The 144,179-nt window shown below is 40.6% G+C and overlaps 4 protein-coding genes and 2 pseudogenes across 4 annotated transcripts; 4 read left to right on the top strand and 2 right to left on the bottom strand.

The window, feature by feature from the left end:
* Positions 1–50,936: 50,936 nt before the first annotated feature.
* On the bottom strand, positions 50,937–64,465 carry CWC15 (CWC15 spliceosome associated protein homolog). The gene is made up of 7 exons (XM_063094737.1): positions 64,374–64,465; positions 62,988–63,126; positions 62,310–62,422; positions 61,610–61,698; positions 58,718–58,825; positions 55,311–55,429; positions 50,937–51,811 (listed from the first exon to the last, which is right to left on the bottom strand). Exons 2-7 carry the CDS (start codon positions 63,116–63,118, stop codon positions 51,682–51,684), a joined length of 690 nt encoding a protein of 229 aa, XP_062950807.1. The 5' UTR covers positions 63,119–63,126; positions 64,374–64,465; the 3' UTR covers positions 50,937–51,681.
* A 24,611-nt stretch (positions 64,466–89,076) lies between these two features.
* KDM4D (lysine demethylase 4D) lies at positions 89,077–90,630 on the top strand (the record flags this gene model as incomplete). The annotated part of the gene is made up of 1 exon (XM_063094840.1): positions 89,077–90,630. A coding segment is annotated over one exon (1,554 nt), but the record flags the coding sequence as incomplete, so codon positions are not given.
* A 6,062-nt stretch (positions 90,631–96,692) lies between these two features.
* On the top strand, positions 96,693–103,529 carry LOC134376209 (zinc finger CCCH domain-containing protein 14-like; annotated as a pseudogene).
* A 1,477-nt stretch (positions 103,530–105,006) lies between these two features.
* LOC134377067 (large ribosomal subunit protein uL30-like) lies at positions 105,007–105,900 on the bottom strand (annotated as a pseudogene).
* Positions 105,901–107,730: 1,830 nt separating this feature from the next.
* LOC134376208 (lysine-specific demethylase 4D-like) lies at positions 107,731–108,913 on the top strand. The gene is given in 2 exon segments (XM_063094838.1): positions 107,731–108,374; positions 108,376–108,913. Coding segments are annotated over 2 exon segments (1,182 nt in total).
* An 8,288-nt stretch (positions 108,914–117,201) lies between these two features.
* On the top strand, positions 117,202–118,881 carry LOC134376207 (lysine-specific demethylase 4D-like). The gene has a single exon (XM_063094837.1). It carries the CDS (start codon positions 117,202–117,204, stop codon positions 118,879–118,881), a length of 1,680 nt encoding a protein of 559 aa, XP_062950907.1.
* Positions 118,882–144,179: the final 25,298 nt, after the last annotated feature.

Raw genomic sequence — 144,179 nt, 5'->3', positions numbered from 1 at the left:
GAAAGACAGATTCCACGGTGCACTGGTGAAGGCAGAGATAGGGGAAAATTCAAGCTGAAACATGCTTGTATCCTGTACAACTGTTCAATCAGCTAAAAACAAAAATGACTGTGAATACCATAAACATTCTGGTATTGATTTCCAGCTCAATTCCAATTGATTTCTTGGACAGGGCCTAGGGCTCCTTTCCTCTGAGTTCTGCCCTGTTCTTGCCCTCACTGGCATGCTCTGGGCAGCCATTTCCCTGTAATGCAGCCCTTGTTACTCAGTGTTGAAAGGTTTTGCATCTGTTATTGATCAGATTTCATTTTATGTAGCACATATTGTTACCTCGGTTGCTAAGGAGGTTTGCTTCACCCTGACACCCTTTCATAAAGCTCCTGATTGCTACTCATTGCAAGATAATGGCTCCCCCTCAATCTCTGCTCTAGTTTTGTGATGACTTTGTTCTGCTCCCTTTTGGTCAGGAAGGGGAATTGTTCTCGACCAGGTGAGAGCTTAAAATGGGTTCCCACTTGTGGGGAACATAGGTGTGCCTGGGTCCTGATGCAACCTTATTAGATACCCTTTCCATCTGCAGCAGCTCAAGGCTGTTAGCATGCAACCATCCTTCTCTCAATTTATGTGGGCTATATCAGTACAATCAGTATGTTGAAATATTTGAAGGACTGCTTTGTCATGAAGACTGTCCACTCCTCCTGGGCTACTCCAGAGGGAAGCCTGGGGGCCCAAGCCTGCACTAACAGACACACAGACTTGGCTGCATCCGAAGGAGGAGCTTTCTGATAGTTAGAACACAACATACAGAGAGGGAGCCCTCCATCTGAGGAAGTGCTCCCAAGTTCCTCTGGGGCCACCTGGCAGGCATGCCTGGAGAAGTGACTCTGCACTAGGTGGACACTGGCCTGGAGGACCTGAAGGCCAGGCCCTGTTCAACTCTAAGTCTCCCAGATTCTACCAAGTCAGACATGGCCTAAGTCCCACTCCTGGGAAAGTTTAGTGGCACTTGGGGCAAATCATACCCATGACCTTGACTTCATTTATATCTTTATGTCATTCTCAGAATTGGCCCTCCTTGGCCCAAAGTCTCATTTCCGGGACAGAGACAGAGCATGCTGGGAATTTACAGTCTCAGATAGCACATGGTGAAATAAGGGAATAAACAGAAATCATCATCACCTGTTGGCAGTTTACAAAGTGCTTTTGTGCACATTAATCCACTTTATTCTCACTACAAACCCAGTGAAGTAGGCTGAGCAGGAATCCTTGTCCCCACTTTATAGAGAAGGAAACTCAGATGGAGAGATGACATGTCCCATGTCACTCAGGTTATAAATGAAAGGACGAGGCCACTGACTTTGCAGCATAGTCCTTGCGGGCCATAGATGTGAGCTGAAGGTGATGCTCCCTGAGCGTCTGCTGGGGGCTGGGGCCACGGGAGGGGCTATGCCAGGGGAGTCCAGATGTCAATGGGCTTCTCTCCTCCGAGATACAGTGACAGTCTAATAAAACGCTCATGCATGAGCTGTGAGGCGTACACATTCCCTCGACATCTTTGAATCTTAGAGCTAGAAAATCATCTTGTCCGGCCATCTATGCCGCTCTCCGGTATGAAACGCACTAAGCCTGATTTCTTTAATATTTGATTGATGTGTTTCACAAGAACTATGTCACCATATTTTCCTCTATATTCTCAATAACTTATTTCACCATGTTTTTTTTTTCTCAAGGCTAGTTATGTGCCAAACATTCTGCTGAGCACTGTAGGTATATTAATACTTAGTCGTATTTGTCATTGATAATTATAAATATATCTTAATTTCTATTATAAGTTATTTACAGTATTAATAATGACAGGCTGAATATACAAACAGACAGTGGGAAGAGCATATGTAAAAACAGAACTCTGACCTACAATCTGCAGCCACCAGTCCAGAAAGCCAAACTACAACCTCTGTAGCAATTGGCCCCAAACAGTCAGAACATCGCTGCCAGCTTCCCTAATTTTTGGCTCTGCCTCCAAGTCAGGACCAACCAGAGAAAGCCAAATATGCACCCCTAACCAATCACATAGGATAGCCGCTTCTAGTTAGCAAGCCTCCAGCTTCTCCTGCCAGCAGCCTCTGATCAGAGCATACCTGAAGCCTTCCCTTTTACCCATCCTACAGTTTCCCACTGCTCTGCCTGCCTTTGTGTCTCTGCCAAATGCAAGTAATTGTCCTTTGAAGCATGCTCTGAATAAATAGCCTCTGCATATCCTAATTTGGGTGGTCCTTGTTTATTTCCACAATAACTACCTGTGAGCTATATTCTTATATTACTTCCATTTTCTGTGAAATAAAATTGAGGTGCAAGGTCACACAGTCAATAACTATCCACTCAGGAATTTAATTCCAGGTCTGACTGATTCTAAAGCCCACACTCTGTACCCTTTATCTTGTAGACCTTTAGGATTTCTGCTTAGAAAGGAACACTAACCAGTGGGCTGCCTACCGGCTACTCCTGAACTTTCCAGAACTCTCAGCCTCATTGTAAAACCAGTCCAGGAACCACACAGACCATTCTACTGTTAAGACCCAGGATGACTTCTCAGCCCCTCAGATGCACCCCTGGGCCCTCCTCTTCCTCCTGGTGGTTGCAGGGATTCACCTGCCTCACTTTCTTCTCTAACCTTCTGGCCACCTGCTCTGTTCCCCACACTCTTTTCCCCCAAGGAAAGGTAGAGACTAGAATCTCAGAGCACCCCAGTTCCCGCTCTTTGTTGATGTTCCTGATGATTATTGCTAATCATGTGGAACACAGACAAGGTGCAGTAATAGTAATAACTAACCTTTCTGTAGCACTTACTCTGGGACAGTTACTGTTTCAAGTGTTTTAAGTGTAACACAGTCAATCCTCACAGCAATTCTATGTGGTAAATGCACTAATTCCCCCATTTTACAGATAAGGAAACAGAAACATGGAAATGTTAAGTAACTTGTCTGACATCACACAGCTAGTGAGTGGCAGAGCTGAGATGCAAACCCAGGTGGTCTACTCCAGGACTTAATCAGCGTACACTATGCTAGATATTAGAAGGAGCAAACACAGGGTCTTTACAAAGATTCCAGAATCACTTCACCTCTTACATCCAGTACAGGTCGCCTGCTTCTTACATAAAGCCCCAGGTCCTCAGAACAGAGGAAAAGTCCTTGAGGTATTTCCTCACCTATCCAGGAGAGAATGAGTCATTAGAGAGCTCTAATGAGTCACTCTGGTCCCTCTGAGCTTCAGCTGGCAGGGACGACAAGGTGAGAGACATCTAAACTGAACAACCTGAGCCAACAAGAAAGAGGGGGATGAGGAGGAGACAGCAGTGGTGGATGACACTGCCCTCTTTGGTGAGATGGTCATTGCTGCATTTGCTCACCTCTACATTTCATCTGGTTTTCTTACATAAGGTTGAATAGAGGAGAGTGGAGGAGGAGGAGGAGGTCAGGCTTTCTAAGTAGTGAGAAAAGAATGTGCACAGAGTTCTGAAGAGTTCCGGGAACCTGAGAAGTCTGGTTCAGTCGTGGTCTAAGATACTGGCTTACTCTCCCCCTAAAGGAATAAAATTTGCCCAGCTGTGGAGGCCTGCAGGTGGGTGTGGAAGGTGGCACTAGAGAAGGGAAGGAAAGAAGAGTTGTGCAGGGTGTGTGAAGGGTGGGGTGGGTGGAGTGGGGCATGAACGGAAGAGATGAGGCTGTAAGCAGGTTGGAGTGGTGTCATGGATGTCTTTATGTCCATCTGACACAGGAAGGAGGACATAAAACGCCTTTATCCAAAGGCAATAGGGAATCACTGGATATTTTAAAGCAAAGGAAGAACATCATTCATTCATTCATTCAAGGACTCTTGAGCACCTGGCCTGTGCCAGTACTGGGTGCTGGAGAGGCAGCAGAGAGTGAGAACAGTCAGATTTCTGCCCTCCTGGAGCTTACAGTCCAGTGCAGGGACAGCTTCTAAACAAATAGGTCCACAAAGAAATCTAAGATTCCAACTGTGAAGGGGCTGGGAAAGAGAGGACTTTCAGGGGCTCAGGGATGTTTCTCTGAGAAAGAAGCTGAGATGAAGGGTAAGTAGGAAGTGACTAGGCAAGTCCAAGGAGAGGAAAACCATTATATTTTGTAAAACATTTTGAATTTATTTTTTGATCAGGCAAGGGAGAACTAAAAGCGTGAGCACAGCTTCTCTCCAAACTCAAAAAAAAAAAAAAAGCATGATTGACATACAGTTTGGGGGAAGTGTGGCATTCAGGTTAAATCTAAATAAAGCCGCATTTGGATGAGCTCAAACCAAAGTAGGCTGTGAGTGACCAGAATACTGTATCAGGCCTGGGCCGAGAAAATGACTTTGGAGTTCTATTTCCTTGGAAAGGACAGAATTAAGATAAATGTGGAATGTTGTGTTTACTTGTTGGCAATGAAACCCTATCTATGGGCCTGGCCCTTGGACAAGGAGCAATGAGTGTCTTAGGGGTACCTGATGAGTTGAAAGATTGGTGGGAAACCTATACTGTGGCTTTTCTGTGTCAGAGATCCATAGAGCTCAGACCCTTCAGGCAAGAGTGGAATTTGCCATTCTCAAAGGCAGTGGGGTATAAGAGAACATGTTGTATTTAAGGAATGAAAGAAGGCAAGGATAGCTGGAGCTTAGAAGAAGGGCTGTGCAGGGGAAGTGAGACCCAAGAGGCAGGCAGGACATGGGGCCATGTATACACTGTGGGTCATGTGGGGGATTTTAGTGCCATGGCTCTCAAACTTGCCTGACAGCAAGAATCACTATTAAACAAACCTATTATGGGCATCTCTCCTGGAAGTTCTAATTCAGTAGGTCTGTATTGGGCCCCTAGGAATTGTTTTAAAAGATTTTCCAGATGACCGTTATCTTCAGGAGAGTTTAGAAAACTTGAGATAAGCCATTGATTTTATTGTAAAAGTTATTAGGAGGGGATGACATAATCAGATCTACAATTCAGAAAACAAACAAACAAAAACCCCTCCATTTGGAAGGGGAACTAAAGGTCTGAAAATCTGTTGAAAGGCTGCTGTAATGGTCAAAGTGACAGATGGTGGACACTTGCTCCAGAGTGGCAGTGATGAAATGGAGAAATAACTTGCTGATAGATGGATGTGGGCTGGAGGAAAAGGGCTGTGTTAGAATTGACAGTTGGGTTCTGGCTGTGCAGCTGGGCAGTTTACAGGGCTACTGGCTAACACAAGAGACACTGTAACAAGATAAAGAATCATTTTGAACAGATTGAGATTGAGATATTACTGAAATATCTAAGTGAAGACATCAAGTAAGAAATCAAATGAATGCATCTAGAGGTCAGAGATGTCTGGAATGGAAATATAAATATTTTGGCTATTTGCTTGCAGGTGGAAATTAAAGCTATGGGTATGCTTGAAACTGTTGGGGAGGGAGCACGGAGTAAGCATTGAAGATGGCTTAGGCCAAAGCCTTGAGGAACTCCTTTGGAAGAACTGAATGAGAAAGGTGAGTCTTCAATGGAGACAGAGAAGGAAAAATCAAAAGTAGATGGAAATCCAGAAGCCAAGATTGGATCTGTGTTTTAGCAGGACCCCTGTGGCCATTCTGATGATTACAGTCAGGTATGCTTTGTATATTCTAAATCTTGACGTCCTTCAGCCACAGCAATGAGTAACTTAATCCTGTGTTAGTGCTCTGGCTTACTGTGTTACTTATTTAACTGATGTCTGCTCTTTGCAGTAATGAAAGACTCCTAGCAATCAAACTACTTTAAGTGAATCAGTCAAAAGAAGACTTGATCTTGTGTTTCTCTTTTTTTGTTTCCTTCTAAGACAATTTGCTACATCAAATCCCTTTAAAAATAGTTGTATTTACTGAAAATTAGGACTAGAGAGTAACTCAGGCCCTTTTGCTTTAAACCTCTTGTAGTTTATTAACTCACCTATAATAGTAGCAATTAGGATTTTATAGGTCTTCCCAGTTTTCAAATTACATTCATGTAGTGAAGATGAAACAATCAACCTAAAAATGGGGACAAAGGCACGCTTTATTGAGAAGGAACAATTTTTTTTTAGCTTCAGCTGTTGCATTTAAGGAGAACAATTGATACCTAGAGAAGAAAAAGTCTCCTGAGAAATGGGGCAGTGCCCAGAAGCCTAGGAAACTTTTTCCACTGTGGCTGCAGCAGACACTTGGTGAGGATGTTTGTGAGCATTTTATAGGAGGCATTTTTCAGAAGCATTATTTATTCATTCAATAAATATTTATGAAGCACCTATTTCAATTCAGGCATTCACTGGGCAAGGCACTAAGATGACTAAAACCATCTCCAACATTCCTGTTTAATGCATGACGACTCTGTGACTCTGTGGAGCTGCAAACAGACACTGAACCAGCCAGAGCAACTGAAGTTTGTGCAGTTGGAAGCATGATCATAGCTAGGACAGCAAATCTTTGAGCAATCCAGAGACTGAAACTATCTGCAGTAGCAGATCCGCCATGACTCGAGAAAGTCCTCTCTGCTGTGGGTTGATGTGTACCAGAATGGGATCTGGACTGGTGAGAGGGACCCAGAAACAGGATATTGAAAGAAGAGAGTGCAGACCTGGACATGTACAACCCCAGCTGCTTGCATCATCAGTTGTAGGGAGGGCTTTTTCCTAAGGCTTGGTGCTACGTATGCTTGAGCACTATGTGTGGATGGTTGGATGTTCCAGTAATGGTGAGTAATGGTGACTCTGCTAAGCACTGTCCAAACACTATTACATTTCACACCCATAACAACCCTGTGAAGTGGTTACCCTTATTATTCTCATTTTAAAGAACAGGAAACTGTGACTTTGGCAGGTAAGTAACCTGCCTAAGGAGATGCAATAGCAGAGCTGACATGCACCCAGACCTCTCTGACCCCCAGGCTTGCACTCTGAACCACCATGTGGACTGCCAACCCAGTCTTAATAAACCAGCCCAAATCCACTCCTTGAAAAGCGTTTGTTTCTGCTCAATTAATCCTTTTTTATTTTTATTTTTTGGTGGCTGGCCAGTTCAAGGATCAAACCCTGGACCTTGGTGTTATCAGCACCAGCTGAGCTAATCAGACAGCTCAATCAATCCTTTGGCAGTTCTCATAATATCCTAAATTAAAGAAGCTCTTTTAGGTATCATTCAGATAAAGTTCCTGACAGGATGGAGTAACAGTTGTAGACACCAACCAACAGTGGGAGTGACCATTCCAGAGCCAGGATGGGGGCGAACAAGGTGAACAGTGCCCCTTTCAGAACAGTTCTGAACATACACATTACCTCATTTTCATATATGTTGAGTCCTCCCAAGACTTCATGAGGTTGATGTTACCATAGCCCATGTGACAGCCAAGTATGCTGAGACTCAGAAAACAAATTCCACAGCTGTAAATGGAGGAGTTGTATTGCCTCTAGGGTTGCTCTCTTTGCACACAGGAATCACAGATGCCTGTCACTTACATGTTTTCCACTTGGATAGAAAGTCCCCAAATATACTATTTTGAATCCAGCCAGGCGGGCTTATTTTGATTTATTTCCTTTAAACCTCAGAGATAAACCTGGGAGTTTCTCCTGAATCTGAGCATGAATGAAGCTTTGGGAGAGATGGGTTTGGGGGCAAAATCAGGGCAAAGTGGGTTTCATGTTCACTGAGGCCCGGATGTTTGTGTGTAAGCTGGTTATGTAACCTTGGTAAACAGTTGTACCAAGAGTGGGTATGGAAGCCTATGAATTAGGGGTGTCTTATTTTCCACAATTTAAAAATATACATCTTGGGGTGGGCAGCCCTTCACATAAGTGTTTTTTTTTTTTTTCCTGCAGTGTGTTTTCCTTGGCTCTGTGCAGAATTTGGGGCCTGTCCTGAGGCCTGTGGGTCTCTCTTAACAAATTCATTCATTCCAGCAATCAATTTGTCACCACATATTGACTGAATGGTTATTTGAGGCAGTAGAAGTGGACACTGGAGCCTGTCTGCCTGGGCTGAGGTCCTGGACTGGCTACTTACCGTGTCAATTTGGTTAAGTTCCTTAAACTCTCTGTGCCTCCGTTTCCATACCTGTAAAACACAGACAATAATAGATCCTACTTGTGAACTGGTTTGAGGATTAAATGAGTTACAGGGTAGGCCCTCAGAGCACTGCCTGTGTAGTGGGCACTGTTTGAGTGCCTGCTTTCTCCATTGCTGCATGACACAGGGAAGTACGACACAGTGTGACTGCCCCCAGCAAGCTCACAGTCCAGCTACAGAGCTAACATGATATAAATACTATAATATGAGGCCAAAGCCATATATATCCTAAAACAGGGACAACAAAGTAACATGGGTGGACAGCAGATTTGATGAGCTGTTTCTTTTTTCTATAATTGTTTTTTCTTAAGTGTTCTGCTATTCCCTTTGTAGTTTCCACAATGCCATTTTCAGAAGCACAACATTCCAGATGTTTAGAAAAAGATAGTGATCTCCCAGTCTAAGTCCCTTAATTCACAGTTAAGATAGCTGAGGCCCAGAGAGGTGGAGTGATTTGCCCAGGGTCACAGAGCTTTTGATGGTAGAGCTGGCTCCCAGACTACTGCCCTATTCCACTGTTCCAAACAGCTTTTAAATGTGTTGAATCTCTAATGAGGAAGGCCTCAGAGCTCACCTTATTAATGGTATGTCAGCTGGGATATAATGTCGGGAGGAGATAGATATTTAAAATCTGTAGAATGTCCACAATCCTTATTTTGACTCAGAGGTTACCCAGCACCCTAGAGGAAGCCATTCTCAAGACTTCCAGGGACAGAAAGGACCCTGGAGCGAAGGGGCTGTGCATGTACAAGTCAGCCTAGAAGACATGTACAACAGCCTAGTGGCTACAAAGGCCTGATATACAGGAAAAATGACAGCTTTTTCTCCTACTGTACTCTCACTCACAGCATCCAACACTTCACTTCTGACACCAGATGTGCGCATTTTTTCCCACACATCACCTCTTCATCAGACACTACCTGGGTGTCCTACAATTTAACTCCGTTCTGACACCATCTATCTGGAGTTAGCATCAGATACTAGAGGTTAAGGGCTCGGTTTCACAAAAGACTGCCCCTCACTTCAGATGTCTGGCAAATCCAGGCCTCTGGTATTTCTGACTGACCAGTTATAAATTGGGGGTTCCCATGGCCCACTCCTCAGGTTCATTCATCTGCTAAAATGGCTCAGAGCTCAGGAAAGTGCTTTACTTGCCTTTTCTGGTTTATTATGAAGGATGTTGCAAAGGATGAAAAATCGCAAAGGATGGAAAGCCAGATGGCAGAGGTACATAAGCAGGGTATGGGGGAAGCGTGCAGAGCTTTCATGCCCTCTGTGGTGCACCATCCTCCCCCTATCCACTGGTGAGTACTCCCTGAGCCAACAAATATCACACTGCCCTTGACGAGCTTCTACTCTAGATAAGTGAAGGATCTCGGCTTTTATCCTAAGGGCAATGGAAAGGCTTTTATCTAGGAGATGACAGAGTAATGTCAGATTTTTGGAAAGCACATAGAAAGTGGATTTGAGGGCAGGGAGAGTGGAGGCAGGAGGACCAGTTGGAAGTTGTTACCACAATCCAAGTAGTGGATGAAGATAGCTGAATTAGGAGAGACACATAAATGCAGAGAAAAGACAGATTCCAGAGACATGAGGTATGTACATATGCTCAATAGTTGATATTACATTAAAATGCCAGAAAATAACTATCCGTTTCCAGATTTTATGGCCATTCTGAATTTAGAAAGTAGACAGTTGATAGGATTTTTTGAGTACTAACCACACTTACCTTCCTTTGTTGTCCTATTTTCCTTCCTCGACTGATTGCAGGGGCTGAGGGAGCTACTCGAGACTCCTGACCACAGATGATTTTCTAAAAGACTTGAGGTTCATGTTCCCATGCCCCTGTCTGCTCTGGCCGTTCCGAGGAAAAAAAGAAAAGGCTCTGAGTTCCTGAACCTTCCTCTACCCCAGGCATCTTTTCTACCCTGGTCCAACACAGGCTTCCTCATCTGAGGGGCCTGTCCGGATTTCAAATTCCAGGCACAGAGAAGTTTAGAGACTCATCATACGCTGGTGGTCCCTTGTTTTCTGGCCGCTTCACTTCAGTGATAAAGGCTGGTGCCGTTATGGAGATCAGTCCTGTATGTGTTTCCTATTGCTGCTGTAACAAATTTCCACAAACTTAATGGCTTAAAACATCACACATGTATTCCCTTATGGGTCTGGAGGTTAGAAGTCTAAAATCAAGGCATCAGCAGGGCTGTGTTCCTTCTGGAGACTCTAGGGGAGAATCCATTTCCTCGCCTTTTCTAGCTTCTAGAGGCTGCTTGCATTCCTTGGCTCGCGACATTTGCCTCCATCACCACCTCTTTATTCTCCTCTGTTCCCGTTATGACATCACTTTCTCTGACTCTCATCCTCCTGCCTCCCTCTTCTGATAATCACACTGGGCCACCAGGGTAATCTAGGACAATCTCCCCCTCTCAAGATCCTTAGCTCTGTCAAACCTGTAAAGTGCCTTTTGCCACGTAAGGTAACATATTTCTAGATTCCAGGGATTAGGACAAAGACATCTTTGGGGTGCCATTATTCAGCTGACTACAGGTCCCACACAGCTTGGTCCTTCCTTGTCCTTGCTGTGAGGACCCCCACCATACACTCTTGGTAGTGGGAGAGCCCCATTGGTTCTTCTGGAAAGGCCAATCCCATCCCTCCACAGTCACTCCTGCATGGGCTCTCAGGTATGGCTCTTTTAGTACCATACTCAACTGTTTTCAAAAGCATGCCATGAGTCAGGGTGACTAAATTAGGGGCTTCCCAGATCAGATCCATATTTTTTGCCAGGATGCTGTGGGTATTAAGCTGGGGTACAGATTTCTTCCGCTTATCTATTCCAGAATTATGGAAGAGGCTGGATTTTGAAAAACCTCTGACTTAAAATGATCCATTATCCTTTTAAAAAAATGCCTTTGTTGCCATGGTGACCAGAGGCTAGTGAAAGAGATTCTCTCACCTCTTTCCTATTTCCCACCCCTTTGTACATTTCCTTAGCAAATCTCTGTTACATTCACTTATGAGTATCTCAAGGGCACTCTTCCACCTAAAGAAAAGCCTCTTTCTGATTTCTGTGAGTGCATATCTTTGTGTCCAGCAAATCCAGCCCAAGGACTGATAGGGTACAGGTTGTCATATCTTGACCTGCCTCCTCCAGGCAAACAGAGAAGGAATAGGCTGATGTGCTCTCCATGAATAAGTAATAAGCATCTTGCTGCCCTCTCTGCGTGCTGTGGGTATCAATGCCTGCAACAGGGAGGAACAGAGGGAGGGAGCAAGGGAGGACAGAGCTGATCCAGGGCCTGGAGAGAACAGGAGGCACTGAATCCACTTGTCAGACCCTCTCTTCTACCCTCCTCTGCAAGAAGACAGGCCAAGTCCCCATGATCACACACACCCTCTTCCTCCCCCCATCATGCATGGTCTGGGCACAATGAAGGCCCAGGAGTCTGGACTGGAGGCAAGAAGGTGAAATATATGATCTGGGATAGAAAGATCTGATTTTGTTTGCCAGCTGTGTGACCTCGAACAGAGCAATCTTCCAATCACAGTTTCCCCATTTGTAAACTGAGGTCAAGACCTCTGCCCTGCCTGCTTTGTGAGACCATGGTGAGGATCAAATCAGATCATCAGTATGAAAGTGCTTTCTGAACTCTGTATGGGACTATAAACATGCTGCTAGTAAAAGTGACAATGATAAGGGGAGTCATTTGCATATGTTGAGTTCTTTCCAGGTCCCAGGTACCTGTGCTTTCCATGCATTCTCATTTAGTCTACTTGAAGTAGGTACTATTAGAGTCCCCCTCCTTTATCTAGCTGATGCAACCATGGCCATGGTCATGGAGTCAGTAAGTGGCAGAGCCGAAGTCATGCTTCTAACCACCCTGATCTGCAGAAACCAGAGGGGTGTAGAGGGCAAACAAACCATAAGCATAGTGGATTGAGTCATGTCCCCCTCAAACTCACTGAAGCTTGCATTGTGTCCCCCAAGTCTTATGTATTAGAAACTTGGCCCCCACTGTGACTGTTAAGAGGGTGAGAAATCCTGTTATGGTAATTGAAAGGTGGAGCATTGAAGAGGTGATTAGATTGTAGGTCCATGCCATAGTGAATGGATTAAAGATGGTGGTCAGGGGTGTGGTTTGGAGGGTTTTAAAAGGGGAGCACAAAGAGTCTTTCCCTTTCTCTCTGCTCTCTGCTCTGCCACTCCTGCAATGTGATACCCTGTGTCACCAAGACCCTCTCCAGTTGTGTTCCCTGGACTTTGGACTTCTAAGCCTCTGAACATGTAAGCAATATATTGCTGAAAATTTTGATTCTAATAAGACTACAAGGGATGCCTTCTAGCTCCAGGCAGACGTGGGGGCTAATGAAACATCAAAGGGCCATGTAATGCAGGAATTCAGGACTCTGGACCATGCCTGTGGACTAGAGCTGAGAGACAGGCCTATCAGGCACCCACAGCCAAAAGGGAAAAGGGTTGCCACACTTCCGAGGGTGTTGCTGGCCTGAGGGCTGGGCCATGGGGGAAGGCAAGTGCTTAAGCCTCAAGGATGCTTGTTCGGATCCTTCCTTATCCCTGGAAATGGTGGGCATTCCATGGCCAGCTGCTCTCTGATTGGCTGAAAGAGTTGGTGGGGGTAGGGACATGCTATGTCCTTTGCATGCATCTGTGAATTCATCTGGACCTCTGGGTTCAGTAACTGTACCTTCCTTGCACTTTTCACTGGCCAAATTGATATTGTTACCTCGCTTTATCTCACCATAGTGGCAGGCTGAGAACTAACACCCTCAGAAACTATCCGGAATCACTGTTAGAAAGGAAAAACATGCATGTCTTAGGCCAGGTTCCCTGGAAGCAGAGCCTGATGCAGCAATTTGGACCCATGTCATTTAATGAGGGAAACCCATAAGGCAGAGAGACTAGGGATAAGGGTAGGAAAGGGGAAAAGGCTGAGCAAGGATGTGGTCTCAGTTAAAGTCTGTCTCTGGCTTCATGCAAAGGTGGAGTTCTTTGGGGCATGAACTGCCCTGCAGAATTGTCCTCTCCCCTAACCCTAGGCAAGACGGCTGACCTTTGGTTTCCCACTTCAGTCAGCCATTGGCCATCAGTCCCGGTGGTGGGACTTCCTGTGCCTGGGTTCCTGCTAACCAGGGCAATGTTCTGGAGAGCGAGGCACCTGTGAGCTGTTAGCAGCCAGCACTCAGAGCAGCAAAAGAATGTGGCTCCAGCCTGGTCAAGGGCATCCAGAACAGACATGACAGCGTCTGTTGTGAAGGGAACATGAAGGGAGTTGATGTAATTATGCCTGGAGGACTATAACAACTAAAGTTTCTTAGCATCCTCAAATCAGGCACAGCCTGTCACATGTTAAACACACTTGTCAGCTGTCACACACTTCCTCTAAAGGCCACACCTTCTCACAAGAATGCAGACCTTATGAACCTTTGTTTAAATACAACCTTTTGGTGTCTGTGAGCACTGAAACCTGTGCAGGCAAAACAGAGAGAGGATCTGTAGCTATGCAGCTTCACTCCTCATGGGGTTATTGTTCTTTCTTCAATCTCCCTCCTTCTTCCTTCCTACAGGAAATTCCACCTTCCTTGCACTGTTCACTACTCAAATTGATTTGTCACCTTGCATTATCTCGCGTTGATGCCAGATGGAACAAGGTGGTACAAGTTAGCAGTCAGTGATCTGCACTTCTTGATGGTGGTTCATTCATTCATTCACTCAGCCATTCCACAAGTATTTGTTGAACTCACACTTTGTGACAGACCCTGTGCTGGGGGCCTGGAAACTAAGATGAAAAGATCCAGGAGCTAGTGGAGGAGAAACATCCAAATAATTGGCCATACAACAGACAATTGGTCTGATGTTGGAAAGGGTGGTGGGACACAGGAGGAGTGCCTGCCTTGTGGGGGGAGCATCTGGTGTGGGGTGGTGATGAGAGAGCTAGGTCAGAAAAGGCCATGGTGAAGGTGAGATCTGAAAGCTGAGCTGGAATTTCTGATACACAAGAGGACAGGAGTTCCAGGCAGAGAGAACAAGTGCAAATACTGAAGGATGAGAGAGCAGCTCAGTGTCACTGGATCATAACACACCTGGGCCGGCCAATGAGATAAGGCCAGGGCTCAAAGGGCTTTTAGGCCTCATATAGGGGACTGTATGCCACAGATCTATCCAGGTAACACCTTGTGAGCCCGAGAGTCATGCACACCTCTGTGTTTTGTAGCATTTGCTTCTGTTCTCAAGTGCCTAGTGAATATTTCTGCAAAAGACATTTGGGTTTGAGGATCACTACCACGGCCAGCTTCAGCCATGATTGATATCACATGCTTGAGTCATCAGGCAATGAATTGATAACATGGGACAATGAATGACATGTGCACAGCATGACAATGACTGATATAATATGAGGAGGCCAGATGAGATAGAATCAGTACTAAGAAGATTCCTGGAGGAGGTGAACCCTACCCAAGGCTGCAGGAGGTGAGTGGTGTTCAGGGTTGCGTTTGACTCCCCATAGACAGGGCCACTCCCGCACACAGACCCTCCCTCATCTTCCTCCCCAGCCCCAACTCAAGATCAGGAGGCAAGAGGAGAGCACTGCCTCCTAATGAGGAAGTGAGAAATCAGTGTGGGAAAGGGCTCCAAAGGGGGAAAGGATTTCCCGAATCTGGGGATGAAAAGCTGATGACAGAGGAGATCTGGAACAGCTTCCTGACCCCTACCCCACGCCCTATGGGAGTTGCAGTTTCTCCTATTTCTGGGAACTGTGCCTCCAAATATTTCTATGCTTTCAAAGCTTCTGAATTAAAGTGTGTTAAGCTACTGTGAACTAAGAACCCAGCTAGCTCCTTATTTAAAGTTCACCTTACAATCTTTAAAAGCAAAGAAATTAAGCTTTCCTCTGAATGCTGTGTCCCTACTAATAATATCACTCCTGGGCAATTGTCTTGATGCCAAGCTTTTCAAAATGCTTTCCTTGGCTTAATATCATTTGATTCTCACATAACTCCACAAAGTAGCCAGGGCATGTATCACCAGGACCAGTTTACAGAAGAAAAGACCACAGCTCAGAGCATTTGTTTCTTGCAAGGATGAGTATTGGCAGAAATGAGATCACTTCAGGTCTCATTCCCTCCATACAGGATAGGACCTGGGCTCACACAGCCCTGTGGTGAAGGAAACAAACACCCTCTGCACAGACGCAGTGCAAAGGGCACCCAGACTTTGGAGGCAGACAGTGCAGGGGGGTCCAAGTCTGACTCCATAATCTGTGTGACCCTAGACAAGATGCTGTTTAGGTCCCAGTTTTCTCTTTATCAAATGGGAATGATGCTGCCTTGGGTTGAATGTGCTTCCAAAACTTAATTCCCACTGTTAACTGTTGAGGGTGGGAAATCCTATTTTGGTAATTGAAAGGTGGAGCCTTGAAGAGGTGATTAGATTGTAGGACTGTGCTGTAGTGAATGGATTAATAACGGTGGTCGGGGCGTGGCTCTGAGAGCTTTAAAAGGTCAAATGAAAGGTTGATCTCTCTCTACTCTGCCATTTTCTCCCATGTGAGACCACTGGGTCACTGTCGTAACTACCAAGGCCTTCACCAAATGTATTCACTGGACTTTGGACTTCTCAGCCTCTGAAGCTGTAAGCAATAAATTTTGGTTTTTTAAAAATCACCCAGTTCTAGGTATTTTGTTATGAGCAACAGAAATGGACAGATGCTTCATGCCTGTTTCTAAAAACCAAACTAGATGATGCCAAATGGAGTGCTTTCAGAATATGGCATGCCAGCTTTATCAAGTGCTGAGGATGGTTTGGATTGTTGCTGATGCCCTTATTAGTAACAGCTGCTTTGCGGGCTAGGTGGAGGATCGAATACATGCAGAGAGCCTGGCACATAGTAGGTACTCAGTAAGTGGTGGTTATCTTCATGATGGGCTGCAGCTTGGTAACTTCCCATTTGGCCTCCAGTTTTGTGTCCCCCCAAACCAGTTGGAGATCCTGATCATCAGCTGGAGACAGCCTGGTGTGAATCTCACAGCCTAGGGTGACAGAAATTCCAGCAACTTAACAGGCCAGTGAAGCAGTGATCCACACTCCTGACCCTACAGAGAGACCAGCTGGCCTGAGACCATGTCAACTGGGCTAAAGGGAGTACTCTTAGCCTTAAAATTCAGATGGTGAAATAACAATGCCATTTAGTGACTGGATTTGTGAAAAATCTCTGTCCTTGGTGCTTTACCCTCCTCCCATCCTGCGGGTCTTATTGTAGTTCCTTGTCCTCTGGACATTCATGAACAGAGATGGGAAGTATCTGAAATGCAAATCCACCCTTCTGGCATGAATGGCTTTACTATTTTGGAAAGCCTTGAAATTCTGGGCTTAAATGAGGCTCTGAATGTCTCTGGAATTTTCTCTATTCATGCCCCAGTTAGTAGGAACAATAAAGAGTTGTTTGTGTTTGTTCCTCATAGCTAGGCGGGAGGCATCCATGAACAAACACTGGTGAAGAGTGATTTGGGTGGTGGTCATGGGCCTGTTCTGTTGACACTGGTAGTAAAGAACTGCAGGACACCCATTGTCCAGTAGATATTTATTGGGCCTTACTTTGAGCTGGGTTCTGGCAATACATTAATAAAAACAGTATCCCTGACTTCAAAGAATTTGTTGTTTATCATGGAATGCCAGTAATTAGCCAAGCAAGTATACAATGGGATAGGTGTTCTAGAGACACGGGGAAGAGGTGTTTTACTTAACATTGAGGTATGTGTCAGGAAAGGTTTGGGTGAAGAGTGAGAAGAGGAAACTAGAGATAGACTCCAATGGAACTTTTAAAGGGCAATCAAAGCTCAGAGGACTGCAGAGGAAACTGAGGAGCAACAGTAAAACCAGGAGGAAATCAGACAGACAAGCAAGAAAGGAGAGGAAATCAAAGGGTGAGGTGGTCAATAGGAAGCTAAGGCTGAAAAGTGTGTGCTGGATGTGGCCATGAGATCAACGGAGATACTTGGGAGAGCGATTTCACTGGGGTGGTGAGGGGAAGCCCCCAGCTCGGGGGCTGCGGATGGAGTGGGATGTAGGTATCCGCAGCTCTTTCTGGAACCCTAACTGGAAATGTCGCAATGTCTTGAACCTGGGGGAGTTCTATGCATGGGTGTACATTGTACTGCTCTATTTTTGTTTGAAGAAGTTTATAATGCTAATCTTATTGTGTTGGCCTAAGGAAAGGAGAGCAGTAGAGCAGTGGCTAAATTGAATATAGTTTGGGCAGAGAGTTGTTTGTTTGTCTTAATAAAAGAAGTTTGAGCATGTTTAAATCCTGATGAAAAGATGAGGGTAGAAAGGGGAAGAAATGAGAAGAATGACGGAGGGAGGAGAAGGGAGAAGGGGATGGAATGGCGAACACAGGGGCAAGGATGTGCCTCAACGAGCAGGAGAGAACTTCTCTTGAGAATGGAGGAAAGAAGAGAAGGGGGGATGTGGATGCAGATAAGTTTGTCAAGGGTGAGGAATGGAAATTTATGAAGATCCCCCCTCATGGTCTTTATTTCCTCTATCAAATAGAGGCAAGGTTGTCAGTGGAAATGATGTCCAGAGACAGTTCTAGAACAGCTATTGGAGGGACCCAGGAGGGCAGAGCAAGTACAGGTGTGTAGTTTCGCATTGCACACAGACGCTCTTCCAAAGCACTTGCAGCCCTGCAATAACCTGCGAGTTCAGCATGGTCCAGAAGGACTGCCATTTGCATCAATGCTCTGTGTGTGACAGCTGCAACCCTGGCGCCAAGCTGCTGGCCAGGGACCTGTAAAAGGCTTGCCAGATAGCATCTTAGCTCTTCTGAATTTGGAGATCTTGTGTTCATGTGTGATGATCTCAATCTGCGCGTGTGTGATAGTCTCTTGCCCTGTGTAGAAGTCTAAGAATGGAGAAGACAGATGGTTAAAATCACCCAAAGTTAAGGTTTTGCCAGGTCAGTACAAAGGTAATGTCAATGGCATAAAGGGGTTGGAAGTGTTAACAGGAAAGTTAGTGGTGGTCTATGGATCAACACCACAAAGCAGAGGATGTGAAGACAGGCTGATAGATGGGGAGGGGAGGGAGTGAAGGAGTAGAGGACCAGGAGGTTCTGATGAGGTCCGAGGAGAGGTGAGGTGCAAGCAAAAAATCGAGAGGTCAGGAAGGATGGAAGATTGGGATGAGAGATTGTCATGTGGTATTTAATAGCTAGGAGCTGTGATATTTCTTTTGTAGAAGAGTTCCAAGTAATGACAATGTCTAGGCGTGGCCATGGAATAAAGGACTAAAGTGGGGTGTAGGTGAACGGTGATGAAATTGTTAGAGGTGTGAGCTGGGGGATGGGATGGCCTGTCCACAGTAACACAGGACCTCTGTGGTGGTTCTGGGTCAGGAGTGATGAGGTAGACCTGCAATCAGATGCTAAGTCAGAGAGAGACAGAGACAGAGAATGTAGGTGTCTGAAGACCATATAAAATTGAAGGAATTTCCTGCCATTTCCATGGAAAATTTATGTGACTTGATGCCAGAGGTGTTATTTCAGAAAACTGCAAAGTAAGAAAACCTTGTTTTTGGAGTACTCTGCTATTTATTCTGCAGTGGTGGTTTTGGCTAGAGTCCTGTACCTATGACCAATCCAGGGATGAGAATGTGGACATATCTTTTTGGGGGCCAATATTCAACTCACTATGAGGCTAAGGCAGAAAATTCAAGCAGGGGATAAGATGAGCTTGATGTGAACAGAGAGAAGCCAGTAGGTCTACAAAAGGAGAGAGCCTCTGAGAAAACCTTCAGCCAGACTTCTGTCATAGCTGAGCACATCTTGCTTCAATAATAACTGACATCCTGCTGTGCATCAGGCTTGCTGGCATCCAAGAGAAGATTCAGCAGCTGGGCCCCTGAGGTCCCTTCCAATTCTTTAAGAGATCCTTCCAGATTCCACTACTTCTAATGCTGATGAGTGTTTCAAACAGATAATGAATTAGGTGAATGAAGGACTGAAAGAAAGCTGGCAAACAACTTTCCAAAACAATAAAAGCCCCTGTGTCTGCTGTCTAGCTTAGGTGAGGCTCCTGAATGAGGAGGTTCACTTCTGGGAGAAGTGTTGAGGACAGGTGGGGTTCGTTTGGCTGGCCAGCCCAGCCAACTGCAGTGTCCCTTTGCTCTGTGAGAGGTGGTACAGCACAGCACACTGGTTCTGCAAGGGTGCTCCCTGGAACCAGCATCAGCACCACCACCTGGGAAGTTGTCAGAAATGTGAATTCTCAGGCCAACCCTAGACCAAGGGAATCAAACACTCTGGTTTTCACAGGCTTTGCAGGTGATTCGATGCCCAGTACAGGGTGGGGATCATTGGCACAATGGTCACGAGCTCAGTCTTAGGCATCACACCTATCTGGATTTGAATTCTAACTCTCTTACCTGTGTGACTCTGGGCACATTACCTAACAGAATCAGTCTAAGCTCTAGTCTTTTTCAAAAGTAATATAGCAATAGCTACTTTATAAGGTTTTCAGAGAATTAAAAGAGGTGATATTTGTAAGGAACTTTTTACAGCACCTTGCACATAATAAGCACTCAATAAGAAATATAACAACGACAAACGACTGTTACAATTAGGCCATTAGTGGCCATCAGTCTCTTCCACACTGTGCCCCTTAGAATGAATGCCTTTAAGTCTGTGCTTTTGGCTACCAGGTTCCTGGCTTTTTTATAGCCTGGGGGCTGTATCAGATGAGGCTTTCTGGCTGTATCATACCAGACCTATCAATTTAATTCTGCCCAAAATCCAGCTTGATAGATTCTGTTAAGAGTGGAAAAGAGTTGGCCTGGACTGGTCCAATAAATTAGTTGTCAAGAGACCGATCCATGTTCTCCCGGGTCCCACACAGAGATACAAGCCAATGTGTGAGACGGGAAACAGTAGCCAGCAGCGAGCAGAGCAGCGGCGCCAGATTGTGTGTCGGCAATCAAACCGCGAGCGTGGCTTTGCTTCCCGCTGCCAGATCCCTTACCGTCTGTTTTCAACAATACTTTTTCTTTGAGTGATTCAAAGTGCTTGAAAAATCTGTTTTGTTTGTTTCACATCCACAGAGAACCCCTGAGCACATTTTCCCCTTGTTTGATCATCGTCCTGACCACTGCGAAACAGGCAGAACAGGACATATGCTCTCCATTTTATAAATAAAGGAACTGAGTCCTTAGGAGGCTGATTTGTCTAATCTAAGGTTGCCCAGCTAGTAGGTGGCAGACCAGAACTATAATCCGTTTTTCCTGACTCCTGGTCTGATGCTTCTTCATATACACCACATGCTTCCTAAAATGGACATGAAAGCTCCTCCTAACCAGGTGACCTAAGCTCCAGAAAGTATTCGTTTTTGTCTGAAATCTCCTTTACTCTAATGGAAGTCATCTCCCTTGCTGCTATCTGGCCTAATTTCCTCTGGAACAAGAAAACAAGGAATTTCTTCCCTGTGCCTCAGGTCTGGGTCAACATCTGGTCCCTGACCCCATAACCCTTGACTCCCTGGCAAGCTTAGGAAGGGTCAGGCCAGCCACAGGAGATGGGTAAAAATGAAGAAGTTCTGCTGGAATTCTGTTTGCTTTGCAAGGTGTCCCCAAACAAGGGGGCCCTCTTTGATGTTATTTTGTGTGAATTCAACATTTCCTCATGGATGAGAACGTTTTTTACTGGATTCACATAATCTTCTCTTTAAAGTAAACATGGCTAGGCTGGCCACTTAGCTCAGTTGGTTAGAGCACAGACTTGTAACATCAAGGTCAAGGGTTCAGTTCCCCTTACAGACCAGAACCCCCTCCCCCCCAAAAAAAAACAATTAACGAAGTAATAAAAATAATAAAAATAAATTTAAAAATAAAGATGGTGTGAGGGTTAACTTGACTAGATTAAGGAATACATAGAAACCTGGCAAAGCATTATTTTTGAGTGTGTCTGTGAGGGTAGTTCCAGAAGAGATTAGCATGTAAGCCTGAGTGGACTTGCTAGAAAATATCCACCCTCAGTATAGGTGGGCACCAATCACTCCACTGGGGGCCCACAACAGGACAAGGCTCTGCAAGGGGTCCAGGTTGCTGTGCAAGCTGCCCTGCCCCTTAGGCCATATGATCCAGCAGACCCAATGGTACTGGAGGTGTCAGTGGCAGATAGGGATGCTCTTTGGAGCCTTGGGCAGGCCCCTATAGGTGACTCACAGTGGAGACTCATAGGATTTTAGAGCAAGGCCCTGCCATCATCTGCAGATAACTACTCTTCTTTTGAGAAACAGCTCTGGGTCTGCTACTGAGCCTTAGTAGAAACTGAACACTTGACTATGGGACACCAAGTTACCATGCGACCTGAGCTGCCCATCATGAACTGGGTGTTATCTGACCCTGCAAGTCATAAGGTTGGGCGTGCACAGCAGCACTTCATCATCAAATGGAAATGGTATGGACATGACTGGGCCCAAGCAGGTCCTGAAGGCACGAGTAAGTTACGTGAAGAAGTGGCCCAAATGCTTGTGGTGCCTACTTCTGCCACACTGTCTTCTCTCCCCAGCCTCATGGGGAGTTCCCTATGATCAGTCGACAGGAAGACAAGGCTAGAGCCTGGTTTACAGATGGTTCTGCACGATATGCAGGCACCACCCGCAAGTGGACAGCTGCTGTACTACAGCCCCTTTCTGGGACATCCCTGAAGGAGAGTGGTGAGGGGAAATCTTCTCAATGGGCAGAACTTCAGGAAGTGCTCCTGGTTGTGCACTTGGCCTGGAAAGAGAAATGGCCAGATCTGAGATTATATACTGATTTGTGGCCTATAACCAAGGGTTTGGCCGGATGGTCAGGGACGTGGAAGGAACATGATTGGAAAACAGGTGAGAAGAAAATTTGGGGAAGAGGTATATGGATGGACTTCTCTGAATGGGCAAAGGATGAGCAGATATTTGTTTCCCATGTGAATGGCCATCAAAAGGTAACCTCAGCAGAGGAGGACTTCAATAATCCGGTGGACAGGATGATCCGTTCTGTGGATACTAGTCAGCCTCTTTCCCCAGACACTCTTGTCATCACCCATGGGCTCATGAGCAAAGTGGCCATGGTGCAGGGACGGAGGTTATGCATGGGCTCAGCAACATGGACTTCCACTCACCAAGGCCAATCTGGCTACAGCACACTGAGTGCCCAACCTGCCAGAAGCAGAGACCAACACTGAGCCCCCAATATGGTACCATTCCTTTGGGGGATCAGCCAGCTACATGGTGGCAGGTTGATCATATTTGACCCCTCCCATCATGGAAGGGGCAGCATATTGTCCTTACTGGAATAGACATTTACTCTGGATATGGATTTGCCTTTCCAGCACAAAACGCTTCGGCCAAAATTACTATCTGCGAAATCATGCCTCGTTCACCGTTATGGCATTCCACGCAGCATTGCTTCTGACCAAGGAACTCACTTTACAAAGAAGTGTGGTGATGGGCTCACGCTCATGGAATTCACTGGTCTTACCATATTCCCCATCATCCTGAAGCAGCCAATCTGATAGAACGGTGGGATGGCCTTTTGAAGTCACAGTTACAGTACCAGCTAGGTGACAGTACCCTGCAGGGCTGGGGCAAGGTTCTCCCGAAGGCTGTATATGCTGTAAATCAGCACCCAATATATAGTATTGTTTCTCTCATAGCCAGGACTCAGGGGTTCAGGAATCAAGGGGTGGAAATGGGAGTGGCACCACTCACCATTACCCCTAGGGACCCACTAGAAAAATTTTTGCTTCCTGTTTCCATGACTTTATGCTCTGCTGGCCTAGAGGGCTTAGTTGCAGGGGGAGGAAAGCTTCCACCAAGAGACACAACAATGATCCCATTGAACTGGAAGTTAAGGCTGCCACCTGGCCACTTTGGGCTCATCATACCTCTGAGTCAACAGGCTAAGAAAGAAGTTATGGTGTTGGCTGGGGTGATTGACAGACTACCAAGGGGAAGTTGGACTACTAGCTCACAATGGAGGTAAGGAGGATAATGTCTAGAGTATGGGAGATCCCTTAGGGCATCTCTTAGTACTACCATGGCTTGTGATTAAGGTCAATGGAAAATTACAACCACTCAATCCAGGCAAGACCATGAATGGCTCAGACTCTTCAGAGATGAAGGTTTGGGTCACTCCATCATGTAAAGAACCATGACCCGCTGAGGTGCTCGCTGAAGGCAAAGGGAACACAGAATGGGTAGTAGAAGAAGGAAGTTATAAATACCAGCTTCGACCACGCGACCAATTATAGAAACAAGGACTGTTAATTGTCCTCCCTGTTGTGTTAAGAACATGTCTCTAAATATGTACACTGTACACATATTAAGCAATTATCTTTGTTTTTGTTCTTGTTATTCTTATCACGTAACATAAGATTTATTGACTTTATACCAGTATTTAAATATTGTTAACTTTACATGATTGTATTTGTATTTAAGTCACAGGATATGAGAAGAGTAAACATCACCTAAGGACTTTACTTCCTCTTCTGGGAAAGGGATTAATGCGTTTTCAGTCGTATGCAGGACAGTTGCATCATGTTAGGCAGAACTATTATGTGGTTTGGTCCCATATGAAGATTAAGTATGGTTTAAGGAGTTTAAGTATGGACACCAAGTAGACAAGGGGTGAACTTGTGATAGTTAATTTTAGGTGTCAGTTTGACTAGATTAAGGAATACATAGAAACCTGGTAAAGCATTATTTTGGGTTGTGTGTCTGTGAGGGTGTTTCCAGAAGAGATTAGCATGTGAGCCTGAGTGGACTGGGTGAGAAAGATCTGCCCTCAATATGTGCAGGCATCATCCAACCCACTGGGGGCCTGAAGAGAACAAAAACTGAGGAAAAGGTGAATCTCTCACTGTATTGGAGCTGGGATACATTTTTCTCTCCTGTCTGTTCATGGACGTCTGAACTCCAGACCCTCCAGCCTTTCGGTTCCAGGACTTACACCAGTGGCACCCCCAGCTCTCAGGTCTTTGGCCTCAGACTGAGAATCACACCATCAGCTTCCCTGTTTCTGAGGCTTCTGGACTTGGACTGAGCTATGCCACCAGCATCCAGCTTGCAGACGGCCCATCATGGGACTCCTCAGCCCTCACAATTGCATGAGCCCATTCCCCTAATAAGAACCCCTCTCATCTACCTATGTACATATCCTGTTGATTTTGTCTCTCCAGAAAGCCCTAACACATGTGGTCACACCACTCTGGCCTGACTCTAATTCCTGTACTGATGTGGGAACCTGTCTAAGTGGAAGGGCTAATGAACAGGGCTTGGCTTGTGGTGACACACACACGTACACACACACGCAGTCTTTTCCTTGTAATAGATGTCAGCACCCAGCAACATGCCAAACCCACATTCAAGGTCATCAGTCCCCACAGCCCACTGATCAGCTCGACTATGGGGAGGGACAGGCAGGAATTTGAGTTGTTGATTGTGTGCACAACCCTTTCAATCTCTTACTTCTTCCAAACACACATTATTAGCGAGAGGGAACCTGGCTTGTTCTATAGCGAGGGTCTGGAGTGGGTTGTGGGGTTTGGAGAGTCCAAGAGGCACCTGAGGACCAGTTGCAGGCCGGAAGGCTGTGGAGGGTTCTGGCTGGGTGATAGTCCTCCTGCGGGGGTGGATGTCTGAGCTGAGGCCTCAGCCTGCTGTTGCCATAGCAACCACTCTTTACAGCTGCAAATAAAACCCAGGTCTGAGTCTACACCGCCAGGAGGAAGGCAGCTTCAGAGCTGGGTCCTACCCTCTCCATTTCATTCCTGACTCTGTCCTTGACTGCCCTAGTCCTTCCAGGCTAGGGAGTGAAGTGTGAGTGGGGAGACTTGCCCTCTATCATCTGAACTTGACAATTAACTGGGGATTTATAGAGAACATTTTGTCTAAAATGACAACTTTAAAAATAAAACCCAATTGTAGTCATTTATTCATTTTTAAGTTGCTTAGCAAAGCTCTTTATATATCTGGATGAAAGAGAATATGTTTTTTATCTAAGGTCAGACCCACATCCTTCGGCGGGGGGGTGGGGGGGGCGAGGAACTCTCACAGGAAATGAGGGGGAAAAAGGGAAACAGGCCAACTGGTCAAATTAATTGAAGGCAGCTGATTTCCACCTCACCCCCCTTCCTTTGAAGGCAGTGAGAGGCAGGTGAAATCACCCCCAAGAAAAATCAACTGGGCAGAAAACTCCAGGGCCAGCAGCAAACTTGTAGCAAATGAGATTTGATATTCTGAGTCTGGGGGCCAGTGAACTGGGGGCTAGTTCAATCACATTTCTCCTTAGCCAGCAAGTTTTATTACCGGCTGGATGCTGTACCTTCCTGGGCTCTGGGATCTGTGTAGGAGGGAAAGAAAACCAGGAATGTGCTGTGCATGTGAAGGGTGCCCTCCCTGCCTCCCCCCGTCTTCATTCAGGCCTTGTTAAGGCCACAGCTGTAAAGGATGATGTCCAACTGAGCTGTCCCTCTGAGCCCAGGTGACTGGACTGACCTCTACTGTCAGCTGGACTCATCCAGGTGAGAGGCCTCCGAGTTGATGAGTGACTCAGTCATTCCGCAAGCATCTCTTGAACATCTGTTATGCATCTATGAACATCTATTAAGATCTCATAGTCTAAAGAAGACAAATCATAAGCAATTGAAAACAGTGCAGAAATGCACGCAGTGGGAATGAAGGGAAGAGGCAACCACCTGAGAGAAGGCTTCCAGGAGGAGGCAACATGACATGAATCATTTAGGAGGAGGGAAAGGCATTTTAGAAGGAGGTGGAGGGGTAAGTAACATCATGGTGTTTACTGTGATGCATCTTATAAATACAACAAAACGGCTCTGTAAAGCTAGGGCTTACAGACCCCTCAAATCTGTTGCACAGATTGGGTTACAAACCCTCCACACGCAGGTTTGTGAGCTAGGTAATAGAAAAAAAAGGTTCTGGGAGCCGCAGGTACAGAAAAATGAAGGGGTTTTATTCAGATCTAGGAGCAACTATCCTAGTAGCTTCTCAGAGTTCTGCGAAGCAGTGTGGATCAGAGCTGTTAGTCTTTTATACTTACGTCCACAACCCTGGACACCTGGATGCCCATACACAACTTATATTAAGTAGTAACAAGGAACACCTGAGGGTATTTACAGCAAACTCTCAGCAAGGTTCTGAACATCCGAGGGGCCCTGACATTTTCCCATTTTTCCCAACAGGCTCTTTGAGAATGCCTGAACTCTCTGAGGAATAAGAACCATAATTATTTATATATATACACACACCCACCATAAACTATACAAGGTTCACAAATTGCCCTCCATACTGGAAGGCTGTCCAGGGGAAGTCATCCAAGCTGAGCACGTGCCCACCTCATCCCGGTACCTTGTCTCCTTGTCAGTTCCTGCCTCCTGGGGGCTTGATTCACTCATGCATGCTATCCTCCACCCACCCCCTTGGCCTTGGCATCAAGGTCGGGTTAGGCTTGTCTGGTACTTGATCCTGGTCCTGCTCCCTCTGGGCTTGGCTTCCTGCACCAACTAGGTTGCCGCGTAGTCTGTGTGAATGGCGCCCCCTGCCGGCATGTAAGGCAGGTGCTCTGATCCTAGCTGGGCTTCTGTGGCCTTGCCCTGGCACAGGGCTAAAACACAGCCCACAGTTCCGTTAATGCCCTTCATAGAATCACAGCTACAGTGAAGCTAAGGGCTTGGTTTCTCCACACGACCCAGGGGCCACCACAGGGTTTCTCTCGGGTGCCCCAGCCTCTCAGCCAGAGCTGCTCTGTTTTCTCCTGTTGTATATGGCTCCATGTAAAATTTCATTTTAAAATCACCACTCTATACATTTATAATTTGTCCATATACAATAAGAAAGAAAAAATCACCATTCTGCTGTAGCATTGTAAGGCTTTCATAAACCTCCCTGACTCTAGCCAGAGGAGGAACCACTTCTGAGCTGAGGGCTGCTTGGGAGATGTACTCTCGTCTCTACCCCTGCCCTCCCACCTCTTTTTCTCTTCACCCTGTCCCACCCCTGCCAACTCCTTATTATTTATAAGCCTTTATATTAGGAATATCAAATAGTCTCAGAGCCTCACCACAATGGCCAAGGCTGAAAATTTGCCATTCACCATTTCTGTGTAACTGTTTCATACCTACCTATGGGTTTATATCAATGGCTCTCAAACTTGAGTGAGCATCCGTGTCACCTGGAGAGCTTGTGAAAACAGTGCTGGGACCCACTCTAGTTGGGGCAGGGGCAGCTGGCTCAAGAGTTGGCATTTCTACCAGGCTCCCAGATGACTCCTGAGCTTCTGGCCCAGGGCCCCAACTTTGAGAACCACTAGTTTGTATGAATACAATCTAAAAACGAGCACAAATCATCCTTGATGTACCAAGAATACAGATGAGCTTAAGGACACAAGGAACGGGCAGCACTGAGTACCAGATGGTGACTTTGTCCAGCTGTGGGTGGGGCCTAGAAAGGTGACCTGGTGAGAAGAGAGTTAATAGAGGTGGGGGTGGCTGGGGGTGGGTGAGGTAAAGATCAAACGTAACATCATAGAGAAAGTGCCTGCTCAGCACCTTTCACACTGTAGGAACTCAGATTGTGTTAAGTCTCATATACGTGTCGTAGAATTACATAGAGCTGAAGATGATTTTAAATGTTGTTGCATATGTTCATTCACTTGTTTCACAAAATAGTCGTCTGCTGCTTTCAGAGCATGATGTGGGGCACTGCGGATACAAAGTTATCTTCCCTGCATTGGTGTTTCCTATATAGCAGGTGAGCCAAATACATGTACAAATGCCATGTAGTATGACAGTGGGGGCAGTGGAGGCAGTGGTGATGTTGCTGTGATGGAGACAGAGTGGTGGTAATCATAAAAATGGCGGCATTAGTGATTGTGTTGGTGCAGGTGGTGATGATACTAATGGAGGTGGTACTAGTATTAATCACTTTTTCTACGAGGCTCCAACTCTGTGCAAGACATGGGGATAAGCACTTTCCAGACCTTATTTTCTTTACTCTCCCAACAATTCTAAGAGATAGGCATTCTTATCCCTCTTTTATAAATATGGGAACCCAACTTGTCCCAGTCATGCAGCTTATAATTAAGTGGCAGATCACAATTCACACCCAGGTCTGTCGGATTCAAAGTCCCAGCGCTTAGCCATCCTGACTCTGCCACAGGGTCTCTGCTGTACCAGATGCTGGCTACAGGCAGAGGACCTTGAATTTTGTCTAGGAAATTTGTCTTAGGTCAAGTCTCCCGAGGGATGAACCGCTTGAGCTGTAACTCTGATAGACAAGGTGGAGGGAGGCACTCCAACAAAAAGGCAGTGTTTAGAGTTTGAGACTTGAGTCTACTTGATAAGACAATCATTTTTTAGACAGTGGAAAGGTTAGAGAATGCAAACCTAGCTTGGCCACTCAGGACAGACTTCTATGCAGAGATGTCTGGGAAAGCAGAGAGCAACTGAAGGTGGCCCCAGGCCAGCTGTGCTCACATGAAGAATGATCAGAGCATCCATCAATATGAATGTTACAGTCATGGAAAAGTCCAGAACGCAGAGTCACCAGAGGGGTCACTGGTGACACCAGCCAAAGAAAATATTAACTTAAAAAGATGCCAAAAGGAAAATGTTTCTAAAAGGTATATTCCTGTAAAGCTACACAACTACGCCAATTGTCAAACCCATCGTACAGACTGGGTCACCAGACCCCTCACAGGCAGGTCCACGCCAGCTAATTGGGAAAGATCCTGGGAGCCACTGGCAGATGACATGAGCTCAGTCCACAGCAGCAGCAGCTTATAGCAGCAGTGATGGTGGCCTCGTGGAGGGTCCTGGAGGCCCTGGCAGCAACAGCCTCCAGCAGCAGTAGTGGCCTCCCCATGGCCCCCCTGGGGATATTCTGGGGGCAGGGGGCACTGGATCAGAGCTTCCCATCCTTTATACTTAAGTCCATAACCCAGGATACCTCGGTGCACATGTGCAACTACATCAGACAATAATCAAAGAACACCTGGGCACACGTGCATATTTACATCAAATGCTTGGCAAGATTCTGAACATCTGAAGGGCCCTGACCATTTTCCTATATTTTCTCAACAATTCCACACATTGATTTGCTGGGGCACTTCCATATTTGTAAATGGAAATTCAGTCAACAAATGAATTTTGGCTGCCTAACAAATCACAGCAACCCAACGGCATAAAACAACCACTTGATGTGCTCAGAGTCTACGGGCCGGGATAATTTAGACAGGACACAGCAGGAACAGCTTGTCTCTGCTCCACGATAATTGGGGCCTCAGCTGGGAGACTCAAAGGCTCAGGGCTTAAAATCATTTGAAGGTTTATTCTTGTACATGTTTGGTGCCTGGTGCTGTCTGGGGTATCTCTGCTTGAGTATCTCCATGTGATGTCTGTGTGGATTGATTTGGGCTACCCCATAGCCTGGGGGCTGGGCTCCAAGAATGAGTGTCCCATGAGAGAGAGCTAGGTAGAAACCATATCGCTTTGTATGACCTGACCTTGGAAGTTGAGCAGCACCACATGGATCACATAGTTTGTCAAAGTAGTTACAAAGGCCTTCCCAGGTTCCAGATTCACTTGATGTGAAAGTCAAGATTCTGGAAAAATATGTGAGACTGGAAATATTGCTTTGGTCACTTCCAGAAAATACAATTTGTCACAATGATAAAAAGAGTTTTGAAATTGACACTGCACCAAAATTAATCTATGAGCATACGTTAGTCGTCCCTCTGACTTGACCTAACCATGAGGTAATAAACTGGTCTCCTGCAAACCATGTTCAGCTGCTGCTGATGTGTTTCGTTTAGGCTGCATGAAAATCAAGATTTTGAATTATCTGGAAAAGTCAAAAGTTCAAGCAATACTGAGCTGAAATGAAACTCTTCCAAGTCAACAATTTGCTAGAGCAGAGTATCAGCTGCTCTTTTAAAACCAAGTATGTACTCTCCATTTTACCTGTTCACTATTGACCTTATCATCTGGTGGTTTTCATGCATTTCAGCTTCTTTCATTACGTATTTGGCCCCCACAGAGGTTTAGTTTAGATCCTTGGCCAAGGGGATTTGGCTGTCCCTGGTCCAAACACCTACAGTAACAGAAAAGATTGAGATCTGAAGTCAGGCTAAGAATGTGCAAATATAGGTGAAATTATTGCATTTAATACACCTTTGAATTGGTTACAGATCTGTAAATGTTTGTCCTAAGTTTACTTCCTCTGAGAGCGTGTATTAAGAACATTATTTGCTCTTAGCTCTAATTGTCTTTGATTTGAACAATGATCTCCAAGGTGGATTTGGGGCTTGGGACTGACAAACTGGGGCTTTACAACCTCTGAGTTGCCAGAGGTGATGGAAATTCATTTGGTGAACCTAGAGTAAAACTTGCTTTACCTGGGACCAGGGCTTTCAATCTACATGACTATGCCAGTTGTATGGTTAAGACTTGTTGGGAAAATATAGGAAAATGGTCAGGGCCCCTTAGATGTTCAGAATCTTGCTGAGCATTTGATGTAAATATGCATTTGATGTAAATATGCACATGGGCCCAGGTGTTCCTTGATTATTGTCTAGTATAATCGAGCATGCGCACCCAGGTGTCCTGGGTTATGGACTTAACTATAAAAGATGAGTGGCTCTGGTCCATAGCATCCCACACCTCTGGAATGCCCCTGTAGGCGGTGGGGGGTGATGCATGGGGAGGTTGCTACTGCTGCTGGAAGCTGTTGCTACAAGCTGTTGCTGCCAAGTGCCCCCGGGATGCCCCGTGAGGCCACCACCACTGCTGCTATAAGCTGCTACTGCTGCTACTGCTGAGGACTGAGCTCCTGTTGTCTGCCTGGCCTGGCATGGGAGGGTTATGATTTGTCTTACTCGACAACTAGCACTAGTTGTGTAACTTTACAAGGTTATTCATAACTAAAGCCAAAATGTTTCATTATTTTAGTTATGCTAAGTTTCCATTTGTATTGTCAGGGCTAGGGCTCAGACCCTGCAAACCCGTTGTACAGACTGGGTCACCAGACCCCTCACATGCAGGTCACGCTAGGTAATTAGGAAAGATCCTGGGAGCTGTTGGCATATGACACGAGCTCAGTCCTCAGCAATGGCAGCAGCAGCTTACAGGTCTGGCGGTGGCAGCGGCCTCTCAGAGAGTCCTGGGGGCCCTTGCAGCAATAGCCTCCAGCAGCAGTATCAGCCTCCCCATGGGCCCCCCGGGGGCATCCTGGGGTGGGGGGGCACCATGGATCAGAGCCACTCATCTTTCAGATGCCAACAGAGCCACACCTGGGCGTATGTGCATATTTACATCAAATGCTCAGCAAGATTCTGAACATCTAAGGGGCCCTAACCATTTTCCTATATCTTCCCTACAAGGGGATAGAGTCCATTAACTTCTGAAATTATATACATAATTTTATGTGTATGTGTTGTATTTGTGGAGAAAGAGCACATATTTATACAAGTTTGTCAAACGGTCCCTGACCAAAAATGCTTAAGAATCTCTCTAATATCTGGAGGCAGAAGATTAAGGCAATGGCAAAAGATTTCAGAGATATCTGCTGCATAGAGAAGCTGAGAGAATCAGTAGAAAGCAGAGGTCAGGGGGGCTGAGCCCGTGGCGCACTCGGAAGAGTGTGGCACTGGGAGCGCAGCGCAGCGATGCTCCCGCCGCGGGTTTGGATCCTATATAGGAATGGCTGGTGCACTCACTGGCTGAGTACCGGTCACGAAAAAGACAAAAACAAAAAAATAAAAATAAAATAAAATAAAATAAAAAGAAAGCAGAGGTCAGGGGAGGCAAAGGGCTAGAACCCAGAAGGTTATCACACCAGGATCACAAGCCCAGATGCCAGAGCAAGCTTGCCTGAAACGGCTCTTGTCAAGGTCACCAATAATCTAAATGTTGCTAAATCCAATGGTCAGTCCCCACCTTATCAGGCCTACCAGCCAGCTGGCACTGCTTAACCATTCCTCCTCCTTGAAATGCTTCCTACTTTTGGATTCCAGGACTCCAACTTCTAGATTTTTCCTGCCTCATTGGCTACCTCTTCTTAATTTCCTGTGCTACGTCTTCTTGTAGTTCCTGACCTCTACACTTTGGGAGGTCCTAGGACTTTTTGGGGGAGTCGGAGGGGGGCTGGTTGGTACAGGAATCAGAACCCTTGACCTTGGTGCTGTCAACACTGTGCTCTAACCAACTGAGCTAACTGGCCAGCCCTTCTTCTCTTCTCTATAAACATCATCTCCTTGGTGATGTCATCCAGTCCCATGAGTTTAAGTGATACCTGTGCCCTGAAGGTTCCCAAATTCATCTCTTTATGTATCTGTTTATGTCTAGTACATCTATAACTCTAACTTTTTTTCAGAACACCATATTTATATACCTAACTGCCTACTCTATATCTCCCCTTGGATGATTTAAAAGAGATCTCAAACTTTCCCAAATTGAACTCGTTTCCCCCTCCCCCTCCTCCTGCCCCAGAGTTCCCATCTCAGTGAAAGGGACCTCCAGGCAACATTGCCAGGAATCCAGCACTCCCACACGTCACCTGGCACTGCAGGCTTCCCTGCATTTTCTGGCTGTAGAGTTAGGACTGCCAGGACCTAAATGAGATCACCTGGCCAGTCAGATGCCTCCCATGGTTATTAAAGGTAGATAGAAAAAACCCGAATTCCCTGCTCTTCCATGAAATGTGGACCCCAACTAGGATCAATTGAAATGCAGTCAATGACTGGCCCATCCATTGTACTGGAAATCACTAAGAGAAGGCTTTGAGGAACAGAAACATAAGTGATGTGAGACCTTGTACTGCTTTTATTTTAGGACAAGTCTAGTGGGAGAGGTGACAGAATACGAACAAATCAAGAGAGTAATAATACAAGTTGAAGCAAATTCAGGCTGAGGAGACAGGTGCGATTCCCCTGACGGATGGGAGTCAGCACCCTTCACCGGGCACAGGCGTCTCCTGCAATCATCCTGCTAATGATCTGCAACAAAAGGAGGGAAAAGGCCCTGATGCGCTTTCTTCACTTCCCAGAAGAGCAATCTTTCAGAGTAGAACAGTGTTTACAGAAGGCCTAAAAGTGACAGAAGACAGACGTGAAGCTACCATTGTTATTATATCTGATTCACTATGAAATTCTGCCATTTATATTTATAATGTGATTTGAGGCAGGTGGTTGCTATAAAGCAACACCTCCCTGAAAATGCATATGGCATCCCTAGGCCGGGCTTCAGCAGATGATAAATGTGATACTCAAGTTTTTCCCTTTCTTTTCTTTTTTTCTTTTTTTTTTTTTTTTTTGGTCTTTTTTAGTGACCGGTAAGGGGATTGCAACCCTTGGCTTGGTGTGGCCTGCACCGCGCTCAGCCAGTGAGAGCACCCGCCATCCCTATATAGGATCCAAACCCGTGGCGGTAGCACCTCTGTGCTCCCAAGCGCCGCACTCTCCTGAGTGCGGCCACGGGGCTGGCCCAGTTTTTCCCTTTCAAAAGGGCTCCTTACCTGCACTTGCCCAGGCACTGTAAGTCTAGAGCTTGGCATCTAAGAATGAGGTGGAAGCAATTTCTCCCTCTTCTCTATTTTCTTAAGCACTTTATCCAGCCCTCTCCTAAAAGGACCATATCTGATTTAGCTTCGATTCTCTGTGTAACATGGCAGGCCCACATTTGAGAGGACTATCTATTCCAAAGAAATCATCCGAAGATCCAGCAGGTAGAGACATGGGTTTGTTAGACTTACGAGAAGCACCGATAGTGGCAGGTCAGAAAGAAGTCCACCGCACCACGGAGCGCACGCAGCAGTTGTACCATCACCAGATGCGTGTAAACCACTTTCACATGCAGGCCCTCAACCAGCTCACGTAACTCATTTTCACGTACTTAGTGTCCTGCTTCTTGCAGCATGACGTTTATCTAAATGGGACGTGCCTTTCCTTGGATAACCACCTTGGCCAAGGGGCAACTCCCCCCCACCAGGAGGAGGGAGGAGGACTCTGGTAAGCAAGGGAGGGGGAGTAGAGCTATGTCCAGCATCTTCTCCACACTCTGACACTTACCGCAGTGCCTGACACTCATAAATGCTCAATAAATGTGTGTTGTGTAAACGCAAGAATGAAAAGGGATAAATGAAGGCAGAGACTAAGTTTTAACAGTGCTCATAGTAGACCTAGCTACCATTTTCAAGCCCTTACTATGTGTTAGGCATTAGGCTAACAACTTTTTGTTGGATTCCAAAGCCAGGCAGAATAGTCACCAGCCTAAATGAAATGCATGAAGTGTTCCTTAAAGCCTTGGGCCACTCTGTCTGAAATGCCTTGTTGAAGTTTTCAAATTAGATACATGATTTATAAAGTAAAATATTGGGGGGGGAGGGGTTGGGTATGGGAACTATCTGCACTTTTTGCTCAATTTCTCCATAAACCTAAAACTGCTGTGAATTCTATTACCCCCAAAATGATAAATAATTTTAAAGGCACAGTAGAAGATAGAAATAAAAATATGCACAACTTACTGTGCATATAAATATTATATATGAATGTATTATTTGATACAATAAAGTGGTATGAAAAATTTTTTTAAAAGGCAACATTTCAAATGCACAAGTGTTAATGGGAGACACATCATATTAACGTTGACAAAGAACATACTGTTGCCAAAGCTCTGTGCTAAGGGTTTCACACGTAGCCTTTAATTTACACAACGCCATGATTGTCAGCTTCGTAAATGAGGACATAGAGGCACAAAGTTCAGTATTGCCTAAGTTCCCACAGCAAGTAGGCACTGGATCCAGGCTTGAACCCAGGAGTCTGGCTCCAGACCCTTCACCACTCTCTTGTGGCAGTCATTTTCTGGCATCAAGGTCCTAAGAAAGGGGACACAATATCGTAAAAGAACAGCATGTAAAACAACCAAGTCTTGGTGCTGAGGAGAAACTGGAAGGTGTAAAGTGTGGACACTGCTCCAAGCGGCTTCCCAGTTGGAGTGCACTAAGTCCGTGGTGTATAATTAGCCAGGCGCTGTGGGCGTGGCACATCCAGCGCGTCGCTCAGATCTCTCTTCAAGAGAACCTGCTGCAGGAAGGGTAGTTGGTGAACAGCCTCCAGCCGTCCACAGTTAGATGCATCCAAGCCTTCATGCCGAGGCTATGCTCCCCTGGAGCGGCTCCCAGCCAATGACTGGGCACAGCAGGAGTATTACAGCCTGGCTCTTCCTGTCCAGGGCAGACTCCTCTGGTGGGAAACCTATGCTCTGGGGCTCCCGGATGGCCCGGCCAAAGCTCTCAGAGTTCCCTGCTGTCAGCGGCTCCTCTTACCCAGTGCTCCTACCTTCCTTCCCTCTCTCCTCTCATAGGTGACAGACCTGCATCAGGGACGGCAGGCCCTCCCACCTGCTCCTGCTCCCTCTCGCCTTTATTCTTCGCAGGTGTTCTCTCAATAAATCTCTTGCACATTTGATTCTTTCTTGGCATTTCCTTCTCAGAGGGCTTGAACATAATGAGAAACATTTGAAAAAAAAAAAGTGGAAAAAAATGACCCTCCTCTTGTTTTGGTTATAATCTATTTAAGAAGATTAAATGTACGTACAAGAAACTGTTAGGAAACAATTCAAGGCATCCTATAATTTCCAAAATGTATTATTTATTCTTTTTACTAGAAAGTTTGTATGCTGCTTACAAAAAATATATATGCCCCAAAAGGAAAAAAGTAAAGGGTGGAGGGAATCCAGGCAAAGGAAAGTAGGGCTGGGAGTGACTAGCAGAGAAAGCACGGTGACGGGTGGGAAGCAGGTGTGAGCTTCCAGCTCAGAGCCCGGAGTTGATATGATGGTTATTTTAAGCTGAAGACATTTGAAATTCAGCAGATGTGGAAATAAACTTTCACAGAGCTTTGCTTATCTAACTGAAAGCAGCAACTTCTGGAAATCGAGGCCGCCATAAATTCCCTCTTTGGGGAGGGCCTACTTTCAGAAGGAAGAACTAGAACACATCTATGCTAAGTCCCCAGGAGTTTTAGGGCCCTGAGGAAGACAGAAAGACCACTTGCACCTGCAAAGACAAACAGACCACGAACTTTTTTATCTCTCTGGTTCTCCTAGAAACCCATTTGTCTTTCCTAAAGAAAACTATTTGTTCTTCCCATAGGAGACTTTTATCCTCTTCTTTTTCCCTACTAAATTAGATTTATAAATCTATAACTTTAACCATTTAAGGAGCTAGCTACTTCTTTTGTTAGCTGCATATGCTTACGAATGCACATTTTTTCTCCTGTTAACCTATCTTTTGTCGGTTTAATTTGCAGGTCTTCCAGCTACTGAATCTAAAAAGAAGAAGAGGTGTTTTCCTCCCTGAGACAGGTGATCTACATAGGTCTGCCTCAGAAGTTCTTTGACCCAGCAAAGAGGAGCTCCCAGCCTTTACAGGGCTCACTAAGCCTCTTAAGTAAAACCAATCCAGTTCCTCCAGAAGATGCACTGATTTTCCAGTTGCAAAGACTTTGTGCTGTCAGGAACACACCCATGACTCCTCATCCAGGAGACCCTGTTGTGATGAGGTGTGGGGGTCGATCTTATACAACATCCTAAAAAAGCCAGCACAGGATATTGCATTTCATGATGCTGCTTGCAGTGAAGAATGGCCCACTCTGAGCAATTGTTCAGTAAGAGTGATTCTAGGGGGGTCAAACTCATTGGGTCAAGAACACAGCAGTTTCATGATCTAGTTTGATCCAATGATAAAATTCATAACATGTAGACACATGAAGGAACTAGGTATTTTTTATTCATCCTTCTATAAACTTGATTTCTTACAAATCACACTATTATAATGACTGGAATGTGTAAAATTTCATGGTTGTAGCCTTTGGCGGGAACTGAAGTGTAACTATTTATGTGTTGCTATAAGGGGTAAATTGGAGTGCTTTGCCAATCACCTGGAGACAGCAGGGTTAAATTTCTCCTTTGAAAATTAAAGGACTGAACCAAGACGTGGTGTATGCCTCAAATAAGCACTAAATCTGTATTTACAGGGAATGTGAAGCAAAGGAAAAGAGAAGGGAACAAACCTTAACCAATCCCTGTCACCAAAAGGCATTGATCATGTATAACCACTGTCTCATTATTACCCCATTGCTCTAAATGATGACATAGCCACGTGCATTGCCTGGGGGTCACCTAGCCTCTGAGGAGCAGACAGTATCAAACCCAATGCTCTTTCTGCTTCATTAATTTGAATGATAAGCTCTGGCACTTTAAATAAAGATACAGTTGTGCTATTGGCTCAAATTTCAGGACTAACTTGAACCACCACTAAAAATTTGGCCTAACTTGAGAAAAGCAAATTGAGTTTAATGGAATAATCGGGTAAGAAAAGCAATGGGATTCTGGGGTGATCAAGTTATTTATGCATCTCCCCAAGTGTATGACTCATAATCATTCAATTCTGCCTCTCAGGCCCCAATTCTCTGAACTTAGAGAATTAGAATGGAGCAGTATTTTTCATGGAACATTATCTTCACATGAACTATGATTGTTATTTATCTCCCTTCATGCTTTAGCAATGGGAAACTGATAGCTCCCTCTTTTCTATAAGGAGTAGAGAAGACAGAAGAGGGAGTTTAAATAATGCCCCAGCTTTTGCAGGACACACGCTTTTCTCTCTTTTGCAGAGCAAGGAATCCCAGGGAGGAAATGTGCTTTGTAGAAATAGCAGGCACCCAGGGGCAGGGTGAGCCAGCAGCCTCAATCTTCCCTTCTGAGTTCACATTTAGGTCTATACAGGGACAGTGGCTAGGCAGGCACTTGGCCTTCTCAAAAGAATTAGTTGCAATGAAATTAGTTGCTTGACAAAGAATGTAGCAAAGATGATGTTATTACACCAAATAGTAATGATATTGGCCATTAACAATGCTAAAGTACTTTGCATTTTATTTAATATCTACATCATCCCAAGAGCAAGTTGTCACCCACCCCATGTTACAGCTGAAGACACCTGGGCCCAGTCTCTGTGGTCTATTATCTTGCTAAAGGTCACTCTGTTAGTATGTGCTAGACTTGAAACCAAGCACACGGAATTGTGTGCCTCATTACTGGAGATATGTTGGTGTTACAGTGAATAAGAGTAAAAATGATAGTTGGGGACCCAAGACTGTGAATTAGGCATTGTCCCACAATCATTCATCATTAGGAAATAGTTGCATAGCTCTTTTTCTCATGGATCCAGAATATGAAGAAGCCATGGTAGACAGACAGAAACTGATGCAATTTGGTTTTTTTGGTTTTGATTGTGTCTTAGTGTCTTTGTGCTGCTACGACAGAATGCCACAGACCAGGTAATTTACAAAGACCAGATATTATTTCTTGCAGTTCTGGAGTCTGGGAAGTCCAAGATCAAGGTGCTGGCATGCGGTGAGGGCTGCTCTGTACTTCCAAGAGGGAGCCTTGAATGTTCCATCCTGGGGGAAGAACACTGTGTCCTCACATGGCGGAAGACAGAAAGGCAAGAAGAGAGGTAAACACTCTCCATTAAGCCCTTTTATAGGGCACCTAATCCCTCTGAAAGGCCTCACGTCTTAGTACTGTTGCATTGAAGATTAAATTCCAACATAAATTTTAGAGGGAACAGAAACATTAAAACCATCACAGCATGCTTGCTTGTTTGTTTGTTTGTGGCGGGGGGGGGGAGGGGGGAGGAGAATGTGTAGTTACCCGGACTATTCAAGTGATTAAAAACCAAATATTGAGCCCCCTCTATTTTTCTTGGGGGTGGGAGGAGCTAAGAATACTAATACTAATACTCTGTGAGAGGCCTTATAGTCTGGTGTGGGAGAGTTAGACCTGTGAGATCTCTAGTGCATAAAAAAAGAAAACACTGTGGAAATGTGGAAGGCGAGGTGCTGATTGCCCCTGGGAGAATCTGGGAAGGTTCCTGAGAGGATGATAGATTTAAGCTAGACTGTGGAGGAATGAGCATAACTTGGAAAGACAGTTTGGGTGGTGAGATGACAGGAGAGAGAGAAGAAATAGTTTGAGTGAGGGCAAGAGACAAGAAGAGTGCTGAAATCTTTGAGAAACTACAATCAGACCAACATAGGGTCTGGGTCAAATGGTGGTTATTATGCCTTGAGCAACAAAGATTACACCGTTATTTAGGAAGTGGGGAATGGAGAGGCTTGGAATGAGTCACAAGTGGCAAACACTGACCTCCCTCCAGAATCAGACCTTCAGGGTTGAAAAGGGGTAAAGATCGTCTCTGCCCCCCACCCCCAGCATGCAGCACTTGAGCCCCTCTCCTAGTAACCCCACCTAAAACTATTCAGCCCCCACTCTAACCCCTGGCCACTGCCCAAGGCTACCTCCTTGTCCCTTAATGATGCTGCCCTCAGATGGTGCTTCCTTCTGCTGTGCTGAAATCTGTGTCTAGGTGCAGACCCATCAAGGCCCATTCCCTGTCCACACAGCAGCCTTCTTCTACACAGATGAATACAGGCATCCGTCCCTCCTAGCTAACTCCTGATTCTTCTCTTTTCCAGACTAAATGTGGGATCTCTTCAAAAGTTCCCTAATGGTAAGTATCTAATCCATTCTTTATTCTTCTTGTACTTTCTGGCTCTCCTCTGAACATGTTCCTTCATCTCTCCTAAAGTGCAGCTTTGCACTTTGACACCTGCCCCACTCCTGTATGCTAGTGTGCACTCCTTTAGGCACTGGGAATACAGCAATGAAGAAAATAGACAGGCACCTTGTTGAAAGGAGAGGTGGGAGAAGGTAGGGTGGGGCCAGGAGAAAACTAAGGTTTATTGATAATTTATACCAGGCATTATGCAAAGGGCTTTATGCAGGTATGTCTTATTCTTACAAAAATGGGATCATTCTCCCCATTTTACAGATCAGCAAACTGGGGCTCAGAGAGCTGAAATGACTGGGCCAAAGTCAAAGTAATTGGTGGAGGTGTGATTCAAATCCACCTCTGTTGGACCCCAGACAGGCAGACAGCCGTGTCAGAGACTAACCGTGTGTCTTAAACATCTTTGAATCCCCACATTTAGCACAGTCTAGGTGCTAAACGTAGCATCTAGTAGCACGTAGTAGGTGCTTAGTTTTCAAGCATGTTTTTAGACATCTCTAAAAGCATGAACTTATTATTATAACAAAACCACATTCTAACTGTATTTCCTCCATATTCTCTTTCTTTTCTCTTTAAAAACCACGAACTTTCTACATGAGCATGAGTGATCTCTAACTTTTCCTGGTATGCTGCCGGGCCCTGCTGCTCGCAGGCTTCTGACAACCTATTAAATAATTATGTTCTTTCTTCACATGTTTTATGAGCTTTTTCCAGTGACCCAGCTCAGGGGATAATGGGAGGAGAGATGTAACTGCGTTCATCCAGGGCTGATGGATGTGTCTGGCAGCCTTTGGTAATTTTCAAGTGGAAGAAAAACCAAAACTCAGGGGAAACATTATTCTCTCTGATTCAGATGGCCTCAAACAACCTGCTTTTTCCCTTAGCTGGGCCAGTCCTGAGCTGCATGGTCACCCCAGGCTGCTCTGGACTGGAACCCCTCTGTAGCGGGTGACAGGACAGGATGAGCTCCTTGCTCATCACCTGCCTCATCTCACCTCTCGCTTGAGTCTTGGTCAGTGAAAAAGTAGTAAAACGTACCAACTCCAAGGGTCACTTTCCTCTTGAGGCTCTCACAGTTGGCTATCTGTCTAAAGAACATTTCCCACCTCGAGTGCCAGCACACTCTCTTTGGCAACTCTATGAACTTTTTTTCCCCCTAAATTGAGAATTTTCTCCATCTAAAAAAGGAGAGAAGAAGGAAGGAAAAGATGGAAGTGAAAGGGGTGGAGGTAGAGGGAACTAATATCTGCCAAACACCTAGACTTTTTACATGCCTAATAGCATTTAAATCCCCATGGAAATTAATGCTCCCAGGGAATATACAAATGAAGAAATGGCAACACTGCCCAAGGTCATGTTGCTGGTAAGGCAGAGATGGAGAGATGGGGGTTTCTATTGTGGAATTGTTTGTTGAATTTGAGGTGCTTGTAGGCCATAAGTGGAGATGCTCAGCAGACACTGGAAATAAAGTGCAGGAGCTTGTGCTATAGACCTGGGCTGGAGATGTAGTTACAGAGATCAGCAGCATAAAGCTTATACCATTGCTTCCTGAAGGAGATTAAACCAAATGGAGCAAACACCATTTCCACCCAACCTCCACACCACCCTCAATCCCTCAAGTTGCAGAATTTTCAAAACCCAAGGGGCTGTGACTTTGTTATTCTATATGGGTCTTGCTCAAAATGTTAAGGTTGGGGAAATCAGTTAAGGGCAAAAGACAGGAAAGGCTTAAATGGAGGAGACTATGAAATGGGAGGAGAGGATGAAAAGTCAACACCATGGGAGACCTTCATAGGAAGTGCCCACACAGGGCATTCCCGAAAGTGGAGGCAGCAAGTCCTCAGCTGTTTGTACCACGCAAGACAGCAACTAAGCAGCTGCAGTTGGGGTGTGATGCCAGCACTCCTCTGTTCTCCTTCCTAGGCTGGACTCGGCATGATTTGGGGGCAACTGCCCAAACCCCTTCAGTACAACATTGCTCATATTCTCCTTGAGTTTATTATAGCATTGTTGATGGGAGGGGGAGACCAGAAAAGAAATACAGAAGAGAAATAAAATGAACATTCAGTCAACAGATGATTGCTTATATAAATTATTATAAACTTGCACTTGTGGTGTGCTGGCTTTCTGTAAAAATTGAAGGCCTTGATTTGTAGTGTTTCCCAATTTCTGTGGTGTAAATTCTCCCTCCATGGCTAATTTCAAACTGCTTGTGATTTGATATCTAGCTTACAAAATTCTAATATTTTTCCACTAGGTTTTGCAAGAGGTAATGCTTAAATACTAGATGGTTTCAGAATATCACTTGAGTTATGCACATAGTCAATAAGAACAAAGAATTAGAACTATACTAGTTATCATGGAAACATTTCTACAAAATTCTGTTGAGTAAAAATAACAAGGCAGAGAATTACATCATATCATCCCATATATGTAAAAAGTATGTGTGTGTGTGAGTGATTATATTAGAATGTAGAAAAACATGGAGAATACACATTAGGTTGTTAACATGGGTTACCTGGTGGGGTTCTAATGTGGGAGGAGTAGGAGAAGAGGAAAAAGGGAGATCCAAGAAACAAAGTAAAAGAAAAATACCGGGCATCTTAGCCAAGTCAGGTTGCTGTTAACGTAATGCCATAGACTGGATGGCTTATAAACAGCAAGCATTTATTTCTCACAGTTATGGAGGCTGTGAAGTCTAAGATCAAGTCATTGGAATATTTTGTGCCTGGTGAGGGCCCTCTTTATAGGAGATGGTCTTTATGCTGTGTCCTTGTGAAGCAGCGAGGGAGCTCTCGGGGGCCTCATTAAAAGGGTACTAATCCCATTCTTTTATAATGAGCTAATCACCTCCCAAAGGCCCCATCTCCAAATACCTTCACATTGGGGATTAGGTTTCAACATATGAATTTTGGGGGGACCATTATTTATTAGACCAGAGTACTGGGTCTTTTTATATTTCTTAAAACAGCACACATAATATATGATATTTAATTACATATATTTTACGTGAAATTAAATATATGTTTCAAAAATTTAAAAAACAGAGGCAAAGTGAGGCAAAAGTAATGTAAATATGGTTAGTGGTGAACAGTATGTGTCAACAGACATATGGTGGGACTTTTACACAATAATCATTAAAGAGGAAGAATAAACAGTGTATCAGTAAAGTAACACATTACATTTTAAAAATTTCTCATTAGGGACAAATATGTATTGTTTGGGAAATGAGAGGAAGGTGAACAGGGAAATATGAACGGGGAAGCCTGTTATCTGACAGCGGTTGACTTTGTGTTCATGGTGGACCACCAGGCAGGAAGGGGATCCACACATAGATGCTTTCTCTCCTGGAAAAAGAGTCAGACAAACCCTGAACTTCTTTGCCCCAAGGGTAGCCAAAGAGTCAACCCTAGGACAGAGAGGAGAGTTCATACCATCAGTCTATCCAAATTTACCAGGAATTAACTTTAAAACACTGTAACATTATTTAAAAATATATTTGTAGATATGACAAAGTAATCTGCATAGTTACAGAATCACCCAAGTTCCAGAATTTAACTTTTTGGAATGAATCACTTAAATCCCTTAGTTATGTATGAGTGAGAGAATGCAGTAGTAATAAAATTTTCCCCCTGACATTAGAACATTCTCCCAAGATAAGAAACATCGTTCTCCCAAGATCTTTGTGCTTCTCTGTGAATCTAGAATTCTCATACAAGATGTAGTTAGATAGCATAGCTCCAGCCAAATGCTTGGGGCTTAACCAGTAAATCAGCTTGAAGAATGCCTCAGTGTGGGTTAAAAATACATTCAGGACCTATATGTTTTCCTAACATGGTAGGCACTGTAAACTTACTGTTCTGAAAATATGCTATAAATACCAAAGGCACTTGAGTCACTGGAGGGAAAGGAAGAGAGCTAAGTTTGATTCCTTGCCTTGCCAAGTAGAAGGTCACTTCAAAAAGTTCATGAAAAAACAGAATTAAAATGAGTCTTTCCATAACTTTTGGAAGTACCCTCATATAACCTCATCATCTTCCCTGAGATGCAGGAAGTCCTTCTCACTGCCCCTTCTTAGGGAACAGTTAGCACAGTGACACAGCACGTCACCTCTCAGATTATGGAGAAGCAACTTGGACAGCTTCATGTGCTGTGGCAATTTGGAATAGATTGAGGGAAAAAGATTGTGCATGTGTGTGCATGCACCAATGTGTGTACATGAGAGAGAGTACAAGTGTGTATGTGCACATGGGTGTGTGTTTGTGAAAGCATTTTATACTTTGAGACCAGGCTAAACTGTGAACACGTCCCTGATATCTGGACCAAAACACACAGAATTCAATTAAAAAAACCAACCAACCAACCAACTAAAAACTTATGTGTAAAATATAGTTCTGAGAACTTTAGATGCAGAACATGCAGTTCCTCTTTTCAAGAGGGAAAAATACAGTCTACTGGAGGAATAAGATAAAGACACAAATAAACTTTTATAAAAGATTGAGTATATGTATTGTATCTAAACCAACAACACTCCATTTCTGGGCTCCATAAAGAAAGCTATAAGGGAAAATGAAATGTTGATGACCTTGCTTCATTTTGACATCCAATAATTTATTCAAGGGATGTCTTGGTTGAAAAATAATGACCAAACACATTTATCTCCACTCCCTAATATGTAACATGAAAGATTAAAAAAGTATTGCATGTCTAATCCCAGAACTGAAATAGATTTAATTGACTAAGATTGAGTTTCTTTCATCTTTCAGAATAGAAGATGAAAATAAAAGTTAATTAAATTAAATTAAACAAAAATAAATATATTTTGCATGCATGAGTCTGTGGCCTGGGAATTACCTATTGTACATAAGGCAGGAATTGTGTTTAAGTAGATATTTATTTTGTATATGTATAGCATATACACATGCACACGATATTGAAGAAGAAAATATTGATAGTTAAAAACAGGGACAGAATAATGCAGTAGTTCTCAAACCAAGATAAAGATTGGTATCAATTGGAGAGCTTTCAAAAATACTGATGCCTGGGTCTTATCTCCAAAGATTCTGGTTTAATTGGTCTTAGGCATGGTCTGGGCATCAGAGGTTTTAAAATGTCTCAGATAGTTTGAATGTGCAGCCAAAGTTGAGAGTCACTGGAGTAATAGGAGAATGCTTCAAAGAATAAGAATGAGATCTTGAAAATTTGAAATCTGGTTGCCAAAATTAGACTAAAGATCAGCAAAAGAACTGGAACAGAAGAGTTGGAAAAGACCCTAGAAAGTAGAAAAAAATGACAGCAACCAAAACATGAGAAAAAAAGAAAAGAGAGAGGTTTAATCTCTCAACAAATTGGAGTTTTGAGAAGAGAGAACAGAGGAAATAGACGGGAGATGCTATCAAAGAAATGAGAAATTTTCCCAGAACTGAAGCCCATGAATCCTCAAAGGGCTCACTGAGAACCAAATATAATAAATGGTAAAAGACTCACAGCTAGGTACATCACTGTAAAATTTCAGAACAGAAAAGAAAAAGAGAAGATCCCAAAAGATTGCAGAGATTTAAAGCTAAACTAGGACACATATAAAGGTATATAAAGGAGACTGACATCACAGTTTTCAAGAGCAATACTAGAATTTAGAAGAAAATGCAACAAAACTTTTAAATTATAAGAGAATTTATTTTAAACTTATACTCAGGAAAACTGTCAATTAAGCATGTGTGGTGAGGAAGGGGTAGAATAAAGTTAGAGGTACATGAACAAGAACTCAATAGTTTACACCTCCTGCATCTTTTCTTAGAAAACTATTTCAGGACACACTCCACAAAAAGAAAGGAACAAACCAAGGAGGAAAACATGGGACACTGGAAATAAGGGATTCTGTGTAGGAAAGCATTAAAGACAATCCCATAGTAATACTCATCCTAAAGTCACTGATTCGACTGGAAAGTTCTGGAAAAGAGGACTTGACTCTATATCTCATATAATGAAACAATTTTAAAAAATGAAGATACATAAATGAAGAAATTACAAGAAAAGAAAGAATCAGAAATTCTAAGGAAGAAAATCTAAGAACAGAACTTCAATCATAGTGTTGGTGTTTTAAATTCTTTGATCTATAAAATCCTTTTATATAATCGATTTGTTATGTTTTCTTTTATGATTTCTGCTTTTGATATCATGCTTAGAAAGGTTATCCCAACTCATATTAAATACGTATTTACCTATATTTTTCTCCAGCACATTTTTTCCCCCTTCCAACTCATTAAACCACATGAAGTTTATCCTGGAGAACTTGTGAGGTAGTTGAAGGGGAACAGCCCTTTGAGGCCCCTGTGACCTCATATGCACTTTCATAGGCCACATAGGCAAGACTCCTCTGGGGCTTGCAGAATACCTTGTGATCCTCCTGGAACATGAGAACATGGGAGGCTTGTGGGGAGCCGATTTTCTGCTTGTTTCTCTATGACCTCCTGGATCTGATGAGGTCAGAGGCTTTCTGCCTCGCTGCCCTGAGGGCACAGCTGGAATCCATGAACGTCAGCTGCAGCAAGACCATGCCTTCCCCACACCAGGGTGTGCAATCATTAGTTGCTGTCACCTGGTCGGCTTTGTTTCTGTGTTGCCCTGCACCAGGGCCACAGGGGGTTAGCCCCTTTGGTTACTTCCTTCACTGACTATGTAAGTACTGGACTATCTGAATGTAAAACGGGCTTGTTGTTTTCTTTATCGGCTAAATCTATCAGCCTTGCCTTGGCCTTGTGCTTGACTGTAGCAATCTATTTTCTACCAAATAGTTTGTAAATTTTCCTAACACCATTTACTGAAAGTTTATTCTTTTCCCCATTGATTTTTTTTTAATTTAAATTTTCTTATGTACAAAATTATGTTGTACTTATGTTTGTTTCCAGACTTTTATTATGTTCCATTTTTTCCCCATCTTTCTATTCTGGGGCCAGAACCACATTAATTTTTGTATGTTTATAGTCTCTTTAGAAATTGGCAGGGAAAATTCCTCTCCTTATTCTTGTTTGACAGACTTTTTTCTAGATATTCTTCCAAATTCATTCTAACAGAAAATTTAAAAATAACTTCTCCAAAACATCACTTTAAGAAATCGCAACCCACTGGAATTTCATAATTTCTTTTGGGTGGAGAACTGATATGTTTACACCATTGAGTCCTCCCATCCAGGAAGAGGTATTCCTTCACATTTATTAAAGTCTTTTAGTGCCCCACAATAGAGCTTTAGATTTCTTCAAAGAGGTCCTGCACATTTCTTGTTACGTTTATCACTATGCATTTTACATTTTCTATAGCTACAATGGATGGGATCATCTTTCCATTGTATTTTCTAAATGGTGATTGTTGTTGGAAGGTTTAAACAGGGAGTGGCACAGGATGGTGGGGTGGGGTGGCAGGCAGGAGGCAGGGAGTCTGATCCAGAACTGCAGCGTCTGCAGGGCTTGCTGCCACAGGGAACGTGCACTTGTGCTCTGCATGCTTTGCCACTTCTCATATCCCATTTTTTCCTCCTCATTGGCAGCTTTTTCTCCCTTGCGGCTTCTTTAAACTAAACTCTTCAAGAGAGTGACTCAGCTCTGAGCTCTTGTTTAACACACTGGAAATAGGCCTGTGAGACCAGAGTTAGTTTTTCAAGGAGTTGTGAGTATTGAGGAAATCTCAGGACAACATTAGAACTTTCCTCTCTGAAGAAGCCCCACAGAGATGGTTGAGCTCCCGGGAAGCTGCTCTCCACTGGTCTAGGGCCTTTAGGAACCATTTCTCCTTCTTTCTAAAAAAGGGAGGCTGTTTGAAATTATGGCAAGAAGAAAAGGCCACCCGGACAGGAAACCACCTGGCAGACGCCTCTCAGGAGTGTGAACACAATGGATTTCTTCCTCCTCCTCTCCTTACCTCCTAAACTGCCTCTGAGAACTAGGCCAGGTGAGAACAGTACATTTTTAAAAAGAGCGTCCACATAAAAAGATGTCAGGAGCTAAGACGTACGTGGAGGTCGGGGAGCTCTGGGAGTGTGATTTAGGGAAGGTGCTATGACACATTCACAACAACACAAATAAAATGACCCCTAGCATTTCCTGAAAGATCACTCCCAGGTGGATCCCCTTTCTTCTGTGCTCTGACTTTGACCCAGACAAAAGGGCATTGGGGCTGACAGCTCACCCTTCAGAAGCTCCAGCTGTCTTCTTTCCCTTTCAGTTACTCTCCCCTCTCCCCATAGGAGTGGTTCAGTTAGTCCTACTTTGGGATAGGCCAGTTATCTCAGATGGTTAGTGTGTGGTGGTGATAACACCAAGGTCTAGGGGTCGGTCCCGGTGCTGGCCAACCACCAAAAAAACCAAAAAGAAACCAGTTAGTTCTACTTCAGATAGGAAAAGCCCCACCCTACTCCCTGGGTGCCAGTACGTGCTCCTGCCAGGGCTCCCCAGGCCTCTGCTCTCAAGGTTCCAGCTTTTCCATCTATGCCTGGGTGAGTGCCTGTGCCAACGCCTGCACTGGGAGTGGGCAGCAGAGAATCTGTCTCTGGGAGGCCAAGAGGCAGGACCTACGTGAACCAAGGCTCCAAGCCCCTGGCACATCTCTACTGTCCCATCAAATTTAGAAAACACACATTCAAAGATTATATTATTAACAATTTCAAAACAGCTATGACTGAGTATTACACTCAAGGGTGGAGCCCTTCTGAGCATGGGACCCAAACAACTGCACTGAAGCCAGGAAGCAGGCTCAGATCTTCAGTTAACACTTTCCCGCTATTTCTTAGTCTATTGGAAATTTGGGGGAGAGGAAAAGGGAATAATTACCACTACCCTCCATGAAACAGGCACTTACATCACCTCTAATCTTCAGCTTTGTGGGAAGTATTGTTATTGTCACTGTACAGTGGAGGAAACTGAGGCTTGGCGATTCAAACTATTTGTTAAGGCCATAAAGCTATGAAGTGGTAGAACTAAAATTCAGTCTAGTTTCCTCCACACTATCATGTTTCCTCCAAAACAGCAAACATCCAATCCAAGCCACCTGGCATTTAGAAATAGGGCCTGCTGGGTGCCCAGCACAGTGCTAGATCCTATGGGAGAGATGCAGGCTCTACCCTGAGGGTTTGTAGTTACCACTGTTATCTTGTTTCCAGGTTGTGTCTACCACATATATAGCAGAGTATCTCAAGCCATGCTTGCACAGGAGATCACACTGTCAACATCTCCCTGCTCTTGTTCACTTTTTATTTAACCAGGTTCCTGGCCACTGCTCACTGGACCAGCCTTATCTCAGGTTGTAGAGGTTCTACTGGCCGATGCAGCTACAAGGTCATGAAGACCCTCTTACAGGGAAGCCAGGAGCATGAGTTACCTCTAGTTTGTGAAGCCAAGAGCTGAGCAGAGGAAGTGTCTTTTACGTACTCTTAAGATAAACCTCTATTTTACTTGAATTTCTGTGACTGGGTTTCTAATCCTATCAACCAAGTGATACCTGTTCAGGCCACATCTATGGTCCACCAAACTCTTAGAGTCCAGGGAACCTCTTAGTTCAGAACCAAACGTTTATGATAAAACAAAACAATAGAGTTTTGAACTTTCAGCAGCCCCTGCTATATGCTAAAAGGGGCAGGCAGGAAGTGAACATGTATGAAGTCCCTACTTATGTGCCTGCTGGACACTTAAACCATGTATTACTTAACCCCCAGAAAACTCACTCAAGGTTGTCTTGTTACTAGCCTTTCATGGGAGAGACAGTGAGAAGGGTAATTAACATGAAGAGGCAGTCAGGCATAGCAGCAGATGATGGGCTTAGCATAGAGTTCTAAGATTCAATCTTGGTCCTCCTTCTTTAAAGGTTTATAACTTTGTTTTTAAACTTCTCCTACAAACTTCAATTTTCTTATCTATAAAATAGGAAAATATTAATGCCTACCTTATGGGGAGTGGTGTTGATTAAATGAATGCAGCACAAGTGCAGCTGGGGAACATTGAATAAATAAAGCCTGTAGTGACTGAGCTGGGCCTTACACCCAGGCCCATCTGACTTCAAAGCCCTGGCTCGTTCCACTCAGCATTGGCCCTTCAAGGGATGAGACAGATTCCTAAATCACTCCAATACAAGGTATTCTGCAAGGAGGATCCAAGGCATTTTAGCTAAGTCGGCTGTTACTTGCACTGTAAATCTGAAAGCTGACACGTTTATGTGTGTCCTGGATCTGTGACTCAGGTTTATACCATGTTGTTTTACACTGGAAAACTATAGGGAAAGGGAGAAAGAAATAATCGAAATTAGCTTTACTCTGATTCTTCCTGAACCTATCATACTTAAATAAGGAATCTGAAATAAGTGGATCTTGGAATAACAGTGCACCTAAATCAGATCCCTGGGTTATCTGCCTTTTGGATGCTAAAAAACAGCAACTCCAAGAACTACAGTTTGGAAACCTCATAATGCCACTCACATCTGTAAGCACATTTTAAAGTAGTTTTAAGACGCTCATACATGACTCGTCATCTACTAACCTTTATCAAGTCACCGGTCTGAACTTCATTTTCCTTAACTTTGAATAACCCAGTACTTTCTTCCTACCTAACAGTAGCACTACGAAGATAACTTACAAACTGTGAAGGTGAATAAAAAATAAGGTTTTAATATTATTAAACACTTTTTAAAAACACTATCTGAAGTAATCAAAATTTTGTGTAAACAGCTCAGTTGGGAAAAAATGCAGAGCATGTGGGCTCAAGACCTTGGCTCCATATGCAGCTCTACTCCTGACTCAGGCTACATACAACTTGTGTCCAATCTTCCACCGGGAAAATGCTGGAGTAATATGTAAGGTCTCAAACACAAGGATTTAAAGAAATAGCAAGTGATAAGTAACATGTCATTCTGCTTTAAAAGTCTTATCTTTAAACTTACCGAGCTCAAGATCATCCAAGGCTGAGGAATCCTATGAATTGGTCTCCGTAGAAAACTCAATTTCTAGTCTCAAATTTTTTATCAAAGTAGTACCCTTAAATCATAGCCCAGGTTTAGGAAAACTTCATTTCCCAGGAGTACTGCTTTTTAGTAGAGCCCAGCTGTGTCTCTCCCTCCCACCTCCCACAGATATACCCTTCAAGATAACAAACAAAATCTTATTTCTGAAAGTTTTATTTTAAGTATTGTTTGATTTGAAACTTTCCTAGGCTTTTCTTCTAATGCATGTCAATGCACAAAATATCTCATTCAAGAGAAACATGGCAGTTGGGAATCCAGGAGAACAGAAGTGAGTACCACATGCTTCCTAGGAATGCTTACAGAGCTCTCGTCTCGGGCCAAGAGAAAAGAAAGAGGCACCTGCACAAGTGAGCGACGCCCAGTCCTCTTCCAGAGACACATGTGGGGCACTTACTATGTGGTCCAAAATGGAACCCCTTTAATCTTTCATCCTACTCTTTTAAAAAATGCAGAGAAAATATTAACTAACTGACCTTAAATCGATGTAAGAGAAGGGAAAAAAGTTAATGCACAAAGAAACACAGTACTCAAAAACAATTTTTCTTTTCAAAAGAAATTATGCAACATTTTATAAACTGTATAAATTACAACAAAATGTTGGGAACACAGATTTGGTTATTTAGATTAAAAATATTTATTACAAGCAGATTCCCTTTTCCCATATTAAAAAGAAAACATATGACTGGAAACATTCAGAGAATGGAAACTGGGTTAAACCTATCCCAAGTCCACTATAAAATAAGGCATCACTAAAGGAAAAGATATTTTGGAGCTTAAAATTAGAGAAGCATGTACACAATTTATACAAGGGGGGGAACTAATCAAAATAAAGTCAGAATAATCCTTTACATTTTAGTCTTTAATCAAGCACATAAAACTGTACTACTTAATATATTTCTCCATGAACTTTTTGTGAAATTCAGATCGCAGAGTATCATTTACAAATCTTTTGTCTTTCTTCTGATCATCTACACCCTTTGCACAATTTTTGAAGACAACGTCATCATCCCACCTGTATAGAAAAAAGAAAATAGAATGCCCTATAATGTCTGTTCATCAGGAGACAAGAATATACCATATGCACTGCAAAGCTCAGTCATTACACAGAAAAATGCTCAACACTCAAATCCACACAAAAGAATAAAGTAATCTTTTTTTTTTTTTGAGACATTTTACATTTTAGTGAAGTCACACATTTGCCAATCTTCTCTTTTGAAAACTCTGCATTTTCTGCCTTTCTGAATAAGGTCTACACATACTTTCTGTGTTTTATTTTAATATGTTTATGAACTTAAAAAATTAGATCTTTAATCCATTTGAAATTTATTTATGTATATGGTGTGACTTATGGCCAGTATGGGTATCCAAACCACTGACCTTAGTGTTATAATAAAGTAATCCTTCATATATAATCTTACTTTATTACAGCAGGAAGGGCCATTCCTAACTAGAACATACAAAACATTATTTCTCCAGTAAAAGAAACACTGAGTTAAAGAACAGAAATACACAGGTTCTAATTACATAAATATTTCATGTCTTCAGGTCAAAAATTTCATGTCTTCAGGTCAAAAACAAAGAGGCAAAACCTAGGACTACCCTGATTAGTATAGACATCTCTAGATGATAGCAGCTGATTAATTTATTATAGTTTAGATTATGTGGTTTTGAGGATTTTATATACTCCTCTTTTATCAGGTAACATTTAATAATCATCCACTGTAGTATTCATATTATAGGGCAACATGAGGAGAAGGAACTATTGGGGTGTAGCAATTAAGGCTCATATATTGGTCCACATATATGTTAACCACGGAGAAATATCAGCTCAAGAGCTCAGGGAAGAACTCTGGTTGGACTCTTCTGGTTAGATTTCAGAATGCATAATAAGCATTAAAAGAAATCCATGTGGGTTATAAAATGTGTTACAGAAAATAAAGAGCTTGATTTTAGAATACCATCTAACATATAAAACACAAGTCCATCTATATAATACAGATACTCTCACAAATATATATAAAATACAAGCCCATATAATGTGTGTCTGTGTGTGCATATGTATGCATGCCAGGAGAAACTGCAAATTGAAAATAAGCAAATGGGGTCACCTTTGGAAAATAGTAGTCACCACTGATGCAGTACATGGAAGCATGAAAAGCTGAGCAGATCAGTGACTAGAATATGTGCCAACGGGTTTTTTGTCCCTTTACTCCAACACCAGAACTGCTTTTCCATGCTGCTAAATCACAGTACTCACTTTACTTGCCCTGACATCAGTATTTGACCTAGATAATCACTGCTCTCCTCTTAAAACACTTGATTTGTTTGGCTTCCAAGACACCAATCTCTTTTAGTTCTCCTCCTTCGTCACCGGCTGTTCCTTTTCAGCCTAGACTTTTTCATTCAAAATTAACTTAATCAACATTTATTAAGCATCTACTATTTACTGGGCACTGTTCCAAGCATTAACAACCAATCATCTATCCAACCTCTAAATATTATACCAGGCTCAATCCTTTGACTTCTCCTCTCTACCATCCTCATTCCCTAGGTGACCTCATCCATTCTGACAGCTTTAGAAATTTTCTATAAGCTGACACCTCTCAAATTTATTATCTCCAGCTTGGACTAACTCCAGAACCGTTATCAAGCTACTTACTCAACATTTCCTCAGAGGTGTATGTAACACCTAAAACTTACTATGTCTTAAATCTGCCACACTCCCCACCCCCAACCTTAGTCTACATTCTTCTCCATCTATATCCTTTCAATTGCTCAGGTCAAAGATCTCGGATAAAATGTCTTTGATAAAATGTTACCTTGTCAGCAAATCCTCCCTTGACTATACTGTTGCCTTTGCATAGAGGAAATTGATTTATACAGCTTTACAGGCCATTATAAGACTAGATTTTTAATGTGAATCAGTTAAGAAGCCATTGGAAGGTGTAGAATAGGAAGCTGCTATTGTGACTTTACAGTTTAAAAAACAGCACATAGCTGTGCTGAGTAAAAAACTGGGGGTGGGAGTGGAGAGGTGGTAAGCGTGCAAGCAGAACAGTTAGTGGTACCACATCACTCCAGACAGCAGACAGCAGCAGTGCAGGTGGTGACAAATAATGGATGTAGTTTCAAAGTTAAGCCTACAGGGTTCCTTGACCACTTCATATAAAATAACAACCAACCGTCCTCCACTCAGCACTTCCTATAAGCTTTTCTGTTTTATTTTTCTACATATCACCATTTGAAGTATTATATGCAGTATTTACTATTTATATTCTTTCCCTCTTCAGCCTTCTACTTCACCCCTCCACACACACACACTGCAAAAAAAAGGTTATTATAGCTGGACTGATAGAGTTTGGATGTGTTGTCCCCCAAAACTCATGCAGAAATCTGTTCCCCAATGTGACAGTGTTGGAAGCTGTTTGAGTTAAGGGGGTGGATCCCTCATGAATGGATTAATGCTCTCCCTGGGGGGTGGGAGTCCTGAGTGAGTTCTCGCTCTATTAGTTCCCACGAGAGCTGGTTGTTTAAAAGACCCTGGTACCTCCTCTCTCTCTTGCTTCCTCTTGCCATGTGATCTGCTTGTCCCCATCGGCTGCCTGACGCTTTCCACCATGAGCAGAAGAAGCCTGAGGCCCACGCCAGATGCAGCTGTCCCAAAATTGTAAGCAAATAAACCTCTGTTCTTTATAAATTACCCAGTCTCAGGTATTGTGTTATGGTGACACAAACGGACTAAGACAGGGACCAAGACAGTTATCCTTAGAAAGGTCTGTTTACAAGGTTGGCCTGTAGCTGGCATTTGGAAACCTGGATTTCAAAAAAATCTTCTCACCATCACTGGGCCTAGAGTGTATTAATAATGTGGTTTATGCTGAATACCAACTTTCCTTTTGGTAGTCTGGATTTTGGTATGCGCTAGGCAAAAGTTGACTACATGACTAGTCCCTAGTAAGAACCTTATGCACTGAGTCTCTAATGGGCTTCCCTGGATAGAAACACTGCACACATGTTGCTGCTTTGTCATTGCTGGGGGAACACCGTGCTTGTGTGTGACCCCTCATGGAAGGAACAGAGCACAGGAAGCCTACATATGGAATCCTCTAGTCTCTGCCTATGTCTTGTCCCCTTATGATCTGTTCATCTTTACTGTGTTGACCATCAGTACAACTATATGCTGAGTGTCCTGAGTCCTTTTAGTGAGTCTCTGAATGTGAGGTGTGATCTTGGGGACCCTTGACAACACATCTAAAATGTAAGCTTTGTAGGGTCAAGGGCTCAGTTCATTACTCTGTCCCTACTGCCTGTATCATTACTTGGAACATAGCTGGTTACTATAAATATCTACTGAAAATAAGTATATTTTCTTTCCTTCTCCTTCTTCCATTATTCCAAAATCTGACAGAGAAGAATATCAGCAGAAGGTAGGGTTTTAGAAGCTTTACATAAAGCACTGTGCTATCTAACTCACAATCTGTGTATATATCCAATCTATTGCTGTACATTACCTTCTTTTAACTTTGAAGTTGGCCTGTGGCTGGGATGGGCCAGTGAGATTAAGGAGAGGATTTCCACTCAGAATGTTTTCCATACGAATCCTCTCTTCTTCAGCTTTTTGTTCTTGTTCCTATAAATGACAGAGGAAGACTCGCATTTACTTATATTAACTCTGCAGTCAATTTTCTTACATTAGCTTATTTAAAAACAAAAACCAAAAAATTCTTCGGGGAGAAAAGATAAACTAAGCAACAAGATAGTTTTTGTTTGTTTTTAAAACATACCAGAAAAGTTACACTTATCAAAATAAAGCAATTTGACATTTTTATTACAAATATTTCATGCTTGTCTTCATACAGTCACAGTCTCTTCCAACTCTGAAATGCTATGAGATGCACATTTAAATCTATTTTCTATCTTGAAGTACATACAAAATTAATTGCTTTATGTTTTAAGAGAGTACATAAACAAGCAAATTCTAATAATTTACGAACATACTAAACATCAAAAAGACACATTTAGCAAAGCTATTACCTCAAGTTTTAAAAGGCTATACCAACGGTGATTAAAAAAATATTATTTTGATTTACTAACAATATAAACTTGCATCTCTAGGATTGGTGACAAGTTATTATTAAACAAGTAACTCTTAAAATAAGTCAAACTACCATGTGAAAAATTACATTCTGTTAACATGCATTTCTATGAATTTACCTGAGATTTATCCAGTTTGTTATTATAATTTATCTTTACTGAGTTTCTATTTTATATCTATTATCCTTTGTCAGTTATAACACGGTCTTTCCTCGCTTTCATTTTAGCACTAACCTCTTTAAACTCAAATCACTCTGTTTTATCCTCAGAATTAGGACTGTAAAATGTCTAAAATCCTGAGCGATACCTTATAAATCTACCTGTTAACATGTTATTTTTAAGCCAAATCCCATTTTGTTCTGTTCTGGGATGACAGAAATCTCTGACTTAATAGACCAAGGAAAAAAAGAGACTCGAAGTCATTTTAAAATGAACCTTTATTTTAATAACCTAATTTTCCATACAGGTTACTGATATTTCATTTCAATATCCAAATGTGAATAATTGATTTTATTTGTAAAAGGACATAACTAGGAAGTGAGAATATGCCTCTTGCTGGGAAATAAACAGGAAAATTCCTTTAGGTCACAGTATGAACCTTAAATTCAGGAACTATCCATCATAAATTAAGAACAGGTAGAAATAAATATACAGGTTTTAGAAAGCTAACAAATTATACTGATGCTTAAAGTAAAAAGATGTTTCTCTGAAATGCTAGGAAAATAGAAGCTCAAGTACACAACGTATCTGAACTTATAATAATATTGTGTGTGACATATAAGGTCCTGGCCTTTTTATGTTTGGAATATTATCTCCTTTAGAGTTACTGGATGATCACCACACAGAACTGGGAAAAAAAGGCACCAACTCCTTCCATATTCAAATACCAGACACACTATGCTTCACGAATATAGGGTAGTGGTAAGATCAAATCTGAATCACCCTGTTTTTCTAACTACAATTTTATTCGAATGTAGCCACACCCATTCATATATATAGCTGGTTTTGTGCTATAACAGCAGAGTTGAGTAGTTGCGACAAAGGTTGTATGGAGAGCTGACCAACCTGAAATGTTTACCATCAAGCCCTTTACAGAAAGTGTGCTGACCCCTGCCACAGACTAACTGGTTTGAAAACGTTACTTTGAAACACCTCAAAAAATAGCCAATAGAAAGGGAAACAGGGACAAAAGAAACAAAACCATCATTCAATCCCAAGAAACACCAACACATTTTTGTACAAGGAGATTAGACGAAACTCACATAACTGCAAACCTCCTGTCTAAAATGTTTATCCTCCCTAATGGTCAACTGAAAGTATTTAAATTGCTTGTCTCTATGTATTCAGAGCTGTTAGGCAAGCTAAAAAAATTAGGGACAACTGCCCTCTAGTGGTATGCAAGTGATACTGGAAAATTATAATTCTTTGATTTTTTAAAAAAATTAGAAAAAACTATAAGTTAATACAGGAATTATGCTCTTATATACCAAACTTTGATGAGAACTGTATTACAAAATACTTTTCTTCGGGCTGGCTGGTTAGCTCACTTAGGAGGTCATAGTGCTGGTAACACCAAAACAAAAACTTTTCTTCTTCCAATATGAATTTGAACAATCTTCAAAGCCTATGTTTTCTGAATTCTTCCTTGACCCTTGTGACATATGAATTCTACTTCCCTAGATTCCCAGCATGAATCTATGTCAGTGTTTCCCAAAGTAATTCCGACCCCCCCCCCCCTTTTTTTTTTTAAACAGAACAATTCCTGGCTCAAATGAAATCTCACACAGATGTCCATAAAAAAGCTGTGCTGCTCTGGCTGAAAATGTGGACACCTCTGCTTGAATGTCTCACAATGTGTCAAATTCAACATGTTCAAAACAGAACATCATCTCTCTTTCTCTATGCTTAAACATGCCCATTCTTCTGCATTCTCTGTCTTAGTGTATGGCACCAACATCTACCCAGAAAATAGGGGTCATCTTTGCTGCCACAATCACTTTATCTGGTCAATCTGACCTCCTCAATAGCTCTATCAGCATCTGTTTACTTCTCTCAATTCCAACTCCTAGTATACAAGTTAAGAGTCTTTTAATGCCATGTGAGGATTATTAGAACAGCCTCCTCAGTTTTTTCCAGGGGATCTTCCATATTTTTGCCATTTATCTTTCTATAATGCATATCCTATCTTATCAATCTCCTGTTGAAATCAACCGGCTCCTCATATCCTTCAGAACAAAATCCAGACTCCTTTAGCATTGGTTAATAAACCTCTATTGCTCTGACCTGTGCTTGCCTCCTCAGTTTCACATTATCACTGCTCTGGGTAATTTCACTCAAAGTTTTAAGTATATTTGAGTTAGACATTCTTTTCTCCCACTGTGTAAATGAAAAGACTGTGGGAGTTCAAAAGAAGTTAGGTAACTTGCTCTTTATATAAAATCTATTGATTGATTGCCTCAACAAGTGCGTAGGCAGCAAAGAGAGATAATCTTCGTAGGCCATGACTGTATCTTAACCATCTTTGATTCCTGTGATATTTAACAGACAGACTCAATGTCTGTTGAACAAATGAACAAATAAGTGAATGACAAGCAATTTGATAAATATTATTTAGCATGTCTAAACTATTTGGAAATTTTTAACATAACCAGGAGACCTAGGATGTCATAAAAATAATCAGATTTATAAATTCACAGATGATATAATATTTAGACATAGCAAGGAAAATTTCTAATATAAGAAGATATTGCTTAAATTTTAAAAAATTTCTACTTTAGTATGTGAGATAAGATGGGGAGATGTAAATCTAACACTTTGATTTTACCTTCCTGGCCTGTTCTTCAGCTCTTTCTTTTTTAATTTTTTCTAGTTCTGCAAGAAGAGCTGCAGTATCATCATCATCACTCTCTTCTTCAAAATCTTCATCTTCCTCCTAAAAAAAGAATAGTGATGGTCAGGAGATTAGACAGAAAATACACATTATTCACTTTTTTTCTCCATAAAAATTGCACTTACCAAATCTTTGGGAGAAAATTGATTTTCCTAGCGGGAAAGATAAATGCATCTAAATATAATAATTAAGATCAACAACCAACCAAAAAATGAAATAAAAATCCCATAAAAAAGCTTATAAATACTTATTAAAATGTCAACCCTTGAAAAGCACCTTTCAAATTTACATGGCCAAAAGGGAATTTACATATGAAAATATTTCTAAAACCAGAAAAGGAACACTTTACACAGAAACACAGTGCATATGTAGAGTATATCACACTGAGAGTGAAAATAATTTTATGTAGCTCAAAAGAACTTTAAGCTAGCAAGTAAGGATAATCAAAAGTGCAAAAAATGATGCTAAATTCCCAAAAGAAATTACAAATGACAACTCATTAAATTTCACTTAAAATTGGGTTTCCTGTTTTAATTACTGTTAGTAACTCCATCAGTCAACTCTAAAATTAATTCCTGATATATGTACATAATTAGATACTACCCATGAAAAACCACCCAAATTTTTTCACTGTATGAGGGGTCTTCAAAAAGTTCAAGGAAAATGCATATCATAAAATTAACTGCATAGTTTTTATACCATAGTTTATGATTGTAAAATTTTTTTGCACCAAAATAAACTTGTACTAACTTGTTATATCTGAACAAGATCTAGTTTGAGGTGCCAAGAAGGATGAGAAATCAGTTTAAAAAGAGCCCCTATCAGAGCAACATGAATTTTGTTAAAACTGAAACAAGGACAAACACCAAATTTATGGTAAAGCTTGGGTGGAAGAATGGTGAAATCACTGATGCTTAATGAAAAGTTTATGGGGACAACGCTCCAAAGAAATCAGCAGTTTACAAATGGATAACTTGTTTAAAAAAGGGAAGAGACAACGTTGAAAACAAATCACGCAACAGCAGACCATCCACATCAATTTACAAGGAAAAATTCTTGTTCATGCCCTAATTGAAGAGGACTGACAATTAACAGCATAAACAATAGCCAACACCATAGACATCTCAATTGGTTCAGCTTACGTAATTCTGAATGAAAATTACAGTTGAGCTAACTTTCTGTTTGATGGGTGCCAAAACTGTTGTGCCCAGATCAGCTGCAGGCAACAGCAGAGCTTTAAATAGAAATTTTAAACAAGTGGGATCAAGATCCTGAAGCATTTCTTTGAAGAATTGTAACAGGAGATAAAACCTGGCTTTACCATGGCTTTTTGTCCTGAAGACAAAGCACAATCAAAGCCATGGCTACCAAAAGGTGGAAATGGTCCAGTCAAAGCAAAACTGGACCAGTCAAGAGCAAAAGTCATGGCAAAAGTTTTTTGGGATGTTCAAGGTATTTTGCTTGGCTTTTTCTGGAAGGCCAAAGAACCATAACATGTGCTTATTATGACAGTGTTTGGAGAAAGTTAGCCAAAGCTTTAGCAGAAAAATGGCCAAGAAAATTTCACCAGAAAATCCTTCACCACAATAATGCTCCTGCTCATTCCTCTCATTCAAACAAGGGCAATATTGTGAGAATTTTGATGGGAAATCATTAGGCATTCACCTTACAGTCCTGATTTGACTCCTTCTGACTTTTTGTTTGCTTATCTTAAAAAAATCTTTAAAGGGCACCCACTTTTCTTCAGTTGATAAAGTTAAAAAGACATCACTCACATGGCTAATTAAATTCCCAATACCCTCAGTTCTTCAGGGATGGACTAAATGGCTGGTATTATCTCTTACAAAAATGTCTTGAACTTGATGGAGCTTACGTTGAGAAATAAACTCTAGATTCTTAAACTTATCTTTTAATTTCATTTTTCCATGAACTTTTTGAAGTCCTCTCATATAGTCTCCCCTTTTATCCATGGGAGACATGTTCCAAGACCTTCAGTATGCCTGAAACCATGCATACTACCAAACCCTATATATACTATGGTTTTTCCCATACATACATACCTACAATAAAGATTAATTTATAAATTAGCCACAGTAAGAGATTAGCAACAACACCTAATAATAAAATAGAAAAAGTATAATTCACTATAATAAAAGTTGTATAAAAGTGGTCTCTCTCTCAAAATATCTTACTGTACTGTACCGTACTCACCTATTTTCAGAATGGAGCTGACCAAGGGTAACTGAAACAGCGGAAAGTGAAACTGCAGGTTGGGAGGACTACTGTATGTAAAAAACTGCAAATTAATTATTAACCTGTAGGGTCCCACTGAATTTTAATGTTAACTGATGTGCTAATCCTTAAAGACCTGCTTAGATTACTTCCCTTGGTAAGTACAGAGGAAACCATTAAGTGCACTGCTGGTCTGGAAGGGACATCATATCTAATGTGGAAAGTCTCCTGGGTATAACTCTAGAGGGTGCTGTTTATAGAGAGCCCAGTGTGAAGAGTGCCCTGTGGAGGTATTATCATGATAGCCCAATCTCCAGGGTTTAATATAGGAAATTATTTGGGGGGAAGGCATATATTCTTTAATAGATTGCTTCTATATTTGGTTCTTTAGAAATCAAACTTGTTCTTTAAGTTCTTACCACAAAATAGTACTTTTTGTTTTAAAACCAACTGTAAAGCCAGGGCTACATTTGAATAACAGTAAGTAAAGATAAGTACAGGTCACTTCTTAAAGCCAAAAGTATAAAGAAGTATTTCAGAAAAATATAGCAAATAAATTACTAAATAGCTATGAAAGTAGTAAACATAACATACGTCTGTTAGAGGGTCATCTGCATCAAGGTTGGCAGCAGGAATCTGGTCTAACCGAGGCTTCTTTGACACTGAAGAGGAGGTTGTATGTTCTGGTGGAAAACAAACATCAATTAGCTTACCAAAACAAATACCCCATTTCTTATAACATTTTAGGGACGTGTGGGCATAAAGACCCCCACATTAAAAGCATCATGACAGCAAGGATCATATCCACAGTACCTGGCAAATAAGCCTTTCATAAGTATTTGCTGAGTAAATAGATAAAAGCATTGATTTTAATATGTAAACTGCAGCCTCTCAGGAAATTCAGGAAGAGTTAACATATGCTGGAAATATAAAAAAGATACTGTAACTGGATGCCTCCAGATGCCCTCCAATAGCCAGTTACAAAAATAGGAGCTCTCATAGACAAAAACCATGCGGCCTGGCTGCTGTAAACAGTTAAAAACCCCTTGATCTGAAATGAAATGATGACTGCTAAATATCTCCAGATCACCCTGTTCCTTTTAATATAAAAGTATAAAAAGATGGAACTGAAATGAACCTCATTATCATTTCTAATCTAATCATTTAAGAAAGTGATATAGCTCACACCGATATTTAAAAGCAAACAAAATATTAACCTTTTCCAATTATCACATAAAGAAAAACTTCCAATGACATAATTTTATGAGACAAATGTTTGGAACAGTGTTGGTACCTCGGGTTGGACGATCCCTATTTTTCTCTCTTGCAGCAGCTCTCTCTCTCTCTTCCAACTCTCTCCTGAAGTCGCGGTTACGAACCTCCTCAGGGGCATCCTGAGTAGTTTGTCTTTAGCAGAAACAAATCAGAGCAAAATGTTACTAAAAAAATAAAATCACATGGTTATAGCAATGAAAGACAACTCACAAATGCAACTTTGTCCCTCAAGCATGAAACAAGGAAGTGGACAAGATCATAACCTAATCTGAAGGTTGCTAACAAGGCACTCTTGTGATGTTTCCAATATTTCAATTAAATTGTTGAAACTGAATTTCATACTTTACCATAATAAGACCACAGATTAGTTAAAATGTCTTTAATTTTTGTTAATATTATATCATTTCAGGACTTGTTACAGTAATACTTTAATCTCATATTGACTACTGCTGACAGCGCATAGTCTGAGATAACATATTAGTTATTGTTTTATCTACACATGGAAATTCCTGATTAATACGAATTTCTGAAGGAATGTCTGGTAGCATTTAAAAATCATAGAGCACAATCTATTGCATTCTATTGCTATGAAAATAGGTAACTTAAGTGATATAACTCAAACATGAACATATCATGACAGTGCCATTTAACAAATTTGATCTTTTGTGAAAAAGAAAACAGTGAAAGTCTTCACTACCTGTATTTTATCTTTGTATGAGAGGGTAGGTCTCTGCTTGAATACTGCTTTGAGAGCTGGCTCAAATCACCTTCTCCTTTTCCTCTTCCACCTCTCGCAGGTTCAAAAGTTGGCCTGGCTGCTGTTGTCATCTTTTATGCTTTAAAGAAAAATAGTATCAAGTTATTTCCAATATGATAAACTCTCTTTTTATAAAGTGTTAATCAATTTTTCTCCTTGTGAAATAATTTCCAAAACTTGCTTAAATAACATTCTCAAACAAAAGTTCTCAAGAAAAGAAATGATGAAGCTCAGGGTATACAAGGAATATAGCTTCTCAGGAAGCCGGTTTGTATTACAAAAAAATTTGTCATGAAGATCTGAGTTTGTGTCCCTAATCTTCTGGCTGTGTGTCTTGGGCAAGTCACCTGGTTTAAGTTTCTGTCATCTGCTGGATGGGAATATTCCTTTTAGGATTATTATGAGAATTATGAGACTTAACATGTCAAAGCCCTTGTAAAACACAGTAGTGCTATGTCAAAGCCCTTGTAAAACACAGTTGAGAAAACATTCTCAACTCAACCTTACTCCACCAGACTCCCTAAGGTTTGCATTTTATCTGAACCCCACACGTCAGCAAATAGGATAATAAAAACAGAAGCAAGAAAAATATTTTAAAGATCATTGACAAAGTTACTGAGTGTCTTAAAGAAAAGTGTGCTAAACTTCAATAACAGTTACATAGGCAAGATTCTTCAACAATATTTTGTTGATCCTTGGTCCAATTTTTCTCCTGTAACAACCATAATATAAAAGAGATATCTTGTAGGTTATAATTTAAGGAATGCTCAAAAGACAGGAATTTCACCCAAGGATTCTGATAACCAAAAATCAAGGACCCATTCCTTATGTTATTTCTAGCTTTGAGCAGCCAAAAGAATACTGTCTAGATGTGGCTACTAAAACCCTGTTAGCGTCGGAAAAGCAAGTGTGTGGGAAGGGTGGGGGAACTGAGATAATTTTTTAGTACACTTCTCTTAATTTTCAAAAAGGGTAAAGGTGTGTATGCAAAGAAGGAGAAACACAGGGATAGCGACGCCGCCTCCTACACACGTCCAGGAGTGTCACTCCGGCCCGCCTTTGGACGGTCACTAGGAACTCGCTGACTCTTCACCCGTGCCCGACTCTGCGGTGGGAGAGACCCGGGGCCTGCTTAATACAGTAGTCGGAGCTGCCTTCGGGCTGCGCTTTCCGCCGCGGCCGACAAGCATTGGGCTCCGCTACTCGCCCACCGCTCCAGGGTCTCCTCTGCCCGCGCTCTGTACTCTGCCGCCAACTTCCAGCCCACCTGCCCTTTCCCGTCCCACCAGGATAAGGAAGATAATCTGCTATCCTCCTGCCACTCACTTTGGCCCGAGGTGCGATGCAGCAGCCTCCGAAGGTTATACAGACACCATCCAGACTCTTGGCTCCCAGGAACCTCTGCGCCCAGGACCGAAGCCCAAGACCCGGAAGCAAAACCCAAGCCCTTTAGCCGCTCTTCCGGGGCGGATGCAACGACCAATCCGCAGAGGCCAATGTGGAAGTCGGCGAGACGATAACAAGGGGCGCGGCTGAAACGGCCCAGGGGGCGGGCGTTTGAAATCAATGCCTTTGAGTAGACTCTATACATATCATTTTGTACCTTCAAGAACCAATTACTTAATGTCTCTTCCGTCTTGGCCTTCCCTGACCCCCTCCCAGACTCCTTCATTCCGGTACTGCGTGGACGGAAAGCCCCGGGGAGCCGACTCCACATCCCCGACTAGCGGGAGAGAGCGGGGAAAAGGATTACACCAAACTGTTTAAATCCAGCGGCTCCGGCTTCCATCCTTTCTCCAGAGCTAGACCCAACAAGCCTAGAGAGTTGTGCTACGGAAAAAACTAGTGTTTTCATTTAATTGGATATGAAGAAAGAACAAATATGTACGGGGGCAACCGCGATCTTTATAAAGGTACCATTCCTGCAAAAACATTATACTCCAAAGCAAAGGTTGTATTCGTATTGTTGGTTAAAATTTTTGTTTTTCTAAAAAAGCCTAAGTTCTAGTGGGAGTAGAGATGTCAATATTAGCGTTTACGACATTGAGGGTTTAGAACGGTAGGCCCAACAGCCCACTAGCACAAGATGGAATTATTAAGATGGCTAGCGTTAGGTGAAGTTTTAATAAGACCACGAAAAAAAAAAAATCACCAATCGTCTCTCTTCTCTTCCCTAACAATAGCACTCTGAGAGCAGGGATCTTGTTGGCTTAGTTCATCTTGGTATCTCGTTAAATAGACCTTGGTCCATAGTAGATGCTCAATAAATGTTAAACAATTGAAACTTCAGCTTCCCCAACTTGGTTTCCAATGTATGGTGCTAACAAAATTGAACATGTACATGCTTTCCCCCCTGAATTCTTTCTTTAAAACTTTTAAATGGAAAATTAAAAGAAAAAGCCCCTTTCCCCATAAAGTTCAAGATCAAAATCTTTCTTACGGAAGGTATTCCTCCCCCAATTTTACACGTCTCAGTAAAGGACAATACCATCATACTAGTTATCAAACCAAAATCCTGAGACATCTACTTAAATTTCTTTTTCTTCACTCTTTACATCCTGTTCTTTTCCAAGTCTTGCCAATTTCACTTTCAAAATTTAGTCTAAATTTCATTCCACTGCCATCATCTTCTTCCAAACTGCCGTCATCTCCCACCTGGATTGTAATTGCCTCCTAATGGATCTTCCTGCTTCCTCTTTTAGCCTACAGTCAATTTTGCATATAGCAGTAGAATGATCTTTTAAAATTATTAATCAGATGGTGTTACTCTCCTGCATTACATTCCACTGCGTGTAGAATATAAACTATATTTCTTAAAGAGACCTGAGATCCCCATGGAGTCTGGATTCTGTCTACCTCCCTGACTTCATTTCCAGTCATTACTCTCTTGCACACTAAGCTCTAGATACAGCCAAGTGGTCATTTCTGTTTCACAAAACTAGGCAAAATTCCTTCTGTTTTAAGGCCTTTGCGCTAGCTTTTCTCTGTTGCCTGCACCCCAAGATAACTGTATTAACATCCTTCAAGTCTTAGCTCAAATGCTACCTCCTCAGTGAGGTTCTCCCTGACATCTGCATTTGTATTCCAACCCCTCCAACACACAAACACCTTCACATCACCCTGTTGTATTTTTTCATAGTACTGAACACTACCTGAATTTATTCTGTTCATTGTTTATTGCCTTGTTTTTTGTCTGAGAGTCAGCAGAGCAAAGCCATTAGGAGAAAGGGATCTACAGCCTGACTGTCTTGATTCTGAAGTCCAGTTCTCTCTTTTCCTAGCTTCGTCAACTTAGGCAAATTATTTTCCCTTTCTGTGCCCTCAGTTTCCTCCTATATAAAATTGTTGTAATTCTAGTCCCTACTTCCTAATGTTCCTATAAGGATTAATTGAATTAATACTTGTAAAGTGCTTAGAACTGTCTTAGCAAATAGTACTTGCTAAATAAATGTTAGCTGTTATTATTATTAATATTATTTTTATTATTATTGTCTATCTTCTTGTATTAGAACATAAGTTCCAGGAAAGCAGGAACCTTGTCTCTCTTGTTCACTGGTGTATCCTCTGCATATAGAACAGTGCCTGGCACATAATAGGTGCTGAGTAAGTATTTGTTGAATGAATGTATGAATGATGCACTATGCAGTAGAGTAATAAAGTAACAATGGCAAGATGGTGATACAATTATAGAAAATACCCACAGTTTTTATATTCCAGCTGCCCTTATTAGCCCTGAGTGAATCACACCAATCCATTTAACTCCCAGCCTGCCCACTATCCAATCTTTTGACCACCAACTGTGATCAAATAACCACCCTGTAATATCATTAGCACTAACATACAAAATAATCAGTCTACAAAATTAAAAGCTTTAAACTTAAATGGTCTTAAAGTATTAATAAGAAAAAGAAACTAAAAAGTTTTTTACTTAAATGATCTAAAAGTACTAATAGGAAAATGAAACTGTAAAGCTTTTGACTTAAACAGTTTGGAAGTATTAAGAAAAAGAAACTAAAAGTAAGTTTACCAAAAACTTAAAATTCAACCTGAAAAAAATGATAACCTCTTAAAAATTTTTATTTTAAACTCATTACCAGAAGAAGGTAGTTGGACCCTTAATTCTGCCTGCCAATCCTCTTATACTCCCCTACTTGTTTATTTTTTCCCCTCTGCAATAATATGATTTCCCACATTCCCCTCTTTCTTCAAGTCTACATGCCTCTTCCACCTCTTTTTCCCTCCTCATCCTCTTTCCTTAGAGTGGAAGATTTTTTTACTTCTTGAGGAAAACAGAAGCTTTTAAACAGTGACTCCTTATCTCCGCTCTCAGCAAGCTATCAAGCTGCTGTTGGCTATGCCCATGTCCTCAGCTTTCCATGTGTTTCTAGAGAGGTGACCCCAACCCCCTCTCTTGTGCTCTGGGTCTTAATCCTGCCACCATTCTTAGTGACTAGAATCCTGCTATATATACTATTTTTATAGTCTATGAAGTCATCCTTTTAAGATCATTCTTATCAGCCTTTGGAACATGGTATAGTATATCTTAAAAAATACTCCTTCATTTTAATATGACAAACCTAGTATTTTAATTAAATGTGAAAAGATGTTTTATATAATTGTGATTGCAAAACTGACTGTTTTTATGGCAGGAAGTAATGTGGGAATTCCAGCTTCAAAGCTTACACAAAAACAATATCCAAAAGGGAAAAAAAGAAACCATAAAAACCTAAGAAGAAAATTGATGAAACTATTTATAGACTGTAGAGTTTGGAAAGACCTTTTTATTAAGGCAGAACACCTAACAACTTTTAAAGAAATAATAAAAACAGTTCATCTACATAAAAATTAATTTTATGGCAGGAGATGCCAAAAACAAAGTCGATAGATAAATGCTATATTAGCAGGTAAATTCTGTAATGTCTATAACATATAAAGGGTTACTACAAATACTAAGAATACACATAATATATGTAAAAAAAAAACTATTAAAAAAACAGGCAATGGGTATAAACAGGCCTTTTATAAAAAGCAATTCCAAATCAACAATAGACAATAAACATGAAGGACATAGCCTCATGAGGAAAATGAAAGTAAACTGACAGTGAAGTATTACATTACAGCATCAGATAGGCAACAATTAAAAAAATAATACAGTTGGAAGGGATTGAGATAAAAGGGTATGCAGTCAGACAATGGGGATGCATTGGCTTTCCATTGCCCTAACATTTAAAAGCCAAAATGCTCACAGTGGGCTTCAAGGTTTTCCATGGTCTATCCTTTCTCCTACCTCTTAGACCTCATCACTTGCTCATGCCGTTCTAGGCTACTTAGTGTTGCTTGGACACATATAGCTCCTTCTGCATTAGGGCCTTTGCACTAGCTATTTTTTCTGCCAGCAATACTCTTCCCTGCCTTATTCAAGTGTTTGTTCAAAACCAACCAACCCTGACAGCCCTATTTAAAATTTCAACTGTTCTTCCCCTTCATCCCCTAACATCCTGTACTACATATCTCCCTTATTCTGTTCTTTTTTTTTTTTTCTGTTTTACATAGCACAAATCATCTTCCATGATCCTATATAATTTAGTTGTGTTACATTTATCATTTTTTCTACTTCTTCCATGTTGAATATAAGTTTTACAAGGGCAGGGATCTTTGTTTTGCTCAGTGATGTAGGCCAAGCTTCTAAAACAGTGCCTGGCAACAATAGTTGCCCAATAAACATTTTCCAAATGAGTGAATAAATGAATGGATGGATGGATGGATGAATGAGTTTTAACAGGAAAAAGTCATGTTCTGATGTGAAAAGTTATTGCCTTAATCTGTTTTATATTTTAAAGGAGAAAAAAGTAACTTATATTCTGGTAGTCTGAAATCATGATTTCAAATGAATCTATGACAAGACCCAGAAAGATGATTTCCTTTCAAGGGAGAATTTTGAAATGAAAAATCATATGATGATCAGGCTCCTTATATACCATCAAAATTCTAATTAAATTAACCCTACCCACCCCCAATTCAATCACACTGTAATCCAGTCAGCACACAAAATGTGAAAATTTTGCTTAAAAAATGTTACTTTGAGGCTAATAAGAAATAGGAAAAAATCCGAAAGTCCAAGAGTCAATTTTAAATCACACTTAAAAGTAAAATAATGTAAAAGGTAAAATCTACTTTGAATTTTTAACCTGACAGTAATTCATTTTCTTATATAAAATGCCAGTGCTTTAATGTGTTTTGACAAGTGAAAAGAATAGAAAAATAAAGTGACTAGCCTTCTACCAGCAAAATCCTGATTTAAATGAAGACACTCTGGGGCCCAGAGGGATGATTTCCTGGAAATAGCCTCAAAACGAAATATCATTTGCTTATGGTCCAGGTTAGATTACTGGATAATGTTATAATTTAACCACCTCTCATCTAATCTAATCACATGGCTGCCTCACTAGCTGGCCAGTCCATTATTCCTAAGACAATTAAAGACAAACATTAAAAAATAGATAAAACTAAACAAGTAAAATATAGAAAATAAAGGGATAAAAAAAGACCTGCCAGGCAAATTCTAAACAAAAACTTTGTGTCAACATTAACTATCGAAAGTATTCTTTAAATTGAGTAACATTAATAGGGACAAAGAGACATATCTTATTATATCACAAAGAAAAATACACTAGGAAATTAATAATACAATCATGAACATGTATGCAACTAACCACATAGCATGGAAAAATGTGAAGCAAAAATAGAGATAAAAAGAGAAAAACAGTAATCAAATCTGCAATCATGGTGGGAACTTTTTAACATAAATTTTTCTCAGATTGGTAGATCAAGCAGACAAATTAACAACATTGCTCTAATAAATATATGTGTATGCATATATGAGTATATATGTGTTATATATGTATACTTGTTGTATTTATATATGTATATAAAATCCTGTAATCAAAATGGGTGAATATACATTCTTTTCAATAAACATTGAACATTTACAAAAATCAATCAAGTATGAAACTTTAAAATAAATTGCAATAAATGCCTATGTGTGCATTTCTAACTGATAATATTTAGTCTTGCCAATTTTTGAACTTTATAAATGTTCAAAATGTTTATATAAATTAATCATATTATATGTATTCTTTTGTGTTTTACTTTTTTCTTCCCACTTAATGTGTTACATGTAGCTGTATTATACTATATAAAATTTCATTGTGTAAAAATACACATAATTTATTAATTCTAACATGTTTTCATTATGGTGGTATTACAAATAATGTCACTACAAACATTCTTGTAAATGTGCAGAGGTGCATGTGTGTGCATTTCATATATGTTTCTGATAAGCAGAATGAGAATTCTCCTTGTTCTATATCCTCACCACACTTGATATACTCTAACTTTTAAAGTTTAACTCATCTGGTGGGTGTATATATCATTGAGGTCTTAATTTGCATTTTCTTGATTACTAATTCATATGTTCATTGTACATCTGGATTTCTTTTGTGAGGTATCTAAGTCTTTCTATTGAATTGTCTTTTTCTTATGTATTTTTATTAGTTCTTAATACTTTAGGCACCAGTTCTTTGTCACTTAGAGCATTTGTGTTGCGCATATAATTTCCCATTTTCTGGTTTCTCTTTTTTGTATATTTTGATATACAAAAATCTTTAATTTTAGGGTTGGTCAGTTTATCAATCTTCCTTTTTGCTTAGTGCATGGTATTTCTTCATTGAGAACATCCCTACTTTGAAGTCATAATGATAGTCTCAGATATTATCTTTTAAACATTTTATAGGCCTTTCACAGCTCCGCCAGAAATTCATTTCTGTACATGGTGTGATGGAGGGGTCTTGAAATCTGGTGGAGCCAATCTTCTTACCTTGTTCTTCTTTTATTGGAGTGTCTCTGCTATTCTTGGCCCTTTGGTCTTCACTATAAAATTTAGAAGCCAGTTACCAAAGTCAACAAAAATACTTTTGTGATTTTAATTGGATAACATTGAATCTATAGATTAAGAAGAATTGACATTTTTAGAATATTAGGTCTTCAAATCTACTAACAGGTTACATCTTTCCATTTATTAAGGTTCTCTTTAAATATTCTAAAGTATATTTAATTTAGTTTTTCTCTAAGTATATTTATATTATTTTCTTTATAGAAATCTTGCAAACTTTTGTTAGCTTTAGACTTAGGTGCCACTTAATGTTTAATGCTATTGTAAATGGTATCTTTCTTAAATTTTGGTTGTCTGAGTATTGCTGGTGTATAGAAATATAATTGATTTTTGTATATGTCTGTTTTAAATTCAGAGTCCTTGCCACACTCTCTTATTGATTCAAGTGGTTCATTCAAAGATCTCTTGGATTTTTCACAGATACAGTGATATCATCTGTTAATAATGACAGCTTTGTTTTTTACTTTTTAATCTCTTTCCCCTTTCCTGTTTTTTTCATTGCCTTCTTGTGTTGGTTAGGACTTCCAGGGTAATGTTGGATAAAAATGCTGATTGCAGGCATCCTTGTCTTTTTCCTGATCTGAAAGGGAAAACTGTTTACTTTTCACTATTGAATATGATTTTGCTGAAGGTCTTGAGTAGATACACTTTACTGTATTAAAATTTTTCCTACTATTTTTAGCTTGCTGAAAGAATGAGGAATTTTATGAAACATCCTTTCTGTATCTGAGATTCTCTTTTAATCTGTTAATGTGTGATATGTGATATTTCATTGATTATTTGTTTTTGTTTTTTTTTTTTTCAAAGATGAACGGTAAGGGGATCTTAACCCTTGACTTGGTGTTGTCAGCACCACGCTCAGCCAGTGAGCGAACCGGCCATCCGTATATGGGATCCGAACCAGGGGCCTTGGTGTTATCAGCACCACACTCTCCCGAGTGAGCCACGGGCCGGCCCTGATTATTTGTTTTTTGAAGGTTCAGCTAACCTTTCACTCCTGGATCATGATGTATATATTTTTGAAATGAGTTTGCTCAGATTTTATTTAGGATTTTTGCATCTATGTTCATAAGTGAGATTGACCCGTTATTTTCCTTTCTCATAGTGTCCTTGTTGTGGATTTGTGTCATAAAATTTGTACCATAAAATTAGTTGAGAAGTATTTTTTTTTCCCCTGGTCTCTGGGAAAACTTGTCTAAGATTAGAATTACATCTTCCTTGAATGTTTGGTAAAATTTGCTGGTGTAGGCCTAGGGCTTGCTCTCTTGGAAGAGTTTTGACTACTGCTTCAACTGACATCAAGTTTTTCCTTGATGGTTATGGATATATTTGATGTTATCTTTCTTCTTATGACAATTGGCTGTTATGTTTTTTTTCTAAGAATGTATTTATTTCATGTAAATTTTTAAATGTATTGGCATAAAGTTGTTCATACTATATTTTCTTTTTTATGCCTCTCGTATCTATAGTGATGACCTCTTTATCTTTCCTGATACTGGTTATTTGTGCCTTCCGTTTTTGTTCTTCACCATTTTCACCAAAGATTTTTCAATTTTATTAGACTTTTCAAGAAAACAACTTTTGGTTTTGTTCATTCGCTATATTATATTGGCTTTATATTTCATCATTTTCTGGTTTTATTTTATTATTTCTTTCTACTTCCTCTGGCATTTTTTTTTTTTTCTAACTTCCTCAGATGGATGCTTAGCTTATTTAATTTTCTGTTCTTCTTTCTTTTCTTAAATATTTATTTAAGGTTAGTGATTTTCCTTTTTATTCTATTTACCAGGATCCCACAAGATTTGAAATGTAGTATTTTTATTCTCATCTATTTCAAAGAATTTTCTAATTTCCATCTTTTATTTCATTATCATTAAAGGTTTATTTTAAAATATATTTTTAATTTTATAAAAGTGGGAATTTTCTAGTTACATTTTTGATATTAATTTCTAACTATTTTTTGTGGTCAGAGAACATATTCTGACTGTTTTCAGCCTTTGACATTCATTAAAATTTGTTTTATGTCTACAGTTTTATGGTCAATTTTGTAAAGTTTTTATAGTACTTGAAAAAAATTGTATTCCACAGTTTGGGAGCACAGAGTTCTATATAATGATTGCTTTTTAACTGCTTGATCTATCAATATGGTCCTGGTTTATGCCTGTTATCACTTTCACTCTCAAAAGTATATCAGATTAGGTGATACATGATAGGCTATAACCTAATGTTAAAGTTTAGAACTACTCTTATTAAGATCTGAGTAAGTGTAGAATTTCTACTAATTCATTCAACACTCAGCATTTTACTGGAGATTATATCTAGTTATTTAATACTTCCATTTCTGCCCAGCTCCAAAATAAAATAAGAGATTGAGTATTATCAAAAGAAGAGATATAATTTTTTTGTGTTTTTTTCCAGAAAATATGATCATCTACATGGAAAATTTTAGAATCAATAGTCAAGATAGTGGAACTAATAGGAAATAAGAGGTATAAGGTTTAAAAAGGTATATAAGATCAATAAATAAAAAATGCAAAAAAGCATCCATTTACAGCACACGTGAAGTTATAAAGTTCTTGAGGATACATCCAAGGAAATAGATACATTATCTTTATGGATAAAATTCTGAAAGTTTATTGACAAACACACAATGAGATTTGAATGAATGGTGAAACATACCAGTTAGTAGGTGGGAATGCTTAATATAGGAGCTATGAAAATTTATCCCTAATTTTTCTTTAATTTCAATGCAATTGCAATTCAAATCAAAGTGATTTTTATAGAACTTGACAGATTTATTCTAAAATGAATACTGAAGTTTAACTCTATAAACCTAGCCCAATTAATTCTTTAAAAAGGTTAATAAGTACATGGGAACTTGCCTTACCAACCATCAATATTAAGTATAAAGTTATTGTAATTAAAACAGTATAGTATTGGCACAGATATGTACAAATAAATCAATGGATCAGATGGAGAGTTTAGAAAGAAATCCATGCTTATATTGTAATTTGGCATATGAGAGAGGAGGACTTCAACTCAGTAAGGAAAATGGTGATAACTGGATTTCTGAACAAAAATCTCAAATGTAAAATGCAAAAACATAGGCCCCTGTCTTCCAACAACAATAAGACAATTTTCTAAATGGGTGAAACAAATAAAAATGAAAGCCAAAGAAATTAGAACAATTACAAGAAAGTATGATTTTTGTGACCTCAAAGAAGAGATTACTTAAACAGGATATAAAAGCAGAAATCGTAATGGAAAAGATTAATAAATTTGATTACATTTGATTTTTTTCAAAATATCTAAAAATCCCACCATAAATAATTTAAATGGAGGTGGTGGGTAGGATAAAGTATTTACAACAATACTATAGACAGAGATTTAATACTCCAAACATTTAAATAACTTTTACAAATGAATAGTAAAAGAAAAGCAATATAATGAAAAATTGAGCAAAAGATATAATTGGTAATGCACAAAACTGAAACTCACAAAAGATCAGGAAATCAATGAAAAAGTATTTGACTTCAACAGTAAACAGGCATATTAATAGTACTTATAAAATAAAAGGAGATAAATTATTTTACCAATCAAATTGCCAACAACTAAAAAGTCGACATTATCAAGTGCACCTGGAGGTGTGGAGAAACAGAAACTCTCCTATTCTGTTAGTAGATATATTAATGAGACTAAGCATTAGGTAAACAATTTGACATTGGCTAGTAAGATACAAAATGTAGTTTCTATATCACTTAGAAATGATACTACAAAATACCCTAATAAATGATCACATGTAACCAAAAGGACACATGTAAAAGGTTTTTCATACATCACTGTCTGTAATAGGAACACTGGAAGTAATGTAAATACCCATCAATAGGAAAATACACCAATAAAATGTATTTTTATAACAGACTATATATAGTGTATGTGTGTATGTATATATTTGTATGTATATATGTATCTGTATGTATGAACATACCTTGAAACTTAATGCTGAGTTGAAAAACTGCAGAAAATAGTATTTGGTATAAAATTATTTATATAAAATAAAAATAGCAGATACACAAAAAAATAAACACACACAGACATACACATAGACACACAGACACACACACACACGAAAAGTGCACCCAATTCATAAGTATAGTTGCTTATGGGGAGGGAGAAAGGGAATGGGATCTAGGATCTGGATCAGAAAGGAACTTCCACTTCATTTTAAATATTTATTTCTTCTATTTAAAAGTATTTGAAGCAGGAACAAGATCCTTAAGAATGTCAGTTCTCACTGCTTCTATTCAACATTACACAGAAGGTTCTAGCCAGGGCAATTAGGCAAGGGAAAAAAAAAGACATCTGGATTGGAAAGGAAGAAATAAAACTGTCTTTATGATGTTATGAACAATACTGTCATGACAAATGGCATGATCTTATATATAGAAAATCCTAAGGGACCTGCTAAAAAATCCACTAGAGCTAAAAAAAAAGTTTGGCAAGGTTGCAGGATATAAGGTCAGTATACAAAAATCAATTGATTTGTATGCAATAGCAATGAACAATCTGAAAACAAAATTGAGAAAACAGTTCTATTTACAATAATGCCCAAAAGAATAAAATACTTAGGAATATATATAACAAAAGAAGTGTAAGACTTCTACACTGGAAACTGTAAAACATTGTTAAATAAGAGCTAGATAAATGGAAAGACATTCCATGTCCATGGATCAGAAGACTTAATATTGTTAAGATAGCAATACTCTCCAAATTGATCTACAGATTCAGAGCAATTCCTATCCCAATTCTTTCTGGCTTTTTCCCCCCAGAAACTAAAAGTTGATCCAGAAATTCATATGGAAATATAAAGGACCCAGGATAGCCAAAATAATCTTGAAAAAGAAGAACAATTTGAAGGACTTGCACTTCCCTATTTCAAAACTTTCTACAGAGCTGTAATAAGATATTGGTACAAGGATAGATATATGGTTCAATGGAATAGAATTGAAAGTCCAAAATCAGCCCTTGCATTTATAGTCAATTAGTTTTCAACAAAAGTTTCAAGACAATTCAATAAGGAATAAATAGACTTCAACAAGTAGTACTGGAACAACTGAATATCCACTTACAAAAGAATGAATTTGGATCTCTACCTCACCCCATACACAAAATTAAGTCAAAATTGATCACAGACCTAAATGTAAACTAAAACTATAAAACATTTAGAAGAAAACATAAGAAAAATCTTTGTGACTAGGCAATAATTTTTTAGACACAAAACCAAAAGCACAAGCAACAACAAAAATTGATAAGTTGGACTTCATCAATATTCAAAACTTGAGCACTTCGAAAGAAATAGTCAAGAAAGTAAAGAGAAAACCCACAGACCTAGAGAAAATATTTTCAAATCATATATCCAGTAAGTGACTTGTAAGCAGAATATATAAAGACCTCTTGCAACTCAGTATTAAGAACACAAATAAAATCTAAAACTGAGCAAAGGATTTGAATAGAAAATGCTCCAAAATGATATGTGCATGGCCAATAAGTATATCAAAAGATGCTCAAAGATGTTCATTAGTCATTAAGGAAATGAAAATCAAAACCACAATGATTACTACTTCATACCCATTAGAATTGCTGTAATGAAAAGGATAACACGTGTTGGTAAGGATGTTGAGAAATTGGAAACCTCATATATTGCTGGTGGAAATGTAAAATGTTGCCGTTAGATTGGAAAACTGTAGCAATTTCTCAAAATGTTAAATAGAGAGTTATCATATGACCCAGTAACTCCACTCCTAGGTATCTACCAAGAGAAATACAAACATGTCCACACATAGACCTATACATGAATGTTCATAACATCATTATTCATAATAGCCCCCAAATGAAAACAACCCAAATGTCCACCAACTGATGAATGGGTAGGTAAAATGTGGTACATCCACACTATAGAATATTGTTTGGCCATAAAAGAAACAAAATACTGATACATACGACAAGGTGGATAAATCGCAAAAATATGTTGAGTGAAAGAAGCTAGACGCAAAAGACATGTCATGATTTTGTTTATATTAAATGTCCAGAATAGGCAGATCTATAAAGATAGAAAGTAGATTTGTGGTTGCCTGGAGTTGGGGGTTGAAATGGGCTATGACTGCAAATGGGAACAAAGTTTCTTTTTGGAGTGATGGAAATGTCCTAAAATTAGTTTGTGGTGATGGTTGCAATAGCTCTGTAAATATACAAGAAACCTTGGAAGTGTACACTTAAAAATGGATGGATTTTGTGCTGTGTAAATTATATCTCAATAAAGTTATTTTTAAAAAACTACTTGAAGCAAATGTAAAATATTAAGGTGTCAATTCTGGCTGGTTGGGATGCTGGTTTTTGTTATATATTTCTCAAAAACTCAGATATCATAAATTCCTGGGTCTCAATTTCAAATGAGATACGTATATAAATTTAGAGCCTTTTCCTTATATTCTTCCCTTCAGATACTGACAGGTGCCCTTATCCCCACGGGAAATTACTAGATTCTTGTCAGAGCACTCTCAGTGAAGCCCACCAGTAACGCATAGCAAACACAACTACTTAATGCCTGACTTAAATACAAGCAGGAAAAACTAGATATATGAGGAAAACATTTAACATGAAAGACAGAACCCAAAACATCCTGGAAGGGTGAATTCAGAGGAAACAGACACAATGTAGAGAGCAAATGAAACTTGAAAAATTCCTGTACTACTAAAAAGAAGAGAAAATCTGCAGCCATGGAAAATATCAGAAACTTATTTATAATAAAGGGAATGTTCAGAGAATAGAACAAAAAGAATTTTTGGAAATTAAAAATAATTGATTAAATGTTTTAAAAATAAATGATAAGAAATATAAAACAGTGAAAAATAGGAGAACAAAGATATGAAAATTAGAGAATCAGTCAAGAGGTTTGATATCCAGCTAATTGTATTCCAGAGAGAGAGAGAGAGAACTGAAAATGGAGTGGGAAGGAATACATCAAAGAAATGATATAAGAATTTCACAGCGACGAAGAACATGAATTTCTGCATTGGAAGGTCTAGCACAATAGTTGACAAAAAAGACTTAACCAATCATAATGAGATTTTAGAAAATAAGGAGCAGAGGAATGTCTTAAAAGTGTTCAAAGAGTACAAACATGTACAAAAATGATCAAAAACAGATTGGTTTTGGCTTTCTAGAAGCTAGAATTCAATGGAACAATGTCTTCAGAATGCTTAAAGAAAAAGATGAGGGTAGAACAAAGGCATTTCAGACATGCAAACTCTGGTAGACAGTTATACTATTTGTGGCCACCTAATAACTTTATAATTCCCTTTTTATATTTGAGACAATATTCCCCACATTATGATGACTGCCTCACCAAAGCTGAAGTCAGAACTCAGTTATTCAGCATCTACTGCAGCAAAGATATAGATATATGACCTAGACTCTTCTAATCAGACACTCCTGTGGAAGACCTCAATTCGATGAAATGTGAGGAAGCAGATTTTTCAAAGGATCTGTTCTTGGAGGAGGGTGGTGAGAGACTGTTAGAGGCAGCAGTAGCTTAGATTCTAGTTGGAAATGCCCCTTACTCAGAGTCTTTGGTGCCTATGACCAGAGGAGGTATAGGAATACCTCAGTACAATTTGTTGGATAATTCAAGTATTGTTCCTATATACACAATCTCCAAAACCTGGTCTCTGGTTGTCCTGGAGAATGTGTGAGCTACTTAATAAATCTCTTATGAAGCTTCCGAGGATGTTCCTGGCAGATAATACTCTGCCAACACAAGGGAGTAAGTCAGGAAAGAGACAAAGATGGGGGAGCAGAGGGGAATTAGGGTATCTAACATAGTAGAGAGGCAAAGGGATTCCCCAGCATTATAGTGAATAGAAACCTCGGGATGCAGGCTGTGGAACAGCCTAAAGGATAACCAGTCCAGATTCAAGTATTCATGTGAGGGCTCCAGGAAGAATATTTCTAGGAAAAATCTGATTCAGTAACTGATGTGTTTTGTGCATTTAGAAGAGATTTACATTTCTGGAAATAAATGTATAAAACCCAGCAAATGAAAGAATAAGGCAGTTATTAATTATAGGATAAATAAAAATTTATGAATGGCAGTTCAATCATAGTATACTACATGACCCAGCTGTGACTAATTTTACATGGTAAAAATGGAGACTTTTGATTTAACAAAAAAAAATTGATATAGCTCAAAAAAATTTGAGAGGGATAGGGAAAGTCTATGCATGTTGGGATGGGACATAAGTGATCTAAATTCGCAGCTTTTATAGTATGAGTGTCTACAATATTTAAAATGGAAAAATCTAGAAATACAGGAAAAACAAAACAGAAGAGACAGCTAAAATACGTGAGTGATTGCCTTTGAGGAGTGGGAGTGAGGGAGGGGAAATGTAGTGGCTCTTTAGTTGCACACTATGGAATTTGTTCTATTTAGTTTAAGCCAAAGGGGATTTTTTAAAAAGTATTGGGTAGTTTAAAAAATCTCTTGGAGAGTCTAAGAACCAGGATTACATGCTACTCAAGAAATGTATTTAAAATGTATTGACAATTCAAATAAATACATAGTAGAAGTTGCCTCAAAACTCAGTAGGGTGTTGTGTCTTTGTAGATGGGTTCAAGAAGACTTCTGGGTCCTGCATCTCTCTGCTGCCAGATACTACTCTTACTGCCATAATATCCATGAAAAAGATAAAATAAATAGAGATGACTCGAGCAATGTTAATAGTCCCATGCTCAATTTATTATATATCATAGAAAATCTTAATGTGATCTTTAAGTTGCTGGATTTAAAGGCCAAATTCCAGTCTCTGGGTTTTATGTCACAATTTAATCTGTTTTGTTTGTACCTAATACTTCCTGCCATGTGTCTTTCTCCTTTATATCCCTACTCCTTCTGGGTGTTCCTAAATAGGAAGTCCACTCCTAATGTTGGCATTTGTAGGCACAGCGGGTACAGGAAAGTCACCCTTTTGTCTTTCCTTGCTAGAGTAGCTTATCAAGAAGGGAAGCTTGTGGGGAAGGGACATGCAGATATCTTGGAGAGAGAAGCAAGCACATCTCATAGAAGAGATTTATTACCTTGGGCAAGTGCCCATTAGAGATGAAAGCTGCCTGTCAAGGACATTCTTGAGAGCTCCCACATCAGCCGTTTGTATTAAGCATCAAATAAAAGGCCCAGGCAAATAGGATCCATGGACTGTAGAGAACAGAATCCTTGCCAAAGTCTGGGGTTGGTAGAGAATCCCTTATGTAGGAGAGCCTCAGATTGATCTGGAAGGTAGGTTTATAAATTCGAAAAGAGAAGGGAGAGAGAAGGAAAGTGAGTGAGAGAGAGCATCAAGTTAAGGGCAATGACTAGGAGTATTTGACTAAAGAGTTCATGTAAGAAACTATTGAGAGATATGTTTGGGAAAAAAAAGAAGCAATAAAAATGGTGTTTTAAACACAATCATTTAGTCCCTCCAGAAATCCACTAAAGTGACAGTAACAGGATTTTTGTTTTAATAAATAGACTTACAAAGATAGAAAATGGTAAATGAGAGAAACATGATAGTGGCAAAATTTTGAAAGTTGGAAAGCAGATGGACAAGCATAAACTGATTTATCAAACCCTGGAAAGTTGAATCCTAAATTGGAAATGAGGAAAGCTGAGAAGCAACACAGTTGCCTCTACTCTGAAAGGCTTAGGATGTCATGACATTAGGTACCTCTGGAAATGGTGATTAAAATGACATTAAGGAGGATTTGTTGAAAGTCTAAAAAGCAGTTAGAGCCCCAGATCCCCACCTTTTCTCTGAGCAGCTGGGTAAATTGCCCCTCTCTCACTCTGGAAGAAGACTGAGCTTCATTTTCTCGAGTAGGTGAAAAAGGTGGTCTATGGACTGGGAATTTCCAGCAACTGTTGAGAGTGTGGTTGTTATAGGCAAAAATAAACTGATTAAGTGAACTTTACAAGTTGGATACTGGAACTCTTAGGCCTTTTTTCTCCCATTTGGTGAGGAAGCCAAAGCTGTCCCTTCCAGGAGAAAGATTGGAGGCTCTTTCGTTGTTGAATATGACCAGCTCTAGAGATCCCAGAACCAGGGCTTCACCTAGGAAACAGCCCAGCCAGATCACTGTGCAGGGAAGCATAATCACCAAACCCATACATGCACACTGATCTTCATATCAGACTTTTTGTGCTTTACCTTTACATATGAGCCAACTACTAAGAACCACCAGACATTTGAGGAAAGTCTTAAACATGAAAGATAGAGATCAAAGCAAAAAAAAAAAAAAAAAAAGACCAAAAAGCAATTTTTCAAAGAAACAGAAGAGAGAAAAACAAAACTCCAGAAACCATTAATATTTTAGTATTTCCAGAGAGATAAAAGAAGAAATGCACCCATGAAACAATAACAAGACAATAAGAAAGAAAGAAAAAAAAATCTACATACAGTGTATGAAAACACTAAGGGAACAGAAATGACCCATTGGAAATTTAAAAACTTATAGGAGAAGTGAAAAAGACAAATAGAAGGAGATTTGGGAGATAAAGATGAGGAAATTTTCCAGAAGAGAAAGTTTAGTGATAAAGGGATAAAAAATTGAGAGGAAAAAATAACAAAAATTAGAGTTCCAATCCATGAGAGTTCCAATATCCAAACAACAGGAGTTGATGCACAGAAGAAAAAGAGTAGAGGAAGTTATCAAAAAAGTAACTGGAAAAAATTTCTAAAATTAAAGAATCTGATTTTTAAGATTGATAAAATTTAAGAACATCAGGACAAAGAAAAGCTCCTATAAACTTAGAGAGAGAAAGAGAGAAAAAAAAAAAAGACAAACAAAAAAAGCACAAAAATAAACTGCACACACAATGAACAAAGAAGTCATCTGTAAAGAAGCAGGAATAAGATTTATATCCTCCTTATACCCATTCTCACACCAATACCCACAAAAACAATTTAATAACACCCCCAAACAGAATTAAAAGTAATTAAATCAGCATCACAGTAACAATTAACATATAAAGAGGAAAAAACTGTAAGATAAGATTTATCTGCCTCTACATGCGGAAGTAACTTTCTAAACATAAAAGATACAAAAGATATTAAAGGAAAAGATAGATTCAACAACATAAACATAGAAATATGTCAAAAACATTTTGTATTAACAAACTGGGAAAAAACAACATATCAACGAAGGGTTTAATATGTAAAATATTCATATAAGTAATATGTAAAATGTTCATGTACTATGTAAATAAAATATATAAAATATTCATATAAGGCATATGTAAAATGTTTGTATAAGTAGATGAGAAAACACACTAGGACCCTATTAGAGAAAAATGGATGAAGGGTATTAACCAATACATGCAATGAAATGCAAGTGGCTAATACTCATGAAAAAAAAATTAACCTTAGTGGTAATTCAAGAAATGTAATTAAAACTTGAGCTACACTTTTTATTTATTTTTTATTTTTTTAAAAAGAAGACCGGTAAGGGGATCTTAGCCCTTGACTTGGTGTTGTCAGCACCACGCTCTCCCTAGTGAGCAAACCAGCCATCCCCATATAGGGATCCGAACCCGTGGCCTTGGTGTTATCAGCACCACACTCTGGCCCTGAGCTACACTTTTTAACTTACTAAATTAGTAAAAAAAATTTTCAAAGTAGTGTTGCTCAATGCTGAGGATGAAAGATGTATGTTCTTTCTGGCAAGTTTTGGCAATATGTGTTAAAGACCTTAAAACATTTAAATTCTACATTAAAGTAATTCCATTTATAAGTAATCTAAGGAATTTTGTTCATTCAACCATATTTTACTGGGCGTACTGTTTTAGATACTGAAATATGGAATAAATATTTAAGTAAAAGTAATTAGTAATAATTGTGGAAAAGTGAAAATTACTGTCCAATAATAGGGGAAAAGTTGAATCACTTATCACCACAAAACATTTTTTCAGCTATCAAATATTATAGTTGTAAATTATTTTCAATGAATGGTAAGTAGATTTTCTAACTTGGAACGAATTTTTTTATTAAACAATATTTATATGATTGCCTGTCAGAAAAAACAATGACTAATGTCTGACGCATTCAACAATCCCCCCATTTGAAGTAATAGAGTTGAAATATGTATGCAGTATGAAAGACAAAAAGTCTCTCCTCTTGTCTTGTCTGACAATTTGAGCAGGGGCTGCAGTGAAAGGGCTACTGAACTTCACTTCTCACCTTCCCCAGTTCAAACCTGCCCCCTCCAAACACACACACTGGGGAAGCTTAGGAGCCATTATTTTTAAAATACATGGAAGAAAGATTTTCTAATTTCCAGAAATCCATCAAGTTTAAGGGACCAAGTATTATTATTTTTAAAATCATTCTGATAAGAAGATACATTTCTTCAGTTGTCAGAACTTTTAAATTTCCTTAGCTGAAGACTTTAAAGAATTCCATGTTACTGTGGTTACCATGGATAAGGATAGAATGGAAGAGTATCTGAAGTGACGGGGTATTTATTCTATACTGGTATCTGTGGTTACAATTGAAGGAAGCAAGAAGGCAGTCTCACGGTAAAAGCAACCATTTCGGACTCAGAGAAGTGACACATTTCGCTGGATCACTGAAGGATCACAGTACCTGGCAATTTCTGGGCAATTTTCTTTTTCCTAAAAAATGTATTTATTTTTGACTATATATATTTATGGGGTATGGAATTGACTGTCAGTATTTGCGCACGGTATGTGATGATCAAATCAATATTATTAGCATGTTTATCATTACAAATCATAATTATTCATCATGTCCTTTACCCAATGACTCCCTAACTCCCCACCCCATCCCCCTTTCCCACCTCTAGTAACTATTGGTCTGTTCTCTGAGCAGTTTTGTTTTGAGGACAGAAATACACTTATAAAATCAGAGTATTTCCTTTTGATGTGCAACATCTGAAACCTATATATAAAAGCAAACATTGCCTCATTATTCCTAGAATCCTTAGCAAAGTAGAAAGAAAATAATTTAGTTTATAAAACAGATACAGAAAGGAGGGTCAAGATGGCAGAATAGACGGTCCCCAGCATCACTCTCTCCCACAAATCAACCAATTCACAACTATTAAAAAGCAACAGCAGCCAAGCCGGGGGGCACTAGAGTTCAGGGGACAAGGAGGAGAGACCTATGGAGTGCGTGAAGGTGGGAGAAGCAATGAGAGAAAGAAAGAACTGCTCCCACCATTTTGTGCTGTGGCTGCTTTAAGGCTGGAGCTGCTGAGTGCACAGAGCAGGAGCAGGCAAAAGCTGCAGTTGTGCCTTTTGGATGAAATTGCATGGAGGCAGCAGGGGAGAAGAGGGCCATGGTGGCCCCCAGGCCAGCAAGAGCACTAATAGGGTTCCCGTGGACCCACATAGGAGTGAGGAGCCACAGACAACTGAAAACAAGGAGTCACTCAGAGGCCAGTGAGTCATCACAAGGGACCAGTGCATGGCCCATCTCATGGGAAGTGTTTGCAGCACAGGCAGTGGGGGAGATGGAGCCCACCAGGGGACACAGCAAGGACAGCTGACTGGCACCCCAATCAGCACAGGACCATCAGAGGAGACTTGTCAGGAATATAGAATTGCATGGGATGCAGTTTGATGAAAAGACACAGGCCCAGACCAGAGTTTCTACACAACCCAGGTGCACCAGGTCTCTGGAGAGCCAGAAGAACCTATAACGTCAACCATTAAAACCTGATCTGCACAAAAAGCCTTGCCTAGGGAATCAGCAGCAAAGCAGCAATTTAGCTAAATCACACAGCTCAAGTACTGTTCCCCACAGGAAGTTCCCCCATTTTAGAAGTAAGCAAAGGATGAAAAATTAGTTCCAGCCCAGGCACACTGCCAGTGCCTTGGGACTGCCTGGGGATCTGAGGTATGGAGCCAAGGACCAGACCTCCTTCCCACAACCAGGCACACTGCCAGTGCGAAGGAGCATGCCAAAAACATCACAATAACCACAGCTGTGTGAAAGTGGCTAGATTCCACAACCACCACCCAGATGGTCCACCAGCAACAGGAGTGCATTGACACAAGAAGAGTCACCAGCAGAGACCAAAGAAAAGAGGATGTCTCTCTCCACAAAGCCCATTCCACAGTGACAGAAGATCTGTTCTACAATAATGTTGGGGGACCTGAACACACCTCTCAGCATTGGACAGATCATCTAGGCAACAAATCAACAGAGTAAACATTACTCTTTCAGAGGGAGAGAAGAAATCTAGGGTAATTAGAGGGGAGAGGGGGAAGGAGAAGGGAATAGGGAGAGATTGGACAAGGGGCATAAAAATAAGTATGGTTCGTAATAATATATGTGCTAGTAATATTGATTTGATCAACATATGTCAACATTGAATCCCCAAAATATGTATAATCAATTATGATTCAATAAAAGTTAAAAAAAATACAAAGTGCTCAACTCAAAGCTTATTTTAATTGTATATTCAATAAGAATTTGTTTCTGATATTTAACTGTCCTTCTAAATTGTCTCACTTTTTGTATTTCTTTAGAGCAAGTTTTCAAGTAGAAAGAATGAAATATCTTATGACATATTCCAAAAACTATAAAGAATTTAAAATAAAATCATTGTAGAATAATTTTTAAGATTAAAGAATTAGGGTGAGATAGGGAGACTATCACATGATACTGGTAATCATAGCACTTGTAGATCCTCAAGGTCTAGCTTGAGTGGTGACAGCTATAAGTAGGAGAGGAAGGCAAGATGGATCCTTGGTTTCTTATATAAGGATGATAAGAAGATCACAGGAAATCTCTCTGGGGTGTACAAATATCCTTGGGAGTCTCACAGTAGACTACTGTTGGATCCTCTGACAGTCATTGTCCATATGTTTGGGGAGAGGGAAATGTAACGTAGTCAATGGTGAGTAGGATAACGGTATTATCAATGGTAGAAATAAAGACATCTAAAGGAGAAGATTAGTTTCAGGAGCAAAATGTTCAATTTGTACTAACAGGTTGAATTTCATGGGCTGAGTGGGCTGCCCGAGATGAAGGAAAGCAGAAGCTTAGGAGAGAGTCAGCCTTAGAGAGTCATGACAACACATTTAAAGGGGGAGCGTGCAGTATGAACAAAAGCCATGAACATACATGGTAAATTTAAAGGGAGAAAGATAACTAAGAGGGATGAGAATAGAGCTTTGAGATAGGTCTGCATTTATTTGGTAGGAAGAGAAGACAGAACCAAGGACAAAGAGAAGAACTAGAGTTAAGAGGGAATATCAGTGCCCCGAGGTCAGAGAACTTTAAGGAGGAAGGAGAACGTGTTCTATGAACCAGTGGAGAGGTAAAGTGTAACCCCTGGAGCAGCATTTGGGAGGCAATTTGATGATTTGCAGAGGGCAATTTTAGTAGAAAGGTGGGGGGAGAACCAGAAGGAGACAGAGGAGGAAATGGGTTCATAAATATAGACTATCTTCATTTATGTGTTTGACATGTCTGGTACTGAGAGGAAGGCAGGAGAAAGGACAGTAGCTTAAATCAGAAAAGAGATTGATGACTGATGAGTTAATAAAGACAAAGATGATAATGATTATTTAATTGACCATAGTTCTAGAGCAAATGGGTGGTGTTGATTTTAAAAGTTCAAATGGAGAGATTAGCCCTTGAGAGGAGAGTATCCTTCTAGGGAAGCAGGAAGAAAGATGAGGTATAACCAAGAGGAGAGAGAGGGCAGTGTGTGCCAAATAGCCACAGCTGTTTTTTGAGTGCCTGCAATATATAAGGTACAAAGATCCTTTGGAGAATACAATGAACAAGAGACAAATCATGTTCTCAAAATACTTTTATAATAAGTCAAGTCTAGACATAACTCTAAAGATTGAAAACACAAGCTATTGAGTTAAACAAAAATTTCTCTATACCTTGGTTTCTTCCTGTGTGAAATGGGGATAATGATAGAACCAACTTCATAGATTAGTTGTGAGGTTTGAATGGAATACTATAGATAAAATGCTTAATAAAAGGCCTGGAAAAATGAAGTGCTAAATAAAGGTGACTCTTGCTATTCACATTATATGAGGTAGAAGGGATAAGTGACAAAAGAGAACTACAGGGGATGAAAGAAGATACCGTGTTTTGTCGGGGCAGTAAGGAAGATAAAGGGTCAAGATCATCCACTCAGGAAGGGGTGGAATTTAAGAACAGAGAAGCAAGGGAAATTTTGGAAGACAAAATGTGGGAAGAGGGAAATAGTTTGAAGATTAGTGGCATAAAATCAAAACTGGGGAAGATTTCAAGATATTAACAAAATAAGCACTCTGGTAAAAACTGCCCCTAGTTTAAAAAATCTGTTTCGAGCATCCCATTCTTTTTCTAGCTTACATTTCCTAGTGTTCTTACAGAATTATTTGACCAAATGGAGAAATTTATCAAATTTCATGAATCAAATACTATTTCACTGTCCTTAACCACCCTCATGTTTTCATTTCCTATTTTACTCAGGGTACTTTTAATGGTCCATCATTATGATCAGTCTCTTGCTCCTTCATCCAATCCACAGTGCTCTTGTCCTTCTCTCCCTGAGTTACACTTGCCTAGAAAAACTCTAACCCTGATTGGAACCTTACTATTTGCTTTCTTCATATCTTTGAATGGCACTTCTCTATGGAGAAAAATTCTGTCACACTAGATTGGTCCGTGTAGGGCTGCTACCAGTTCTGCAAGCCATGGGGAGCAAATACCACATAGTCACACAGTATAAGTTAAGGAAACATATCATCTTTATTCTTTATTTCTTTACTACTCCTTCCTCTAATTCTAACTGGCCAGCTTCTTTAATTGAATGTTTAGTTGACTTATTTTCAATCACTCTTCCTTTTCCTTTTGATGCAATGAAATATGCCTTAGTAGTCTTTAATACTTTTTCCCCTAAACTCTGTTTTTAAATTAACATACAGAAATTTGTGAAAATCATCGTAACTTGAGGAATTATCACAGTTATTGTGAGGGGTGTGTAATGAGCACCCAGATCCTGAATGGATTAACTTTACTCCAGAGACCCCTTTATGCTCCCACCCACAACCACCTGTCTTTCCCAAAGATAACCATTACTCTGACTTTGAACATAGATTGCTTTGCCTCCTTTTGATATTTATATAAATTAAATCACATAATAGGCATTCTTTTGAGTCTGGATACTCTTGCTCTTTATTATTTGTATAAAATCGATTCCTGTATTTTCATGTAGCTTTTGTTTATCTTCATTGCTATAGCTATATGGTATTCCATTGTATAATATACTACAATTATCCATTCTACTGCTGATGAACATTTGGGTTGTTTAAATATTTGGCTAATAGAAATTATATTGTTATAAATATTCTTGGATGTGATTTTCAGCACAGAGCCATACACATTTCCTAGGCATGTGGAACAGTTGGATCATAGCAATGCATATGTTCAATTTTAAAAATACTCTCCAAATGGTTTTCCAAAGTGACTGTAATACTTCCTATTTTCTCTCATAAGGAATGAGAATTCCCATTGTTTCACATCCGCACCATCACTTGTATTGTCAATCTTATAAAATTTTAGCCTCTTTTTGTAACAGTAGTGTCCCATTGCACTATTTAATTTGTAGTTCCCTAATAACTTTTTCGAAACATTAATTTCCAATTTTTCTGTATTCTTTCTTTTAGATTTTGTTTTAAACACTGCCCTGAAGACACACTGCTACTTTTGGGTCACCTGCCGAGGTCCAGGTAATTCAACTGACCTCAAGAAGGCAGAACCAGCCACCAACTGAGGAACATAACAGAATCGCAGATTCGGCCACCATCAGTGCCTGGACAAGGCTGATGCCCACGGTGGAGTCCTACTGGTGAAGCAACAAACATAGGAAAGATTATCCTCTCAATTGCTGAAAAATTGGCTGTGGATCCTGCTGCCTCATAGATACACCAACCCAATTTTTTTAAAGTAGCATTTTCCTGCATCATCACCTAGCTAGAGTATATCTAAACACTGGGAGTTGGCTGCTGATTAAATTGAAACTATGAAGTCTCAAAATTCAAATTGTAGCATAATGATATTTCGTCCAACCAAAGAAGAACTTAATAATTTTGATAAATATATTGCTTACATGGAATCCCAGGGTGCACACCGAGCTGGCCTAGCCAAGGTAATTCCACCCAAGGAATGGAAAGCCAGACAGAACTATGATGGTATCAATGACATCTTAATAGCCAGTCCTCTCCAGCAGGTGGTCTCTGGGCGGGCAGGTGTGTTTACTCAATACCATAAAAAGAAGAAAGCCATGACTGTGGGGGACTATCGCCACTTGGCAAACAGTGAAAAATATCAGACTCCACCACACTTGAATTTTGAAGATTTGGAGCGAAAATACTGGAAGAACCGCCTCAGCAATTCACCAATTTATGGTGCTGACATCAGCGGCTCCTTATTTGATGAAAACACTAAACAATGGAACCTTGGTCACCTGGGAACCATTCAGGACCTGTTGGAGCAGGAATGTGGAGTTGTCATTGAAGGCGTCAACACACCCTACCTGTACTTTGGCATGTGGAAGGCCACCTTCGCTTGGCACACGGAGGACATGGACCTTTACAGCATCAACTACCTGCACTTCGGGGAGCCCAAAACGTGGTATGCGGTGCCCCCAGAACACGGCCAGAGGCTGGAACGCCTGGCCGGGGAGCTTTTCCTGGGGAGTTCGCGAGGCTGTGAGGCCTTCCTGCGGCACAAGGTGGCTCTCATCTCGCCCACTGTCCTCAGGAAGAACGGGATTCCCTGCAATCGCATGACTCAGGAGGCTGGAGAGTTCATGGTGACGTTTCCCTATGGCTACCACGCTGGCTTCAACCACGGCTTCAACTGCGCGGAAGCCATCAACTTCGCCACCCCGCGATGGGTGGATTATGGCAAAGCGGCGTCTCAGTGCAGCTGCGGGGAGGCCAGGGTGAGCTTCTCCATGGACGCCTTCGTGCGCATCCTGCAACCCGAGCGCTACGAGCTGTGGAAACGCGGGCAGGACCGGCCGGTCGTGGATCACGCGGAGCCCGGGGCGCCGGCCAGCCCGGAGCTGACCGCCGCGAGGGAGGACTCAGCGCCTGGGAAAACTGCGCTGGGCCTGAGGCACCTCCCCTCCCGCCAGGCCCGGCACTCCAATCGGCCTGTGACCCCTGGCGGTGCGATGCGCCGCTGCGCCCTTGAGCGCCGTGCGCTGCGGCGCCCATTGGCCTGCGGCGCTGCTGCGCTCCCAGGGGACACTGTTCCCTGCTGTTCCGCGAAGTCGGAGCCAGAGCCGGATCCGTCCGCCCACATTCCCTGCCAGTCAACTGGCAGACATGGTCGTGGTCGTGGTCGTCGTCGTCGTGCTCAGCAACTGGACGCCGAGGAGCAGACCTTCCAGGCTCCAGCCAAAAGACATCTCTCCATGGGCACCGCGCCCACATCTCCAGGCCCTGATCCTCAGCCCCTGCCTGTGGATGGAGCTTTGACGGACATGTCTGAACTTCTGAGTCTTGGGCCCCAGCATCCTGCCAAGGCTTCTGGGTGCTTCTGGGCCTCTGTCCCCTAAGCCCGGGGGCCGCCTTTATACCCCACTGCTCTTCCGTGTGGAGGTTTGCTGAGACTGGTCACATTTACATCTCAGAACTTGGATCGAGTTTGCAGGACACTGGTCATGCATGAGAGCGCCCCTCCAGTGATGACCCTGGACGCTGCTGAGTCTGTGATTACCATCAAGTTCGCTATACTTTTGTCCTTCCTCCCAGACCATAGAATGTGTTTTGCGAGTGTTAAGTTCTGTGTCTCCAGCTGAGGTTTCGTCCACTGGAGAGTACTGTGTCTCTGAGGACTAGGTCCTGCTGAGATTGCTGGAAACTGAGCTACTGCAGACTCCATCCTCTGGGCCAACTTGTAGCGACTGCTGCACTTATGAAGCATCCTGGCCTTTGGTTCCCTTTCAATCTCCTTCCCTTTTTCCTCCTCCCCACCACCCATTGCTTGCAAAATGAGACACTTTTGGCCAAATTAGGTTAGTAGAGCCACAGAAGGAAGTTAATGACTTTTCTAAGTTATTCCTGTATTTAAAATGTGTTGTCACCAGTATTTGTTCACAAATATATTAAAAGTAACCAAAATGTTAAAATCTGACTTCATTTCTAATATTGTAGTTTCAAACAATTGGGATTGAGGATGGAGACTATTTTATCATGCAGTCTGAAAAATGGTTCAAAACATCTTAAATTTTATTCTTATGGTCTGGTGACATTGTGTAGTTGTGGTGAATGAGTCTGGGGGATGGATGTTGGGTTCTGGCTGTCAGGCTAGCTGGGAATATTTAGTTGCAGACATACTTTGAGGATGACTTTGTAGATCACCTTGGTACTTGGCTGGGCAATAGGACCCAAGTTGCTGGGAGTGATCAGCAACCACTGGAAAAAAGTACCATCATCTGACTAGCTTCTCTCCAAGTCTCACACTGCCTTTTCAAAGCTGTATATATATTTCACATTGTTAATTTACTGATTCATCCTAATAAATAAGTCCACAAATAAATGAACAAGACAACTGCAATCAACAATATGTGCTGTGAAGAAACTAATGCAGGACTGGAAGATAGAGCAGACTGGGCAGGTGCTGGCCTACGTCCCTGGTTAGGGAAGCTTCATAGGGCAGCAGACCTTTTACTGACCCAATTGACAAGATAAGAACGTCCAGAGCTGAGTTTTCCACTTGCAGGGAACACCAACCAGTACAATAGACCTAATGTGGAATTTGGTGATTTTGTTTTTCGAAGAATTGAAACTCATTTGTGTCTGGGGGCATAGAGAATAAGGAGAGAGACGGGGACCAGAGAATGTAAAGCCTTGTGTCTCATGTTAAGTATCTCAATTCTTTACAACATGAAATGAGAAGGCATTGGAAGTTTACAAAAGCAGTGGATATGGTGTGATTTACATATTTAAATAATCAGTTGCTCTGTGTAGAATGTGGGTGCAGGAAAAGCAGTTAGACCATCTAAATACTACAATTGACAGTGATGGTTACTTAGACTTACTTGTTAATATTGAAAATGCCCAAGGTGGACAAATTCAGAATATATTTTGAAAATTGACAGTTTTGATACAGAAAGAAATATTTTAGAGAGGCAAGCCACCTCTCTCCTTTGAATCACTTTACCTGTTTCCGCCCAATAGATTTTTGTAAGTTTCTGGAATTTGAAGCACCTGGTAAAAACTGAAGGAAGGAGTAAAGAAAAATTAGTGTTTGTTTGAAGTTCTGAATGAGGAGAAACAGAAACCTATGTCTTCATTCCTGTGCCATGAAGCTCGGCAGCTTTGTTTTTCTTAATGTAACGGGAGATGTGTATTAGTCCTTTTCTGTTGCTTATAACAAAATACACGGAACTGAATATTTCATAAACAAAACAAAATTTATTGCTTACACCTTCAGAGGCTAGGAAGCCCAAAGTCCAGGGAACACAGCTGGTGAAGGTCTTGGTGGTGGTAGCAGTGACGGCAGAGTCACATTTTGAAAATGGCAGAGCAAAGAGATATTTCCTCACTGCTCTCCTTTTGAAAGCTCTCAGAACCACACCCCTGACCACCATTATTAATCCATTCACTACTGCCTGGTCCTACCATCTAATCACCTCTTCAAGGCTTCACCTTTCAATTACCATAATAGGATTTCCTACCCTCTTAACAGTCACAGTGGGGGCCAAGTTTCAAATACATAAAACTTGGGGGACACAATTCAAGCTTCAGTGAGTTTGAGGGGGACATAATTCAATCCACTACAAGACGAAAGTTTATTCTGGGGAAAATTGAAGCTGAGAGACTAAACTCAGAGAATCCAGGCACAGAGGAGGATGGGAGTGAGAAGCCTGGCTGCAAAGGAGATTAAGCCAATGCTGAGATGGTGGAACCATAAGATGAAAGTACGCTGGCTTCACTTGGAAGGGAGTTCTCCTAGAGAGCTGTTGGACCCACAGGAGATCTTGCATGAGCAAAGAATAAGCTTATATGTGGGAAATAAAAGTCTTACTGTCCCTGGAGTGCAGTAGGCAGATGGCCTTCAGTCATCAGTGCCTTCCTCTGCAGAGAGCTACCTCCACTGAGGCCATGCCTCTGCCCAGTGTGGCCCTCCTCCAGTGACTGCTCACTGTTGGAACATAAAGCTTGGCCGTCTCTGCTCAGCTCAGGACAACTCTGAAGAGCCATTTCAGCTTGAGAACTCCCTGCAGGAATGGCTGAGACTATCTTTGGCCAGAATCACAGCTCAACTTTTTCTTCTGCTCAAGCCTGCTTCCTTCCCCACCCTTCCTCAGAGGTGGATTGCTAGGACACTCTTTAAAAAATATCTCAATGCTGAACTCTTAGAGTCTGTTACCTAGGGGACCCAAACTTAATGCTACTTTAGGTTTTACATTGTATTTCAAAGTATAATTTCCTTTAAAGAGTAAAAGCCTGTTACCCTCACTGACATTATAATCCTCGTTTGCGTGGTTATTCAATGATATGAATAGATAGAATTGGCCAGATGACAATCTGTTTCCAATTTATAGAATTATTGCTGTGACCCTGGTGAAGATATATTCCTTTGAGCACTAGAAGTCACAAGAATAAGAAGCAAACATCTTGCCAGTTCTACCCCTGGATTTACTGGAATCATGTATTCTGGCTCTGACAAAAATAGTACCATGTTCAGAGTAATTGACACATACATGGGGTCTTCAAAAAGTTCATGGAAGGATTCATATTATATTTTAATTCCATTTTCACATGAACTTTTTGAAGTACACTCATACAGTGCTTGTGGGAATGTAAAATCATACAGCCCTTTAAAAATCTGTCAGTGTCTTATAAACTTAAGCACACATCTATACCTAGATATTCTACCCCTAGGTATTTACCTAGTTCGTAGCAATCAAGAGCTATGAACAATCCATGTGTCTCTGAACAGGTGAGTGGAAAAACTGTAGTTTACTTAAAAATTATTCTGCAATAAAAATGAACGGCTGGTACACACAACATGGTAGATGAATCTCACAAACATCAGGCTGGGCAAAAGAAGCCAGGTTCAAATGAAAGCATACTGTATGATTACACTTATATTCACTCCAAGAATAGGCCAAACTACAGTGTGGGGGTAGAAGAAAGTAGTTGCCTATGGTGGGTAGAAGAGATTGATTAGATTGTTGCAGTCTTGAGGCATGTTATAGGATGGTAAGTTATACATCTCATTTTGACTGATGGTTTTATGGGTATATACTATTATTAAAACTTAGACCTAAGGGCCGGCTCATGGCTCACTCGGGAGAGTGCGGTGCTGATAACACCAAGGCCATGGGTTCAGATCCTATATAAGGATGACTGGTTCACTCACTGGCTGAGTGTGGTGCTGACAACACCAAGCCAAGGGTTAAGATCCCCTTACAGGTCATCTTTTTAAAAAACAACAACAACAAAAACTTAGACTTAAATTTTAAATTTATTATTAAAATTGAATTCATATAAAATATGAATTAGTAAAATGTATGAATTTATTGTATGTTGTTTATACTTGAGAAAACAATAGGAGACAAGAAATTAGAAGGTGAAAATTGTGAACTGTCTTAACAATCCCTAGTAAATTGGGAGTGAAAGTGAAGTAAAACACCAAGGCTTTGTTGAAAATTTATTTAGAAATTATTAGCTCCCTGGGTAAGCACAATCAAATTAGCATCTGGGTGATTCTTTTCATCTGCCCCAATGGAAGACAAGGTATTTTTGTTCTTGTATTCCTAGTGAGAACTGGTGATTACTAAACTTAGGCGGTAGTATTAGACTGTAGATTTGGCAGTGAAGAGAAATAAAGGAATTCTGAAAAGTCTCTCTTGAGACAATAGCCTGGCTCACATTCCTATATTGATGTTAGAAGCTGAATTCCTCCGTGTTATTCTTCATCAATATTACAATCTTTACCCAGGCTGATAGATGCCCTGGGAAGCCTAGATTAAAAAAAAAAAGAAGAAGAAGACAAAAACAAACAAAAATTTGGATTGTGAAAGACAAAGAATATAATGAATTAATATCATGAGTTAATAAGAACATAATGAGCTAATAAGCACAAAATTAATTTTAAGAAAATACTTCTATTGCATTCCTATGTTTTTACATTACATTCATTTTTTTTTTTTTCTATTCCCTTTCCCAATAAGAACAAGAAATGGTACAGCTAAACTGGTTTCTAAGTTAGTTTTCTGGAAAGATTGGGGAGTTGAGGGTGGCTGTGGAGGGGGTTCTCAAGCAACTATATTCAGAAATCTATATTATTTCATGTTGACATAATCTGGACAAACACAATTTGGACCACTTTCTTGGTATAAGATGCCCATATCCAGCTGTTTGCCCACATCCAATAATAAGTTTTTGCTATAATCTATTTTGGAAAAGCTAGGGACATTAAAAATGAAAATTATGTAAAGGTGAGTGTATTAGTCTGTTCTGTTGCTTATAACAAAATACACAGAACTGGGTAATTTATAAAGAAAACAAAATTTATTACTTACAGTTTCAGAGGCTGGGAAGCCCACAGTCCAGGGAACACATCTGGTGAAAGCCTTGGTGGTGGTGACAGTGACAGCAGAATATCACATTGCAAAAAATGGTGGATTAGAGAGCAGAGAGACTAACCTCCTCATTTACTCTCCTTTTAAAGCTTCCCAAACCACGCCTATGACCACCATTTTTAATCCATTCACTACAGCATGGTCTTACAATGCAATCACCTCTTTGAGGCCCCATCTTTCAATTACCAAAATAGGATTTTCCACCCTCAACAATTATAGTGGAGATTAAGTTTTGGGGGGACATTCAACCCAAGGCAGTGAGGATAGAACCATCTTTATTCTCTTTCTCATGACCTCTATTTCTAAACCTTTCTTCACTTCTGAGAAATAACAATCATAAATTCATTGCATGTTCTTTAAGTTTATAGACATAAATCTATGCAGCCAAATGTGAACATCTGAGAACAAATGAGCTTACGCGAGTACTTCTCAAATGAGCTAATACTTCTCAACTAGATTTTCAACACAGCCTCTGTGCTTTACCTCACTTTTCCTCCCAGGTCCAGGGGTCCCTGGTGTCTCAAATTCTTGACCTCCTTTGGTTCTACATTGTCGTTTGTGTACTTTCTAGCTTTTCTCACTGGCAACCAAGGATTTAGCTTTTTAGGCATTATTAAGACAGTTCTCAATTGTTCTCAAATGCCATGTGTGGTTTTTCAATTTACCACCCCCCTTTTAAAAATTAACTCAATGGTACATTCAAAACACATTACTATATACAGTCGGTCCTCTGTATCTGTGGGTTCTACCTATGAGGATTCAGCCAATCATAGATAAAAAATATTTTGGGAAAAATAAGAGTAAAGAATAAAAATACAACAATAAAAATAATACAAATAAAAATACAGTTGAAAAATATTTACATAATATTCACATTGAATGAGTTATTTTAAGTAATCTAGAGATGACTTGAAGTATACAGGCAGATGTGCATAGGTTATACACAATTACTATGCTATTTTATATAAGGGACTTGAGTATCTGCAGATCTGAAATTTATGGGGGTCCTAAAACCAATCCCCATGGATACCAAGGTATGATTCTATATAGATCCTAGTCACTCTGACAGAATCAAGTATATCTGTTTAATTTTTTCTTTTTTTAAAATTTGAACCCATATATTTTATATCTTTCTTCTAAAGATAGTTTATTATACATAAATGTGAGGTACAAAGTTGACTATCAATAGTTGTATACATTGTGTGATGGTCAGATCAAGATGGTTAGCTTATTCATCATTACAACACAAAATCATTCTTTGTATCCATTAACCAATTCCTCGTTAACTTTCCCTTCCTTTCCCCCTCCCCTTTTCCACCTCTAGTAACCACAATTCTTTTCTCTCCTTCTAAAAGTTTAACGTACTATTGTGATTGTTTCTCTCTCTCTCTCTCTCTCTCTCTCTCTCTCTCTCTCTCTCTCTCTCTCCTTTATTTGTTTATTTATAGGTTCAGCTCCCACATATAAGTAAGGACATGTGGTATTTCTCTTTCTGAACCTGGGTTGTTTCACTTAGCATAATTTTCTCCAGGCTCATCCATATTGCTGCAAATGGCAGAATTTCATTCTCTGTTATGGCTGAGTAGTATTCCGTGGTGTATATATACCACATTTTCCTTATCCAGTCATCCGTCAATGGACATTTAGGTTGGTTCTGTAGCCTGACTATTGTAAACAGAGCTGTGATAAACATGGGAGTGTAGGTATCCCTTCAACATGATGATTTCCATTCCTCTGGACATACACCCAGTAGTGGGATTGCAGGTTCATATGGAAGTTCTATCAGTAGTTTTTGAGGAACCTCCACACTGTTCTTCATAATGTCTGTACTAACTTACACTCTCACCCACAGAGCAGAAGGGTTCCCCTTTCTCCACATTCTCATTAGCATTTATTATTCTCTGTTTTTGATAATGGCCAATCTAACTGGGGTGAGGTGATATCTCAAAATGGTTTTGATTTGCATTTCCCTGATGATTAGTGATGCTGAGCATTTTTCATATACCTGTTGGACATTTGTACATCCTCCTTTGAGAAATGTCGGTTCAGCTCCTGTGCCCACTTTTCAATTGGATTTTTTTTTTTTTTACTGCAAAGTTGTTTGAGTTCTTTGTATATTCTGGATATTAATTTTTCATTATATCCATTCCCCTGCTTATGGACAAATAGATTATTTCTGCTTTTTTAAAAAATTTAAAATGGTCCTTTATTGAGCTGCTTTGTATGTAGAAATAGAATTGATGGGCTGTATTCATGTTCATTTTCAACTTTTCTAGGAACAACCAGATTGGTCCCCGATTTCTCTCTCCATTAACAGGTGGCAGAGTTCTGGTTTCCCCATATCTTGTTCCAGTTTTGATATTTTCAGACTTTTTAACTTTTCTTTATCTAAATGGATGAAAAATAGTATCTTTTTGCATTTTTCCTAGTACTAGTGATCTTTCACATCTCTTTGTATTTATTGGCAGTTGAATTTCCTCTTTTGTGAATTCAGTGTTCTAAGGATTTGCCCACTTCTTTGGGGTTAACTTTTTTTAAAAAATTGATCTGCAGAAATTTTGTGATACCTAGTATACTAACTCATTGTCTATTTTATGTGTGATAAAAATCTCCTAGCTTGTCTCTTGTCTTCTAATTTTTTTAATGTCATTACATTGGAATCAGTTAAATATATCAGACATTTCCATCATTGTCTGTACATTTAGTTCTTCTTTTAGACATATTTCTCCCCCTGAATTCATAACGATGTTCTTCAATATTTTCTCCAATAGTCTTTTTAAGTTCTCTTTGGTACAGTCTTTAATCCATCTCAAATTTAATTATATAAGTGGTGTGAGATAAGTGCTATTTTTCTTATTTTTTTGCAGAAAAAAAGTGCAAAGATTAATACCACATATTGAATAGTCTAGATCATTCCTCCCCACCAGTTTGGTATGCCAACTCTGTTACCTACAGAGTCCCACATATACGTGTATCTAATCTATGCCTGCCCTCTTTAGTGTGTACATAGATTCGTTGCCTATTTCAGCTCAAATATCATAGTTTGAGGTTGAAGAAGTATCCTCTCTATGTTTTTCTTTTAAGGAATCATCTTGTAGATTCTTATTTGACCCTACCAATCACTACCTCTATCACTTTAAGCAAGTTACTTAATAACTCAGTCCTAATCTGAAAAGTAAGGTTAATAAGAAGATTTATACGATCATTATGAGCATTAAATGAAGTATTCTATGCAAAACGCACCAAACTGTGTCTGGCATTTGATAATTACTATATGTATGAGCTATTTTCAATAATATTTTTATTACTTTATTAGAAATAAAGAGGGACTTCTGTTGGTCAAAGATATGAAAAAAAGAGAAAAAACACAAACCAAGGAATGTGGACAGATGTTGCATTACTCATATCCAATACAGAGCTAAGATCCAGAATAAAGAATTGCTACAAAGGCAGAGAACACGGTAGAAAAATGGACAAAATGCTTGAATAGGCACTTCATAAATGAGAATATCTAAAAGAACAGTAAACATATGAGAAAATGCTGATTGTCATTAGTTATCAGGAAAATACAAACCTTAATGAGATAACCACTATGCCCTCACTTAATTGGGTAAAACGAAAAATGCTGATACTTACCAAATGTTTGCAAAAGTGAACAGCAACGAACATCCTCACATATAACTAATGAGCATGTAATTTGCAGTGGTGGAGGTGGCAGTGGCATGGCTGTGGGGCGGGAGTCCATGGCAGCTCTGGGTAAATAAAGAGCCAAGCCGTGTTGAGCCCAGAAGCCACAGAGATCTATACTGAGATCAGCCGCAAGATCCAGAGTGCCTTTAAGGGGAAATTGCAAGAATTGGGAGCTTATGATGAAGAAGATTTTCCTGATTACATTATGGGGATGATGACAAACAAGAGAAGTCAGGACCAAATGACAAAGGACCTGTCCCTGTTTCTAGGGAACAACACAATTTGATTCACCATGTGGCTTCGTGGTGTATTAGATAAACTTCACTCTGTTACAACTGAACCCTCTCGTCTAAAGTCTTCTGACAACATCCTTCATAGTAACATGACTTCAAATGACACAGTTTCATTTGGGAGATGAGAGAAAGCAGGAAGCTGCCCCCTTGCCCCTTCTAGCACTAGACCCGAAAAAGGGATTCTACAAGTTCACAGGAGTGGAAAACAACTGATGTCAGACAGACTGACGAGGCCATATGGACCTGCAATCCAGCTAATTCCAGCAGTGAAGTCTCTGCGGGAGCCAGTGTCCTCTGAAGATGTGATTGCTATCAAGCTGGAACCAGATGATCTCCTTGATGAAGACCTCAATTTTGTGCAGGAGAATCCCTCATCTCAGAAAAAACCTACAGTGATGCTTATATATTGTTCTTCCCATCCTTCTACTGAAATTTATTGACCACTTGCAAGTCAAAATTTAGATAGTGGTGCTCATTTAAACAGGTTGTAATTTCAACAGCAGCAAAACAGTATTCATGCTGTCAAGCAACTCGACATGCGGAACAGCCAGGTAAATGAAACAGGTTGTTTCATAGAAACCAGAATTGCTTAAAACCGTAGAAGAGACTTAGTTTCTTCTTCAGAAACAACTTGAAAAAAAAAATCAGTATTGAGGAAGAAAACTTTCAGAAGAGAAGGTTACCTGTGATAAGTTCAGTTGTAAAAGAAAAGAAATTAAATCACGATGCAAAGAGGGAGAGGAAGGTAATGATTAGGCTCCAGGGCAGGAAGCATCCCCAGCAGTGTGTCAGTGCCAGCAAAGCCTGAAAGGAGACCTTCTAAACAAGCTAACAAGAATCAGACTTTGAAGGCTATATCTGAAGCTCAAGAATCTGTAACAACTAACTATACTAATACTATAGTGTCACAGAAACAGACACTTCCAGTTGCTCCCAGAACTCGAACTTGTCAAGAAGAACTGCTAGCAGGAGTGGCCCAAGTGCAAAGCAGGACCCCCCAGGATAAGTTCCCCCATTAAAGAAGAGGAAACAAAAGGAAATAATATTTAAAAAGTCAAGGAACTCAACAGAGGCAATTACTATCCCGACTGCATGTTGACTGAGTAATGGCTGAAACTGCAGATAGTCAAGCTGAGATGAAGGAACTCAGGGTGGCACAGAAACCAGAAAAGTTGCTTGGGAATCAATTTGCCTTTGAAAGGTTTATTCATCTTCCTCTGTTGAAATTAATTTAATATTTGCATGCTTTTGGAAGATTTTAGAGAGGTATTTCAAATAATTGTAGAGATTATAAAATGAGATATGTAAATTTTAATGTTTTATATCTCCAGTTTTTGTGAAAATTTGAACACCTACTTCATACAGAGTATTCTGTTATACATTTGTTATTCAGTTTATGTAATTGTTATTTGAACAAATAAATGTGCATATCATTGTTTAAAAAAAAACTCCACATGACTAATGACTACTGAAGATAATGTTTGAAATGTAAAAATTAGGTTTAAATAGTATATTTTAAATGATGGAACTATATACTTATATAGATCAGATGGGACAACTGCAAAATAGGATGAAACTTTTTGCCTCCTGCATTAATTAATGTTGTGTGTTTGTCGTTTAACAAGTGTTAAGGCAAGAAGTGTCAAATTCTTTAGCATTAAATAACAAAATTCACTAATTTCAAAGACTTGATGTATAATAGTGTTTTTAAAAATTAAAGCTAAAAGGTGATTAGAAAATAGTGAATTAATGCAAAAAATAATAAAGACTCAAACATTCTCCAGACCAAATTACTCCAGGGAAAAAGATGTTCATTGACTTGCCTAGCTACATACCAAAAGGATGCTAAACCCATGCAGGAAAAAGTCCATGTTGAATAGTGAAGCTAACAGGCTACAATTTTGTGGTCATTGCTTTGTCATTGTGAGGAGAAAGAATGAACCAGTCATTAAACAATTTGATAAGTTGCATTTTGCTGTGCTGATCCCAAAGTAAGGACTTGAAACACAAGAAGAGCAAAGACAGCACACAAGAGCACACAAGTGGGAAACAAAGGCTTAAGTTGATAGTTTAACCATTTTGCAAAGAAGTAACATGCTAATTTTTGTCCTATTTAATAGACACTGCCTGAAAATACATTTAAGAGTTTACTCATCTTTCAGTTGCTATGGTTTATGGGCAAGCTAGGGTTCACCCTAAAACACCTGTCGGATAACTTAGCCTAAAACAAATCACCATTAAAAATGGATCACATAAAAGGAAGGGAATGAGCTTAGCTGGCAAAACAAAGCAAGAAACACCAGAGTGCACAGTGTGTTTTTGCATGCATTTATTATTTTCTTAAAATTTTTTTAACTTTTTATTTTTTATCTTGAAAATATTATTATTATTATTATTATTTATTTTATTTATTGAATCAAAATCGATTATACAATTTTTGCGGTTGAACATTGAGTTATGTTGATCAAATCAATATTACTAGCATACATATTGTTACAAATTGTAATTATTCTTTATGCCCCTTGTTCAATCTCTCCCTTTCCCTAATACCCTCCCCCTCCCCCCTCTAATTACCCTAGATTTCTTCTCTCCTTCTGAAAGAATAATGATTACTCTGTTAGTTTGTTGCCTAGATGATCTGTCCAATGCTGAGAGGTATGTTCAGGTCCCCCAATATTATCATAGAGCAGATGCTTCATCTGTCACTATGAAATGGGTTTTTTGGAAAGAGACATCCTCTTCTTTTCTTTGTCTTTGCTGGTGACTCTTCTTGTGTGAATGCACTCCAGTGGTTGGCGAACTATCTGCATGGTGGTTATGGCATCTAGCTGCTTTTGCAGCAGTCATGGTTATTGTGGTGGCTGTGGTGGGCCACCCACGTGGAGGTGCTGTTTTTGGTATGCTCGTTGGCACTGGTGGTGTGCCTGGTTGTGGGGTATGTTTGGTCCCCTTCTCCATGCTTCTGGTCCCTGAGTAGGCCCTAAGGCACTGGTGCCATGTGCCTGGTTGTGGGAGGGCTGGCTGGTCCCCTTCTCCATGCCTTGGATCACCAGGCGTGACCCAAGGAACTGGCTTGGTGTGCCTGGTTGTGGGAGAGGGATCTGGTCCCCTTCTCCATTCCCTGGGCCCCTGGGTAGTCCCCGAGGTACTGGTGCAGTGTGCCTGGTTGAGGGAGGGTGGTCTGGTCCCCTTCTCCATGCCCCAGGTCTCTGGGCGGGCCCCAAGGTGCTGGTACAGTGTCCCTGGTTGTGAGTTTGGCATGCGTTTATATACTAAAGGTGCTGGATGTCTTAGGTTACAAATGCAGGAGCTTAGTTAGATACTGCACATGAAAATAATTCTCTGGGTTAAAAAAATATAGGGCAGATTCTATATGGCTTATCATGTTTCTTCACTTTCCATTAGCTGATGTCTGGTACAGCAAGGTGGTCAGGGGATGATTAGTTAAAGCCAACATGACCTTTACTAATAAAACTGACTATAGCAGAGGTTAAGACTGACTTACCAGGCTGGCCACTTTGAAGGACAAAAATACAATGGAAGCAGTTTTATCCTATGTAGTTTACTTGCTTAAGGCTATTGAGTTTCTACCTGCACTGTAATGGAAATGGAATTTTTCTGTAGCCAAAAGCTGGCAAAATTGGCCCAAAGGGAAAATTTAAACTGCAACAAGCTCAAATTCGGAGTATTTTTCTTCTTATGGGAGAGTGGTTCAGGGGAATTTTTTTCCCTTTAATTTATTGACTGCCTCTTTATAAAATACATGAATAGAAGTTTAATATTAATGTATTCTAAAATTTGGCCTATTTTAGGAGAAGCATTGATGTGAATAATGAAAGAGTACCACCTTATGTTTCAAGCTTCTTAACCCCTTAATCAGTCCTTCAGACACAGCTATTCAGAGCTTTAAGCTGACTAGGTTCAATCACTCGTTAGGCTTTCTGTGATGTAATTTAGTCATTCTGTCTTTCGTGCTTACCAAGTGTTGGACATAGAAAATAGATGTTAGGAATCTTTATATATCTTGTCAAACCCAACTGGGGATCCACAGGTGTACATGGGGGGCACACAATGGGGTATAAGCTACCTACTCCTAAGTCACTTAATGGCACACAATTTCTTCTATTATTAACATCTTATTTTCATATGGAACATTTGTTATAATTAAAGAACCAATATCGATGAGTTTTCATTAACTAAAGGCCATAGTTTCTTCAGATTTTCTTTGTTTTTACATAGTGTCTGTTTTCTTTTTGTTTTTTTCTGTTGCAAGATCCCATTCAAAATACCACATTGCAGTTTTCATGTCTCCTTAGTCATCTCTTGGCTCTGACAGTTTCTCAGACTTTCCCTGTTTTTGAGGAACTTTTATACAGAAACTGAACAATTTGGGGGACTGCTGGTTAGATATATTGAAGGATGTTCCTCTATTGGAATCTGAGCTTTCCTTGTGATCAGATAGGGTATATGGGTTTTTGGAGGAAGGTCACAGAGGTAAAGTGCCATTTTTATCACACCATATCGAGGGTACTATGTAGATGACCTATGACTCCTGCTGTTGACCTGGCTGAAATAATGTGTATCAGGTTTCTACACTATGAAATTACCATCCCCCATTCCCCACTTCCACCCCCACTTGCCATAGTGTCCTCCAGAAGGAAGTCAGTAAATGAAGCCCATGCATAAGGAGGGGGGTATTTTGCTCCTCTCCTTCAGAGTGGAGTATCTGTATAATTTATTTGGAATTCTGCTGCAGGAGAGATTTCTCTCTCCTCAATCTGTTAGTTTCTGAAGTCGTTTATATATATCAGTATGCACTCATGGATATTTTATACTTCGGGTTACAGTGAAATACTACTTTATTTTTCCGCTCAATTTGTTCACACTTTGGCCTTTGTGAGTTGTTTCTGTTGGTTCCTGTGTCCGTTTGACTTACCCCATCAATGTTTTGGTTGGCATGTGTTTAGCACCTCCTTGTTTTCAAGCACTACCAGGTGCTCCAGGCTCATGTTGTATATTTTCTCGCCCAGTCCTAGAAACTTGCTTTCCTACTTTATTAGTATTACCACTTTTTAAATTTATTTTTCATTAAAGGCATCAGATTTTATTTTTATTAATCATCTATTTCTGCATATGCTTGTTTTCACTTTTGTTTATTTATCATTCCATCATTACTTTTATATTTTATTTTATTTTCCATAATTTGTTTTGTTTGGTTTTGGTGTGTTTTTACTGAGTGCTTGAGTTGAAAATAAAGATGAATAGATTTTTATTTATTTATTTATCTTCCAATTTGAAAGCAGTCACTCTTTATCTAATTAAGCAGACTGCAGAAACAATCATGGCAGACACCTTAGTTCACCTTTCTAATAAGCCTGTTGATCTGGTCTTTCCTGTTGCCAGTATCTCCACCTTCCACAAAATGAGTGGTCTTCTTCATCCCACCCCGTGCAGAAGATAATTTGAAGGGCCACAGGAAGTTCTTTGCTTCTTTGAAGTGCTTTCCAACAGTATAGATCTCATGAATCAGATTCTCCATGCAGATGATGCCATATTTACCAAGAGATCGGACAAGCAAAGTGTTACCTATCAAGGCAATTTGCTTCTTACTGATTTTGCCATCACCATGCTTATAGATTAGTTCATTTACTGACTTCATGTTTGGGTACCCCCAAGCAATACATGGTTCCACAATCCTCAGCATGTTAATTAAAGCACTGTTGAGCTTAACAAAGGTGCCGTTGAAGATCTGGAGAAGGCGAAGAAGCTGCAGCACCTTTTCTTTTTTTTTTTTTTTTGGTGACCGGCACTCAGCCAGTGAGTGCACCGGTCAGTCCTATATAGGATCCGAACCCGCGGCGGGAGCGTCGCCTCGCTGCCAGCGCAGCACTCTACCAAGTGCGCCACGGGCTCGGCCCTGCAGCACCTTTTCAAACTTTGGGCTCACACCATTGATACTTCTGATCCTGATGGCAGACGCCAATTTGGGTTCTGCAGGTGCATAGAAGTTGCCAGCTTTTCTTGCCATCCTAGCCATATGAATCTCAGTTCTGTACATCTGCCTATATTCCTTGTGATAGTGCTTAGCTTTTTCATAGATAAGCTTCCCCCTTGCCTTTCAAAGCATCTTTAGGGCAAGCTTCTTTCTCAGGCACTTGACTTTCTGCTCTGCAAAATTCCTTCACTTTTTCTTAAGGGTTTCTGGCACTGCAGGAACCTTCTTTTTCTTCTCTTCGATGCCCTCCATGGTTCCAGCCGGAAAAGAGGAGGAGATGAACAGATTTTTAGAAATGTGGATATTAATGATCAGATAAAAATGGTTGGCTTCGCTTTTTTATTGTTGACTTTAAATTATATTTCATTATGGTCAAGTTATACTCAATATATTGATTCTATGGAATTTTTATGGATGTTTATTTTGTAGTCCTGTATTGATACAATTTTTAAAATGTTTTATCTTTATTAAAAGCCTTTTCCATTAGCTTTTAGGTTTTTGCCAGTTATATAATCAACGTTGTTAAGTTTGTTGTTCAAACTTTTACAGAATGGTTAATTTTTTTCTCTGTTCTATCTATCGGTTTCTTAGGAAAATGGCACCAAGGGAAAAAAACAAAACAAAACAAAACTCCCAACATGATTGCTGATCTGTCACTTTCAATTACAGCAGTCACTCCTAGTTTTCTATGTCTCAGTGCTGAGTGGCTAGGTGCATAAATTCATCAATGTAATATTTTAAGTGATATTTTAAAAGTGATCTATTCATTTTGAAAACTATAAAATACCACATTGATCCTAAAAATATATTTGATATTAATATCTTTGCCCCAGGTTTCTATTGCTTAATATTTGGGTGGTTTAAGTTTTCCCACTCCTTGACTTCCAGCCTTTTAGTAAGCTTTGATTTAAGATTGGTCAATAAAAGAAAGGGGCGTGGGTAAAGTGGGATGCCAGACCATTTAGTAGCCCTGTGATTACATGATCTGGGCATTGATTAGATTAGAATCTTGCCCAGGTATAAAGCCAGGATTACCTGGACCTGGGGCTTCATTTGGAGTTTAGCTACCAAGAGGAAATCTTCTCTTTGGGTCCTGGAGTATCTCCATGTGGAATCAGGATTTTATCTTGTAAGGTAGGACACTTTGTTTTTCTTTTGCACCACTTTTGAATATTTATACTTTTGAGAAAATTACTAGCACCAAGTTGTTCATAAAACCAATTATAACTTTAAAATATCTTTACTAGATTTTCATCTGTGTCCTTTATTTTATCAGAATGTGGTTTATTTGTATTTTCTCTCTTTTCTCTTCCTGCTTATGTTTTTTCACTTCTAAAGGTCTTTTCAAAGGGTCAGATTTTGTTTTTATTGTCATCATCCTTATGGTGGGTTATGTTTTCTGTTTTAATTGTTTCTATCTTTGGTTTTCCTTTTTTAATTTTTCTCTTATGTTAATTTATCCAGTTCTTGAGTAGAGTGCTTAATTTGCTCATCTTCAAACTAGCTTATTTCTACTTTAGTTCAATTAAATAGACCTCTTTTTCTGTCTTTTAAGTTGCCTAAAATTCTAATATTAACAATTCCATTCTAATTGTGTTTAGATTAAAGCTAGAGCTGTAGCACTATTTCTTTTATCATTCACTTATTTCAGAATTTTTTTTTTCTTTTTTCTTTTTTAGGTTTAGTGTTTAAACTTCCTTGAAGAGACCTTCTGGTACAGTTAAGTTAGGAGCTGCTCATTCGCCCAAACCTGAAAATCAGGAAAGCCCTCAGAGACACGTAGTCCCAACTGAGGAACCTCACGGAGCTCCAGGCAGAGCTGGAACTTGGGCTGGAGTGCCTCCTCCACTGGGATACACTATTTTCTTTGGGAAAAGCTGACCAAGGTAGAGTCCCCCTGGAAAATCAGGAAGCCTGGGAAAGACACCTCATTTGTTTAAGTTCAACTCGCAGTTATTACTTCACAGAAAAACCAACGCACTTAAAAAAATAAAGGAAGAAGAAAAGACATTACTCCCCAGCATTCTCAGGTGTCAAGAACATATCAGAAGTCAGGAGTGTGCCCCTTACTATATTGCAGCCATGAAGCCTGAGCACTCTGGGGACCAGACCCCGAGGTCTCCAATTATGACATTCCACCCAACCATGGAAGAATTTACAGATTTCAACAAATACATTGCTTACATGGAATCCCAGGGTGCACACCGAGCTGGCCTAGCCAAGGTAATTCCACCCAAGGAATGGAAAGCCAGACAGAACTATGATGGTATCGATGACATCTTAATAGCCAGTCCTCTCCAGCAGGTGGTCTCTGGGCGGGCAGGTGTGTTTACTCAATACCATAAAAAGAAGAAAGCCATGACTGTGGGGGACTATTGCCACTTGGCAAACAGTGAAAAATATCAGACTCCACCACACCTGAATTTTGAAAACTTGGAGCGAAAATACTGGAAGAACCGCCTCTACAACCCACCAATTTATGGTGCTGACATCAGCGGCTCCTTATTTGATGAAAACACTAAACAATGGAACCTTGGTCACCTGGGAACCATTCAGGAACTGTTGGAGCAGGAATGTGGAGTTGTCATTGAAGGCGTCAACACACCCTACCTGTACTTTGGCATGTGGAAGGCCACCTTCGCTTGGCACACGGAGGACAGCATCAACTACCTGCACTTCGGGGAGCCCAAAACGTGGTACGCGGTGCCCCCAGAACACGGCCAGAGGCGGGGAGCTTTTCCTGGGGAGTTCGCGAGGCTGTGAGGCCTTCCTGCGGCACAAGGTGGCTCTCATCTCGCCCACTGTCCTCAGGAAGAACGGGATTCCCTGCAATCGCATGACTCAGGAGGCTGGAGAGTTCATGGTGACGTTTCCCTATGGCTACCACGCTGGCTTCAACCACGGCTTCAACTGCGCGGAAGCCATCAACTTCGCCACCCCGCGATGGGTGGATTATGGCAAAGCGGTGTCTCAGTGCAGCTGCGGGGAGGCCAGGGTGAGCTTCTCCATGGACGCCTTCGTGCGCATCCTGCAACCCGAGCGCTACGAGCTGTGGAAACGCGGGCAGGACCGGCCGGTCGTGGATCACGCGGAGCCCGGGGCGCCGGCCAGCCCGGAGCTGACCGCCGCGAGGGAGGACCAGGTGCTCTGGAGAGCCGCGCTACGCCTGACGCACCTGCCATCCCTCAAGGCCAGGCGTACCCAGCGGCCGGTTCCCTCTAGGTGTGGAAACTTCCGTCGAGCCCCGGTGTGCTGGGGGCCCTAGCCCAGGTCCAGGGGCCGTCGGGCTTGTGCCAATCCTGGGGCCGCCATTCACAGATCTTTGGAGCCCTGCCTGCCCTGGTTGGTGACCCCGTGTTTATTCACGCATAATTCCTACCCATCAACCGGCAGATGTGGTCGTGATCAAGGTTGTCGTCCTCGGGATATGGGGATTCAGGAGCCAACCATCCAGGCTCCTACCAAGATGTGCCACTTGGTGGGCACAACGCACATAGGTCTGGGCCCAGAGCCTCAGTCACTGCCTGTGGATGGAGCTTTGATGTATAAGCCTGCATCTGTGAGCCCTGGGCCCCAGCATCCTGCCAAGACTTCCGGGTGCGGCTGTGCCCCTGATCTTAAATCCTTGGGCCCCCCCACTGGATCCCAATGCTCCTATGTACCGTGGCCTGTACCTGCTATCCCTGGACAGCATTACAGTGAATCTTCCTGACACTGTCCCATTAACTCCTCTCAACCTCATTGTGCCTTTGAAAAGATTCTCCAGGGATGCTGCTGGGGATTGCACACTTCCTGTGAACCCGGCTGAGGTTGTAGCAATGGACCACTCTTAAGCCACTTGGATTCTGGACCCAGCATAGGTTGCCAGAATCTCCTGTGCCCCTATGATTCCCTGGGACTAAAACTCCAGGGTGTTGTACCTCTGAGTCCTGATACGTGTTCACCACCAATGGATGCTCTTAATCCTCTGAACCCACGGCTATTGAATATATTGTCTAATGTGACTGTGTCTCTCACCCCTCACCCAGAAAACACAGAAGGTCCCAGCCAAGTAACGATTCTAACCTGCGCTTCTCCGCACTGGAAACCCTTTTACCCCCAAGAACTGACATTTCAGGCTTTTCTTTTACGATGACAACAAAGGTTCCCAATAGCCATTGAAGTGGCCCTCCTCATCCTAAAGGCTGCCATAGAACATTGTAGTACCTCTCAGGGACTCTCAGTCCACTCCCAAACATTGGTGTGCCTGTGTCGCCTACCATGTTCTAGATGCTGTGGATACCTCTTGTTTGATGTCACCTTCAGGATCTCTCCCCTGCAGTGCTATGGATTTAGCTCCCGCAGTAAGCTGGGCCAACACTGGATGAGGCTGAGAATCCAGCTGAGTCCCTTACTTCATCCACACGTTGCATCTGGGCTTCTGAGTCTCTGGCCCTGGCTTCCACTGGACATTGCTACAACCCCAAGGAGGCCCAGGAGCTCCTCATGCTCCTGCAACTGTGACATGTCCTGCCTCCCAGGCCACCACCAAAGCTCATGCAGAAACTAGACCTTTTGACCAGTTGAGTCTGTCATTCACTTCTGGCCCCAGAGATGTTTTGTAACTTTATTAAATTTGTCATTCCTAGTGTATCTGTAAAGTAAAAAACAAAAAAAAGGTAAAATCCTTAAAACATTTAAAATTCAGAATTATATGAAAGAGATTTATCTAAAACAAAGTGATTCAGGAAGATTGAGAAATAAAAGAATGGGCAAAACTATACCAAGAAAAAAGCAGAAAAAAAAAAAAGGAGTCATGGATCTTAATATCAGATAAACCAATTGAGAGCACAGGTACATAGAAAGGCTCTTTCTAATGCTAAAGGTCAAATTTCACAGTAAAAATAATATAGCCTTCAAGAATATTCCATGCAAGTTTTTTCATTTAATTTAAAAATTTTAATATTGTTGTAAAACACATACTATATAAATTACCATTTTTGCCATTTTTCAGTGTATAATTTAGTCGCTTTAAGGAAATTCCCATTGTACAATCATCACCACATTCATCTCCAATACTTTTTATGATCACAAACTGAAATTCCACCCATTACACAATAACTTCTTGTTATACTCTGCCACCAGCCACTGGTATCTATTATTCTACTTTATTTGACTATTTTAGGAACCTCGTAGAAGTGGAATGTACAATATTTGTCTTTTTGTGTCTGGCTTGTTTCGTGTAGCATAATGTCTTCAAGGTTCACCATGTTGTAACAAGTGTGTGAATTCCCTTCCTTTTCAAGGCTGAATAATATTGTATTCTATGTATGTAGCACATCTTGTTTATCCATTCATGTGTTGATGGACATCTGGGCTGCTTCCATCTTTTGACTATTGTGAATAATGCTGCTATGAATATTGGTGTACAAATATCTTTTTGAGTGCCTGCTTAAAACCATTTTAATCACCTTTTAGATTGGGTTCCATAATCCTCACTGAACATTGTTTATATCCTTTAGTATCTGCTTTGACTGGAGATCTGATTAAGTAACCGTAGTATATTAATTATTAATGTAATTATTTCTTAATTTCAAAATTGTAATTAAATTAAAATTTTAGATTAAAGAATTTATTGTGGCATTTCACATGAACTTTGAGAAACTACTGACATCCAAAGACCTTCTACCCCTTTAATGTATACACACACCACAATCTAGAAATATTTCAGGAAATTCACGGATCCCTTCAATCTTATCCTAAGTCTCAGATTTAGGAATCTAGAGTTTCTTTCAATATTCCCTTACTAATATCTCTGAGGCTTTGAAGCAGCATTTTCATTCTTCATGTCATTAGTGCAGCTTGGGTGGAGGTCTGCTCGACCTCTTGTTCTGTTGTTGGTGGTCACTCTAGGCACCATGTGACTTCGTGGGAAGCTGCTGAGCATGGTAGTCATATGGCTGTGTGGTGCCAGGAAACTCTTCCCAAGCTCACAGACAGTACACTGAAGCACACAGGATCCATTTATGGGGCACAGGGTGGGTAGCCCAAGGCTTACCTGCTTCTATAGGAATGAGCATGACTGGGCAGTGGGCACTACTTCTGATTGGTCTCCTCCTTTCTGGTGTTCTACTCTCAGAGGCTGCCAAAATCCTGACTGTATCCATGTGGGGAGAGTGTAGCCTGGAGAATTCAGAGACAGGCATGTCCCAGGCACTTTGCTGGGCTCAGGCCGCGCTTGGTCAAGGGTCATCCACGGTTTTCAATTCTGGACTTGTGTTTCTAGGCTGGAGTAGTGAGGAGTGGGCATGGGCTGTGGGACCCAGAAGGGATTCTACCCCTGCAGTGGACAAGAAAGTTCTGGAGAAAACAGAAGTATTATTTCCACTTTCTTTTCTTTTTTTTTTTTTTTTTTTTTTTTTTAAAAGATGACCGGTAAGGGGATCTTAACCCTTGACTTGGTGTTGTCAGCACCACGCTCAGCCAGTGAGCGAACCGGCCATCCGTATATGGGATCCGAACCCGGGGCCTTGGCGCTATCAGCACCGCACTCTACCGAGTGAGCTACGGGCCGGCCCTCCACTTTCTTTTCTGCTCAGGACATGTTCCCCATGGTAGGAGGTTGGGGCCAGAAGTTTGAGATCCAGCCCAGAACCCATGTGAGTCTGATAAAGTATAAACTACAGTAGTAGAAGACAAGCTGAGAGAAACACTTTCAAAATAGGAGAATTTAAGACACCTTATCTTGTTCAAGACAGAAAAGACAGACAAGCATAAGGATATAGAAAACTTAACCAACATAAAAAATAAGGTAGAATGAATGTACCTTGTAATAGAGAATACAGCTTTTTTTCAAGTGCTCATCACAAAATTTGACAATATACTAAGGTGAAAAGAAAACATCAATGAATTATAAAATCAAAATAAGAAGAAAGCCTAGACCTTTTTAATTACCATGCAATAAAATTAGAAATCAACTTTAAAAATCAGAAAATGTAGAGATCTTTTCTTCTGGTACGTTAAAAGTTCTCTATTGAATGACCTTTAGATTAGACAAATACACAAGCCAAAAATAGCCAGATTTCCAGAAAATATAATAAATGTTTATTAATAGGATGAATTTAGCCAAACAATCTAGTTTTGATTCCGAATGACTCAGTTTCCTTAAAGTATAAAATGGGGTTAGTAATAGCACCTGCCTTATGTGCTTGCTTCAACAATTCTATGATTTAATATTTATAAAGTGCTAAGAGCAATGCTCGGGACACGATAAGCATTATTGGAATGTTTTTAGATTTAAAAATTAGTAAAATACATATGAGAACGTATAAGATTTAGTTAAAGCGTGGCCGGTTATCTCAGTTGGTTAGAGCATGGTGTCATAACACCAACTTCAAGGGTTCAGATCTCCATACTAGCCTGCTGCCAAAAAAAAAAAAAAAAAAAAACCAAAAAAAAAAACAACCCAAAAGATTTGTTTAAATTAATAGTGAGAAAACATTTGCAGCTTTAAATATTTTTCAATAAAAAGAATGAAGTTAAGTGGATTAAGCTTCTGACTCAAAAAGTTATAAAAGATAAGCTGAAGGAAAATAGCTTAAAGGAATTAATACAGATACTGTGTATGCAGAAATTGAGTTAGAAAAGCTGTAAAATAATATAACTAATAAATCAGCAAAAGCTCAGATGATATTGACACTTTTCTAGAAAAAAATAATTCACTAATACTAATTTCAGAAGATAAAAAAAATCTGACATAAATTTCTTGTAGAAATACATACAGAAAAGATCTACCTTGCCAAAAATCACTAGTAACAGAAAATTTCAGAGAAACTGTGTGAAACTTTCAAAGATCAGATCTTTCTAAATCCATTTAGGCATTCAAAACAAAAAATTCCAAGTTTTAAAGTAAGCACACATTGACAGAAAGCCTGACAAACTGCATAATGAAAAAAAGTGTAGACGAAACTTGTTTAATTCAAATATTAGCTAAGAGAAACAAACTAAAATAAAAGAAGAAGATACAATGGCTAAGTGAGGTTTATTACAGCAAAGCAATGATGGCTTGAATGAGGAAATATTGTAATAATACTTGTGCTATTAGTAGATCCAAGAAGAAAAGTTATATGATTATTTTCATAGATGCTGACAGGCATTTGACAAAATTCAGTAATCAGTCTTGTTTTAAACACACACTGATGTAGGAATCAATGAGTACTCTCTTCAACTGAAAACGTTTTCTCTACTTATTTCCTTAGCTATTTTAGCCCTGTGAAAGTTGTCGGAATTAAAATTGATCCACAACAGTCCAACTCTAGCAAAAAAATAAATCTGGGAGGCTCGGATGGGAGGGGCCCTCAAGCATCCAGGCCTATGATAAGAGCCATTACAAAGACTCTTACTCACATTGCCCGTAACAAAACCTTTTGCTAAGGACTCTTCAAAACTGCATCTTGCTCCGTGAGTCACAAGAACAGCTAGCCTGATGTACAAGAACACCAGCCTGAACCTCACCCTGATAAACCAACATGAACTTCTGCCAAAAGCCCCTGTACCAACGCTTTCTTTCTTTTCTTTCTTTTCTTTCTTTTTCCTTCCTTCCTTTCTTTCCGTATTCTATACAAAGTGCTCTTTCTTAAATAAATTTTTTATTGAAACATCGATTGCACATATTTATGGGGTACAGATATATTTCAATACATGTACACGTTGTGTGACGATCGAATCAGGATCATTAGCATATTCGTCATTGCAAAACTTAATCATTTGTGAGTGATCGTCTTCCTTCTGGTCATTTGATAGCATGCAGTAAATCACTGTTAATTATAGGTTCCTGGGTCACCAGTACACAAATAGAACTTACGTTTTCTATCTAGCTGTAATTTTGTGTCCATTAACCAGCCTCTCACTTTCCCTCCTCCGCCTTCCCCTTTCACACCTCTAGTAAACAGTTTTTCTCTCTGCTTTTAACTTATTATTATTGTTTGTTTGTTTTTGGCAGCTGGCTTGTAAGGAGATTTGAACCCTTGACCTTGTTGTTATCAGCACCACACTCTCCCAAGTGAGCTAACCAGTTAGCCTCTATTATTTATTTGTTATTTGTTTTTGTTTTTAATTCCCAAATATGAGTGAGAACATTCAGTATTTTCTTTCTGTGCCGGGCTTATTTCACTTAACAATTTTTTCCAAGTTCATCCATGCTGCTGTGAGTGTCAGAATTTTGCTCTTTTTTATGGCTGAGCAGCATTCCATTGTGTGTGTGTGTGTATATATATATATATATATATATATATATATATATATACCACATTTTCCTTATCCAATCATCTGTCTATGGACATTTAGGTGGGTTCCATATCTTGGCTTGTGAATAAAGCTGTAATAAACAGGGGATCACATGACTATCCTTCAACATGATGCTTTCCATTCTTTGGGTATATTACTGTACTTTTCTCTTTTTCCTTTAGAAATCTGTCCCTACCTTAACCTCCTTGACTAGCACACAGGTGACCATGGCAAGCGTATTCCCATTGCAACGCTCTATTTCCTTGGCACACAGGGACCGAGTGAGTGGTTCCACAGCCAGCAGGAAGAGACCAGGAAAAGCTCCCCAGCCAGCCATTCCAGCCACTGGCTGTGTTCTGTTCATCTTCCACGCTCAAATTTAATGCCTATTCCATCTTAACTAAGCACTTACCATGCGCTGTGGCTGTAACTTTTGCAGTTTGAGGTACGACAGCAAAACTACCACAAATTTCTTTTTCCTTCTTTACAATTTTACAGATAGAACATTCGTTCTTAGCGTAGCTCTTAGCAACCTCAGCATACAATTTTTTTCTTTCCTTATTGGGAACTTTCACTTTTTCACTTAAAGGAAGCAGTTTATGACTTCTCTTTGGCATATTGGAATTGCCAGAATCACTACTTTTATGCGATGGGGCCATAATTAAGTAAAATAAGAGTTACTTGAACACAAGCACTGCCCACTGGATAAACGAATGATTCATGCCCAGGACAGGAAGGAGCAGGATTGCTTTAGACTTCATCACACTACTCAGAACATAGAGAAATTTCTATCTTATAAATTATTTATTGCTGGAAGTTTTCTGTTAATATTTTTGGACCACGGTCGACCAGGGGTAACTGAAACTGCAGAAAGCAAAATGCTGAAGAGGGCAGGGGAGGGGGGGATTACTTTACTCAATATCACTGCTTAGTAAATATTGGAGTCAGTATTCAATTTTTCGATAACTATAAAATGTCCCTCTTTGATCCTATAGGTACATCTGATATAAATATTGCTGCCCCTGGTTTCTTTTGTTTAATATTTGTCTGTATTGCCCTTTCAAATCCCTTGATTTTCAACCACTTAGTTTTGTTCTAAGATTGATTAAAAAATTAAAACAAAAGAAGGAGGGAGCAAGGATAAGAGTGTGAGGTCAAACCAGGAACCTAGTCCTGTGACTGCCTTATCTGGGCACTGATACGATTAGAGTCTTGCACGGGTATAAAACCAGGATCGTCAGGACCTGGGGCTTCATACGGAGAGTAGATACCGAGAGGAAACCTCGTCTCTGGGTCCTGAAGTATCTTCATCTGAAATCGGGATTTTGTTGGTGGAAGGTGAGTTGCTTTGTTTCTTTATTGGACCACTTTTGGATATTTGTACTTTTGAGAAAATTAGTAGCACCATGTTGCCCATGAAATTCAATTACAATTTAAAAAATATCTTCACTCGATTTTTGGCTATGTCCCCTATTTTATCATAATGTGGTTTATTTGTATTTTCTTCTCTCTTCATGCCTGTGGTTTTTCACGTCTAACAGTCTTTTCAAAGAAGCAATTTTTGGTTTTTGTCAACATCCTTATTGGGTGTTACATTGTTGTTTGCAATTTTTTGCTCATAACTTTGTTTCTCTTTGCTTAATTTTTCTTTGATGGTGATTCATCTAGTTTATTGAGTTTAGTCTTTAATTCATTCTTATTTGAACTTGTTTATTTTTCCTTTTACTTCAGTTAGATACCCCTGCTTTTTGGTTTTTATATTTGACCTTAAATCCTGATATTAACATGCCATACGGATTTGTTTTAGCTTAACACTAGCTGAGTTGTTTTTCTTTTGTTTGTTTGTTTGGTTTGTCATTTACCCATGTTTAAATATTCTGTATTTTTCTTTGTTTGTTTAGGTTTAGTGTTTATCCCAGAAGAGACCTACTTGTACACTGGAGTTAGAAGCTACTCATGCACCCAGGCCTGAGAAGCAGGAGGGACCTCAGAGACAGTTACAACCCCAGCTGAGGAGCCTCAGGGAGCAGCTGTAGGCTGTACCAGGACTTGGGTTGGAGTGCCGCCTCCACTGGGAGATACTCTTTCCCTCGGACAAAAGACACTGATCAAGCCTGGGAAAGATACCTTCTCATTGGTTTAAAGGTTCAAGTCTGAGTCACTTACTTGTCTATAAACCAAAGCATTCAAAACAGTAAAGGAAGAAGAGAAGAAATTACTCCCCAGCATTCTCAGGTGTCAAGAACATATCTGAGAAGTCAGGAGTGTGCCCCTTACTATATTGCAGCCATGAAGCCTGAGCACTCTGGGGACCAGACCCCGAGGTCTCCAATTATGACATTCCACCCAACCATGGAAGAATTTACAGATTTCAACAAATACATTGCTTACATGGAATCCCAGGGTGCACACCGAGCTGGCCTAGCCAAGGTAATTCCACCCAAGGAATGGAAAGCCAGACAGAACTATGATGGTATCGATGACATCTTAATAGCCAGTCCTCTCCAGCAGGTGGTCTCTGGGCGGGCAGGTGTGTTTACTCAATACCATAAAAAGAAGAAAGCCATGACTGTGGGGGACTATTGCCACTTGGCAAACAGTGAAAAATATCAGACTCCACCACACCTAAATTTTGAAAACTTGGAGCGAAAATACTGGAAGAACCGCCTCTACAACCCACCAATTTATGGTGCTGACATCAACGGCTCCTTATTTGATGAAAACACCAAACAATGGAACCTTGGTCACCTGGGAACAATTTTGGATCTGTTGGAGCAGGAATGTGGAGTTGTCATTGAAGGCGTCAACACACCCTACCTGTACTTTGGCATGTGGAAGGCCACCTTCGCTTGGCACACGGAGGACATGGACCTTTACAGCATCAACTACCTGCACTTCGGGGAGCCCAAAACGTGGTACGCGGTGCCCCCAGAACACGGCCAGAGGCTGGAACGCCTGGCCGGGGAGCTTTTCCTGGGGAGTTCGCGAGGCTGTGAGGCCTTCCTGCGGCACAAGGTGGCTCTCATCTCGCCCACTGTCCTCAGGAAGAACGGGATTCCCTGCAATCGCATGACTCAGGAGGCTGGAGAGTTCATGGTGACGTTTCCCTATGGCTACCACGCTGGCTTCAACCACGGCTTCAACTGCGCGGAAGCCATCAACTTCGCCACCCCGCGATGGGTGGATTATGGCAAAGCGGCGTCTCAGTGCAGCTGCGGGGAGGCCAGGGTGAGCTTCTCCATGGACGCCTTCGTGCGCATCCTGCAACCCGAGCGCTACGAGCTGTGGAAACGCGGGCAGGACCGGCCGGTCGTGGATCACGCGGAGCCCGGGGCGCCGGCCAGCCCGGAGCTGACCGCCTGGAGGGAGGATGGGGCGACCGGCTGTGCTGCACCTGGCCTGAGGCCCCTCTCTCTCATGCTAGACCCTCCCTTTCCCGGGGCTGTGGACGAGGGTAGTGAGAGCTGCCACGGAGCCCCTGGGTGCCGGGCGCCCTGCTGCGAGGTGTCCGGGGAAGACGCTGCCCAGCCCAGGCTCGCTGCTGCCCGAAGCTGCGAGGAGTCCATCGCGGCCCCGCTGTTCACCTCGGGTCTCTCCACCCCCGTTCTCTGCCCAGCTTCTGGCACACGTGATTGTTATCGTTGTCAGGCAATTGGGACCGTGGAGGTGACCACTCAGGCTCCCGCCAAGAGGTGCCGCTTGGTGGGCACAGCGATCTCAGCTCCGGGTCCTGATCGTCAGCACCTGCCTGTGGATGGAACCTTATCGGACGAGCCGGAACCTTCGAGCCCTCACCCCAGCATCCTGCGAAGTCTTCACAGTGCTGCTGTGTTCCCATCTTTATACCTCGGGGACACTGGATCCCAGAGCTCCAAAGCACCCTGGCCAGTGCCTGAAATCCCTGGAGAGCATCACAGTGAATCTCTGACAGGGTCCGACCTCATGCCCCCATCCTCATCCTGCCCCTGAGAAGTTTCTTCAGGGATGCTGCTGGGAACTGCACAGCCCCTGTGAACTTGGCTGAGGCCACGGACTACTCTTATGTCTCTAGGATCACAGACCCAGCTGAGGCTGCTAGAATCTCCTGTACCCTTACTGATCTCCTGCGACTAAAGGTAGATGGAGCTGCTTCTCTTGAGTTCTGATATATTTGCCACCAGAGACTGATCTTAATCCTCTGAACCCATGGCTATTGAATATGTTGTCAATTGTGGCTATGCCTTTGGCATCAACTCCAGGAACCACAGAAGGTCCCAGCCAAGTGACGATTGTGGCTTAGGCCTCTCCCCAGTGGAGACGCTTTTACCTCCAAGAACTGTCACATTTCCAAGGTGCCAGATGTGTTTTCCTGCTATGACAATCAGGGTTCCCAGTAGTCACTGAAGTGGTCCTTCCTGCCCCGAATATTGTAGTACCTCTCAGGGGCTCCCAGCCCACTTCTGAACATTGATGTGACTGTGTCCCCTTCCGTGTTCTAGATGCTATGGACACCTCTTGTTTGATATCACCCTCAAGACTCTTTCCTGCAGTGCTATGGATTTAGCTTCCACAGTAATCTGGGCCAACACTGGATGAGGCTGAGAATCCAGCTGAGTCCCTTACTTCATCCCCACGTTGCGTCTGGGCTTCTGAATCTCTGGCCCTGGCTTCCACTGGACATTGCTACAACCCCAAGGAGGCCCAGGAGCTCCTCATGCTCCTGCAACTGTGACATGTCCTGCCTCCCAGGCCACCACCAACTACTGCTCGTGCAGAAACTAGACCTTTTGACCAGTTGAGTCTGTCATTCACTTCTGGCCTTAGAGATGCTTTGTAACTTTATTGATGTTTATTAAATTTGTTATTCCTATTGTGTATCTGCAAAGCAAAGAAAGGAAACTCCTTACAATGTATTTTAAAATTAGAATTGTATAAAACAATATCTAAAACAAATTGATTCAGAATGGCTAAAGAAAAAAGAACGGTCAACACTATGTCAAGGAAAATGAAAACAGAAAAAAACCTGGAGTCAATTGATCAGACAAACTAGAATTGAGACCAAAGGTACACAGAAGAGCTCTTTATAATATTAAAGGCTAAATTTCACAGTGAAAATATAGAAGTTATAAATATCCATGCAACTTTGATAAAGTATAAATTATACTATACTAGTTGAAAAAAACACATTTGAAGTAGGGAAATTTAACTCATTTTACCTTGTAAAAGATAGCAAAAAATAGAAATGTGTAATGACACAGAATACTTACAGTGCATTGACAATAAGGCAGTATGTATGTAACCGGTAATAGAGAAAATTCCCCTTTGATGCTAATAGATCAATCACAAAGTTGACAATGTGATAGGATGAAAAGAAAACATCCATAAATTCTAAAAACAAAATAAGAAAAACACCAAACATTCTTAATTACTATGCAATAAGACTAGAAATTTTATTTTAAAAGTCAGAAAACTGGAGGTCCTTCTCTCTGGGAAGTTAAAAATTCTCTCTTACCTTAGATTTGAGGGAAACAAGCCAAAGTATCCAAATTCCCAGAACACAGATTATTTGTTAACACGATGAATGCTAAAGCAAGGCAGACTGATTTTTGAAACCCAGCTTGTCCTTTACCAGCTTGTGTGACCTGGAAAAATTACTTAACTTCATGATGACTCAATTCTTCAACTTCAAATAGTGATAGCACCTACCTCTTGTGGTTGGTTGAACAGTTCTATAAGTTAATATTTGTAAAGTGCTAAGGGATGGTGCTGACTGAATTCAATTTTTGATGGAACACATAGAACTAGATCATCAATCCATGCTGTCTCATTTTGAGATGGACTCCAAAGGGGGCAACATATTTCTGGGTCTCAGAATATGTTCATGTGAAATCAGGATTTCATATCAATAGGCAATTGTCCATTTATCTCCCCACCCCTTGTTTCTTTTCTTTTTTAAAAAAAATATGTATGTAAAAGAAATTAAGGCAAGACCTTTAACATTTGTAATAGAATTTACAAGTTTAAAGTTTCTATATTTTGGAGATTTTCAGTTTTAAAAATTTTTATTAGATTTTAATATGAGGCAAGAGGAGGTTATCATTTCAGACAGTTGTCCTGTCCAGCAGAGGGCGAAGGAAGGGAAGATGCATTTACTGACTACTTGGGGAGGGGGGAAGCCCCAGAGGTGGATATCAAGCCCAGGCATAGGTTGAATTTGAGGATTTAGAGTGGAAATATTTGAAGACCCATTACTCGTGACCAAAATATCATATTAAAATCAGCAGCTCCTGATATGATACAAACTTTGAAACCTGGGAACAATATTGAACTTGTTGGAGCAGGAATGTGAAATAGTCATCAAAACCATTGACACACCCTACCTTTACGTCGGCGCGTGGAAGACCATGGGCTTTGCTTGGCATACGCAGGACGTGATCCTTTACAGCATTGTATAGTCAGGAGGATTAATGCAGAAGAGTGACAGGACCTGTTTTATATTTTTAAATGATCATTCTGGAGGCTGAGTAGAGAAGAGATTGTGTGGGGTCAAGTGGAAGGTGTGAGACTCTTGCAATGGTCAAAAAGAGAGATGACAACTGCTTAGAATAAGGTGGTGATAGAGGTGGACATAAATAAACATACTCAGGAAGTATGTTTGGTGTTAGATCCAACAAGACATAATAATGGATTGGAAGTAAGGGAGTGAATGAAAGTGCAGAATTAAGAATGACTCCTCAGTTATTGGCTCGAGATGCTAAATGAATGACACTGCTATTTGCTGAGATGGGGAAGACTAAGGAAGGTAGAAAATGAGGAAGGAAAAGCAAGAGTTTCCCAAAGTTTCAGAGCAGTATTAAATAGTATGCTTGGTAACAGGCAACCTTATTTTGTTACTAACCTAAACAAGAAAGTGTTTTGTGTTTGCTTGTTAGATGTGATGGCGACTGTTTGATACACATATTATTTTTAACACTTCATTTTAGGAAATCTCTTTCTATATCTAGATTTTAAGATCCTTTTTTATTTTTCCAAATTAAGACTATCTATTTGATTTTAACCATTGCCATTTCAATATATTCTGAGAAATTTGTGGTTTCCTATTGACCTATTAGCCTAATTTATTAATTTTGAACTTAAAATTTTATGCTAAAATATACATATAGAAAAATGTGAGATAATGTGTAATGATTAAGTAAACACTTTGTAACCACTGCCTTGGTTATGAAAGGAAATTCTGTGAGAATGGCATATGCCCCTCATTCATCCATCCTGAATTATAAATTAGAATCTTGACTTTAAAGGATTACCATTTCCTAGTAAGAATTAAAATAAAACAAAAAAGAAAAAGATATAAAAAAGAAAAAAAGATTGCCGTTTCCTTGCTTATTTTTTTCTTACAATTTTATCATCTATATGTCCATTTCTAAAATGTTGCTTAGTTTTAATTGTTTTTGAAATCTATATAAATGGAATTACATTATAACTTTTTGGTGTACTGATTTTTTTTTGCTCAATACTACATTATAAGATTCCCTGTATTGTTACAAATGGCTGAGATTATTTTTGCTGCTGTATAGCATGTTACTTATGAATAAATCATGATTAAGTTTCTAATGTTCTATTGATGGACAGCTGGGTTGTTTCCAGTTTGAGCTATTATGAATATGGAAGCTATAAATCTTCTGATGCATATACTCTGGTGTACATGTATGTCCACATTTCAGGTATCGATCCCAGAAGTGCAATTGCTGGGTTATCATCTAACACAAAGACTATTTTATAATAAAGTATTAAATATCTCCTGTAATTTATCGATGTTCTACTGATTCATATTGCTTTTGCACCATAGTAAAGTCAAAAATGTTAAGTTGAACAATTGTGATTTGGGGACCATCTGTAGTTGGAACTTATCTGGAAAAGTTGAATGTGTGATTGATCTGTAACCCAGCAATTGCACTTCTAATTTAAGCATTCTAAACATGTTTAGGGTAGGTTCAGAAAGTTAGATGCATTTAATGCATTTTTGTCTTATGATATTTTCAACTTATGATGGGTTTTTTGGGATGTAACCTCATTGTAAGTCCAGGAGCATCTGTATCTGCCAAAGTAGTTGTAACGATATCAACAAGCAACAGTTCCAGTTGCTCCACATCTTCACCAGCACTCATTATCGTCAGAATTTTAATATTTGCAAATCTGACGGGTGATATATAGTGGTATTTCACTTGGTCTTAATTTCCTTCATCTTGATCACTGAAGAAGTGAGACATTTTTGTATTTCTTAGCCATTTGAATATCCTCCTTTTGTGAAGTGTCTGTTTAATCATTCATGCACCTTTTTATTGGGACATCTATCTTTTCTTAACAGTATAAAGGTTTTCTTTACGTATCTGGATTTTACTTCTCATTTGTCTTTATGTCTCATAAATATATTTTCCCACTCTGTGGCTTGCCTTTTCATTCACTTTATGATGTTTTTTGATGACTTATTTAATAAGTTGAATTACTTTAATGTAGTTAAATTTATCAAACTTTTCTATGGTTAGTTTTTTATGTATCTTGTTCTCTACCTCAAGGTAATAAAGACAGTTTCAGATATAATGTTCTATGGTCATTAAGGTGTTTCACCATTTAGGACTTTAACACAAGTGAAATTAATTTTTGCGCATGGTATGAAGTGAGAATCCAACATAATTTATTTTTCCACTTGGATACCAATTTTCCCAGCACTATTTATAAAACTTTCTTCACTATGTTCACATATTACTACCAACACTTGGGTAAGTTTCCTTCTGGATTCGCTAATTATTTCCATTGGCATATATTTTATGCCAATACCTGCACCAATACCACTTTAGCTTTATAATAAAACTTGGTATCTAGTAGAGCAAGTTCTCCCATCTTTTCTTCATTTAGAGTACCTTGGCTATTCTTGGCTCTCCTCTTCTAGAAGTAGATAACAAGATGGGATACTGGAACTTCTGCCCTCTGAAAGATTTTTCCCTTCTCCAAAGTTGCTTAGGGACATATGGAGTATGTTATAATGCCACTGCTACTGAAACCAAGTCCAGCTGCATGCCGCCAAACAGAAATAAATGACTCAAAAGTCAAATGTTGGTGAAAAGGGAAGGCAGCTTTATTCAGGAAAACTGGCAACCCAAGGAGATAGCCCACCAAACCGTCTCATATCTTAAGTTAACTGAGAGTTTTTAAGGGGTAAGTAGTGGGAAATAAAAAGCAGGAGGGAGGGGGATGTGTAAGAGACCAGGTGCAAAATCTTGTCAAGGCTCCATCTGGTTTCTGTTCTCATCCTTGATGTTGTCTTAGGGTTCTGCAGGAGTTCGATTTGCTTTGGGTTGGAAACAGCATTGTTTTACTGACAACTTCCTTGGTCTCTTGGGGTCTGTGTAGTATGTGCCTCACAGCAAGTTTGCAGCTCTGGAAAACAGCTGTACATTTATGTAAATAATATCATCTTGCCTTATAACCAAGGTTCAAATAACCATAGGAAAAGAGTGAACGCAGAAAAATGCATGCTAAGCTAGACTTTATGCTTATCTTTTATTCTGGTAGACAAGCATACTCCTTTTTCTGGGTATTCAGCCAGCAAGGAACTTGCAGACTTCCTCCAAGGCTAAAGCCTGCTCCAACCCTAGGGAAAAAGGATCAGAGGATCAATTATGGAGGTCCTGCTGTAACACCACCATGGTCCACTTCTAATGGTTCTAGCCAATTATACACAGTCATCTGTAACTGAGCTTGATGCTTTCCTTCCTTGATCAATTGCTTACCGGGGAATTCCCTAGGAGGCTATAAATGAAGGTTGAGGAAGGATAGCAGTGTGGCAGGAATAGGCATGCTGGGGTATATAAGTCACTTGCTTATGTGCTTTACTTGTACCTTCAGAACCTGTCAAATCCTGGTCATTTCTATCCCACTTCTCTCGATGGTAGAAAGATGATCAGGTGTGCCTTTGTGGCTTGGTGAATCAGTTTTCACCCAGTTTGTGATGGGAGGCTCAGGTTATTTCATCACCTACTATTGTATGGTCATGTTTTAGGTCTCTGCCAGGGACCATTAGCAAGTCAAGAGCTTCCAATGGAGAATTGTCATATATTTAAGAGAATTATCATTTACTAAATAGAGCATGGATTTACTTCAAAATTCCATCATAGTGGTTCTCAAACTTAAATGTTGTAGTGAAAGTGAAGGAAAAGGTCAGAGCCCCTCAGATATTTAGAATCTTGCTGAGCATTTGATGTGAATATGCATGTGCACCTACATGTCCCTTGGTTATTGTCTAATGCAATTGTGCATGTGCACCCAGGTGTCCTGGGTTAGGGACTTAAGAATAAAGGACAAGTGGCTCTGATCCACAGTGCCTACCAGCCCTGGGATGCCCCTGGGGGGCCACAGGGAGGCCACTACTGCTGCTGGAGGCTGTTGCTGCCAATGCCCCCGGGATGTCCTGAGAAGCCACCACCACTGCTGCTTCTGCTGCTACTGCTGCTGTAAGTTGCTGCTGCTACTACTGCTGAGGACTGAGCTTGTGTCATCTGCCAATGGCTCCTGGGATCTTTTCCAATTACCTAGTGTGGACCTGCATGTGAGGGTCTGTGACCCAGCCTGGCATTTGAGGGGTTTGGTGATCCAGCCTCGCATGTGACTGGTCTGGTGATCCTGCCTGGCATGTGAGGGGTTTGGTGACCCAGTCTGCACAATGGGTTTGAAGGCTTTCAGCCCTAGCCCTGACAATACAAATGGAAAACTTGGCGTAAATAAAATAATGAAATGTTTTGGCTTTAGTTATAAAATGCTGTCAAGCTAGGGCTAGGCTTTCAGACCCCTCAAGCCTGTTGTACAGACTGGGTCACAAACACTTCACATGCAGGTCCATGAGCTAGGTAATAAGAAAAGATCCTGGGAGCCATGGGTAAAAAAAATTAATAGGCTTTATTCAGAGCTAGGAGCAGCAACCCTAGTGGATTCCCGGAGCGTCCTGAGAAGTGCCGTGTATCAGAATCGTTAGTCCTTCATACTTAAGTCCATAACCCAGGACACCTGGGTGCACATGCTCAGTTACATTAGACAACAGCTAAGGAACACTTGGGCGCCTGTGGATTTTTACAGCAAATGCTCAGCAAGATTCTGAACATCTGAGGGGCCCTGACCATTTTCTTATTTTTTCCCTACAAATGCCTAGCCATACAATTGGAATAGCCTGTAGCAATACAGTGGTGTTCAAAGGGTGGAGAAAATTCTGTTGCAGTTGGAGTTACATGACTTTTTGCAATATCTGAGATAAAAGTTAAAAAGGTTTAAGTAACAGAAGCGGATGACACTATGAAAGGAGTTTGTGCTGTTGAACTGGATTATCAGATTGGCTGCTGAAAGGTGGAAGCCCCAGACCTGAAAGCACATAGCTTTCTCCTCCGAGTTCTGCCTCTGCTTCCCCTCTGTCATGCTGTATTTCTGCACTTCCTTGCCACTGCAGTTCCCCAGTCAGTAAACTGGGGGTCAAGAGGCCTGCTGCAAAGTTGTGGCTGTGATGAACTGAGCCAGATTTCCCCAGGCATAAGCTACTCCCCGTATTGTCTCCGAGCTCTTGAGGCAACCTTGCCTGGCCTGGCTGCAGAGCTGCAGAGGGTTTCCTTCTTCGCCATCAAAGAGAGGGGGACTCCCGGGAAAGTCTGATTCTGCTTGTCAGTCTCAAATGACCTTGCATCCTTGTGTAGGGAAAATTGAAGGGAAATGGTCAGGGCCCCTCAGATGTTCAGAATCTTGCCAAGCATTTGATGTAAATATGCACGTGTGCCCAGGTGTTCCTTGGTTATTGTCTAATGTAATTGTTCATGTGCACCCAGGTGTTCTTTGATTGTCTGACTGCACCCAGGTGTCCTGGGTTGTTGGACTTAAGTATAAAGGACAAGTGGCTCTGATCCATGGTTCCCCCACCAAACTGACCCCCTGGGATGGCCATGGGGAGGCTACCGCCACGGCTGCTGGAGGCTGCTGTCAGCTGCTTTGCTGCTGCTGCTGCTGCTGTAAGCTGCTACTGCTGCAGAAGCTGAGGACTGAGCTTACGTCATCTGTCAATGGCTCTGGGACCTTTCTCAATTACCTACCTCATCACCTGTATGGGAGGGGTCTGGTGACCCAGCCGGGCATGTTAGGGGTCTGGTGACTCAGCTGAGCACGTGAGGGGTCTGTGATCCAGTCTGTACAATGGGTTTGAAGGGTCTGAGCCCTAGCCTGACATCTTGGTATGAGAAATTCTAGGAAGGCAATTACTCTTGATAGTAATAATGATTCCCTTTTCATTATTTCTTCCCCATTGCCTTTCCCTCAACCTCTTGTTTTTCTTCCCTGCAGCCTCTTATTTTTCTTATTTAATGAAGTAAATAAGTGATGGTGCTGTTGGTGTGGTTCCATGTTCTTTCTCTCTCCTCAAACTGAGTCCGTTCATATGCCTGCTATATATCAGGTGTGCAGTTGAGTCTGAACTATGATGTTTAGTAAAGCCAACCTTTCCCCTAGTCATTGCTGCTGCCTTTCCAGCAACTAGAGAGAAAAAGGGGATGCAGAGTCAGTAGAACAGCATTTGAACCTGGATATTGCCACTTTCTAGTCATGTGACTTTCAGAAAAAATTATTGATTTTCATATTTGTCAAGATAGTGTGATGTAAATGGGACAGGCATGTAGGAATTCAAAAGAAGATTACTTCTGTGCATCTTACACACTTCCTGCTTCAAGAATGAACAGAAGGCCAAGGACACACTCATATTCTGCCCTTCTGAGATGTTCAGTTCTACCATTACGCTCACCATCCCCACAGGCTTACCCATTATGGTTTTATTTATTTATTTACTAATAGGCTTTATTTCTTAAAGCAGTTTACAGCAAAATTGAGCAGAAGATAGAGTTCCCATATACCCCCCGCCCCACACATACATAGCCTCCCCATTATCAAAATGGTTTGGACTAGGCTCCTGCGGTAAGCGTAACTGACCAATCTAATAAGGAGTTTAACTATAGTAGCTGAGCTTTAGTTCATTGCAAGAGGGTCTGTAATCAATTAGCCAATGAAGCTGTAACCAATTAAGTCATCTATACACTGCACTTTCATTTCCTATGAATGCTGTTGGATCATGGGATTGATTGGAGTTCTCTGAACCTGCTCTGGTTTGGAGGGCTGTCAATTTCTAGAATTATTTTTGTTTTGCTTTGCTTTGCTCTGTTTTGTTTTACTTTGCTCAAATAATCTCAGTTAAAATTTAAACTTGTCCATTTAATGGTTACAGTTGATAAACATTGACATGCTGTTATCACCCAAAGCCCAAAGTTTACATTGGGGTTCAGTCTTGGTGTTGTACATTCTATGGATTTGGAGAAATGTATAATGATATGTAACCATCCTTATAGTAGCATTCAGATAATTTCACTGCCTAAATATCCCCTGGGTTCCACCTATTCATCCCTCTTTAATCCCTGACCATCACTGATTTTACTGTCTCCATAGTTCTGCATTTTCCAGAATGTCATATAGTTGGAATTGTACAGTATGTACCCTCATATTTGTACAAAAGGTCACACATGCTTATTTGCAAATTCCACTTTTTCTTGTGTTTGGCCTTGTTGCAATGATGTCAGGGAAAAGTCAATATTTCATAAACAATCAGGAGCCAGGAGACCCAACATTTCTTCAGAATTCCTACACTGGCTTGTGTCATCTTTCATTAAATCTGCTCTTTCCTCTGGTTCTCCGCTTCCTTATTTAGGCAAAGAGAGTTCTTGGACATGTTGCACCTGTGCTAGAGTTAGCACCAAACAAGTTCAGACCAGTGCAAACATAATTTGTGCTAAATAAGCATCAGCTATTACCATTATTGTGTATAAGCCCAAATTTGTAAGATGTAAGTTAGAAACTGTACTTGAATGTACATTTTTAGAGGTTGGTGTTCAGGTCCTGAGACTTTTAAGATTTATGAAATATTTCAGTTATGTGTTTTGTCTGACTACCTGGCCACACTGAATTATTCATAAAGATTATCCATTACACTAACTCAGTCTTTGTATGTTTAAGCAGTCCTTTCCATATATTTAGAAATAACTTACCATAATATTTATTTCATTGGGTTGTGGCCATATATGGATTCAAAGTTGGTTTTTTCCCCCCAATGTTTGTGTTACCTACTACTACTTTAAATAGATAACTACGAACAGTTACTAGGAATTGGCTACAGAGATAAGTGGGAAGGAAACCAATCTGAGCTGAACAGAACCCTGATGGGGAACAGCCCCTGGATCCAGCTGCCTTGCAGCTCCCACTCTGTTCAGCAGCCTCTCAAACTGAAATACCTGACATTCTCTTGTTGCTCCTCATTGACTCTAGCCTGCAGTGACTGCTGGGGTAATACCCTGAGCCCTCTCTCACCAATGCTCAGCAGTTGGTGGTCCTTATGGGGATAAGCAATTTCAGGTAGGACAAAGGGGAAGGGTGTCCTTATTGGAGGTGCCTCCCCACCAAAATGTAGTATTTGTGTTGCTGGGTTTCTGCATTTACTTACCTTATCTCTACTATCCTGACATCAATATTCTTGTGTCCTAATTATTCAGGGCCCTATGCCCAAGAAAGGACTACATCTAGGCCTCTGGACCACAGACAGCATCTTTTCCTGCTTTCATAAATTTTTTTCTCTGTTCTTTTCCTCAGATCCTCTTCTTAGAAGATTTACATTGTGTCTGTGTATTTCAGAGCTCATTCATTCATTCAACAAATGTTTACTGAGAATCTACTGTGTTACAGGCACTATTCTTGGAACTGGGGACACAATAGTGAAAAAGACAAAGTATCAGCTCTCTTGGAGCTTATATTCTCATTATAAAGAGTGACATATAATAAATAGCACGTCAGGTAGCCATAAGAGCTATGAGGAAAAATAAAGCAGAGTGAGGGGTTAGAGAGTGGCAGGGGCTGCTATAGTCGATATGGTGGCCAGAGAAGGCCTCTGAGGGATGTGGTATTCGAGTGAGCCATGTGGACATGGGAGTGCAGCATCATTATGGGCAGAGGAACAAGTGCAAATGCCCCAAGGTAGCAGCATCTGCTCACCAGTCAGCAAAGACGCTGATGTCTAGAAGTGAGGGAGCAGGAGCCAAGGCAGGGATCTGGATGAGGGGTTGGAGGCAGACACAAATGTCCTAACTCAGTTAATGCATAGTCCTTCAGAAAACCATAGTGGTTGGAGCAGTTGATATTTTAGTTAAGGTGAGGGTGGAGGAACTTGGGGACCACAGAGCCTTTAAAAGCATTTTTAATTCATAGCCAACCCTGCAAATGACTCTTTCCTCCCAGATGCAAATCCTATGAGAATGGGAACTATATTTTTTGGTTTTCTGCTGTATCAGCTAATATGGCATGTGTCTGACTCATACTAGGTACTTTATAATGTGTTAAATTGGATTGGACTCTAGCAGACACAGCAGATCTTTTGTATTCACTAAGTTAACAACAGCCATTTCAGCTATTTATGAGCAACCAAAAATCAATGATATGTAGTCAAGACCTTAGAATTTTGTTGAGGATCATGTCTGAATAACGTGGAGGGCTCTGAAACCAGTGCGAGAAAAGGAGATACCTTCCTGGGGAGACTGTGTCAGGAATTCACTGAAAAAACAGATACCAGGTGTAAGAGTTGAGCAGGCAGTAGATTTGGAGTGTAAGGCTATGCTCAGGAAAACCCTGACATCAGGTAAGAATAATATTTAGGAAAGCACTAGGATTAGAAATTTGCAAATATCTCAGGAGTCATTCTTGGTGAATGTCAAGGTTCTACTGAATAAGTTTCTACTACCTGAGAAACTCCTTAGGAGTCAAGTGGCCTAACCTTGTCTTTTGGTGATATCACCTTTACTTACAGATGACCATCTGTAATCTAGGATCTTAAGTACTTTATTTTACCTATAGTTTATTTCACTGATTAAATCAGATTGACACAATTGGTTATCATCTTTATTTTTTTCTGTACGGTGAGGACTCAATGAAAATTGTTGACCAATGAATAAATGACCTGAAACAATCAATAGAAATAAAATATGGGCTAGCATCATAAGAAACAGCTTAAATAAATCAGTAGCCTCTATTATATCTTTATTGCTTTCACATTAATTTCCTTTTAAAATAAGATATTCAGTTCTAAGCAGGGGATTGAAGTAACTTGAAGAGCCAGAGTATGAACTCTGTTTCTCATATTCCAATAAAAGACTTTCATTCGTTCAATAAATATTGTTTAGCCCTCTCTGTGTCCAAGCACTGTACTAGATGCTAAGAATAGAACACAAAATGGAGCTTGCAGTTTTCTTGAACAGCAACACAGACAAGTAATTACGCAGTTTCACCATGCCACAGCTTCTTCTAAGAAACCATAGCAATATCTAGGCCCTCCCCAAGCTGCTGGTTTTAGAGTCTCCGAAGAAATATCTCTTCTGTTCGGAATAGTCAGCCTCAAGTTCATAAGCCAAAAGCCTCAAGTTCTCAAGCCAAAGCCATAGGGGCTCTCAGAGTTGTTTCAGTCTGTTCCTGGGCTCAGAGCAGCACTCTTGATTACTTTTTCCTAATTATGCCTGACAAATGGACACAGGCCACTTTTCTCGAGGGATGACTGCCCCATGCATCTGTATTTGTTTCCTGCCAGTTCTGCCAGCCATAGGATGAGCCCAAAGGGGTGTGGGGTCTGGATCTGATTTCCCTGTTTGCTGCTTCACTCTAGGAAGTGGGCATGACTTCCTGTCAAATCCTCCCTTCTTCCACCCATGCCACTGATATTCTTTGGCTCCTTTAGGAAGTAGCATCATTTGAATCCCATTTTCTATGTTCCATTCTTTTTTTCCACTTTCTACCTCCCTGCTATGAACTGAAAGTGTCCCACCAAATTTCCTGTGTTGAAACGCTAATCTCCAATGTGATGGCACTTTCAAGTGGCTGATTCAGTCATGGATGATTAGGTCACGAGGGTGGAGGCCTCCATGAATGGGATTAGTGCCTGTTTTAGTCAGTTTTGTGTTGCTGTAACAGAATACCCGAGACTGGGTAATTTGTAAGAAAAGAGGTTTATTTGGCTTATGATTCTGGGACGGTTGCATCGAGCATGGGCCTCAGGCTGCTTCTACTCATGGCAGAAAGTAGCAGGCTGCCGGTGGGTACAAGCAGATCACATGGTGAGAGGAAGCAAGAGAGAGAGAGAGCTTCACCTCTTTCCTCTGTCTTTTGTTCTCTCCGGACCCCCAGTGGATTGGATGGTTCCCACCCACACTGAGGGTGGGTCTTTCACAACCAGGCCACCCAGACTCTCATACTAATCTCTACTAGAAACACCCTCATGCACACACCTGAAAAGATTGCTTTACCAGGTTTCTCAGCATTCCTTCGTCTAACCAAGCTGACATCTAGAATTAACCTTCACAGTTCCCTTACAAGGGGAGACACAAGACAGATGATTTTTCTTTCCACCATGTGAGGACATAGCATGAAGGTGGCTGTCTGCAAACCAGGAAGAGGGCCTTCACCAGTACCTGACTATGCTGTACCCTGATTTCGGACTTCTCCACCTCCAGAACTGTGAGAAATGGATGTTTGTTGTTTAAGCCACCCTGTCTATGCTAATTCGTTGCTGAGGCCTAAGCTGACTAAGACAACCCCCAAACTACTTGTCTACAGTTCATAATGGAATACTCTAGGAGAAAGGTAAAAAGGAGGGTAAAGGGACAGGAAACACAATTACTGTGTTATGATTGTCTACAATGAGCCAAGAACCCTGACTAGTACTTTGTATACCTTGTTTGTTTCCTCTCCCAAGAGCTCAGTGTGCAGAGGAAAGCCAATGGAGATGTGAACCCCAGATCTACCATTTATTAGCATGACTGTGGACAAGTGACTCACAATTCCAAGTCTCCAGCTCCCCGGAGAGACAGTGTAGCAGAGTGGTTACCAGCACACACCCTGCATTTAAACCCCAGCTCTGAGTTTATGCACCGTGTGGCCCAGGCAAGCTGCTTCATCTCTGTGTGTCATACTTTGAGTAGTTACCAGCTCAAGGTAAGAACAAGCGGTTATTTCACATCTTGTTGAATATTTTTAAAAAATTGTAATTCAGCACAGTGTTTGGCAGGAAGAAACATACAACAAAGTTTAGCTATTAGTGATTATTTTACTATTATTATTTTTAATATTTTAATAGTAATGTTATTATTACTATTGTTTCTTTTAGACTTAGAGGTGATAGATCTGCTGTCTTCCCTACCAAAATACTTGAAAAGAATGAATGACAAAGCAAAAGGGCTCTAGCTCCTTGTCACTCAAAGTACAGTCCAGGAACCCGCAGCACAGGCATTGTCTGTGAGCTTGCTAGAAATGCAGATGCTCGGACTCCAGCCCAGACCTATGACTCAGAATCTGCATTTTTAACCAGATTCCCCAGGTGAGTCATGGGCAAGTTTAAGTATGAGACCACTGCTCTAGCACGCTGTTCTCAACCTTGGTTTCCCATTGGAATCATATTTGAAACATGCTGATGCCTGGACTTCCAACTCTCAGCAATTCTGTTTTATTGGCTGGGGTACAAAGGTTTAAAATCTCCCTGGGTGGCACTAATGTGCAGTCAAGGTTGAGAGCTAGCTATCTAGCATTTGGTTCCTGGGAAGTTAGGCTGCAGGGATGGATGGGCGTTCAGTTGCTTCAGCAACTGCCAATGAGAGCTCTGATTTGCTTTTTCTTTTCAGGCTCAAAGGGAAGTAAAAGTACAAAGGGACATGAAGAGAACACATTCTCCTCTCCCTGCTCTCACAACACCCCAGTCTTCATTCCAGCTAGCAGGACACGTGACAAGGCTTGGTGCAGGCTTCTTGGCTAACATTTCTCTTTCTCTTTGCTGCAGTTCACAGTTTCCAGGCCATGTTGGCTGGCCATGTCTCTCTCCCTCAAGTTACTGTGCTGATGGGGCTTGGCCTTTTTGCGGTAGAACTTTGTATTTCCTTGAAATGGGGTCCTTCTCCTTGCTTATTTTGCTACTGACTATTGCTCACAGCTTCCAGAGGATGCTTGCTTGGAGAAAACCCTATCAGAGATCTCCTTTCGACCTCTCATGTAAGACCCTTGACCCCTGGTGGGAAATCCAAACTCCCACCAGGCTTAGGCAAATTATCTCAGTGAGTGCTGCTGTCAGGATGATGGCTCATGCCCCATTATAAGGCCAAGGACTCTTGGGGGCTGGGGCAGGGGATGGGGAGTAGCTGACTATGTTATGTGGGAATGACGGTCACATAGCTGTCATTTTCTAAATTTTCAAGAGAAACTGAAAACTTGGAATTTTATTTAAAATCTTCAAATTTTTCAATGTCAGCAGCTAATTCAAAAAACTTAATAGCCCTGCTGGCCAAATAAAACATTTCCAGAGGCCAGAGTTGGCCCACTGGCCTCTGAGACATGCCCTGTGTTCTATACAGCCCATTTGGGTTGGAAAGGTTCCCTGGGCCATGGTGACTAACCTAAATGATTGCATTCTGCCTTTAGCACTGGTAGGAAAAGTAAGACCCCTGGAGTCCTCTGAGTCATATGGCCAAAGATTTTTAATTCAGGCAACTTGCTCTGGGCTTGTTAGTTTGATACACCCTCTGCCAAAGGCACTGCTTCCATATGTCCAGACCCAAGCATGGTGGGTTCCGACTCTGTACCTTCCAAGTCCTCTGTTTGTTCTTCTAGGGTCACAGTGGACCTCTCTGCCTGACCTAGGGCCAGATATTGTAGGAGTTGTGCAGGGTATGTTGTACTGTTTTGGCACAACAGAACAGAAGGGAAGAAAGGAAGGTTTATACTATTCGGTCTCCTGCCTCCTCTCCACTCCCCTCCCCCTCCCCCTGTGCTTCCCCTCCTCTGAATAATAGACAGTCCCAGCATTTGACAGAGCTCCTTGTTTAATGCTGCCATGTCTCTGCTAGTGACAAAATGTTTCTTCCTCAATATTCTCTTTATACAAGATGATGTGACTTGTGTTTGTTGCTAATATTAGATCTGCAACAGATGCCCCTCATTGTTGGGTTCTGAGTACATGCAGAGCAGATTAATAATCCAGAGACAAAGGCCACAGATGCCCAGTGACTTTAATTACAGAACTTGCTACAAGGGACAGGGGCTCACATAACATTGGGCAAAGTGAGGGGAACAGGCCTGTGAGAGACCCAGGAACTGAGTCCACTGTCTAGGTGCCATTGGAAATGTAGGCAGAGCTCTTGGGGGAGGTGGTATAAAGCACCAAAAGGAGGCATCTTCATGTGGACACAAGCAGTAATACCCAGGTCTGTGATGAAAATGACAAGTCATCTAGTCACCACTGATGGCCAAAATTAGGACCCAGGGGAACCATGTAGAAAGCCTAGGGGATCAGTAGATATTTCAACGGACATCATCAATGTCATGGTTATTTCTGCTCCTTTCCATTTTTCTCAGTAAACCTTTTTTAGACAAATCAGAAGAGAGTGCTTACAAACTATGAACCTCCAGGGTCTAAGCACGAACCACAGGTGCTTTATTTCCCCCTCCTTTGTCTTCAGAATGCTCTCATCTCTCTTCTTCAAGGAAATTAAAATGTTTCTTAATATCTACTAATGTAGCTTTTCTTTTTCCTTTTGTAGTGGATTGAATTATGTCCCCCCAAAACTTACTGAAGCTTGAATTGTGTCCCCCACATTTTATGTATTAGAAACTTAGCCCCCACTGTGACTGTTAAGAGGGTGAGAAATCCTATTAGGGTAATTGAAAGGTGGAGCCTTGAAGAGGTGATTGGATTGCAGGACCATGCTGTAGTGAATGGATTAAAAATGGTGGTCAGGGGCATGGTTCTGAGGGCTTTAAAAGAAGAGGAGAGTCTGTCTTTCTTTCTCTTTGCTCTCTTTGTTCTGCCACTTTCATAATGTGATACCCTGCCATCACTGTCAACACCAAAAGGACTTTGGACTTCCTAGCCTCAGAAACTGTAAGCAATACAATTGTTTTCTTTATAAATCACCCAGTTTCAGGCATTTTGTTATAAGCAACAGAAACAGATTAATACACCTTCCAATTTTATTTGGTTGCCTGAACCCTTGTGAAAGTTAATGTTGCACACTGTGGTAAAGGACACATCTACCTGTCTCTGCTGCCTCCTCCACACAGCCACACACCAACAGACATTTTTCTCAATGAGTGTCTTCTACCCATAATGGTCCCAGTGCTGGTGCATTGGAAAACAATCAGTCAATGGATCAAGCGCCTTTTGGTCTCAGAGGGTTTTGCTGGAAAGGTTCGTGCTTCAAAGGTTCTACCTTGATTTAGAATAGAATCATCAGGTTGAATCCTGCAGCTAGCCAGTTTATAAACCGAGTTTAATTTTTCTGAAAATAAAAACTAGAGCCCTGAAATGTTTGCAAGTTCCAGATTTTCATAACTGCATTCTTTTTCCTAAATGAAAGTCTGGCTACCTGCTTACAGAGATGAAAGAAAGGACTAGCATTTATTGAGTTTTGCTATGGGTTAGGTGCTTCATATCGGTTATCTCATTTAATTCTCATGCCAACAATACAAGGTAAATATTATTCCCATTTTACAGACGAGGGGTTTAAGGCGTCAGAGCTCAGATATAAACCAAAGCTCCCTGATGCCGAAACCTGTGCTTTTTCATTCTCCTGCACTTTTAGAATTCTTTTACAATTCCTCAGTGCTATAACATGCAGAATAAGACAGATACATACAGATTTAGCGAAAGGACTGAATGTTTTCCTTTTTTTTTCTAGTGATAAAAATGAATAGCAATTGTTTTAAACTCATAAGTAATTGCAGTGAAATGGATACTTAGGTTGATGGATTTCTGAAATAAATGTTTATAGTTTTGTCTTAAAAATAGAGATGACCCGGTAGAAAGCTTAGATTGGGGGTTCCAGGAGGGCCGAGACCATGTGTTTTTCATTCTGTGTCCCCAGCAATTAGCACTGAGCCTGGCCCACTGGGTCTACTCAGTATTAGCTGAATGAATGCATTTCTCCTTTGTCCATATCCGTATTCTGAGGAAAGAGACCCTCTGCTTAATTTAAACGACGAAAGCCTCAGGGAAGAGACTGAATCTTTCACCCACTAAGCAGACTGTTGTCTTCAGCAACACTAAATAATGACAGGAGTCAGGCGAGAGAGCCAAGCAAAGCAGTTTATCCACAGTGGAGAAGATGGATTTTGGTGATCTTGCTTCATCAGAACCTTCATTTCTGTAGTGGACTGAATCATGTCCCCCCAAAACTCACTGGAATGTGAATTGTGTCCCCCAAGTTTTACGTATTAGGAACTTGGCCCCTACTGTGACTGTTAAGAGGGTGGGAAATCCTATTATAGCAATTGAAAGGTGGGGCTTTCAAGAGGTGATTGGATTGTAGGACCATTCTGTAGTGAATGGATTAAAAATGGTGGTCAGGGTGTGGTTCTGAAGGCTTTAAAAAGAGAGTGAATGAGGATGTTAGTGTCTGCTCTCTCTGCTTCCACCGTCTTGCAATGTGAGACCCCTGGGTCACTTTCACCACCACCAGATGGACTTTGAACTTCCCAGCCTCAGAAACTAAGCAATATCGTTTTTCTTTATGAATTACCCAGTTTCAGGTATTTTGTTATAAGCGATAGAAACGGAGTAATACAATTTCATTTTGCATTATAAAAAGAACACATAGGTGCCTTGGTGATCTATGAACCACAGGGAAAAGGAAGTACTCCTGAGAGTTTTTCTACAGTTTATATTTACTAAATTTACAGCAGTTTCCAAACTTCAACTGAATTTAATATTTACTTTTTTAAAAAAGTGTTTTTTCTCATAAAATAATATAATTTGTCTCTATAAAATTTTAAACATAGAAAAATAATGAAATAATTTTACTTGTCCTCTCACCCCCCAAAAATTATGTATTTAACTTTTCTCAGGCTTTTGTTCTTTGCATATATTTACATGGTGTGATCATACCAAGTATAAAATTTTCTATTCTACTTTTCTAATTTTTCTTCCCATTATAAAAAGTTTAATAGCACTGCAGTTTCTTATTTTTGGTCCGGAAGAATTTATATTAAACTTTTTAAATATAAAAAGTACATATTTTAGATAAAGAAAAATAGCCCAAAATAAGAAAATTAAAAATGCAGAGGTTTAAAATGAAATGTTCTGCACTCTCATATTGGCAGTTAAGTGTATTTAAAAGGGAACATGCAGGGGCCCGCCAGTGTCTCACTTGGGAGAGTGTGGTGCTGATAACACCAAGGCCACGGGTTCAGATTCCTATATAGTGATGGCCTGTTTGCTCACTTGGGAGAGCGTGGTGCTGACAACACCAAGTCAAAGGTTAAGATCCCCTTACCGGTCATCTTTTAAAAAAAAGAAAATTAAAAAAATAAAAATAAATAAAATAAAAGGGAACATGCAATCAGCAAGAAACAATATGCTGGGTGATCCTCTTAGTCTCTTTTCTAATCATTCACCCCCATCTGCATGACTGCCTGCTGAGATATAAATTCCTTTTGGGGCTCAGTCGTTGAGTGAATTAAGGCAGGAGTGCTCATGGGGACAAGTCTCCAAGGGTCACTAAAGCATCACTGGAAATGTAATGATGTTGTTTTAAAATATATGTATAAAATCTCTTAGAAAGTGTGTAAAGGCTCCAAAAGGACCTCTTAAGTAGCCAGATTATCACTGCTCTTCTGAGAAGAGTGGTCAGTTAACTGTAGGGCTTTTACTTTGCTCCCTGGTATAGACACATTTGTGGTCAAAATTGGATTGCAGAGCCCTGCTGTCAGAGATCCTATTTCTCTGTCATTCTTTCGAGGCACTCAGTCTCTCCAATAAATATCTAGGTAAAGAATATTGATCTAAAAGGGACACAATTATTAGTTTTTCCGGAATACCCATGACTCAGTGGCTCAGTTATATCATTTTTAAGAGATCTTGGCCAGGACACAGGGATGAATACTAGAAGTCATTTTCAATCCCAACCCAGGTCTTGAGAGCCATATCTCTCTTTCCTGGAAAATGGGAACAGTCATGTTATTATTTGCCATTGTCTTCATCTCGGACAGTTGCTTAAAAATGGGCTATATTGATCGCCTCTGATGAGGTTAGAAGAGCTATAGCTATATTTTATATCTACATCTATGTCTATATCATCTAAGTACTTATACGTATAGTACTTTCTATGTGCTAGGCACTTTTCTAAGCTCTTCATACACTGAATTTCATCACATCTAAGACACCACTGATTATAAGATTACGCATCATTATCTTATGTGCCATTGAGACAATCGAACTATGTCATGCTATCAACTGTAAAATGCATCTCAATTTCAGTGATATTAAAGTGTGAAAATATGTATCTTAGAATAAATGAAATATGGTATATTCATGCATTTAACACTTGAAACAATACTAGTAGTTAGGCTCTATCATTATGCTCATTTTATAGAGGAGGAAACTGGGGCACAGAGAGGTTAAACAATTTGCCCAAGATCACAGCAAGTAAGGAGCCAGGATGTCATCCCAGGCAGTCCAGTTCCAGATTCCAAGCTCATAGCCAGTAAGTATACTCCTCTCTATAGATATAGAAAACCAAATAAAATTTGGAGAAAAATCATTTTAGATGTTTATCTGCATGAACGGATTAAAAGTTATACCTGCCTGGAGTAATCCTCTGACATCTAGGCAAATATCCAAAAGAGAGCTGAATAACCCAGAAGTGTTTAGTGCAGGCTAATGGGAGGGTGGGAAAGAAGTGTGTGTGTAGACACATGTGTGCTTCATCAATGAGATCTGAAGTTGTCTAATATTACTTTTTTCACTTATTTATTGTAGTAAAAAACACAACATAAAATTTACCGTCTTATCTATTTTAGGTGTTAAGTATATTCACATTGTTGTGAAACAGATCTCCAGAACTTTTTCATCTTTCACATCTGAATTTCTATATCCATTAAATAACTAATACTACTTTTAAACATCATGCAAAGTTTAGCTTTGCTATAAAGAAGGTAGCCCTGCCCACACTTTCAGGTAAGCATGACTCAACTTCCTGTTGGTTGGGCATCGACAACCCTCTTGACTCAGTAAACCGCTTTCTTCCTCCCACTTGTGGATTGAGCCAGACATGCTCTCTTAAATTTAATCATAATTAAGAAAATAAATCAGGCTTTCTAACCTAAATAGGAGCTACTCCTTAGTGTCCTTACCTCTCCTAGTAACCCAAATGGGATTAACTTTCTCACTATTTGTCAATTTCTTACGAGTGCCAGATAATCTAGAGAGGAGAGCGAAAGTGGCTTCAGGAACCGAGAAATTAATTATTATTCTAGTTTACAAGCCATGTATCAGTATGTCTCATAAGTATGATTTTCCACCATTCCCATTTTCTTTTTGGAGCTTCTCTTCCCCAGATTAGCCTAGGTGATCCTTCTCTGCCCCATGACACATAGTACCTCCCTTGTCAGAGCACTTCTCACACTGTATTGTAATTGCTTGTCTGTATTCCCTACCACACTTCAAGTTCTCTGATGCATAGGTCTGTGTCAGTCTTGCCCTGGAATGGAGCTGGAGACAGCATGAAATCAATGTGACAGAACTCACCAGTTATACGAATGTTCCCTTGCATTGCACTTCCCTGGTCTAAGGCAGAGCAGTTTGCAGAGGATCAGTTAACTCTGTTTTCTCTTCTGGTTACCCATGTGGAACTATGAGGCATGAGTGCTATGGGAGCAGGAACCAAGTTAAGCTTTGCTTTCCCTGAATATCCAGCATCTAGCACAATCATTCGTTCATGGAAGATGTTTTTAAAAAATTCTGAGAATGAGTGAATGAATTAGAGCAATGATAACCCCAATAAAGTTTCATGAAGAAAGGGCTTTTTCTTTCATTTATTCATTAATTTACCCCTTCATATATTCATTGATTGTATTGGATACTTTATAACAGGTAGTATGTTTATGTCTAAAGGGGAAGGTAGCAGTTACAATACAGGGAAAACACCGGGTTTTCTAGGCACAATTAAAAGTGGCTTTTAACCTCATGTAGGCAGGACAGGGTGAGGGCATGCTTTTCAGGAAGGTGGGTGACTTGAGGAAGTGATGGTGAGTAAGACTGTAAAAATGAAAAAAGGCTGGATGAAGAAGGGATGGGAATGGGTAGTGAGAATTCCAGGCCAAAGGAAGTAATTCATGATACAAAGGCTCAAGGACAAGAGAGCACTGCACATTGGAGGAAATGCAAGAAGTTGAATGCTGCTTAGAGCATGAGGCAAAGTGGAGTGGCAGGAGAAGAGGCCCAAGAGGAAGGGGACAGATCTCAGGGAACATGGGGGTCAGCGAGGGAGTTGGGCTTTATCCTAAGGAGCGGAGAATGACTGAAGGGCTGTAAGAGTAGGATGACATCATCGGACTTAGTTTAACTCACCCCAGCTGGAGAAAGGATTAGAAGGGATGACAAGATAAAAACTGAGTATGAAAGATGAGGATGGCTTGGTCTAAGGGGTGATCGTGGGGATGCGACTGGCATCAGAGCACTGAGGCAGGGAGAAGTTGGGCTCATATTTTCAAACAACTTGAAACAAAGCCAACCAACCCCCAGAAGGACAAATCAAATGTCATTTTATTCCACATTGGCCATTACTTTTACTCTTCAGGACTTTGCTGAAGGCTACTGACAGATGTTAAGATTGGCTGGGTGTGAGTGCAGAGACTGAAGAGGATCTGGTTTCAAACTTCTTCCCCTGCCAGTATAAAGTCAGTGGAAAAGAAGAGGGACTAGAGGTGACCTAATGGAGAGAGAGTGGTGAATTACTGATGGATATACATGTATTGCACATAAAGATGCTGCTAAAGACAGTCTTCCCCTGGAGTGAACAGTTAGAAAATACTTTGATTAGATAAAGAAACTCCCACCCTGTAGTTTGTTCCAGAATCGTGAGATATTTGTAATTTGCAAAAGTACACTCAATATTATAAATAAAATTTTATCTTTGGAAGGCAAACACACACAAAGCAATTGTCTTATACTATGAAGGAAATAAAATAAATAAATAGTAAATAAGTACATAAAGACAAAATCACATTCTGGCTGCGGTATATGCAAATGTTCAGTGTATGCATGTGTCAGCCACGGACGGGGGCTAGGGGAAAAATTCTGCCACGGGGGTGGGGGTGTGCTGGTAGAGATAGTTATGATTATCAAAGGGTCAAGAATTTTGAGAAATAGTGAATTAAGTCCTAGAAATATGTAGTCATAAAAGCCAATAGTTTGTTGTATTTTCTGCATTTGTTAAAATACAGCATAATCATATTTGACATCTATTACTCCAGATTCTGTGGTAGCCACTGGGATCTAGAATCTAAAGAGATACCTTGCTCCCAGGACTACTTGATTTGGTAGAAAAGACAGACACGGGAATCATTAATACCCTAACATGATAAGTACTATAATAAATAACATATTCAAAGAGCACAGGGAAGAGAGAGATTGATTCCTAGTTGTTCAATTGTGTTTACATAGTTCTTTATAGTTGGCACCATGACACTGGGGAACACCTATGATCCTATAAAATAATGTAAATATTAAAAAATCTTATAAAACCTATTATCCTCCCAGGATCCTAGGAGAGACATCATTCCTATGAGAGGACATGACCGAGGCCTACAAGGATGAGATGACTTGGCTGAGATCCTAGTACCAGATAAACAGGGTCATCACCCAGATCACAAGGAAAATCCAAGTCTAGATTCTTTTTTTCATTACAATAAATGTGTCTTTAAAAAGAAAAAAAAATGAAGATACAAATTTCGGTTTCATTTCAGAGGCCAAACCTAGTCAACATTTTTAGGCATCGGAACCTGTAAGGAATTTGCTGCTAAGCTCCAAAGTGTGTCCTCCCCAAAATTAGTCTTCTACTTTCTAGGCTCACTGTACAGATTTGCTGTGATATGGAGGAAAAGCCAGGCTTGGGAATCACAGAGACTTGGCTCAGGACTCACTGGCTATGCCATTTTAGGCAAGTATCAACGTGCTCTGGTGCTCAGTTCCCCAAGTGGCACACTGGGGAATAAAATTACATAATAAGACATAAGTCAAGGCCCCTGGTGCCAAGTAGATGCTCTGGCTCAGTCTCTACTACCACCTTCCAAGTCCAAGTTACCATCTCTCACCCGGATTACAGCAATTTTTTTTTTCATTTATTCTGGACCACCCCAATCTTACCGGTCTCTGCCCAGAAAGCAAATAAGGTTGTCACCACCATTGAAAGATCAAAATTCTCAACATGATTTGTAATATTCTTTCCAAACTGCAGGTCATGGAAACAATTTTGTGAGTCACCATTAGAACTTTTTTAAAAAGTGAAATAAAATAGCAGAAATACAAGATTACAACACCAATAAGAATTATTTCATGATTTTTCGATCTATGTATACATTATAGAAAGATTCAGTCAAGTCAATTAACATATCCCTCACCTCACCAAATAATCAATTATTTGTGGTGAGACAGTTAAAAATCTATTTTAGCAATTTGGTAATACACAATTCGTTATTATTAACTGTGGTCACCGTGCAGTGCAATCAATCACTAAAACATATTCCTCTAGTCTAACTAAATATATGCAATTATTATATGTCAATTAAAAATAAGTAAAATCACTACAGATTTGAGGGCTTTATGCAGGCAATGCTTAGTGCTTACCTTTCCTAGTAATTTGAGGTTCTGCTAGTTCAAGTTCTTCAGTAACAAAAGTCACTTAAAAATAGTTATCCAAATATGTACTATGGAATTTTGATGGGTAGTTGTGGTTTTTTAATGCTAATTCATTAGTAGTTTGGGGATGGTGATTTCTTCATTGATCTAATGCTCACTGTAAATATCTTCAGTTCATTGTACATATCAATATATTGTATATACATATTTAAAATAAATTTCAGTGCTTTCAGGAGAAAAAAATATTTCATAAAACTTGTTTTCTTATCGTTGGCCTTTTCAAAAAACGTTTGAAGGCCTCTGGCCTATAATACCCTGAGTGACATGTCCCCTGCCTCCTTCTTTAGCTCCATTTCCCATAATCTTTTCCTTTACCCACACCAGCCTTCCTTGAGTTCCTCCAACAGATCATGTTGGAGGCCCCCCAGCACATGCTATTTTCCTCTTTGCCCAGTTAATATCCTCCTCCAGGTCTCAGCTCAGATGCCGTTTCTTAGGCAAACCTTCC

This window comes from Cynocephalus volans, chromosome 4 (genome assembly GCF_027409185.1).
Source record: "Cynocephalus volans isolate mCynVol1 chromosome 4, mCynVol1.pri, whole genome shotgun sequence".
NCBI classification, from domain to species: Eukaryota; Metazoa; Chordata; class Mammalia; order Dermoptera; family Cynocephalidae; genus Cynocephalus; species Cynocephalus volans.
The sequence above is the reverse complement of the archived record's forward strand: the minus strand, read 5'-3'. Positions and strand labels throughout refer to the sequence as shown.

What these genes read in the sequence shown, in the direction of transcription:
- LOC134376207 (XM_063094837.1), top strand. Translation starts at nt 117,202, where the DNA reads ATGAAGCCTGAGCACTCTGGGGACCAGACCCCGAGGTCTCCAATTATG.
- CWC15 (XM_063094737.1), bottom strand. Translation starts at nt 63,118, where the DNA reads ATGACAACAGCAGCCAGGCCAACTTTTGAACCTGCGAGAGGTGGAAGA. An exon ending in CATACAAAGATAAAATACAG is followed by an intron (nt 62,423 to 62,987) that starts GTAGTGAAGACT and finishes TTTCTGCTAAAG; the next exon opens with ACAAACTACTCAGGATGCCC. An exon ending in TAGGGATCGTCCAACCCGAG is followed by an intron (nt 61,699 to 62,309) that starts GTACCAACACTG and finishes GTTTTCCACCAG; the next exon opens with AACATACAACCTCCTCTTCA.